Consider the following 144,179-nt stretch of genomic DNA (forward strand, 5'->3'; position numbering starts at 1 on the left):
TTGTACATAAACCCAGGATGTTCTCAGGTTGGAAAACAAAACAAACAACCCACCAGACTGGAGGTACAAGCTCTCTTTTACCAACCAGGCATTGGGATTGGGTCTATCTGATCATTACTGGCAACACCTGTGGGCTCGTACCAAGCCTGCCATGAACGCCTCCTATATATATATATATACAGCTCTGGAAAAAATTAAGAGACCACTGCAAAATTATCAGTTTCTCTGGTTTTACTATTTGTAGGTGTGTGTTTGGGTAAAATGAACATTTTTGTTTTACTCTATAAACTACTGACAACATTTCTCCAAAATTCCAAATAAAAATGTTGTCATTTAGAGCATTTATTTGCAGAAAATGACAACTGGTCAAAATAACAAAAAAGATGCAGTGTTGTCAGACCTTGAATAATGCAAAGAAAATAAGTTCAGATTCATTTTTAAACAACACAATACTAATGTTTTAACTTAGGAAGAGTTCAGAAATCAATATTTGGTGGAATAACCCTGATTTTCAAGTACAGCTTTCATACGTCTTGGTGTGCTCTCCACCAGTCTTTCACATTGATGTTGGGTGACTTTATGCCACTCCTGGTGCAAAAATTCAAGCAGCTCGGCTTTGTTTGATGGCTTGGATGACCATCCATCTTCCTCTTGATCACATTCCAGAGGTTTTCAATGGGGTTCAGGTCTTGGCTTGATTCATGCCAAAGCTGTCCGATTCCAGCCTTGCTGAAGCACCCCCAGATGATCCCCGATCCTCCACCACATTTCACAGTGGGTGCGAGACACTGTGGCTTGTAGGCCTCTCCAGGTCTCCGTCTAACCATTAGACGACCAGGTGTTGGGCAAAGCTGAAAACTGGACTCATCTGGGGGTGCTTCAGCAAGGCTGGAATTGGGCAGATTTGTCTTTGTGAAGGGCGCATGAATCAAGCCAAGTACAAGGTTGTCCTGGAAGAAAACTTGCTTCCTTCTGTTCTGACAATGTTCCACAACTCTGAGGATTGGTTTTTCCAGCAGGACAATGCTCCATGCCACCAATCCTCAAGGTGTGGATGGAGGACCACCAGATCAAGACCCTGTCATGGCCAGCCCAATCTCCAGACCTGAACCCTGAGCAAGTCACTTAGCCTCCTTGTGCTCCGTCTTTCGGATGAGACATTGTTGTAAGTGACTCTGCAACTGATGCATAGTTCACACACCCTAGACTCATATCTTGTAAAGCGCTTTGTGATGGTGGTCCACTATGAAAGGTGCTATATAAAAATAAAGATTATTATTCAGTGATAAAGGGAGCAGTGAAAATGGCAGAGGTAAGAATATAAAAAATATCAAAGCAATCTCAATTATTTTGAAGAAGTCAATGCATACAACAACACAGAAACCTAGAGGAAGTACTGTGCCGTGTTTTAAACCCTGCAGCCTGGTTATTAGCACTTTAATTTGTTCTAATGCACAACTCATACTCATATAAAATACGTAAAACTCTGCCCCAAGGACAATAAATACAAATGTGTCATATCAGCAATGTTTTAAATTTTGTGTTATTCCCTAGATATTTTTACTTTAATAGCTTAAACATGAAAATAATTACAGAGTGGTACAAATACATAAACCAAAATGTGCATTATTTCAAAATGCTGTTATATTGTGTAGTCAATAAAATTCTAAACTCACAAACATGCAGAAATACAGCAAAATCAATTGATGGTTTTGTTACCTGTGTTTCATTTCCTCATTTAGACAGTACAATCTTAAAAAAATGATCCTCTGCTGCGGAACTTCATACATTATCATACAATATTAGTATTTTACACAGTCAGTTCAACAGATTTCAGTCCCTTACATTATCAGTGAGTATCCATTAGTGTCACTGTTAGCAACAAACCATTAGCTTTTATTCATTATTTTACTATTTTATATACTCCACTTATAATCTGTTACGTGAAATTTACTGTACAGTCATGTGCACACTAACGCTCTGAGACTAATGCTTAACAGGGTCCATTGGGTTTTGGAATCTTTATAATACAAATGTTCAAATTTTAGGGCTGTAGATTTGAATAAATTTGGCATGCCCAGATAATTTTTTTAAAACCTCATGTTAAATGTTAATTTAATTTTCATTTTCACTTCAGATTGCCAAAGGGCTTGATTCCTGTTAGAGAACTGTGTCTGTGATGAGACACATATTTATACGCCTTGCAGTTCTTAAGGTATGAGTAGCTGATGAAGATGGTTTTTAACTGATTGGTATAGATTATCTTAAACACATTTCATATTGCCTTTAAACCCAAGCTATTCATGCCTTAAATTCCATGTTGGGTGCTTTGACACATCTATCGCACCTCTATGATAGATAGAGAGAGAGAGAGAGAGAGAGAGAGAGAGAGAGAGAGAGAGAGAGAGAGAGAGAGAGAGAGGGAGGGAGAAGGAGAGCTATAAAGCCATGACAAAGAGACAGAAAGTTCTTTGTAGCTGATATATATAATCACACAAAGTAAGTTAACTGAGTTGGGTTTATTCATCAAGATGCAATGATTCACAGGTGTGGTATAGTACAAACTGTTACCCAACATTCCAGTTAGCAGAACGCTACCAGACAAACATGCCTTGGTATGTGTTTGTGCTGTTCCACAGAACAGCAATGGCTTGGAATCTAATTGCTGCAAACAGCTCACGTTCTCGGTTGAGAACTTTGATTTCATCATGGAAGCTCTGGTTCTATTGGAGTTGGATCACACCTATCAGTGCTATCAGTTGTTTTGTTTGTTGACTAAGCAGTGAATTACATACAGAAGTACAATCAAGTTACAGAAACAACTCTGAATTGCTTCACTAAACAGGCTTTCCTTTGGACTCATCAAGAGATCGTCCTAAGCCAGGAACTGTGAGTGAACATGGGGTTTCTACTAATTAGAGTTGTTGATGAACTGTGCTTGTTGGATGTTGGTAATAATAGTGTGGAGATATCAATTGAATTGGTGAATTATAGCAAGCTTTTCTTTACCATTACATAACATTTGTGTTATATGTAATGGACCGATGCCAAAATCGGGCAATGCTGGGGCAGTTCGCGAAGTGCCCAGCTGCGGTGGGCAGATGCCGATTTATCATCGAATTTTATGTCATTTCGGCATCTGCCCAGGCAGTTTGTCAACTACCCACTGCCACCCAGGCTGATGGCGAAGAAAGCTTTTTAACAGATACACTATACGACTAATGGAGTGAATTACCGGTGGCAAAAGCACACCGTTGAAATACTTTCTGACAAAGTGTTTAGAGCAACGGAACTCAACAAAATATCAATCCACAGGTTATATCAGGTTATATGGACCCCTAGAGGTCCATAAGCATTCTAAAGGGGGTCCACGATGTTAGAGATTGAGTTTCCATATTCTACCATCTTTACAATAAACTATACCTGACTAAATGAAAGTAATGTTTTATTTGAAACTTTCATCAGCTTACACACTTATTTATGTCTGTGCCGCTTTTATGCACTATAGGATCACATGTTAACTTGCTCCAACAGCAGTTGTGTCATTTGGATCTTAGAAAAGGGATTATTTCACTGTTTTTTTTTTCTATTACTTGATTGCAAGAAAAAGTAATTTTAATACTGTGGATGGTTTGTTATTAGACAGACCAACAGAAATAAGGAAAAACAAGCAGCAAGAAGAAAGGGTGGGATGACAGCTACCTTAAATATGGCGTTGAGTGTTTGTTTCGCTGGGGAATCTAGACCTCAGTGTGTAATTTGTGGAGAGGAGCTGTCAAATTAGGTGCTCACATCACCCAGAGAGCACTAACAAACCAGTCAAGTATTTTCAAAGGAATCGGGACTGTTTAGTAAAACAAAAGAATACTATTAACATTGGAACTGCCGAGATTTCAGACTACATACAACCGCCACACCTGCAAAATGTGCGGCTCCATTTTAAAACGGTTTTGATATGAAAAACAATTTTTATTTCAAAATAGTTATATCGGCTATGGCGGTGCTAGTGTTAAAACAGTGTTCACAATACACAGTCCCTGGCTAGCGGGTGTAGAGTGAGAAGAGGAGGGGTCCTAAGAAGTATCCTTGAGGCACACCTGTAGAGCGGGGCCGAGGAGAATTGAGGGAGCCACACCAGAAACCTGGAAGGAACGGTTAGAGAGACTTCATATGTAAATAAATGTCACTATTATATTGAAAACAAACAAAACACTATGTTTTTGAAAGAAAACTATTCTCTGGTTGTTACTTGAATAGATTTTTTTTTTTGTATTACTTGTGAAGGAAGGATCAGCACTTCTTGGCAGACTGGAAAAGGAACTAACGACTTTCCATTACATGTATTTGAAATAAGAACCTGCCACAAATATAATACTTTTACCAAATGCACAGCATTAAATATGGTATGTTACTGTTTTGTTATGGGATCTAACATAATTTTGTGCTGTCTTTGTAATTAAAATATATTTTTGGAAGATATCAATATGATCTCCTGACTCCATCTACTTGAGATGTATATTTATGGAACCAATTTACAAAACTACACTTGATTGTCTAGTTCTATTTTATAATGCTCTGCATTTTGGACATTACTGATTATTAAGTTGATGTGGTTTTCTTTCTGCTGACTGTACTTAGCCTTTATTTTTGCATAGTAAATGGTGAGTAAGATTAACAAAATACATAACATACAATAAAAAAGCTATAACATACTTCAAATCTGGCTTTGTGTTTATAAAACTAGAAAAAAATACAGGGGCCTTGTAAACTATTAGGTTCACGACATCTCATCCCACCTGCCTTGTGTTTTGCTTGAGGCTAACTTAATTCATAGTAATTCATCTATATAGAAAGATGAATACCACAATTAGTTTGTTTGTATATTGTTTTTATTTTTCATACAACAAACAATGTATAGTACATTGTGTTTTGCAAAAAACAAATCTAACAAAACCCCATAAATAAGTGGTTTGCAGTGCGCTGGTGCAGAAGAGATGCGGTGCTCAAGTAATGGCAAACAACAATGTACACGGTGCAATAACAATGTGTACTATACCACACCTGTGTATCATTGCATCCTGATGTAAATAACAATAACTGGCAATACACAGCTATGTGTACTGCTCAGTAAAACCCAAGGGGATCAGTCCCGAAATAATAATTACAGTAAATACACACACAGGCACGGTCAGAAGTCCAAAGTGAGTGCTTTTTCAGTGCCAGTGGTGAAATACATTTATTTGTGAACAGTAGTGTAGTGTTGTCCAGGTTGGTGCTGGCCTTTAGTGACAGCTCCTGGTACATGTTAGCAGTCTAACAAGAACAAACCTTTACAATTAGTACAACAAAACAAAGAAACACTAAACACTCAGGGTATATTACAGTCCTTCAGCGGTTCATCTGTAACCATAACAAAGAAGCAGTTCACTCGGCCACATCCCGTTTTGTACATTCAGCCACGCCCCCTTGGTTAGTGAGTGCAATTGGCTACAGTTATTGTACATTTATATTCAAGGGATTTCCCCATTGCACCATCGATCAGTGAGCTCCAGACCCATAAGAGAAGCCAACAGCAACCACAAAACAGATAATCTGTTAAGTGAAATCCTGGTTCTTTAGTCAATCCCTTTGTGTACCCCAGACTCTCTCAAAAAGTTCAGGCTTGTTTTTAATATTATAAGATATGATCAACTGGAATATAACTGTCCAGTTCTCTGATCCACTGAGTCACAGTTGGGGGTCAGCCTTTTTCCAGCGAAGTGCTATACATTTTTTAGCTGCAATCATGTCTAGGCCTATATATCTTTTTTGACAGGAGTTGTCTATGTTAAAATTTGATATGTTCCTGTGGCAAAGTGGCTAGTGGAGGGGAACAGGTGTAGCGGTGATGTGATGCAGGAGTGACAGGCAGACAACAGTTTCCAGTGAAAAGGTGCTTTTATTTATAATCCAGGTCTGGTGACCGTAAAATAATAAGTCCCCGGCGATACACAATAATGTGTAAAGTGCGGAGATAACAAAAACAGAGCACAGTCCAGAACAAAAATGAACCCATGGTCAGCAGTCCTGGGTGACATTCTGTATATTTACTTGAGCCTATAGCACACCGTCTATACAAGAACATTGCTCTTTTTGCGTGCCCCTATTTTTTCATTGCAAATATTAACATTTGCCTCAGCTAGAAGATCTTGAATCCTTGAATTGTCTCAGCAGCTGAAGGTTGTGGTTCTTCATTCTGCATGTTTATGTCTTCATCGTCCTTGTCATCTATATTCAGGTCCTTGTTTCCCCTAATAATTTATTTCATTCATTCATTCATTCATTGCTTCAATGACTAAAAACATGTCATCCACATGTAGCCATTGGTCTACACATGCTTACATTGCTGACATTTTCAAACAGATGAAGGGCAGACGGTCTATAAAAGATTATCTTCCTCTGCCCCTGACTGTGACACAGCCTGTACATCAGGATTCACCTTATACCCAGCCAGTCTGACACTGTATTGATCCAAACTTTAGCAATGCAGATCTGCTCCACATTGCCCCATACCTCTCCAGCTAGGTAAGTCATGTCCTTCAGAGTGAAGTTTTTAGGGAAGACAGGTAATCTATGTAACGGTCGATTACAATCTCCATGAGTTCGCTTCATTTGAACGTTGCAATGATGCCGCAATCTATGATATTGCATTTTTCCAACAGGAGATTTAATTTATTCAGTGTCTGGGTAAGCCGAATAAGCATGGAACACAAAGCAGTAACAGTGCTTTGTGTTCCATGCTGTGGTTCCATCATGCTACTGCAGACCCTACTGGCCGAGTGTTTGCTGACATATGCTCTCCAGTTCCTGGGTGTAAGAGGAAATAGGCTTGGTCATGGGATCACAGTAGTGAGTACAGTAGAGTACAGCCCACACAGTCCATTTGGTTTGAAGAAAGTAAACACAAATGTAAACAACCTTTTCTGAATGAGCATATAGAGTACCATCTAAATAAAACAATTAAAGGGCCATAGAGCAAGCCTCAAGCCTCTGTTGAAAAAGAACAATGTTAAAAACAATGCAACGTTTTGGCCAGAGGGCCTTCATCAGGAGGGAAGAATTGTTGTATTTTATTAATGAAATATGTATTGCAATGTTTAGAAACTGCTTAGTGGCGAAAAAGCTGGTGTTGTTTTTAAACATTGCATACAGTATTGTGGGCAGTTAAGATATTCATATATAGTTTTTCACTGCTGAGGGTGCCCTGGTGATTTAAAGCTGCTCCTGACCGTCCTCACATAGGCTATTGAGTTATATTTGTGAAATTAGGCATGAAATGTAAATACAAGTAAATAAAATGTTGTATTGACGTAAAATAAAAAAGCAAGCCAAAATAAAATACATGCTGCTAGACTATTGCATGTAGGCCTTGTTTAAGTCGTAAACTAAACCATGTTAGCAATTCACAGAGGCAAGACATTTGTAAACATCTGCAGGCCCACTTTCCTGTTATGTATTCATTAGATAAAGACAACGCTCTCTAACCTAAACATGAATACCAGCTAAACCCCGGGCCAAAGCAATATGTGATGTGACTTTACTTTCCCAACATAGTCTAACTTAGTGGCATGATAATGTAAACCCACTAATGGAGGGGACATGTTTAGTACTCTCAGTTCAGTCAAATTCTCAAAAGCTAATTTTCATTATGACTGTGGCATTTGCAAAATACTGCTGATCCTGTATGCCACCAAGAGACCAGGGTAATGTAGCACATGGAAAGCATAATGCATAAAAAGGAGCATACATCATAGATTAAACATATTCATAAAGTCCTTGTGCACGATGAGAAGATGTATATTTCAGCTGTGTCAGAATTAGGTTATTACTGAAAAAATGTTGTGAATATTTTGAGGGTCAAATCTTCATGTTTGAAGTTAGACTGAAATTACCTTACAAATGTTTTCATATACATACACCATACGTACATTTAGGAATAGCTGTCGTTGTTCAATGACAAACATATTAGTACAACGACAAATACCGTATTAATTCAATTTTGCACCGCAGCGTTTATTTAAGATTGATCAAAATGACTGCAGCGCTTAAAACCTTTATACGAGGGCGACCTTTATTAATAATACTACGATTTTCAAATGCTGCAATATTTTATTACATGATTTATGACATTTTAGAAGTATCGCGGTTGCTTATTTTCTGTAATATGGTAGCCTACCTGTATGTAGCAGCGCGTGTGGCTAACCTACTTTGACTACAGTACATTTATCGGTGACAGCAACCGAGAGTCTAATACGTGGGAGTTGGAAGGTCAGGGGAGTACTTTACCAGCGAATCAGGAGTGTGTATTGGTTGTTAATGGTAAGGACAATGCTGATGTGGCAGTTAAATCCAATTGTGTGATGTAGATGTTTTTCTGCACCTAAAATTATCTCAGAATATCAGTTTGATTTCTACAAAAACTACAATATACCCTACTCGTTTTTTGATTTTTTTCTCACTGTAACTTTCTTGTTTGTAATTTCTCTGCAAGAGAAACCGCAACTAAATCTTCTCATAGATAGTAAGCACATTGTTTTTATTTGTAAGGGATTGAGTACGGGAATTACAATTGAACTAAAAACAAAACAACACAACCACCTATAAGAACTTCAGAAGGATTGCAGTTCTGTACATAGTTTATATTGCATTTTATTTCAGAACTGTTCTACCATAAAATAAAATGTGTTTACTGTGTGTGTGTACATTAGTTTGTAATGTATGTGCTAGATTGAGTCTCCCGTCTCTTTGGGGGCGTTACATGTACATAGTCAGTGTTGCGCGTTTATTTGTTTACCCTGTGTGTTTTTTTTTTTTTTTTAGTAGGGGGAGAAAAAAAAATATCTTAATGTTTCTTTATTGATAGCAGCGTTTATTTGAGGATGGCCTCTATTATAAAGCTGATATGACTGCAGCATCAATAAGAGGAAGTCTTTAATTCGAGTAATACAGTATCTGTATTTATTATTATATATTATGCTGCTGAAGTTACCAATACTGTATACGTTATATTTGCCTATGCTACAAAGAGAGCACTAATGACATGTATGTACAGACTGCAGAGTTCGTATGGTCTCCTGCGCTGAAATTTATAAGGGAATGCAAAGCTTTTTTCCCCAGACTCCTCCATACAGAGAATAGGCTACTCAATTAACATACACACACGATAAAGTTCAGCAAATACAGATTAAATGTTCACTTAAATATTTGTATCCATTAAGATCATCAATTCTTTCACAGCCAGTGCATAAACTGGCAATGTCATGCCAGCCTATTAAAATGTTGCCTATTCCTATCTGTCCCTCCACCTGTCTCTGGCTGTTTGTCACAACATGGTGAACACGATAACTGGCTTGATTTTGCATCAATCTTCACCAAACTTGTATAATACACTCTTAACCTCATATAGACATTTCACATTGATTTGGCTGCAATCCGATGCATTTAAACAATGTTATTTTAACCTGAAAAGTCATTCTTTTATTTGCTTACCTTTCTGACTATGAGGAAAAGCACAGGTTACAATTAGCTTTATTGGCTGAAGGCAGCAGTTATGCTGCAATATTTGCACACTGAAGTGTAATGCTGGCTCCAGGGATCAGCCAATTTGCAGCCTCCTTGGCATATCAACACACTGTAGTGCACATTTATGAAGATATAATGTTTAACATTAATGGCCTAGGCCACATCCCCATTATATTGGTGATATACACGCATATTACTTAATATTAATCTAAGAGTCAATATGCTAATAGACAAACATAAAAAGTAAACATAAAAAGGGTCTTGATCTGGTGGTTATCCATCCACACCTTGATTGACCTGGCTGTGTGGCATGGAGCATTGTCCTGCTGGAAAAACCAATCCTCAGAGTTGTGGAACATTGTCAGAACAGAAGGAAGCAAGTTTTCTTCCAGGACAACCTTGTACTTGGCTTGATTCATGCGCCCTTCACAAAGACAAATCTGCCCAATTCCAGCCTTGCTGAAGCACCCCCAGATGAGTCCAGTTTTCAGCTTTGCCCAACACCTGGTCGTCTAATGATTAGACGGAGACCTGGAGAGGCCTACAAGCCACAGTGTCTCGCACCCACTGTGAAATGTGGTGGAGGATCGGCCTAGAACCTCCACGGACCCAAGAAGGTGTTCCGACAGTTAGCTGTCGAAACCGTACTTAGTTCCCAGACCTGAACCCCATTGAAAACCTCTGGAATGTGATCAAGGGGAAGATGGATGGTCACCAAAGCCATCAAACAAAGCTGAGCTGCTTGAATTTTTGCGCCAGGAGTGGCATAAAGTCACCCAACATCAATGTGAAAGACTGGTGGAGAGCATGCCAAGACGCATGAAAGCTGTGATTGAAAATCAGGGTTATTCCACCAAATATTGATTTCTGAACTCTTCCTAAGTTAAAACATTAGTATTGTGTTGTTTAAAAATGAATCTGAACTTATTTTCTTTGCATTATTCAAGGTCTGACAACACTGCATCTTTTTTGTTATTTTGACCAGTTGTCATTTTCTGCAAATAAATGCTCTAAATGACAACATTTTTATTTGGAATTTTGGAGAAATGTTGTCAGTAGTTTATAGAGTAAAACAAAAATGTTAATTTTACCCAAACACACACCTACAAATAGTAAAACCAGAGAAACTGATAATTTTGCAGTGGTCTCTTAATTTTTTTCAGAGCTGTATATATATATATATATATATATATATATATATATATATATATTATATATATATATATATATATATATTAGTTGATAACCTATTGGATAGCCATTTTCAAGGGTAATCTTTCAGTCCTTGACCATGCAAATACACTTTTTGTGTTTTTTTGGCATCTCTGTGTGACAATAGGCTCGTTTGACATGGTTCGCTGCAGAGTCATTAGTTGAAGGACTGGTTTTAATTTTGGGAAGTTCCTTCTTTTTGCTGAACATTTACATCTGGCTTGAGGAGTAGCTTAGAAGCAGTGACTTTTCCTTTTCTGAATTAGTAGGACAGAGTCACACCCTGTTAGGGCATGATGAGGTAAGATACCCTTGCATTTGTCCCCTAGTTTTTAAGAGCTTTCATTTATGTTTATGATACTTCCATCATGCTTCTTCATAGAAACCTGGGTGCCGATTTTGTGCTTCCAAATAAAGAAGACCAAAAGCACAAAGATGTCCGTATCATCAGCCACCACCTGAATGTGGCTGCTCAGCTCATGAAGCATAAGTAGGTAAATGATGATGTTCACATCTGCCTCCTCGTGGTTGAACACACATTGCTCCTCATCTATGAATGACCCATGTTCTGTGTTGCAGAGGACTTTGATCAGTTGGAGTTTGTTCTGGCTGCTTTGGTAGCTACATAGGCTAATGGTTCTATGCCCACCATGTATCAGCTTGAACTTCTGTTAGTTGCTAAATCTAAGACTGAGCATAATGTTATGATCTGAAAAGCCTTTGTAAAGGAGCCAGATTATTAAATGAGCAAAAGCATTTATGAAATGTGAATATCTCTTGTGTATTGGGTGAATTCCACAGCCATGCAATAAGTTTCTCTGTTACCATTGAGAGTGAACACCAGAAGGTCAAAGTTGTCAAACCATGCACTGATAAGACCTCCAGAATTTAACAGATCTCTGTAGATACCTCTGTCTTGAGCCGTAACTTTAGTAGCAGACTTTCTGAATCACAGAACTCCATTATATGAACTGATGTACCCGCTTCTCTGGAGAATGTCACTCAGCGCCCTTGATCCAAATTGATGCAGAAGCTCCACAGCAAGCCCAAGTGTTGTTTGATTGAAAGTTATAGTCATCATTTATGTTAAATATTTATTAATTTCTTGTCCTGGAAGGAGGAGAAAGCTACGTTAATAGCTATGCTAAGCAATTAACAAAGAGTTTCGCTTACCTCACTGCTATGCAGGATCAAATATGCACATATTTTATTTTGATCATACAAAAAAAATGCCAGCTGGGCACCCTTCAGAATCTTAAATGCGACATCTTGAAGTACTAATTTCAGCACAAAAAAAAACTTTTTTATGTTTAACCCTATTGTGGGGTCTGTCTACTGGACTATATGATTTAATGTTGCACTACAAGTACTGGTGCAGGTAAACACACAGACAACACTCCAGCTATGTGCCTGTAAAATAACTAATAACTCCACTTTTAATTTACATAGTACATACAAACTATTGTTTGTTTTACATTAGCCCTTAAAAAACGGAATTACTTTTCTATGGCAAATGTATGTTCCACGAGTTGTATGGGTGATTTGTTTTCCACGAGTTGTGTGTGTTGTTTAACAGGTGTTGTTTAACAGTACTATTTAATTGGAGAGACATCAAGGATCACTTTCCAAAGTTACTTCTTAGAGAGAAGCAGCCTAACAGATTCCAATGGAATATTGCTTTATGGGTATCAGATTGTGATTCCAGCCAAATGTGATAAGACATCTTGAAGGAAATACATGATGGTCACCAAGGCATCACCAAATGCATGTTACAAAAACTGATCATTAATTAGATAGGCAATCCACAGCTGATATAAAGGTTTCTGGTAGTCTACTCAGAAGCTTAGCTAGGCAGAAGTGTTAAAAGTAAGTAAGTAATTAACTCAAAGGAACTAGTGCTAAATGTGTACAGTATGTTGCATGGGGATACCAATTAATTGTGAAACCGATGCTCTGCCGAACATGTTTGCGTGTGCTTGATCTGGTTTACTGTTAAAAAGTACAGTTAAAATACATCCTGACTGATGGATTTTAACTTGATCGTGAGTACAAAATGAAACCATATACCTGATCTCAATTAAAATACCAAGAATCTCAATATTTATTGTGAGGCGAGAGTGTATTAAATGGAATGTCCAGACAGTAATTTATGTGTACAGAAATAAAATAATTTATTTTTATTTTCTATACACAACAAAAAGGATTAAATAACAAACGAAAAACAAAATGGTGTGAGGGAAGGAGTGCAGGGGTGAAATCCAAAACAAACTGATGACTCGTCTTTAATTTGTCTTCGTGGTGATCATAAACAAAAAAAAAGACAAAAGAAATGTTAGTATTTCAAAAAACCCGCTGCACAAAACCAGTATCTCCCTTCACCCGTGACTCCTCCTACTTTTACTTTCGGACCAACCCCGAACACAGTAGTACGTTCCCTTTAGTATGTAATGTCCCGCCTCTGTAGTCAGTGGAACACCAATCCCCAACCGACACGTGTCCTTCTCCTTCACTTGACTCCAGTGGCTGGAAGTTACATACTCGTACTTCCGTCCCTCACCAAGGTGCCGCCCCTCAAAAGATGACTTTTGCCATGGTCACGAGATCTTGGTAAGGGAAGTCCCGAGTTGGTTTGATGCCACCTACTGTCGGGAGGCTGAATCACAGACCGAAACCCCTTTGACTCATCACATTTATATATAGTGTTTACTTTCATTTTGATACTGTTTATTTTCAGTACTGCTTGTCTTTTAAATTGGTATAACTTGCTTGCTATTATTGCAAATGAAATACATCCGCAAATAAGATAGATTCAGACACTGGTATTTAAGAAGAGTTTGATGTATAATCCGAGGATTTTGAAAACAATAGCTTGCAATAACAATAAATTAGTAGCTATTTATTTGTTTGTCCTTTTCTAGACAAATGCAGATACATATTAATATTATAGCCCACACAGACCAAACTAAAAATATGTTTAGGTAATGTGTGTTTTTGAAAAAGTATATCTTTGGGAAATCCCTTTTTCAAAGGGGATGTATTTAGGAATTCACTACAGCAGCTCTGCTCTGTTTTTAGTCCCCCATGAAAAGCTCAACACATTTATAAAAATTCTGTGCCAGGGCATCAGAAATTCATGAATCCTGGGATTGCCCTTTAAAAGGCAAATACAGTTTATTTGTACAATTGTGTCTTTTGTAGGGCTGTTTTCAAAGATTATTACCGTACATGCACTATCATATTGAGACTGAAACACAATGATGAAGCATACAGCAGATTAAATAGACTAAACATTTATTAAAGCTTTAATTTTATGAATTCAAGAACAAATTTGTGAGGCCAATGCCAACAGTAAGATAAATAAGATTTTTTTAAAAAAAACAATCCTGGCCTTAATGCAGTTTGAATTGCAGGTGTTTAAACCCTTAATGCTGAAGAATAGAAACTCATCAAAAAGAATTTTCCCTCAAGTGTTCCAGAACCCCCTGCAGTATTTACAAGCAGCTCATTACTTTACCTTTCCTATATCCTGTGTTGTCCGTATTGAAGCATTTTGTTTTAACATATTTTAGATTGTTTTGATGTTTTTTATTCACACATCATAGATAAATTAACTTGGGGATTAATTGCTTCAACTTTTACTCTGGAACCTACAGCAGGTAAATTTAAACTTTTCTTTTAAACACTGCAGTGCATCCATTTCATGGTCCCTTCTGCAAGAATGCAAGATCTTTTTTTATCCTTGAGTGGATTGTTTGTGTACTGGCTTAGAGATTTTCACATACCCAGACACCCTTCAATCAAGAATAATCACATAGCCTCAGTTTATTTAACGAATCAGAGTATATACTCCTTCAGTTTTTTAACACTTAAAAGGATTGAGTCATCACAGATTTAAGTTGAATCCTAGCTTGTTGTCAATCCAGGCAGTCTAGTGCCTTTGCAAGCAACATTATTAATACTATGAAGCAATATGTTTACAATGCATACTTTTAATCAGTCTAAAAACACCCCAAACTATCATAAAGCATACAAAATAACATCCTCTCTAAGACTAAATATAATAATCATATCATTATAGCATTTTCCTTCAATATAGGTGAAAAAAAATCAAGATTATGCTTACCCTCTTTTTAGAGAACTATGTCTTGAAATATAAAACATAACAAAGAAAGGACAGTCTCAAACGCAAGGCTCTGAATACAACACCAGCAGTCAGCTTTGCAGGAAGATCTCCAGTAGGTGGACCAGCAGAGTCTGTGTTACTTGATTGATGAATAAACTGTAGTTTTACTCCAATATTTATAAGACTTTTTCTCTGCTTTGTGCATCAGAAGGCTTAAGTAAACCTAATATGTGAGGTCATCTCTAAAGCTAATAGTATATTTCTCTGGTACCATAGATTTCTATCAATTTGTTAAGATAAATATTATAAAGATGAGGTGCTCCAGATTTAAAGCACCTGTTCTGCAAGTGAATCCTGCCTCGGTTTAAAATATATTTCTCTGGTACAATGGAGCTCCATCACTCCTCTTAGATAAGAATAAACAGCCAACCTGTATTTAAGATAAAGCATCTGTGTTTGTCAGTAAATGTAACCTTTCTTGATGAAACATATCCTTCTGGTACAAAGAAAATATTGGTTAATTCTTTGATAAGAATTACAAGTGAAGGGTCCCAGGCTAGGTTAAGCTGTTTCTGCTGATAAGGGACTTTAGCTAAAAGCACATTCCAAGGGGCTCCATCAGGGTTATTGCATTAGGTCAGTCTTCTTGTTGAATCTTTTTGTTTAGGCTAACACAAATTTCTTCAATAGTGTTTCTGCTTGCTTTAACAATTTCTAAACCAGTACAAAGTTTTACATCATTATACTATTATTGCCTTAAACAGTTAGTTATAACAATGATCTTCTAATCAGAGTGTCCATTTTGCATCCATGATACCAGACTGCTCCTCGCAAGATTGAAAGTCTTTGTGCTCTCATTGGGTCTGTGAATCCCACCACAGGGTCTGGAATCCAGTGCTGAGCATCACAAGTGTGGGTGACAGGTTTAACCACTTCAGCTCCAGGACGTATCCATCTATCTGATTGTATACATGCCCTAAGGCAGTGTTTGTAATGTGTTATATGTTATGAAGTTGGGAAGGAGAGATCAAAATCTATCTATCTATCTATCTGTGAAGACATTGAGAAGAGTTGGAGATACAGCAGGAAACAATCAACTATCTAAAGTATATACATAGTATTTCATTTTATTTTGTATACCTTTTAAATATTGTTTGCATAATTTTGTACATGCTTCACATAAAAAATGAGTATGTATGTTATGTATATGAAATGTTTATTTTACAGTGTATACATTTTGCAGATATATATATATATATATATATATATATATATATATATATATATATATATATATAGATAGAGAGAGAGAGAGAGAGAGAGAGAGAGAGAGAGAGAGAGAGTTTGTTTTTGTTTACAAAAATAAAATGTAAAACATTTTTGTGTCTGTTTTGCTTTGTTGAATAGTCCACTAAAATGATTTCCATTACATGAGAGTAGATGTAAAAACTTCATGCTGATTTGAACTCGGCTCTTGTCAAGATTAGCACCAACTAAGATGTACTTTTACAGTAAACTAATGTGATCCATCTGCATCTCCATCCATTTGCATTTATTTCCGTCTGATGATACAGATATCCTTCTGCCTGGTGTTGATGGTTGAAGTGTAATGCTGACTCCAGGGATCAGCTTATTTTGCCTCCCCAGCGCATAAGCACTCACAAAGGCTGCAATGCTGGCTCCGGGGATCAACCACAGTGTGGTCTCCCCACACACACACATATATATATATATATATATATATATATATATATATATATATATATATATATATATATATATATATATATATAAAAATACAAAACTGAAAGATCATAATTGGATAAGTCTCCACCCCCCTGAGTTAATACTTGGTGGAAGCACCTTTGGCAGCAATTACAGCTGTGAATATGTTTGGATAGATCTCTACCAACTTTGCACACCTAGATTTGCCAATATTTCACCATTTATTTTTACAAAACTGTTCAAGCTCTGTCAAGTTCCTTGGGGAGCGTTGATGGACAGCAATCTTTTTTGCCACATGGCTACAGAATCTCCTGAGTTGTTTGTCCTTTGGTCTGTGATTTTGAAGGCAACTGGTTACACCTGAGCTAATTTAGGATTGCTATTACAAGGGGGGTGGACACTTATCCAACCAAGCTATTGCAGTTTTTATTTTTAATTAATTTTCTACAAATTTCTAGAATATTTTTTTCACTTGGAAGTTGTGGGGTAGGATGTGTAGATAAATGAAAAAAAAAAAAAAAAAAAAAAAAAAAAAAAAAAAATATATATATATATATATATATATATATATATATATATATATATATATATATATATATATATTAATGCATTTTAATTCCAGGCTATTAGGCAACAAAAGGTGAAAATATTGAAAGGGGGTGTAGACTTTCTATAGGTACTGTATTTATATTAAAACACACAAGACAGAATAAATATTCTAATATAATTATAAGTCCAATGCATCAGATTTACAGTGTCCCCTTTTCTTATTAGCTCTAAACAAGTCCTGTGGTGATTTCTTTCTGCTTTTGTCTCTGCCAGGCTGCTGCAAACTGTCTCCACCCTTTAGGCCAGGGGTTCCCAAAGTGCATTTGGATCGGCCCCCAAAAGCCCACCCTTAACACCCCTTCCTTCTGACCGTTTACTTTATTTTTACATTTTCTGAAAATTTTCGTAAAAAATTGTGCATTTAATTTGGGGGAAATTAATAATACACAGCAATCAAAGTTCATAAAAATTCCCTAACATACATTTTTTATATGTTTTGGATCAAATCTGGACCCTCTCAAGCCAATTTTATTAATTAAGTTATTACAGTCATTATATGTGCACTGTCCTTTAAAAAAAAATAATAATGTCACCTATAGTGCACAGTAGATTTGCGGTGTTGATGGAAAAATACATGGAACCTCCTACGAAAAGAAAAAGCGCTTATATTTTTCTTAAATTATTATTTTGCCATCTCCTGCTCGCTAGCTTCTGTAATGTTAACAGAGCGACTGCAAGAAACGGTACGGTTCAGGATACAGGCACTTTTTCTGTTGTAGATTTTATTTTATTATTTTAAGAGCAAAACTGTATTCAGCTTCAACTACATCAGGAAAATGTTCTTTGTACATATGACAAAGTGCCCGCCCCTGTGTATATTATCTGTTATGTATTGCGTGTGGTGTGTTAAATGTTGGTGTATAGTCATTGGTACACGGGATATAAACGGGTCTGTAACACGAGTGTTTAAAATGTATATGTGTATTTAGGCACGAGGATTGTACAGCACTTCACGTGCAAGTAAAAAAGTAATAATATGTGAGCACGGGGAATTGCACTTTATTAATTCACGTGCAGTTGTACCGAGCCTCCAATTGAATGATTGATTAGCAATTGAGTCTTGGTACAGCTGCATAAAAACAACATGTTTTCACCCACTCGCGGTTGGTGTTCGGTGAGTGGAGAACAGGATAGGAGACGGAGGAATACATTTCAAAGCTGCTGGTGTTGCAGTGGTAGTAATATACATTCCTAATTTAAATACAAAAATGTATAGGAAATAAAAGAGGCATGAGTTGGGACATATTTTGGTTTCATGAGTGGTACATTTTCTTGTGTGGCCCCCACTCCCATGAAATGCATCTGTCTGACTTTTCCATTTTTCAGAGAGACTCCCACATGGAGCAATTATTCTGGACTGATAACGATTATGTTCATGCATTTCTATTTGATCAGGGTTATTTTATTAGGTATTCCTTCCATTCAAAATATCTGAGTTGGACAGAATTCACTATTGTTCATATCAATGGCTTCCCAAGCCAATAAATTAGGCTGGTTCTATTGAAGGTCATATACATCTGCAGCACAAGCCTTCCACTCAAAAGAAGTTAGCACCTTGTACAAGAGAGAAGGGGTACTAGAGTGACAGAAAGAAGGTGGAAATGAAGTGTGCAAGTACTGTCGAGTTACTATACACATCGTGACAGAAAAAAATGAAAGTAACTGAAAACAGTAATTTCATACAGTATATAAAAAGTCAAAAGTGAAATAAAACAGAAACACGGAATCCCTAAATACAATCTAAAAATATATATGCTATCTTCCAGAGTTGATTATGACTGCTATGGTGGAAAGTAATCACCTGGGGGGACATAGTGTCCTCAAATTAGCTTAAATACCTAATTGAAAATTAATCTATACCTCTCCTAACTAGACATTTGTTGTGTATTATTCAGATTTAATGAGCTGTCCTTAAACTTAAATCCCTTCATATATCATGATTTTGTGGGAACTCATTTTATGCTTAAAAAAACAGACATTTTGCAGTTTTAACTGCCCACAACACCGTCAACATTTTCTTTCTTCAGAACCTTAAATAACTCTTAAACAGTCATTATTGAGAGCATCTCATTGTAGAAAAAAAAAACTCAGACCTTTTGTTGATTTTTTTTGTAATACCCCGTGGCCTAAAGCCATGTTACAGCTGAGACTACATGTTCTTGTCATAATGTATTTGTCCCTATGTCCACATGAGATACACAGGCCTGCAAGCAATGATTCTTTCACTTTTTTAAAGCTGAGGTTGAAATGTTTACCCTTACTGTCAGGAGCTCAGTAACTGTAGCAAAGGTAACGTGCAGAAACAATAAATAAAATGCCTATCTGGAACTCCGATGGTTGGCAGGACAGAATTGCTGTACCTTCAAAATAAAAATCAATTATTATGATTTAACATCAATATTGACTACAGAAGGCCATACGCATGGTCAGCCATTACAAATATCACTGCCAGTGTCTCACATATTTTATTCAATGAGTAGCAGGCTTATTATAAAGGGTCTCCTGAATGCAGCAGGTAGCACACCAGTTACACAATAATAGCACATGCAGTAGGGTTCATAAAAAATGTCCCCGATACCTCGGTAAACTCAATGTACCTCGAAGCAAGTCACAGTATATTGCAGTTAGCATGCAGTGCAGCTTGAAGTGTAAAACGAAGGTTTTAATAATAATAATTCAAAAATAATAGTGGCCAGATTGTAAGTCCTTAAACTGGAACAGTATGGCGATATTATGAATAACTTCCAACTTCCAAGCTATGGGGAAGCTCTAGGGTTTTTTATTTTCGCATTGACAATTTTTGATCAAATATAATATTGAAAGTGCATGCAGAGACTCATGGTGATATTCAAAGTGGGATCTTTTACTTTCAAAAACTATTTTTAATAAATAAATTATCTTATTGTCTTTGTAATTTCATTTCTTCATAACTGGTATATTTATTATATTACACAGTAGCCATTCCATACTATGAAATACAGCAATTCTACTTTATTGTTGATTACTGCTGCAAATCTAATCCCTTTTCTGCCTAAGAAACTGCGTTTTTTTCTCTTTAATTTTCACTTTCCATCTTGCTCTATCTCGATCTCTATGCTATCCTCCAGTGTCCAATCTGCAAACCAGGCCCTTCCTGTATGAAAATGTTACATATCTCAATATTTCTATTTATTAAATGGTTACGTCATAGAATCTATTTTTTTCAAAATATTGAATTTCTTTCCATTTAATATGAAATGGCATTGTTCTGTGTATTTTTTTTTTTTTTTTTTTATTGCTTGGATCATTAGTGTGCTGTGATTAATAAATACTAGGATTTATTTATTTATTTATTTTTAGCCACTTTCTACATTTAAACTATTACTACTGAAGGTGATGAAATGTGTTAAATATCCTATATTTTGACTTTTTGGAATAAATTAAGACCAGTAATCAGCTTTTCTGAGTTTTGTTTAGAAGCTGCCCTGATTGCAGAAACAGGATTTTACTTCTGAAGTGTGGGAAATAGTAAACCCTTTAAATATTTCTGAATAGTTGTATTTCCAAATTCCCACTTTAATATAAGCATTAGCCTATGAAAAATGCGCAGAGAAGTTTTCAGATTGTCAGGAGGCATGTTCTCATTATCAATGATTGGTACTGAAAAAAAGTATAGACAAGGCAGGTAATGTCATCACACAATTTTTAACAAGTTCCTTTCTGTTTTAAGTGATATGTGCGCTCAAAACATGTTAAAAAGAACATTTGGATATAAAACTATTTGGAGAAACTTAGAGATCCCCAATAATTCAAGCCCTGACATTTGCCTCTTGTTGTTCCCTTTCAATTCAAAGACTATGCGGCTATGCTTCCTCCCGGGTCGATCTTAAGCAGCCCCGCTGTTGAGTTGACCTCGTCGGCTGCCCAAGCCCAACCACCTTGGTGCTTCGGGTCTTTTTTTCTTGCACACCCCCTCTCTGTCACTGCATTACTGTTGCAGAAGCACTCTCACTCACCATGGCTTACGAGCCTGTGTGCCTCCTTGGTGTAGGCTGTGCACTGCCAAATGTTAGATCACAGATGGTCAGGGGTGCACCTGCCTGCTCACCCTCGGTACTTGAGGCCTCAACGGTTTGCCTGCCTGTGCACAGTCATTGCCTAGCTGTGTTTGATGCTTGGTGCTCCAGGTGTCCTCTGTGTTTAGGTACCTCGGTGCACATGGTGACCTTGGTGCACACGACACTCCCGTGCATGCACTCTGTGCAGTGCTTCAGAGCCTCAGTGCACGTGGTAATCAGTGCCAATTGTGTGCCCTCGGTGCTTCAGTACCTTGGTGCACTTGGTACCACAGTACACAAGACCTCCTGGTTCCCCCGGTGCTTAGGTACCTAGGTGTATGCAGTGATCCCCATGCACTTGGTGCTCAGCTACCCTGGTAGCATATAGTGCCCTATAGTTCTACAGCACCCTTATAACACCTGCACCTCCCCAGCTCAATTACTGCACGCAATGCCCTTGGTGCATCACCTTGGTGCTTGGCACAATGTCCTTTCATGCGTGCACATTCTGTGAGGTTAAATTGCCTCCAGAGGATGGTCACCAATGGCATGCAAGCTATTTGGGAGTGGAGCACGCCACTATGGCATTGGGGGACGAGGCCTTCTGTCAGGTCTGTGCAGCCTTTCAGTCTTGTACCCTGGGTAAGAGGCTTGAAAGAGCATCCAGGTTTCCCCACATTTAGGCCAGTAGATCCAGACCATCAGCTGCTCTGGGAGTTTTGGTATCCCCCTCCTCCAGCTGTCATAGAGCCCATCCATGCCCTGCGCTCAGCCACAGAGGCCACGCCAGCACAGCTGCTCTCCCTCTCCAGAGCAAGGCGTAAGATGAGGGACATCATGGACCTAAAGGCCCAGGTGGTCTGTCTTGGAACTTTTGGCCATCCAGCAGGCCCCTAACCCTTCTCCGGCTGTGGCGCCTGAGGCGGTGCCCGCACTAGACACAGCCCCTCCTCTCCCTATGAAGACGCAGGATGAGCAGGAACCAGTGCTGGAGATAGCCGAGGAAGACGAGGACGCTGTTTTATTGGTGCCCTTGTGGGATGGTGACTTCTTTACTATGCAGCTCTGAGATATCCTCAGATGCTGGCTTGCCCCAGCTCTCGAGTTCAATCTCTACGCTCGTAGAGAGAGCTTCAGCCTTCCTGCGCATTCCCTAGAAGGCAGCGGCTGAACCATTTCCCTGTGTTCTCCAACTTCCTTGAGGAGGTGCGCACATCCTGGGAACACCCAACCTCAGCGCCTAGTGTGCTGAAACTGGCTTCTCCGCTAGCCTCCTTTGAGAATGCAGAGAAGCCAGGCAGGATCAAGGAGGTCCACTTAAAGAGGGCTTATGCAGCAGGTGCACAAGCCATTGGCCTTGGCAATACAACGAGCCTGCTGACGGCATACCTGGTTGACATGATCCAGTTGTCGCCGCTCCCAGATCCACTAACGTCTGAGTTATGCTTAGTGACCAGCTCTCTGCTACAGGTCTCCTTTTTCCAAGGGCAAGCCCTGGGCCAGAACAAGGCCGGTCTCATGGTGGTTCGCATACATCTCTGGCTATCCCAGGCAAGGGACCCTGATGCTGATAAATCAGCACTCCTCGATGCGTGAATTTCACCAGGCCATACTTTTGGTCCGGCAGTGGAGGAGATACTCCAATGCTTCCACCGAGAACGTGAAGCATCAAGGCAGGTGGGTGCAATGCTCCCACCATGCACCCCGCGCGGGGTAGATTGAGCCTCTGGAAACCAGCTAGGACACAGCAGGTGACACGCACAGTCCCGATCCCCACAGCTCTGCAGTGGCAGCAGGCAACCAAGGCTTCCTGCAGGGATGTGGGAACGCAGGACATGGAACCCACCGTAGGCAACCACAGCAACGTGCCCCGCCTCAGCCTCAACAGCCCCAGCACTGAAGGTTTGAGGCCTCAGACCCCCGCTTCTCTCCACACCAGCAGTTTTGAAAGAGAGGAGATTCCAAATGCTGACTTACCGTCACATCCTCCAGTCGATCCGGGTGGGTGACTGGTTTACCACAGTGGACTTATGGGACGCGTATTTTCATGTTCCCATTTGTCCAGCACACATGAAATACCTCCTCTTTGCCAACCAGGGAAGGGTGCGCAAGTTTTCAGTGCTGCCATTCGACCTGTCCCTAGCCCCCCACTCTTTTTCAAAGTGTGTAGATGTCATCCTGGCCCCCTTGCGCCTGGAACTACCTAGACAACTGGTTTGATATGTTCCTGGGTCATGGGAGGGAGCAGTGGCCCATATGGAAATAGTGAAGGAGTATCTGGTGAGGCTGGGCCTCACCCTCAATGACACAACGAGCAAGCAAGTACCGGTGCAGTGCATGACATTCTTGGGACTCTGGTTGGACTTCCTTGTAATGCATGCTTACCTGTCAGAGGACAGAGTAGCAGTTATAAAGGATTGCCTCTTCCCTTGATGTGTTTCCAGAGACTACTGGGTCTGATGGCCGCAGCCACATCGGCCATGGAGCTTAGCCTACTTCATATGCGCCCTCTCCAAGCGTGGCTCAACACTTTCTTTAAAAAGTTGTCTGGACATATTGTAAGCCTAGTGTACGAACAATCCACTTACAGGAGTTTAAAACACCTGTGTCCTCCATAACCTTCAATCCCCTGAGTTTAAGAGTGTGCTCAGAGCAATAAAAGAATACGTGCATTTCTGGCAGTATTTACCAATGTAGCTCATGATATACTGAGATCTCTTGGCATAAAGCTGACCAAGGAATATTTTAACTGTTAGCATACATATGTCAATATATCTATCAATAAACATGTTGTATTATAACATTTTGTACATGTATTGTTTGTGTTTGTTTAGCACTTCCCTTTAAAAAGCTGCATGTTGGAATTATATGTACTGTACAGCATTGTGAAGATATGCCACTGGAACTGGTCCTGCCACGTGGTGCTACTTGTGTTTGTACTTAATAAATGCTCAGTTAGTAAATATTCTATATTTTATGATAAAAGCTGTCCAATTGTGTAGGTTTACTATTACAAAAACAGTAACTTTAAAAAGATTGAACAGTAAAAGGGGTTTACCAGAGCTTATTGCGATTGAAAATGTTGATATGAACTGAAATGTTGAGTTCTTCTTTACCTTTCCCACTATTAAACAAAGTTAGGCACCCTTGCATACAGATGAACCCTTTTTATATCACCTTGCTTAATATCATACCCCGTTTATTATCACTATTTTTCAAAAACCACTCACCAGGCACCATAGTTTCTTTGAGATATTATCTCTTTTAATATCTTATTGTCACGCTTTGTGCAACCTGTCAAATTCTGAGTGGCTTGATTTTACTAAGTAACCACAGGATAGAATTAATTTCCAGTGAAACTAACAACCAGTAATCATCTCGGCTGATACTGACATTTTGTGTGGCCTGTCAAATGCTGTCTTAATAGGATACAGTTCAGTTAAAAAGTACCAACTTCACCAAAATGTTCTTCATTAACATAGTCAGTCTTATGCAAATGCACATAACAAAAACACCAACGCCTAATTGATAGCTATCATCAGTTGTCAGTTCATGCCTTTTTTAAGATAATGACACAAACTGTTTAATTCCAGGTAATGATACAAAATGTATTTGACTAAATATACAGTATTAAAACACTACTCTTTAATTCACTGTTAGTTTTCTTTCTTTTTTCTTGCACTCATAATGTGCTGTCATAGCAAATGTGAAACCCGGTTTATATCATGACCCACTTCATATCACGAATTATTGCCTGCAGGGCAATAATGATATTAAGTGGGTTCATCTGTATTTAAATTTGTGTTTAAATGTGCCCATTTCAGTTACATTGTTTCCTGTAAAATGTGTCCTGCTGTTACAAGTTTGTAATAAGCTTTTTATTATTATTTACCTTTTGGGAAATGCACTTTTATAATGTTAGCGATTCAATTAAACTGTATTTTTTTTTAAATTTAGATTGCAGGGTTGTGAAATTGTTAACAGTAATCTTCATGTTATTGTTGTGCAGTTCAAGGAAAAATGATCTCAGATCAGACCTCAGGTGAACAATTAATCTGAAGCATACTCTCTGTAAAATATGTGCGCTCTGGTGCTTAGGAAAGGAAGGAATGTAAGTCATATCATGTGGTTAATTGGGTTTGATTAAATATAAAACTGTGCTTGGAAAACTGTGCTTAATTCAAAAACAGATGGGTACATGGTCCCTGTTGAATATGGATCGCTTAATGTTTAAATGTAGTTCATAAAACAATAAAACAATGCTTAGAGCAAAGCAAAAACTTTACCATTATTTTTTTATTTAATAAAAATCTAATGCATTTAAATATGTGTTGTCTGAAATTAGATTCATCCCATTTACTCTCCACTAAAGAATTCTGCAATTTCAGCTATTCTAATTTCCCACTTTATTGTTTGCTACTACATTAGGGTGAAGATGGGCATATGCTTGTAATATACTTCTGTGTTAGCTGTACAATGGAGACTTGTTTTACACTGTTCCCAAGCTGAATGCCTTTGGCTGTCATGCTCTGCAAAATCTAAAATGAAAGTGTGTTTTTTTACAACAACAAAAAAGCAACACAAACAAAATAACTTGCTTTAGGATATGAAGAAAATAACATTGTTGGGGAAAAAAAATTGTAACTATTTCAATGCATGCAGAATGTATTCTTCTTTTAGACCCAGACCTAAATGCTGTTACAAGCATAATTCAGATGGGCTGTCTCAGACAAACAGCCATTACAATATTTCTTATCAGCTTCTGAGATTGAACGATATCTATGGAATTAAACATTTACACTTGTTATACAATAATACAGTATATACCTGTAGTCACCCTGTACATTCTTTAAGTTCTCTGATGGGTTCTTTTTGGATCAAACTGTTCTGTATATATTGACATGGTTCAGTTTTGAATGTGAGTAATGATTGTTTAGCAGTTTAATATGCTCACATAACCTTCCCTTTTTATAAACCTAGCTTCCACATGCTTGACCGTAGACATGTGAACAGAAAATGTTATATAAATCACTTTAGTTAAGCAGACACAATGGCTTCGATTTAATAATAAAATGTAAAACATGTGTGAGAAAACTTGCTTGTAGAAAACTTGTAATCGGGATCAATAAGTGCATTGGAATAAGAATTAGACTCTACACTGGGGCTGAATGATCAATTAACCAGTTTGTTATAGAGTATGCAGGGCTTGTAATTCATTGTGTTAAATCTCAAAATCAATGGTCAATGAGTTACTTGAAAGGAGATCAAGTTTAAAGCAGGTTGAGGATTACTGTGGGAGATTATCAAACAGCAAACGAATACCACTGAACATTAAGAAGCATTTTTTTATTGAAATACTATTTCCCAATTAGTTTCCATTCGGAATGTAGCATTTTAACTACACTATTAAACATTGTATTCTGAAGACTCTTGGTTATGTCCTGATGATGTTCTAGGTGGCACTGTGGCATGGTGGTTAGCGCTAGTGCCTCACAGCTCCAGGGTCCTGAGTTTGATTCCAGCCTCAGGGATCTGTCAGTGTGAAGTTTGCATGTTCTCCCCCTGTTCATGTGGGTTTTTTTCGGGTCCAAAGACATGCTGGCTAGGTGGATTGACCTCTCTAAATTGCCCCTTAGCTGCCCTGCGATGGACTGGCGTCCCATCCAGGGTGTAGTCCCGCCTTGCACCCTGTGTCTGCTGGGTTAGGCTCTTGCTAGACGCAACCCTCTATAGGAAAAGTGGTTACAGATAATGGATGGATGGATGGATGTTTGAGTTCTTAACGCACATTACAAGGGTTTATCTGTTAATTTGGTCTATATAAATTACTGATCATCTCATCATCAATCATCTTTTTTGTAATTATCCAATTACCCTGTAAATACTTGACAGAAACTGGGGTGTTGTAAATTCAGAACCAGAAAAGTGTTTAGTTTTTACATTAGTATTCTGTGTATATTGCAAGGCAGCCTTCTTGCCAGAATAATTGAAGAGGGGCAGCTGCAATTTTTATTTAATGTTTTGGGAAAGTCATGAGTAAGAAAGCACACATAAATAGTTAGGAATGGAGTTTGTGGGCCCAAGAGAACAGCCACCTGTACCATATAACATATAATGAAGTGTAGGACCTGTAAACTTAGTGAAGAAAACACTAAACACAAACAACAATTTGACTACCAAGCAAATGAGGCAGCATTCGACACTGGCATGGTTGGGTTAACTATGGATATACAGTATAATGATAGACGGCTAGCAGAATTAGAAAAAATAAATAAATGAATGATAAGGATGACCTGTAAGTAAAACCATTCATGTTTATACAGTATAATGCAGATACATAAATTGTAAATTAGTTAACTGTGATTGAAATTAACAAAGCAGCAACAGCAGCATAGGGTGTTGATGGAAGATAGCATCTCATTGTAATTGACATCAGTCATAATGTCAGGTTTTGTATTTTTTGATTTGCAGTGTTGCTATATTGCTTTCTAAAAGCTTTGTATAAACTGAACATGGAAACAACATAACCATTCAAGATGAATTAGGTGTCATCAAGCAGGGTTTCTTCCTTCACAATTATACATAAAATGTACCCCCCACCTCTCCATCTGAAATGCATAAGATTAAGCCCATACCTAAGGCCAAAATGCATACCACCTAGAACCTGTGTAACCACTCATATGGCACAGTAGGACGGTCTCACAGATTTCATGCCTGTGCAGGTATTTACAATAAAAACATACTGGCACAAAAGGGCTTAATGCTGCAAAAATAAAATAAAACACTATGAAGTCCAGGGCTGGAAACCTGTCTATTTCTGTACAAGAAATATACATCTACCATTCATTACTACAATGAAATGTTAATGGTAAAAATAAAATTGGCTTATTTCAGTGCACATTACATCTAGTCAACATTCTAAGCATATGTTAATCTTTTAACCAAGTTACATATGAAATTAAGCAGTTTTAATAACTGTATACACTTGTTAAGCGGGATTGAGGCTGAAGCTTCCATACCTGCAGTACGACACCATGAATTTTTTATTTTTAATTTTTTTAAAATTTAGAGTGACCTTTTATTATTTTTTATTTATTTTCCCGCAGTGAGTCCCCAAACAGGACAGATTTTCTGAGGACGTATGAGCATCCTCTGATATCACAAGCCTAAAGCCAGAATAGCTTTTATGCTGAGCAATCCAGAGCAGAAGTGGGTAGGCAACCAATCCTGAAGATAGAGATCAGATTTTATATGTTCAGTCTACAGTACTTTCGCAACCCATTACGCCTGCACTTACCGGTTGTCAATACCAGAATTCAGTTTATTTATTCAGGGTTTCAACTAGGCCTCTGCCGAGCTACCAGTACAAACATGTATTTGTAACGAGTATGGCAACAGCCACACGTATTTTTCATTTTCCACAAGCCTGTTACACAATGAATATACTGTTTTACAATGCATTTTGTTAAAAAGCAAAGCAATAGTATATCATTCGTCCTGTACAAGGATTGTTTTAGGGTTAGGTGTGGATGACACCAAATTCCATAGAAACATGAAATCAACTCCAAATTCCATTGACGATTCAAATTTCTTATCTTGAATGGTCACGGTAGTAAAACAGAATCTCCAATTCCATTGAAATTCCAGGCAAACAGGGGTTAGGGACAAATTTGGGGCATCCAGAAGCCCAAATTCTAACTTAAGCAAAGATGAAAGAGTGTGATGAGATTTGCCACTGGGGACATTTTCACAGCTCTGGGAGCCCTAAAAAGGCTAGGCTAGGGTTAAAAAATTCATATAACCCTGAATTCCAAGTCCAGTCCATGAGACATTTCATGGGAAAGGGCCACTTTCCGTCCACAAACATAATTTACACAAACACAAAATTACCTTGTTTGCTATGGTAAACTTTGCAGCCTACCCAAAACAAAGATATTTCTACAATAGCCCCAAGGTCCCAGAGAGTTTTTGGTCATGGAGGGTCTCATTTGATGCCCAGGTGTTTTAGTTAAAGATTGAGACCATCCTTGAGTGTGTCCCTAGAGCAGATGATTAATCAATCAATAGACATGTCAAAGTTAAAACCTCTATTTTAAATGAAATAAGTGTGTTTGTTAAATTACTACAAATTGTGTACTTTGCTTTTTGTTTTATTAAAAAGTGGGTAAAGGTTACTAAATGCTTGTCCTTAATCTCTTACCTTGAATTATGGTATAATACGTATAGGGTGTCAATACGTTTATCTGCGACTGTATATATATTTGATACATTAACTTGTATTGTCTTCCAACCTATCCTGTCCACTAAGTTTTTGTAATCTGGGAATTTGAGGTGATGTGGTTGGCTACTTATTGCTTAAGAAGGGTTGTGATTGAATAAAAGAGAAACATTTCAAATATCGACGGTCCCTGTCCACACTATGCCTTTAAACCATAATAGTTGGCTTAAAAGTGCTAAATACACTGGCCACAGTGTCTTCACTACACAACGCATCAAGAGTCTTGTTCTAAATTAGATTGCATCAGAAATGTGGACACTGTAATATCAAACTTATTTTTTGTGTGTCCTCCAATATCTGGGTAAAAATAAAATACAGTACATGGTATGATAATGCCATATTAAGTCCTACAGTCCATTGTGCTGCTAGGAACTGTAACCAATCTATTTTAATAGTGTGTGTACGCATTAAGCCCGACTAAACATGAAACGGTACTTTATTGTGGATGCTCTGAGCTGGATTAATAAAATATTTTTCAGTACAGGACCGTAGCTAGGAATCAGTTTTTACAAATTTTTGTCAAAAAAACTGCATATCCTGTTTATGTTATGTAGGTGATAGTTATCATCTTATAAAGCCCATATTTTTTTAAACAAATTTTCTCCCAGTAAAAACACACCAACCTAAAATTATCCTGTTCACATTGTCATAAATATGTGATATTACAAGAAAATTGTAACTTATAAATATTAATATGTAGATGGGTTTATACCTTTATTGAGAGACATGCATTTGGTTCACTGCTACTGAAGTTAATGCTGAGAGAGGTGACAATGATGCTACAGCTACGACTTGTAAGACTAGTGCTGCCACTGATGGACTGGTAAGACTGGTGCTGCTACTGCTGGGACTGATAAGACTGATGCTGACACTGCTGGGATTGGTAAGATTGCTGATACTAGTTCTAAGACTGATCGGATTGCTGAAACTGTATTATGCCATGATTAAAAACACAGATTCAGAAGGCTTTACTTAAAACATAGACTTTGCCAATCCTCCTATGACCTGATCTATTGAAACACTATAACACTTCCTCCCGGGCACCTCCTTGTCTCTGTGGATATTGCAGGGCAAGTCAATTCAATCTATTTTCACCAATACTGCTGCAAGACCAATCAAACACATCGAAAGGATACACTCAGTTAAACTCTTTCTACATCATGAACAGGGATCGTAGGAATTCGTTTGCTGCAGAATAATGCAGATTTTCAGTGCTGTTCGAGAATATTTTGTTTTACACTTGGGGTGGGGAAAAAAGGCAAGGCTTTTTTTGTTTGTTTGGTAATCAAATCAATACACTTATCATCAACACAGCTAAACATCACATTGCACAGGACTGTCAGGAGAAAAACTACAGTACCGAACCACCCACTAAATAATATACAGGACTACTCGCTGCTTCAGGGGCTGGTTGTACTGACAAGAACAAAAAATGGGATCAGATCGAAATTCACTGGAGTCGGATTATAAAAAGATGTTGTACTAAGTGGATTTGGACCAAATTCTGGAGCTACCACGGCATAACTAGACCAATGAGAAGCGAACATGTCTGTGTGCGGCGTGAAGTTTCAACACCCCAACTGAAAGATTTCTATATAGTCTGAGATCACAATAATGTTACGAAGAAATGGCAAATACTACTACTACTACTACTACTAATAATAATAATAATAATAATATGAAAACATGTCGATTATGCAACTCTTAAAAATTCAATGTACTGTACACAAGCACTCCCCCATCACAATAATTCTAAGAAAACATAATTAACTATCATAATAAACACATAATTAACTATATCATTATAAACACATACATTTCACAGACTTGCAATATGCTCTAAGTGGTCACTGTGTGCATTAATCATTATCGCCATCACAAACATCCCATATAGTTTGGTAATAAAGAATAATAAACAATTACAATGAGGTACTCAAATTAAATTAGGTACTCAAACGACACAAAATATTACACTGAAGGTCCCTGAGAGGCTCACCTGGTAGAAGCACAGCTGCGTGGTGCCCAGGATGAGTCATACAGCGCATGATCGAGTCCTGGCTGTTCAAAATAGGCAGGTCTTCACTGGACACTCCGAAGGGAGCATGGCATTGGCTCAGACGCTTTCGTGGGTTTGCAAGGCAGGGAATGTTTCTCCTCATCACTCTACAGCAAACCTTGCTGGTAAGACACCCAGTGAGCTTGAAACAGACATCTGCAGGGCTGGCCTTTGTCCTCCAGGGGTCAGTAGCTCGCTGACACCCACTCTCAAGTTTCTAGGTGAAAAGGAAGCTGGCTTGGTCTTGAGGTCGCAGGATGCCCCTATGAAACTTCGGGTCAACTAAGCCAGGAGAAAAGCAATTGGACATTTGGACAAAATGGGGGTTAAAAATTATATTTGGACACACTACATTTAAAAAAAAATAAAAAAAAAAAAAAAAAATAGACATTGAAGTATTGCATAGTAAGAAATCCATAAATGGATTTCCAGGGTACATCTGGTGATAAACACTTTTCTAACTGTACAATATCTAGGCTGCCGCTTGCCTTTTGTTTATTTATTTGTGGATAAGAGGACACTCTTAATGGAGATATACTGTAAAAACCTTTGAATAAGTCTACTTTCTAGATATTTTTAGGGTGTCCTAAATAGGGGGGAGCGACTTACACACTGGTGTGACCTATAGGCTTTTCCTGAAATTGTTGTCTGAAAAAAGGGGGGAGGGAACGAGGAAAGACTTTTACACTGGTGCGACTTATACACTAGTTTTTACTGTAAGTAAAGTTGCTAATGATAGGATCCAACTGGGACATTGCTTTTAATATCTAAAAACGTTTTCCAGACATGAATCATTCTAAAATTTGCAACATATTTTTCTCCTTTGCATCTGCCCCACTTGCAGATCAATGTTACTTTTCAGGTTTTTATTTATTTATTTATTTCAAATTGGAAGTCTGATCTTCACTGATCTACATTAAACTTATCATGTTTTATGGAATCTCATTTTCTTTTGGCAGCATAGAATTCAATGACTCCACAGACACAGCAGTAAAATTCATGTGCCAGGTCAAATGTGATGTGAATAAAGGGTTGGTTTTGTGCTTCAGAAAACTCTGTATTTAAAAGGTGTTGCATATTACAAAAATCAGTTTTTTGACCAAGACCTGGATTTCCATCTGCCAGGCAAGCCATATTGTAGGAAATTAAAGATATAATTAGTATCTTAGATGTCTACCTTTGGGATTTTTACACGATGGCATGGAATTGTGTTATACAGTTTGTCATCCTTGTTGTTAATACATCCGTGGTGTGACTAGGACTGAAAACATTAAAAAATAATTACTTATTTGAAATGTGGTTAAAAACTTTGGAAAAGCAGGTCCCAAGCAGCTGAGCAATGTTGTCTCCTGGGTTCAAAAGTAGTCCTAAAAATGCTGTGAGCTTGTGAGAGAGGGAAAACGTTGCCTTTTAACTTTGCCATTTAACTTCAGTTAATGAATTACTGCCCATGTATATTACTGCTATCATTTATTTTCTGCTGCATCTCATTGTACCTATGTTTGTCTCATGTATAATACCATCTAGATCAGAAATGTTCCTAGAGAGTTCCTGTGGCTGCTGGTTTTCATTTCAACCAATCTCTGTTACTTAATTGAACCAATTAATTAGTCAAGATTAACAGGTGTTCCAGATCTTTAGCCACTAATGATGTAAAACACCTATAAAACTAGCTGGATAGGGGCTCTCCAGGACCAGGGTTAGAGGGCCTTGATCTAGATATTGTAGTCATTTGCTTTGTGGGTATCCTGCTTCTTGTCTGCTTTTCTGAATTAAACAACCTTTATATTTAGATATGTATTAAATTCATTCTCTTGGGAGAATTTCCCAGTGCCAAAGCCTGTTGCAAATACAGTCTGTGAAATACAATATCCTCTTTTGAACAAAAATAAAATGTGCTTCTCTGTTTTTAATGGATCTGTGCAATATGGCATCCTCGTACTAAGCAGCATATTGTTTGGTAAGGCATGGTAAACCATCTCAAACATTCAGTGAAATAGGTGGCATTACCATGCTTTGCAATTGATGCTATGAGGGAAAGGCCTAATTAAGTACCTAATCTGCAGCAAATTAGTTTGGAAACAGAAATATTTTTATTTGTATTTATTTGCTTCACAATTATGTTCAAGACATGAAGATTTTGCATAGACTAGTGAGATAAATCAATAGCACATACCCTTGTCCATTATTATCCATTGTTTGGTGTCATATTCCAGTTTAGAGGAGCAGGGAAACAATGTGAGAAGCTTATATTTAGATCCTGAAAGTTGAACTGTTGATAATTTAAAAAAATACCACATGTAGAGAGGAAGTAAGCCCAGAAAGTATCCTGCAAATGTGCTTTGATGTAAAGGTATACTTAACCCTGCCCTCTCTCTCTGATTCTGTGAGCCCATTAACTGTTTGACTAGTGTGAGAATACTGGTATTTACAGTTTTCCACTGTCAGTAAAATACATTACAAAAACTAAAACAAGACAAATCATTCAAACCTCTCTCTGTCTCAGCAGTGCCAAAAAAAAAAGAACCAAGGTTGTCCTATAAACACTCAACCTCTACACAGTGTCATGTTTAATTAAATTACAGCTAAGTCATTACACAATACCTAAGTGATGTTTAAAAGCACTTGAAGTGTTTAGAAACATGTACACTAACTCAGGTAGCACAGGTAAATCAGTTACATTATAATAATATATTTGCTATTGTTTGCCCCTCATTTTTTCTCATAAGAAATCCAAAAGAATCGAGCGGGTGTACAAAAGCAAAAGGTAGGTTCATTGTAAAGACTTTTTCCCTGTCAGATTGTAAAATACTAAAGCCGTTATTGGAGCATAAACAGCAAATATAGCATTTGTTTACAATGGATTTAAATAAAGTGCTTTTTGTACACCTGTGTTTGTGAAGATCTGTGTTAATAATACATACAATGAAGTAAACAGTGTTTCATATCCTGTCGTTGGATTTAAAAAAAAAAAAAAAAAAAAAAAAAGTGGGATGAATTAAGCTGTTTGTCATTGCCTTAGGGTATTTGGATGTACAGTCTTAAACAAACATAACCCCTAAAATACATTGTCACTGAGGGATGTGCACTGTGAGCTGTCTGATAGTGAAAAGTGCACTAATGAAATACAGATACCAAAATAAAATGTTGACTTTAGGTAATAAATGAGTAGAGGAGCAGCACCATGCCACAAAAACAAAACCACTGTTAATAAGAACTTCAGTGATGATGGAATAAAAGTATATTGATTTAAATGTGAGTTAACCTTTACTGTGTGTTCTATCTATCTATCTATCTAGCTATCTAGCTATATATATATATATATATATATAACAACAGTCACAGTCTTAATTTAATTCTAAAAATAACCTTCTTTGCATTTAAAAGAAAGTTTGAGTAAACTATTAATATATTTTGTTTTTATTTGCCTAAGTTGAAATATTACCATTTCACATTGCCAATCTGAGACTAATCATCATTATTTGCAGTCATATCCTGACCCTCGTCTGTTCTTTCTCGGATTGAAATGGTTTTCAAAGGGAGATCAGCACCCAGATGATTACTTGTATTCCAAAAGAACAATAAACTGTGGATCTATGAAACTGGATTTATACCCACAGACCAGTTGATGCCTATTCCAGAAACAATTTCATTTAACTAAGAAATCAAATCAAATAAATAAATACATAAAACAGGCCATACATAGCTGATTGTCATAAGAATTGTGGTCTAATTTAGGCTATGGAAACAGATACTGGTCTCCTCAGCATCAGAGAGGGAGGGCGGGATTCAGATATACCTTTACACTGAAGCTCCTTTGTGGGACAGACCTTCAAGAAGTACATTATGGGCTCACTTCCTCTCTGCAGCTGGGAATGTTTTTAGCTTTTTCAAGTTCAAAATGGCACTTTCAGAATCTCAATATAAGCTTCTCTTATTGTTTCCTTGTTCTTATAATCCGGAATATGACACCTAACAATTGTTAACACTAATGAATACATGGTATATTTTATGGATTTATTTTATTAGAGTTAATGTCTTTAAGACTGTCAAACAGTAAAAAGGGATGAAAATCTATTATTGTGTGCCCCCCATTTTGTAAAGTAATTGACCCTAAGTAGTTATTAAAAGACAACTATCTACTCTTAAACAATTTGTATTCTGCATACAGTGACATATTTGTTGGGTGGATGTAGATTATTATTATTATTATATGTGTTGTGTTCTTTGTGTATAATAGATGCCATCTCATGTAGTTTGGGTGAAAGAACAGCAAAATGGAATATTTTTAGGTGCTCATACTACAAAATTACATATCTTTATAATTGGACACCATGCAGTCCTTACACTTTGTCACTCAATATAATTGAGTTCCTTCTTAGAGTATACTGTTGGCAACAAAAATGAATCAACAGCCATTTGAATATTTGGTTTCACATAGAAAAGTAAGAAAGCCTATGAAGAAAAAAGAAGAAAAATGATCATAAAACCACTCACAGTATTTTATGTGAGATTGGGACTGGCCACTTTATAATTTAAATGTGTCTTTTTTACATAGAAAAACAGTGAACTGATTGTATTTACAATGGCGCATATCATTTATTTGAAGATATGTATGCTGGATAGTGTCACTGAGATGTACATGATAACTGAAGACTGGATAAAATCCTACTTTTCTTTGAAAGACTGCACTTGAGACTCGAAAGAGAAAAGAGGACATGTTTAAGGTCTCATCTAGTGTAACTACAGCCTGTTTTACTCCATTATTACTGAATTTGTCACAGTTTTCTCCATTTTTTGGTTTTGTATTACATGCTGTTAAGACAAATGTTTGTTTTCAAGACGTCAAAATAAATCCTGTATTTATTTATTACTGAAATAAAACCAATTCATGAAATCACAAATAAAAGAGAAAATTTTATACGAATATGAAGTATATATATATAGATATATATATATATATATATATATATATATTATATATATATATATATATAATACACACATTATATGGGAGCTATGGACTTTATTCAGCAATAAAAAATATACACCAGGGAAAATAATTTACTTTTTTTTTTTTTTTTTTTTGTATTTTCAAAATCAGGTTTCTTTTCTTCCACTTGTAGAACCCAAGTTCAAAAAATGAAAAGGGCACTTGTTTCTACAGTAAAAGTGAACAACTTCTGAAGCTTTTTTTTCTTTTATTTAACTCAAGGTTTTGCTTTACAGTAACACAAGCTAAGTGGTTTGTTGTGACTCTTCTCCAAAGAGTTCTGCCAGTTTTAGAAATTCTGGTCCCCAGTCACAAAGGTAATTATAATCCTGCTCAAATTGTGTGGCTGCTGAATCCAGAGAACTGATTGACCCAGGAGGTGATCCACAACCCTCGTATGCATACGTCTGAAGAGAATCGTAAGGAGGAACACTGTTGTCAAGGTCAGCTTCTATCTGTCTTTGCTTAATAAACTCATGTACATCCACCGCCTCAAGGACCAATGGTGGGCTGTGCCTCCGAACCCTCTGTATGTCTGGCATCACATCTCTTCGGAACTTCAGTTCTTCTGCTGCTGCTGGGTTTCTTAATGTTATGATGTCAAAGGCTTCTGTATCCTCCTCCCCCCCTCCTTCATCATCATAAGTAACTACATTTTCTCTGACATCTTCCTCAGAAATAATCAGTGGCTCCTTCTTGCTTCGTCTCAGTGTAACGAATAGTACAACAATGGCTACAAAATAAAAAAAAAGGAGGGGAAAGTAATTACTTTACAGGGGTTATGGGTGTTGAGTTCCAAATTAAACAGAACGAAATAACAGCTAACAGGTATTTTTATGATGCAATCAACAGTTTCACGATCTATTTGAACTCTGTTTGGCATGATCTGAAAGGTCAAATTCCTGGTAGAAAACCTTGTTAATTAAAGTATAAATCAGGTTTTATTGTGGGCAGTTATTCTGCATCCCATAATATATCTGTCAATTTATTACAGTTTTTATGGCATTGACTTACAGATCGAGGTTGTGAATACAGAAATGCAATAATAACATAAAAATGTAAGTAAAATTATAAGATTTACAATGCCATTGTTACAATAGTTTATACTCCATAATTATAATATATTATGAGCTGCAGTACTTTTTTGTATGTTTTGAGTGATGGCAATTATTTTTAAATTGTAAGTGTTTCTGACAGTATTTGCTTCATAAAAGGAACCTTGCCATTTTATGGGAAGTACAAGACAATATTGCGTTTATTATATATAATATGTATCAGTACTGTACAATAACTGAGATCAGAAGATTTACGTCCATTTAAATGGCATTTTAAAGGAATTCAACAACTATGCATCACTGTTGTCATAATCTATTGGCAATGGAATATCAGACTTGAATGTTTAGTAAACATAAAATAAAACAGATATGAGGAAAGATCATTATAATGACGCTACATTGTGAGAGTCATGGGCATGTTACTGAAAAAAGGTAATGTATTACTTGTTACTAGTTTCTTCAGAAATAAATAATGCCCTTACTTATTACTTAATAAAAATGTAGCACAATATATTACTTGTTACATATTTCTTGTTACATTTATTTCTGTTGTCTTGTCTTGTGAAACAGTGTTGCGGCTATTGTTTACTTTTTAACTAAAAATGTTGTACAATAAATGCATATCACTTTTTGGCATATAAACATAATATACTATATATTTCCTAACTTTCAATTATTTTTCAGTATGAGGAGCAAATCATATTTACTTACATTAGAATTCAATATGATCACAAATAGAAAATCAACAATCTATAAAAACTATAAACTATATGATGATAAAGCAGTACACTTAATTAATTTCCACAGCTTTGTGATGTAAGCATTTTCCTGCAATTCTTGAATTTCACAGACGTGGGAATATACGCAAGATATTTGCAATGCAAGCAAAGTTGTATAAAAACTGCATAAATGATTAGTCATTGCAGCAGCGACCGCAGATTTGAAACTTCCCCTTACTGCAGTGTTTAAATATTACATTTCAATTGGTGTGCCAGATGATAGGAAGAAAAAAGTGTACAACACAATGATTTTACTCTAACACTTTAGCTGTTTTCTGGGTGAGGAACACACTGTAGAGCCGATTGGGCTATAATGTTTTATATAATTAAATTACAATCTGTATTACTTTTAGTTAAAAATGGTTAACCAGATTACTTGACAAATTATATTTTAATCCAAATAATATGCAATTTGAATAATACCAATATTAATAGCAGATGCGTGTAAGATGTGTGTTGATGTTAATTTATCAACAGTAGCAGTTATTAAAAGAAGCACATTATAAACACGTGTAAACCATGTTTATTTATATTACCCTGTAACAAGGAACGCTACAAATCTCAACTTTGTTGTCACCATGTGGTCTTATACACAACAGAATCTTAACTATTATGGACCATAACTATAAAAGTAACCTCATGGCTAAAAATGTAGCATCAATTTATTTATAAAAAGCAACTTTTTAAATTGTAAGCTAGAAGAGAAACTGTGAGACTCAACAAGGAATTTCAACAGAACTCATAAAACCTCAAGTAGTTCTTGAATAACTTAATGCAGTAAAGCACATAGAAGTGAACAAATAATCAGTCTGCTACATGCTGAGGACTGCAAGAATTCTCAGCACTTGGCAATCGGATTCCCACAGAGCTAACACAAAGATTTTTATGAGTCACCTCCTGTGTGATCTGTAGGATTATTATTAAATTTGTATGTTGTTCTGATAATTTCAAAGAAATTTACCTCAAGAAATGAATATATCAATCACAAGCTGCCACCTTTGTTAGAGGCAACTGGGAAAGTGAAAAGAAAATCAGATCAATTCATTGAAATCCCGTTACCCGAGTGGCTAACCATGGAGCTATCAACAGCAATGTTTGCAATGAAGAAAAAAACAAAAACTGGTATGCTGTTATCATATCTACAGTATTTATTATGATAAACTATTCAATTTAGCTGCTTTTTTTGGAGAGTTTAGGCGTTGAGGTAGGCGTGACTGTATTTTATTTGAATGTGCTGTAGCCTGTATACAGTGCATACGATTGAACTAAGACTTTTTTTATTGCTTTTAAAATGTTTTTTTTTTCCCTTCTGTAAAGCTGCGATGTTGGTAAAGTGATAATGTATTGCTTCTTTGTATAGCCCCACAATGCATTACTTAAATCCTGGTTCACGTATTATTATTATTACAGTCAGTTCTCGGATATCCATTACCCAGGTACACGACAGTCGCATTTTACCGCCCTTGTATTAAGACTAAAATCAGTCCCCATATATATATATATATATATATATATATATATATATATATATATATATATATATATATATATATATATATATAAAACAAATTAATGTTGTTACCCGTCACATGGGATTCCCAACTCTGTGACCAGTTTTCTGATACAAAATCCATCTCTTCAATGTTACAATGTACTTGCTTATCTGTCACAGCCAGCGCTTTTAGCTTTTTTTTCGTATTCCTAATCAGTCGGTTTTTAATGTGCAGTTAAACAGCACTTCCTCCAATTTCACATGATAAAAATGCAGCAAAAACAAAACAAACGAGACCAGCTACAGTAATGGAAAAGTTAATCATTAAACACTTTTAGATACTGTGATGCTTTTTTTTTTTTTTTTTTTAAATCTGTGATCTTTAATTGTTTTTGTGCATTTTAATTTGCAAGTGAACTGTGACATTAGGGCCTTATCGAGCACTATATTCGACAATTTTGAATACTGACTTTGGATACTGTTTTAATTCTGGAAACTGGTGTTGTTTTTTAATCTTTTGATAAATTGCATTTCCTTGGACATTTTTACGCAGCTCTGTGCATGGGTAACATTTTTATTTAATTTTGTTGCTGGGTCGTTAATGGAGAATTTTACATACTGCGATACTACATAGTGGATTTAAAAGTATGTATTGCATTACAGTCTACGTGTCCACAGTCGTCTCTTCTGGCAAGTGATATTTTCAGTGTGTGCTGTATGTATTTGTTTTATATACAGAACATGTAATTTTAATACAGGAAATATAATATAATTATATTTTAAGTTTCATTCACTAAGTATTATATCTTAGTGAGTGATTGTGGCAAAGCGTGGGTCCTGCACATGGGGAAATATTTAGTTTATTGTATATTTTTGTGTTAATTGTTAACATAATTGATTTGATTCATTGTTTAGCTGCTGTGGCGCTCCACCAGGGACGATTACCTGTCTGCATGGAGCAGCAGCTGAAAGCAATCAGCTGTTCCAGCAGGCAGGTGGGCGTGTCTCAGTGGAGTGTCAGTATAAAACCATGGCGATCTCTGTGATCGGGGCTGCTGCAAGGCCTGCCATTTTCACGGCACCTTTTGATTTATAATTTGTTGTACTGTGTTTTATTTTGTACAGCTTGATGCACTAGTCCTCTGTGCGTTACCATCGCTGGTAACGTCACACGACCACCTTTATTTTACTCTCATTTGTTATTTGTTTGTGAATAAAACCTGCGCACCTGTGCCGGCGTTTTCAACATCAACACCTCGTCTGTCTCTCTGTGTACTTGAACAGCGGCTACCCACACGCATGACACGAAGAAGACCCTGTCACAGTGATCTACAAACATGTCACACTCAACATTCATTGTGTTAGGTCAGCTACTGTATAGAGTAGCTGATTCAGAAGCTTTAAGCATCATGTACTTTCTTTAGTATAGTATATGTGAATTAACTTAATAAATGTACACAGCATGATCCTTCAAAGCTTACCAAGTAGAATGATGATACAAAGTAGAATGGCAATAAGGGCTCCTGTGCTTAATCCAGCAGAGGACAGGAATGGTTCTGCATGGCAAGTTCTCACTTTCCCATCTCTCCCACAGGCACACACTCTGAGTGTAAGGGTACTAGTACTGCTATGGGAGGGGCTGCCTCCATCAGAGATCACAATTGGTAGGTAATACACTTCCTGGGTTACCCGACTGAATCTTCGTCTTCTTGCCAAAATACTGGCTGTGTTATCTAAAGAGAGAGAGAGAGAGAGAGAGAGAGAGAGAGAGAGAGAGAGAGAGAGAGAGAGAGAATGTTCAGCTTTAAGGCAAATTAATTGCTTAATATTGTTATCCAAATGCTTTTACATAATTTAAACTCTTTTTGTCGGCAGGTATTGAATGAAACCAAACCAATCTATTAACTAATGTGCTAATTTCAGAATCTGAAAAACTGCATTTTTCCTGTTTTCAATGGAGTACTAATCAATGGCAATTAAATTCTGCATTGAGCAATTTAAAAGCTGTTTTATTGCCGTTCTGTTGTATCGATGTCATAAAGTGACAATGTATCTCACAAAACTAGCAAATGTAATCATCATGTACGTGATCTTTCCTCAAATCTAACTTAGAGCTACCACTGGGCAACTGGGAAATGTATTTATTTTTCAAGTTTAATCACATTACATCTTGTCCAAGACTAAAATCTCACAATACACTACAGAGATGACCCATTGGTAGGGAAACAAGCAATATGGAATCAAAATGATTTTATATCAAAAGGATAAAACAAAGGTAAAACAAATAATCATATATAAAATAAGTGATTTTAATTAGTTTGATCATGACAGGTTAAACTTCTTCGAGGGTCATTACTTGTAAATTACACCTCTAATTGACATAGCCTTAATATAAGGCTCATATAAGCCTATAATTTCACTGCATGTATACATCCAGAGCTGTACTATAAGCTTTATTAACCTACAGTCACTCAACATACAATCCTATTGCCTCCTTTCATTGAATAGGAATCTAAACTGATTTACGGTTTTTAGTTGAGCTACTCATTTGTATGCAGCATCACTACTTCGTTCAGAAACGGAATCACACTTGCCTTTAAGAACAGAACTATTCTAAAAGTACTTTGCTGTGGGTATTTTTCATTGTTTCTATAGGTCAGAGGTAACTATTTGGTATATTAAATATGCAAATTAAAGTTCAGAGTTATGCATTAAGGAAAAATATTCATTCATTTCAGACACACATTACTATCCTAAGCTTTGACCACCAATCTGAGATTGAAAATGATTGCAGCCACAGGGGCGAAGCTAATGTAAATAAAATTATTCTAAGATGTTTGAATGTCCTTATCCAACTGGTAAAAATATTTGAGGGGCAATTTAAGCTGACAGGCAGTACATCCTGAGATGATTTACTGTATAAATGTAGCGTGTCACTTCCTTTTGCCTCTGTGTACTTAGGTGGTATCAAAGATATTAATAGGCAGATATTCAAAATGTTGCAAGTTAAGTATTATGTCTGCATGGCATTTTATGAAGTACCAGCCTTTATTATATAATAGAAATAACTTATAGGCCATAATGTAGTGTAGAAGCAGAAGTTGCCAGTGCTCGATACCTGAAGATTAAACATGTTTTTGCGTACTGTAGATTTTCTTAGTGCATAGCTGAATTTGAATTGATCCTAATTGTGAAGACTACGAAGTAGAACCATATTTATCAATAAAAAAGTTACAATACTAATAGATAATAATAGTGTGATGGGTAAATTCCAGGGTAAATTGAGAAATGGAAAAGAGTCTGGTGTTTCCCCTATGTATAGATGCTACAAGTAATATATTCTGGAACTATGCCTACATGTAGATTTAAATGTGTACACAATCTAACAGACTTCAATAAAGCAATACAGTGCACTATGTTTATAAGAATTGCTGATTTAAGAATCAACTGCATATAGTGATCAAAATCACTGGGACAAAATCAATCCTATACTAACCAATATAAAAGAATCTGCTTGTAGAATCAAGCAATCCGCTTATAAGAATCATTTTGGGGCAAACTGACTAAATGTAATATGGTACTTGATCAAGTGCAATGATGTGTATAGCCAATAAAGCTGTTTTTGAATTTTAATTTGATCACATGTTGCGTGATTAGGCACTTACACAGCATATATCTGTGTGAGTTGACATGGCAGGAAAAAGAAAGACGCTTTCTGCGGGTGAAAAATGGCATCTGCCATTTCTGAGTAGATCGAAAATGAGACGTGACTTTGCTGAAGAAGACATTTGGAATGCAGATAAAAGTGGAATTTACTTTTGAGCCCTGCCCGATGGCACTCTCACCTTTAAATCTGAAAATAAAAAAGGAGGAAAGAAGTCAAAAGAAAGAATCACCGCTCTATTCATCTGCTCCAGGACTGGTAATAAAAAGGACTGAAGGACTGAGATCAAAAGCTGGGTCTGGAAAGGAGAACAATTTTGCTTCTTGTGGACTACTGCACAGCCCACATAACAAAAGACATGGAATTGAGGAACCTCCCATTTGAATTCTTCCCAAAGAACACAACTTCATTCCTTCAACCATGTGATCAGGGAATTATCAGGGAACTGCCAAGGCATACTTTCGCAAACAAATGGCTTGCATGGTGTTACACCAATTGGCGATGAGAACACCACAGCTACTGTTGTGGAAATTGCCAGAAAGATAAGTCTTTTAGATGCCATCTAATGCTCACAAATGCCTGATCTGACATCAGTGGTTCAACAATCTGGAATTGCTGGAAAAAAAGAGGTCTGGTCATAGCACCCATGAAGGAAACAATTGTTATTATGCCACCAAGAGAACTTGTTGCCCACGAATTTGAAGACTGGATAGACATGGATGACAATGCTTTTGTGATGCATCCCATCTCTGATGAAAACATTGTGACTGAGATCAGGGATCAATTTGAAGTGAACCCCAAAAACGGTGCAGAGGTGGACTCTGGTGATGACGAGGCAATTATCCCGTCCTTGACCCAAATGAAGGATGCAATGAAAACATTGAGGAATGGCCTACTGTACAGGGGCTTCAATGATTTTAACCTAGAAAAGGAGGTTAACAGAGTTGTGGATCATGCAATAATCCAGGGAACACTGGACAAGTTTGTCATTAAACAATGACTGTGCCACTGCATTGTGCAGGTTTTTTTTTTTTTTTTTTTGTTCTCCATTTGTGAATTTTTTTTTTTAATAAAGTGAATACACAGTCTTTGAATACATACCAAGTACATCAGTGTTATTGTGTGATATGCATGTAGAGGGAGGGGGATTGCGTAGCGGCGCGGTGAGGGGGGGGGGGGATTGCAGAGCTTTGCATCTCCTCTTAGTGAAAAACTGTGAGACTTGCATCATAACTGAAAAAAAGCAAGCCACAGATGCTTAAATGCAGCTGTAGTCTTGACAAAAAAAATACTGTACCGTAATGTCATTTTAATTCTATGGCCATTACACTTAACACTGCATGGCAGTTAACTAGGCACCCTCATGAGACGATCACTTCTCCAGTATACTGTAGTAAAATAGGATTCTGCAGCCCTGGATAAACATAATTGTGACGATGTAACAAGTTTATTACCCATGAGGACTTGTTTTCATGTATTGTCCTCAGTGATTCAGCACCATAGACATTTGTATACGTTATTTAAACTGCTGAGCGTGGAGGTGCTTTTTCTAATTGTAATGTGATGTGGTTGAGGTCAGTGTAAATGATCAGACTGCAGTCTTGATTTACATATACTGTGACTACTTTACTTATTTGGACTGTACATTACTGTAACAAACAGATATCTTACTCGCTTTCTTTCTTTCTTTCTTTCTTTCTTTCTTTCTTTCTTTCTTTCTTTCTTTCTTTCACTTCAGTTTCTGCTTCCACTTACTCCTCTATTACTCCATCACAAAGTTATCGTAGACCTTTTTATAAAGGTGCCATTAATTTTAACAAGCAGTTAACCAATTGACCAATTATTACAGTTTAAAGGGAGGATATAAACAACGCTTCGATTTTCATATTGACAAATAAATAAACACGCAAATAAATACAGGAAAAATAAAATTACTATCTTTGGCTAATGCGTCAGAACAAAGACTGAGAAATGTGCTTTTGGTTTACAAAAACAATAGCAAACAGCTGTCATCCATATGTGCCAATCTGCAAGATTACAGTTCTATTACCATAATTTTCACCTATACCATACACTGTTATTCAGAACAAAAGCATTAGATTTTTTTCAGTCACAGTCCCCTGGCATTTATAAAAAGTTCCCAAGATATAGCCTTCACTCAGTAAGAAAGTCACTCACAGAATTGCATTATATATACTCCTTGTTACAAATGTGAATGCAAAGTCTCTTAAATTGAGTTCCATGATATAGTTTTCATTTGCTTAGCATACATTGTTTACTGCAGGAAGTAGGTCAAAGGGAATCCTCGACTAAGGGAACCAAATAACCATTTATTGTGTGTTCCAGTTTTGATGCCCGTTACACATTTTGTTTCTACTGTTATTAATATGCAAATTAATGTTGCTGACTCCAAAACCATGCTTGTATAACTTATTTTTCTCTGTCAAAACTTGGCTGTAGCTGAGTTATTAAAAACTTGGTAAAAGCCCCTCAATACTTCTTGAATCCTAAGTGGTAAAGTGGTAAACATGTGCAGGTGTCAATGCATTACAACATTAAATGGGATCAGTGTACACCTCTGCTAATCTGTTTAATAGTTTTACTTGCTACCATACAAACTTCAACTTCACCCTCCACATATTAAAAGACTAAAATATTTAAAATTATTCTTATTGTGTTTGAATACTCTGGGGAGAACTGTTTATAGTTACTATGACACTCACATTCTGGATAAGAGACAATAAACATGTCCTGCAGTATGAGAAATACATGCTATAGTTCTTTAATTAAAAATTAAGCATAAATAAAATTAATCAAAATCCACACAGGATCAAATCATGACAGAAACATAATCTGAATCAAGCATTTGGAACTACTGACTTTATTTGGCAAGCTTCTGTAAATAAAGTGTTTTTACTTGTCAGCTGGATGTTTTTAGGCAGACCTGTTGAATGTTTAAGGAATGGGCATTTTTAAAATAAGCCAAAACTTCAGTTTTTTGGGAACTGACTGTGTAAAATAAACTAAACAATTTGTTCAACAATGTCACTTTTTTGGCTCACTGCATGCCATAGTGAAAAGAAGTTCAATGAGGAAAGTGAACAGCCAACAATGTAGATCACAGAACAAACTATGGAAGAATGCTGTAAACTGACACTATAAGAGCTTGTGGCAGAGTGGTTGCAATGCGCATGTGTGGTGACATCACGGGCCAGGAAGCAATACGGACACAAAGGCAAATGCGGGCTTAAATTGCCGTAGCAGTGTATTTATTAACCCTTAGTGGTCCATTTATTCAGCTCTTGTCAGACACATCAGGTCCAATTAGTTTTCACACACGTTGTTTATTTTACATGCACTGTTTAATATATATATATATATATATATATATATATATATATATATATATATATATATATATATTTTTTTTTTTTTTTTTTTATTTTTTTTTTTTTTCAGAGTAAAACAGGTTTAAAAGGCATTGAATCACAAAAGGACACTCAGTACTGTATCTACAGCCAAGCCCCACCCCTTGTTTCCTGTATTTTTCACATATTTCTGATAAATCTGATAAATCCTCTCCTGATCTCGTTTTATCACCAAACTCCTCAATAATGCGATCCAAGTCATTATTTTATTACTATAACCGCTCAAAAAATCTCTGCAAATGTCTGATATTCTTTGAGTGCTGGATGCAGAAGCAGCTATCTCCTTTGTTTATGTTTGTGTTATCTCTATGGTGCATTGGGCTATCAGATACGCCCTTTTTCGGCTTCATTCCGTTCCTATCGGTTTCATTTGGCCATTGAAAGGTGTGCTCAGCTTTTTCAGGAGCAAACCCTTCGTTACAAGGGTCAAGGTGCTTGTGGACAACTGTTTTTCATCACTACTTTCTGATCTGAAGAAGGCGATTTCATGTCACTTGCAACTGATGAATCCTGTGACAAAACCGACGTTGCCCAGCTTTCTGTTTTTATGCACGTTTTTGTTAGCAAATTTTTTCGAGAGGAGCTGTTATGTTTGATTCCTTTGCATGGGCACACTACTGGTGAAGTAGTTTTTGAAGAACTAACCATTTTTTTTTTAAAAGAATAATTTGGATCTTCACAAAATTAACTTGGTGATCATGTCCGTCCATTGTATAATTCACCAGTCTGTGCTCTGTGCAAAACTTTGTGGAGCACTGCAGGAAACCATGAATACAGTTATGCGACTCTTTAATTTCATTCGGGAGAACTGTAGTCTTCAGCATCGACTCTTCTGGACCCTTCTGGAGGATATCTCAACGACACACAAGACCTGCTACTGCACAATGATGTACTTTGGATTACTAAGGGTAAAGTACTGTAAAGAGTGCGTGCACTGCAGGATGAGATCTGTATCTTTTTAGGTACCTAAAAAAGCCAAAAGACGAGTGCCTCTTTTGAATTTGTAAATGGCAGCTTGGTGATGTGACATCACTTCCCATCTAAACCAGCAAGGCTGAAACCACACTTTTGCTGAACTTAGCAAACTGACTATTTTTGAAACAGACTTGAGTGGAAGGATGCTCCATTTCCCTTATCTTTGTCAGTACTGTGAGAAGAGTAATTCAACCATTCTTGCGGACCTCTGTGCATTCATGACATGGTTGATAGAAAACTTTTAATTCTCCAGCAAGCTCCTTTTATTTCTCCACCAACCAAGTTCTGTATCTGCAAACAGACAATGAACTGCTGAAGCAAAGACGCTGCTTCCTTCATTGGACGAGGGATCTCTCCCACTTGAGGTGGTGGAAATTTTGTAAATTCTAGTCTGGCCCGCTACTTCATGTCATTCTTTAGAACCGGCCCACGGTGAAAAATTAACTGAGGCCCCCTGGTCTAAAACCTTAGTCTACAATTGTCTTGATTTGGCATATAGTGATACTTGTAAAACTGCAGAACAGTCGACAGTGATGCCTATTGTTTAATGACTAATTGTTGGACCTTAGTTTGAAAAATTACATTCTTAACAAATTAACTGAGAAAAGCTTTTAGGAGGGCAAGCATGGAAAACAAGTCATTTAGTGTTCAAAAAGTTACCAGGGTGGGTAAATTTGGGTTAATGTTGCAGACAAAAGTTATCACAATCGGAGTCGGTAAAATTGCAAGAGCAAGTCAAAATATAGAAACAATCAAACAAAAAAGAAACAAGCTAATTTCTTTAACTAATTAAAAAATACATACTGCTTATTTTAGTAATACATCAACTCCATGGACCATGGACAGTGAGCAGCTACAGCATAGGAATAAAGTATAATAGAAAGCTCAGCAGTACCATGAGAGCAAGTGCATTAAATGAATAATTAAAATGACTGGGTTTATATCATATTACAACATGTGCAGGCATAGTTTATTAACTGAAAGGTCTCTCTTTGTATTAGTGCAACACTATTGAGACATACCTGTGCTGGCCCTGTGACCACAGAGTGAATAAACTAAACCAAACTGAACTGAACTAAACAAAACATTTATATATAGTTTAGCCATGAAGATATCATTTATTAACGACACTCTTTTTTGTTGTTATCTTTTATTTTCTGTATCTTTAAACTGTTTAAAAGGTACACATACATATACATAAAAGCAATACACATTTAAAAACAATTGCCTAATTATTAAAGTACATCATAGAGGGTAAAAGGTATGGGAATGTAATGCTTTAATCATGTACAGCAGAAATGTTTTAATTTTACTTAACTGGATCTACTTGTCTCCGAGGATGGTTCAGTATAATTATTTGTTTCTGGTATTACTAATGGCTCTGAAGTTTATTTTGTGACAAATGTACTGTCAACTTGTGTTTCCTGAAGTGATCTTTCGTTAGCAATGTGATCGTTAGTATCGATAGCTTTACTGTAATATAAATAGACCAGCAGGATACAATACTATGATTTTAATGAGCAAAGGTTTAACTGAGTAATACCACTTTCACATACAAATGCCCAGATTAAGCCTTCACAGAGACTTAAAAAAAACATCTTTAAAATACTCATTCACACAGCACAAAATAATGCAAGCTATGCCAGTATAATACCATCATAACCCTTTCAAGCAGCCAAAGGAATCCTGTGAGTACAACTTCCAAACCTGTCAATCAACAGATCTTTTATTCATGGGAACGGAAACAAAACAAATAATAATAAGCAGGAATATATATATATATATATATATATATATATATATATATATATATATATATATATATATATATATCTTATAATTTAATCAATGTTAATCTTTTAATGATTGGCACATCAGTAGACATGTAATGACTGTAAACTTCCCTGAACGCTGCATTGCCTCTCTGTTAATAATATATATATGTATGTATATGTGGAAAATTTAAATAAAAAAATTTAAGTGGGGGCGCATTATTAATATTATTTTCATTCAGCCATCTGATGCCAATTGCATATATAAACAGCCTGTTGTATCTGTTGCTTCCTTTGAGTTTCCGCTACATTCTTGAGAAGTCCCCAGATCACATTAATTGGATTTGAGCAGGGTCTGTGCCCCCAAACTCCCATATCTTCTTCCAGTTTCCAATTACTATCTCGTTCTTGATCAGCCATTGTATTTGAAAAAAATACCCAGCACATCCGATATGCAGTCATAGCATTTCACACAGGATTTGAGACGTTCAGTGCCATCTCTGAACCACTTCGCGAGGTGGTTCAAAACGGCGTAAAATATGACAGCTCTGCGATGGTATAACAATTCACAGAGACCAAAATGCAGCAACAGTGCCGGTTCTGAGCCGTCATAACTCTTCTGTATGAAATGAGTATAAGCTACACTGAGAGTTGTCTTGGTGCTGACAATTCAGACTTGCAGTCTGGTTACAGGAGATAAGGAAGTGGACTTTTGTCACCGTAAGATGCTGATTATTCAATTTGGTCTACCCCCCTCCAGGCATTCCACACTTGGATGCACATTTCCAAAATCTACAAAGTTACAGTACGATGAAGGTTTGATAATGTTTCTTTTTAACCCTTTGAGAAGTATGAAGGTACCGCTACATTCGCTGCTCTCTGGTCCTCAGGAAGTATGAACGAGTTGATTGTGCGAGTGCAGTAATGCAAAATTAGTCAACAGTAAGGCGGGGCAACAGTTTGATTAAAGGGAAAGTTCACTCCATGGCTTTTTATTTTTATCTGACCGTTTTATTTGCAAGACTGTATGTTGGTCTGTGTTCGTGCCGTTGTCTTTTCATATGAACTTTAAAATATGTGATTGATGACTCTTTATATGGTAAATTGTTTTAAACCCCTGTCTTTTTAAGGAATTTCAGATTTCACTTTCATATTCCGATTTAAATTAAAATACATGCAAGTACCGTATTCCTTCAAATTTAAGACGCCCTTGAATTTAAAATGCAGCCCAGATATCCCACCCTCAATTTAAGGAAAAAATAAAACATAAAATAAATATGCATTTACAAAAATACAGCCTCAATTCTGCTCATGGAGGCAATTTGCAGTCGTCTGCTTCACACAGAGCATTACAATTATGTGCTGCTTCTCATTTCCAGTTGTGATTACTCACACGTTTTTCTACCAATTTGTGAACTGTGGTATTGCATAGCATGTAAAAAAATATGGGGGTCTAATTAGCATTTCCAGTCTGTCCAAGCTGGTATGCTTTGTTAGAAACGCGGAAATTGTAAAAGCTTCTCTTGGAATTCCTCAGGAAGCTAATGACGCTTCTTTGAAAATGGCTGCCTGTATGTCATGGATGATTTGAGATCGGGCAGTAACGTTTTGATTTGTCTTTTCTCGGCAGTCAGTCATTTTGCTGCTTGAGTATTCAGTCAGTGACATCTCTGTTTGTCTTTTTCTTGGCAGTCAGTCGTGTTCTGCTTGTCTACTCGGGTAGTCACGTCTTTTATTGATGATTTTAATACATGCATACATTTAAGACGCAAGTTATTTTTGAGAAGCAAAAAACGGTTCAAAAAGTGTGTCTGAAATTTGAAGGATTACTGTATATAGTTCATCTCATCTGTAAAACACATATTCTGCGATTAGATAAATGTGTTATTAATAATCACTTAGAATAATCATATTATATACTATTGTTAATATGGCTGTTTTTTTAAACAGTGTCTGATTTTTAAAGTGACAGCAGGTTTCAAGAAGGATAGAATCATGTGTGTCTGCAGTTAAAACTGCAAACAGGAAATCTAAGAAGGGCATGGAATTAAACAAAGCAGACCTAACATTCCATTTAGAGATTGTCCCCCCCAAAAAAAACATATGTTCTGCATTGGGGGTCTTTGTCTGTAATTATCATAACATTTAAAGTGAAAATACTGTAAACAGTCATCGCACCTTTTTAACCCTTTGAGTAGTGTGAATGTACCGGTACGTTCGTTGCTCTCTGGTCCCCAGTGAGTACAAACGTACCGGTACGTTCTGTAACTATAAACTTGAATTACTGAGCCTACAAAACCCCTGATCACATAATACTGTAACACTAGGTTTCTGTGACACCTTTTATTGGTCTCTTGCACTCTGCCAGATATTGACTGAATTACATGTAATAAACCCAGTCACAAAAAAGTCAACAGTGTCGACGAAGATCGCTCAGTGAGAAGAAAGTTTTATTTATTTATGGTCAAAATGATTTGTCTGTATGCCGTCAGTATTCATTACATACATACAAACATATAGCTTTCAGCTTGTTTGTACGCTGTACTCGTGACAATCAAGCACATGCAGAAGACAGAAAAAAAACACCTCACTCCTGTTGGACAGGCAGTGCATTTTAGAACTACTCAAAGGGTTAATTCCTTTGTTATATGTGTTGCTATATCCGGTTATCATAACTAGTTATTGGACAATATTGCTTATACCATCTTTGATACATTTATAGATGTATTATTGGTCATTCTAAAAATGACAGTGGAACAATTGCAAGGGACAAAGTTCTGATGTAACACAGTATATAATTTGTTTTTTGGGTTATTTAATGATATTGGCGAAAAGTCATCTAAGTCTCACCTTCATTATCCTGCAGTGTAAAGTTAGGGTTATTGGGAAGTTCATCAGTAAGAGAAAAGAAGAATCTTGGTCCATTTGCAAAGTCATCTTTGTCGACTGCACTTATTGTTTGAATTACCTGTGGAAAAAAAAGAGCAAGATGATTCAGATATATAAAAAGCATGGCAGCAAGAATGCAGTCAAGGTTCCAATGGGTGGCTTGCATTTTCATAACTGTTTTCATACATTAGTAACACGTTTTGTTTTTGTTCTATTTTGAAAAGTAATTACACCAAACCACTAGGTGTAATTATTCTATCTTGCATGGCTTATCATAAAACATGCTTTGCAAATAGGGGATGAAAATGAAATCTACTGGATAGCATTATTATACCCACTGGTTTATCTGCTTTAGAGCAAGGTGATTATTCTGTATAATCTTCACCAGAGGGCATAATTTAAGACCCTCATTGTATAGCTCTGCCAGTTTTAAGCGTGAGACACACCTGACCCTAGTTAGACATCATGCATTTTGTACAGGCAATTTACAATTAAGTCTCACAAATTAACCTGGCTTACAAAGTAACTTGTAATGGTTCACAAATTAACCTGTTTTTGAAGTAATCACTGCAAGCAATGGCATTTCATCTCAAGGTAATATTGTCAGTAAGTGGCTTAAAAGGAAGACATGGAACTGAAGTTTAGCATGTCAAAGAATCAGCCCCCTTAGGAAAGTATGTACGGTATACCTCGTGGCAGGGTCTGTTCCCTCCATTTCATCTTTGTTTTTTAAGTTCAACTTTTTAAAAAAAATTGAATAGACTGTACATATATTCTGGTAATAAAAATCACATTCCTTTTACTTTATCCACACACAGTGACAGAAATCTGAGAATCCAGGTTTGTAGATATTTGTTTATTAAGAAGAATACATATATTATTATAGTATAAAAAAAGCTTCTACTTTTAATACATGAAATGTTGTATTACAGGAAATAAAGCTATGCTTCTTCTTGTCATACACTGAAGGGAATGACTGATATGGGACAGCTTACCTGACCAGGTCTGGAATTTTCACAAACAACTACATCGTCATCGCTGGCAAGCTTAGGTGGGTTGTCATTGACATCCAAAACCTGAATGGAAACTGGAACGTGACTAAGGAGACTGGGGTTGTCTGTTAAAAAAAGAAGAAAATGTGCAAGCATAACCTTGTGTTCCATATTTAATCAAGAATGTTAATTTTAAAACTCAGCCAATCAGGTTCTGAGTAGAGTGGTTGTTAACCCACGATACAAGCTTAAAAGGTTGGAACTGTTCCTTCAATTTTTAAAAACCACACGCTACATACTGTAGTCATTGACAAAGCTACATTAATTAATTAATTAATTAGTTAATAAAAAAGGAGGCTCCCGAGTGGCACCTCCAGGAAAGGCACTCCAGGATGCATCCTATAGCCTGGAGATCACGCGTTCAAATCCAGGCTATGTCACTGCCGACTGTGACCGGGGGTAGGGAGGGCCTAGGTCGGTCGGGGAATCCATGGTTCACCATGCACCAGTGACCCCTATGGCCTGCGGTTATGCAGTAGATCCATCAGATCTGTGTTGTCCTCCAGTACTATAGGTCTGGTGGCCTCGCTGTGGATCCACAGTGTAGAAAAATGATGGATTGGCAGGAGCACGTTTCAGAGGACACGTGTTCCAGCCTCCATTTTCCAAGTCGCCAGAGAGTTGCAGCGGTTAACCGGGATACAAATAACAATTGAGCATTCCATATTGGGGAGAAAACAGGGGTAAAAAAACACTGGCAACGACTAAATTAAAAAATAAATACATAAAAACGACAACTGCTGATTTTAATGCAACAGACAAAGCAACCTTTGATCAGAACCAATTCACTTGAAAACCACATGAAACTGAAAACTAAAACCCATATGTAAAATGTTAACTTCACTGCAGCTTTTTTTTTTTTTTTGACAGCAGTGAAAAATTTGAAGAGACAAAAGATAAAAACAAAAAAAGCATTAGTGAAAACGAATTTAAGAAACTAAAAACATCAAGAGTGTTCAAGACACTGCATCGTATATGGCTAATGCAGGTGCACAAAACATACTGTAAAGGGGTAGAGTGGTCAGATGTTTTTCAAGTCACAGGATCTACATCAAACCTTATTGTTTGTTATACAGTCAGTCTCCATAACAGACTAAAAGACAGGAGAAGCTAGTAAGTTGGTTTTTGGCTGTTGTTTCAAAATGTAAAGCCATATCTGAGATACTGTTGTCTATGTTAACTTCTTGTTCTTAATAATACTCAGAAAGCAGCAAAGTTGAAAAAACACCATTAACTATTGTTATGATCATATGTTAGACAATGCAAAATGTTATCACAGTAAAAGTACAATATTATATATATATATATATATATATATATATATATATATATATATATATATATATACCTATAATACATATGCTGGAGGCTCTGTAATGGGAATAACGAGAATTACCCAGACTGGGAATAAGTTCTGGTCCCTTGGTCTATTATAATTATACCCTATGGGGGGACCTGTTACAGACCCTGGAACCCAGGTTTATGTAAAGCTTGGTGAATAGTCTCTGTTGTGATGTAATATTAATATATAGGACAGTTAATTATACAGTGTATATTTTAAATAGCTGACAACATAAATTTAACCAAAAATGACACATGTTTATGTCAGCAGCTTTCCCATGAAAATGGGACATCCTGAATTTTGAGTGGGGGCATAAAAGGCCTGGAAAAGTTATGGGGGTCACAGTAATTGCGCCTAAGGTCTGAAGAGCTGTCACTCTTTTTACTGCTGGATAGACAATTGATCATTCTGAAGCAGGCAGAAAGCAAACTGGTGGAAGTTTAAATAATCTACCACTTTGATATTTGGAAAATAGACACAGATTCTTAGATCATTATATATTCCACCAAAAGGAAAGCGTCCAAGAACCAAACTAGTGGATAGATTTCCAACTTTATTTCTGTAGCTTTAGAAAATACTAAATTGTTGAGAAAAACAGAGCTGCAGAAAAGCAGTTGAAATAAAGATGTATATTCAAGCCAGCAGTCTATATAAGAGAGGAGAATTGTATGATGTACTACTCAATTGTTTTTCAGGTGGTATATATTAAACTAGAAGGGACATACAAAAAAGAAACAGCAGACCATCATTGTGTATAAAACAGCATTTGATGTTGTGAGAAAGTATTTGAGGTGAGGGTTAATTATTCCAGAAATGTCAATGTCAAAAAAAGTGACAAGACATTAATAACAGATATGTGGTACAAGCATTAGCATTTTAATATGTACAATATAAATTTCAGAATTTACAAATTTAACCTTAATTTTGTAAAAGACACCATGAAACGATGATCAGCCCTACAGTATATAAATTCAACAAATAACATCTAAACAGTGGAACACAGAAAAACAAGTGTGCCTTTCTTTAATATACTTTTCCAATATGTCAAGTTGTATATTTAATCTATAGAATAATCAATCTTTTATCAATATAGAGCTAAAAATTTATATACTAATAAACATAACCTTTACAACTGGACACAAGCGTTATTGTGTACAATCCAATTCAGGATTACTGTTATTTTCTTCCATCTGCTCTGTAAATGGCTTATGCGTTCATCATTCACTAAACCCAACCTGCTCAGCGTGTCCTTTATTCCCTGTTGCCCTGGCTTTAATCTGTAAATAAGACACTGACTAAGCTCTTGTTGCTGTCCCTGCAAAATGCATTTTACATCAGCAGTCTTAAATGATTTCCAATGGGTTTTTTTAAACCGTTGCTGCATAGTTTCTCAAAATTGAAACACACAATCTATTGTACCTCATTTTCATTTTTCAAAAGATGGATGTTAACTGCCACTTTGAAATGTTAGTGCACCCCTGTGGCAATCAATTGGTATGATTTGTTGCCATGGAAACATCTTTGCACATCTTGGTTTCCTGCAGCATACCTGAAGACATCTATATGCCATCTATTCAAGAGTAGTATATGTTTTTCAATAATCTGCACCAAAAAATAAATAAATCAGTGTTTTAGATGGGAATGAGTGTGATATATATCTAGAACAATATAGCAGCCTGAAAAAGTATTTTTTTTCACAATGAGGTTGTTTCTAAATACCAGTTTTAAGTGCTATACGGTACAGATTTCAAATTTTCACTAATACAAGAGGTTCAGTTCATTTAACCCCCATATAAATTTCTCCTCAAAATTTCCTTTGACACTATAAAATCGGGACTGCCACTTTTCATCCACCTGATGCCAAGAGGGCTTGAAACAGAATCTAACTGGTTTGGTTTGTCGAATCATTTTTGACCAGCCCTGGGAGATTCTGCTGTGCATGGATCTCCTCAGTCAGGCGAGGGGCACCCTCTGGCACTCAGAACTGGGCAGACGCCAATTGTGGGTTTGGCCCCTGAACGGGATCATCTGTTCACTTTAGGGCTCTCAGACGCAGTCGTCAGTACATTACAAAATGCTAGGGCCTCTTCCACAAGGGCACTGTATGCCTACAAGTGGATGTAGTTTTTAAAGTGGTGTATGACCAGAGGTCATGATCCCATCTATTGCCCTATAGCAACTATTTTACAGTTTCTGCAAGATATGCTGGAGGAGGGCAGATCCCCTTCTACCTGAAAGTGTACCCAGCAGCTGTATCTGCATGCCATGTCCCCATTGACTCAGTTTTCCTGGGCGCTCATATTCTGGCGATCCGTTTTCTAAAGGGTGCTCAGTGGCTACTTCCTCCTTGAAAGGATGCCCTCCCCAAGTGGAGTTTGGAAGTGGTATTGGAGGCTTTCACTAAGGCCCTGCTTGAGCCGATACATTCCATAGAATTGAAATATGTCTCTATGAAGACAGACTTTTTGTTAGCCATCACCTCCGCGGGTTAGTGAGCTACAGGCTCTGTCAGTGTATAGTGCCTGTATGCGTATTTGGGATTCTGGAAACAGGGTATCGTTACGCATGAACCCTGCTTTCCTCCCTAAGGTGATCAGGGCTTTTCACTTAAATCAGTCAGTGGAACTAGAGGCTTTCCATCCCCTTCCTTTGTCTTCGGAGGAGGATCAGAGATTAAATTCCCTCTGCCCAGTTTTGGCATTAACAGGTTATGTGGATAGGACAAGAGCACTGCATCAGTCTGACCAGTTCTTCATCTGTCATAGTGAAAGGACTCTGGGTCAAGCCCTCTCGAAGCATCGACTGTCCCACTGGACTGTGGACAGTTTTGACTGCGTACACTAATGCTGGCTTACCCTAATAGAGGACTGAGGACATCACTCCCAGGATGGGCCTATCGGCAGCTCTTACATAAAATGCTTAGTAAACACCTGACCTGTGGCAGTCATATCCCAAAAGTATTGGTTGGTGGTCATCTTTTTTCTCTTTCAGGGAACCAGTGTTACATCCGTAACCTAACGTCTTCCTTTAATTTTATGAAAATAGTATTTTGTATGTTTTTACATTTTTCAGCCGGTGATGTAGGACACACACTGGCAATTAAGGGTAAGTCCTTGGGAGTGGTACAGTCATAGGTTATATATATCAACCATTGTAATTGAACTATTTCAAAATAAATGTTTTATTTTATCCATAAGTCTGTTCCACTAATCTTTCACCAGGAGGGTGTGTTGTGAGACTGAAGATTTGCATATAAAGCTCCTCTGAGGCATTTATTTAAATTCCATGTAGGGGTATGTCTAATTAAAACCATTGCAGCCATTATGAAAAAAACAGACTGCTTACCCAAACTAGTGAAAGCATATTTGTCTTCAGGAGAGATTCCACATTTAACGTGTTTTCTTTAATGAAAAGGCTATTATTTATGGTATAAACATATATGCAGTATGAACAGAAAAATTAAGTCTGACAAATAGACAGATGGAGTCTTAATAAACCCGCAGATGCCGATCAACTCAATTACTTCAAAAATATGTCCAGATCAAATGTCATCATAACTGAATTTGTGAAAATAATGTCCTTAGAAGTTTCACCAGAATGTGACATGGTTACTTTAAATAAAAACGGTCTGTCTAACAGAAAGACAACCTCCGTACAGCACCAGATTATGAAATACACAACATTTTGAGCCACAAGTTTTATCACAATTGGACAAGAGGTTCTTTAGAAATATGTAAATAATTAAACATGAAATATAGACAGTCAGATGGAAGGACAGACAGCCTCTATCTACATCCAAATTATGACTATGTTTCATACAGATAGTCAGACAGACAGAAATGATATTCAACAAGTTATATCACATATTGGACAAATGCTTCTCTGCATAAATGCAAAACTGTAAAGTTAAACATATGTATGCCCACCTCAACTATAGGGGATAATCCTCAGGAGGTAATCCTTGAATTTTGTGACATCATCCAAAACATTAAACTAGTAGTGATTACTCCACTTTTCAAGAATTCATCTCTTTACCCAGTTTTCCATTAATCTTTCCATTAAGATTCTTGAAAGGGCTTTGTTCTGGTTGAGATATTTATTTACAAATGATCACTTATCAATTTTCACTCTTCTCAGTTCAGCACCAATCAATAGAATCGATCACTGAATCCTGAAGACCTTCCTGTTTAGAATATACAATATGTTCCACCCTGGTTGGTCTCTTTTGATCCATCAAGTCAGGCAGTAAAAGCAATAAAGAAAATCACAGAAAAAAAACAATATGCCACGTCTGTCAAGAGAGCAGCGTCTTCATGCAATCGACATGTTGGAGGCTGGACTAGGGCAGCATACTGTGACTCCCCATCTTGGGTGTTCACAGCCAGCAATATCAAACCTGGCTAGACGGTATAACCAGACACACTCTGTCAAGGACAGGCCATGAACTGGGAAACCAAGAGTCTCAACACCTGCACAAGAACGACAGATCATTTTGCAGGATCTTTGTGATGTCAATTGTTAATCAGTACAATAAAAAGTCACTGCACCTGCTCTAAAAGAGAGTTTGTCATTTTTCGATCACATCTAGTGAATTTTATCCAAATATAAATTATATGTTTCTTTTGATGCTCAAATATAAGTGATACGTTCTGCTATTATTATCAACTATTATAGTGTTAAATTTCACCTCAACACTGACAACACCCTAATGTATCTTTTAGAACAGTAGCCCCTACTGGCAACATCAATTAATTTGTACTGGTTCCAATTACAAGATTACAGCATTTTTAATTCCATGGTTGCTACTGCATAATATGCTTAAAAATACCTGTAATGATTTATGAAGGCTGTACGAATATTGTAAGTTTACACAACTTTCAATATTATTAATCAGCACAGCATACTGAACAACATCAGTATTCAGGCCCTTCTGGTGTCTTCTTATTTTTGTTCTCTAATACAACACCTAATACATTAGGTTCATACATCATTACATTTCCCTTTTCCCCTTTAGTTCCTTTTATCACACACACACACACACACACACACACACACACACACACACACACACACATATATATCAACTCAAAATTAGCACTTACCTCACTAATGCTTACTACTACAAACCATAAACTGTTGTTTTCCAAATGAACAGGTTTTTTATTTTTATTTTTTTCAAATATTAGTTCTTTAAGAACACATTAGTTCTGAATTTATTAAATCAAATTGTTAAATCTTAAAGTCCACATAAGCTTATTGGCTTCCTTTTCACTCTTCCAGAAGTGGTGGTGATAACAGCTGGACAGTCCTGTGCAGAATTGTCTACCTCTACCCTCTGTGGATCATTTGGAAACTTTAAAGGAGGTGGCATGGCACCCTTCTGTGGCTATTTGCTGTGTAGACATAGGAGTAGCGGAAAGTGTTAAAGGGACCTCTTGGCGACATCACTAGTTGTATCTCTTGTATAGACCTTAAATGTCTTCTCTTCCTCCTGAAAACTTCTGCATCACATTTCCACAATATGCATTATATCTTGGTACTGTGAGCTTTTGAACCACAGCTGCAGGTTTCCACTCCCCTTGTATGAGTGCTGGTAGGATTTTTGCATGTCGGTCATAACATTTCTGTTTAGCTTGCCTGTTTTGGAATCTATTCTGGAATTCTTTTCTCAGTCTTTTTGGAACCACTAGCCTTTCTCCTTTAAATACCTGTCCAACATGAACACTTAGTTAGTCTAAAAGTCCTGTCCTGTTACTGCTGAGAGGCCCAATACAGCTTATGTGTTCAGTTCCAGTAACCAGTTTTATGATTTGGACTTGCACTTAGGCTACCAGATAATCTTGCAGGTAATACTTTGCTTGTGTGTCAATCTTGAATTTGAGTGTGGCTGTCATTTATCTGCAAATTTAGAAACCATTCTTCATTTTTAGAGTCACTGTTTTTAAATCAATGTAATGTTATTTTCAATTAGCCAGTCACATAAAACTTTCATAGCCAATTTTGTCTGGCACTTGGTGTTTTCCTGAGTTGTATTCATTTCTAGGTTGTCTAAATCTGCTTCATTTACCTCAGTATGGCGAGATGTTGACACACTTTTCTTTTTCAAGGTTTTTAGCTGTAGAACGTTTGTAGTTAACCTCAGGGACTGCTGTCATACTGACTCGAGTGGTTTGGTTTACTCAGGCATACAGTTACAGTTGGTGAATTGATTTTGTTTCATGTCAAGAGGTGCTTCAGAGAAAGAAGTTCTGCTCTGTTGTGTTAACACCATATATGTAATGGCTAGGGAGAATGTCTCAGCCAATCTGAATTTAATATGTTCGCCAATTGTTTCTACCCATTTAATAATTGTATTTAAAAGCATAGCCATGCAATATACAAGTATCCTAGTTTGACACATTTGAGGCTACCCCAAGAATAAATCAAACTCAGATCGGTAATTCAGAGTAGTCTCACTTTGACATGAATGAATGTATTTATTTATGTACTAATGTTGTATGAAACTGAAGATGATCCTGTATAAATAAGCTAACTTACTTTATGAAAGGGACATACTGTGTTGTAAAAGAAAACATTTTGCACTGTCTAAATACCTTCCTGCTAAATTACAGGCAGGTGATACTAAACTAAAAAACAAATTAACAGGTAGTCAATTCAATTAAATAAACTAATTACATCTGTCGCTGCGCAAACACTGTCACACACACACACACACACACACACATTTATATGACAGGGTGTCACAGGAATGGTTGAGTGGTGACGATAGGCCAGATGCAGGAACACACACAGGAGCAAGTGCTGCAGGGCAAAAGGCTCTGCGGCGCCATTTATTTTCAAAACAATAAAATAAAAGGTTTGAACAAAAAACAAACACACAGAGTAAAAACAAATAGTTAAACAAAACAAAATCACAAACACTAAGCAAACTAAGTCAGGCTAAGTAGTAGCCTTCGCTGATCCTTGATTTCTTACTTTCTTCTGTTTTCAGGATGCCTTCTCTCGCTCTCCATCTCTCCACTACTCTCCACCCACAGAGCATAAAACTGCAGGCTTTTTATATGGGTGACCATCTCACCATTAGCAACAATTAATCAATGAATTAACTCGAGAGATGGTCACTTTCTGCACGAGGTTTTTATGAATGGGCATTTTTATCCCACCCATGCTGCCAAACAATAAATTATAATACAATAAATAATAACAGCACACATATAAACAACCCTATCCCTGCCAACTACCAAGACAGTTTCGTCAGGCAGGGATTTGCCCTGCCATGCTATGTATAACTATATGCACTTATGTACAGTCCAGTATAATGGTAAACTACAAACTAAGCTTAACCCTTTTGTTCTGCACTGTACTTACCAACCTCAGAAGCAATCACTGTGATGTTATGCCATGGCATTTCTTCTCGGTCAAGGGTTTTTGTAGTCTTAATCGCTCCACTGTTGGCATCTATGTTGAAATACCTATCTCCATGTAAACTGCGGTCAATGAAATATCTATTTTTAGAAGAGAAAAACAATTAAAATTGCATGACCACAGTCTCTGCAGCACACAAGCAAATCATTTGAAAATGCTTTAGCAACAAAATTATTTTTTTCAAAGAAACTTGATACAGGAATCCTCATTAGATATTTTTTATATAAAATAAAAACTTGAAAAATGCTGTATTCCGAAAAATAGACTTTATTTGAAAGGCTTGGATTCTGATCTTATAAACCACACTCAACACATTCTTGCATTTCATTCTAAATAATTAAATACAGAGGCCCATTTGTTACTTAGATTTCAATGTTTCATCAGCCACAGTCTGGAGGTATGTATATCAATGTGTGTGTGTGTGTGTGTGTGTGTGTGTGTGTGTGTGTGTGTGTGTATATATATATATATATATATATATATATATATATATATATATATATATATATATATATATAGTATGAATAGATTAACTTATTCTGAGAGAAATTCAGATAAATATTTTGTGGAATCACTAATTATTGACAATCATGAGGAAGCAATGATGTGCCCTTTAGCAAGTTGGCTTTTTTGTATGCAGTGCCTATAGTAAGTATTCACCCCCCTTGGATGTTTTCAGTTTGTTGTGTTACAACTTGAAATCTTGATACATTTCAATGGGATTTTTTTTTGATTTACACAACCTACTCAACACTTTGAGGGAGCAAAACACATTTTATTGTGAAACAATAGTTAAATAAAACATTTTTAAAAAAGGCCTTTTGCAGACTTAAGCAGGTTTTCCTCAAGGATTTGCCTGTATTTAGCTCCACCCATTTTGCCTTCTACCCTGACAAGCTTCCCAGTCCCTGCCGATGTAAAGCATGCCCATAGCTTGATGCTGCCACCACCATGCTTCACAGTAAGGATGGTGTTACCTGGGTAATGTGCTGTGTTGGGTTTACGACAGACATAGTGCTTTGCACTTAGGCCAAATAGTTCAATGTTTGCTTCATCGGACCACAGAATCTTTTGCCACATCTTTTCAGAGTCTCCCACATGCTTTTTTGCAAATTCCAAGCAAGATTTTACATGGGCTTTTTTCAGAAATTGCTTCCTTCTTGCCACTCTTCCAAAAAGGCCAGATTTGTGGAGTGCCTCAGCTATTGTTGACACATGAACAGTTTCTCCCATCTCAGCCATGGAACACTGTAGGTCTTTCAGAGTTGTCATTGGCCTCTCGGTGGCTTCTCTGACCAATGCCCTTCTTACCCGGCTGCTCAGTTTGGGAGGACATTCTGCTCTAAGCAGATTCTGGGTGGTGCTGTATACCTTCCATTTCTTAGTGATCAACTTGACTGTACTCCAAGGAACAGTCAATGTCTTTGAAATCTTTTTATACCCCTCCCCTGATGTGTTCCTTTCCACAACTTCATCCCAGAGTTGTTTTGAAAGCTCCTTGGTCTTCATGGTAGTATCTTTGCTTTGAATTCCCAAACTAACTGTGGGACCTTACAAAGAGAGGTGTCTGAAATCTGAAATCATGTGAACCACTTTTATTGCACACAGATAGACTCCATTTAACTTATTGTGTGAATTCTTAAGGTAATTGGTTGCATCTGAGCTTATTTAGAAGTGTCATAGCAAAGGGGGTAAATACTTATCTAATGAAGACTTTTCAGGTTTTTATTTTTAATTGATTTGTTTCCCCCAAAGAAAAAAAAAATCAAAGAAAAAAAAAATCCAATTTAAATGAACAAACTGAAAACGTCTAAGGGGGTGAATACTTCCTATAGGCACTGTACATTAGCTCTTGTGTTATTTGTTCTGAAGTTGTATGATAAGCATTTCTTAACATGAGATTTACAACAGGATTACAGGAGATAAGGAATTTCTCATTAAGATGATGATTCTTCAATTGGTACCTTGAATATGATGCATTTTGACCCATGGAATAATGTTAGTCATACCAAATTGGCACTGGCCTACCTTGACAGCTCTCAGTCTATATTTTTGATGCAAGATTAAATTAAGATGGTAGCCAGCATGTTTACAGAAAGTATAATAAAAGTAATGTTGACACCAGTGATAAGTCTTTTTTTATATCAAATATTAATGTTTTTTCAAAGATTATTGTGACAAACAAAGCAAGCTGCCAAACAACACAAATCATATTTTAAACAATTTGCATCTCATTGCTTCTTATTCTTTGTCAAGGAAATGCATGGTTAAAATCATTTTAATATAAACATTTCCCAGATATTTAATTCAGATTGTTGTCTGTGTGACATGATGTGGTGATTTGGTTGTTAACACCAATTCCAGAACATTCTTAACCACATCTACTTCAAATCTTGTTGATTAGACCAAGATACAGGCCAAACGTAGTGTTAACTCTTTGAAGTTCACCTTCCAAAATGCTATCTGATTGAATGGCCTCCTAAGGTGTCATAAAACTTACAAAGCCAAGCTATAGTGACTATTCAGTTATACCATTACTGTGTTAAAAGTTAATTAAAATGCTTTAAGAATCATTTTTAGTCACATAACTTGTAGACACTAGTTTATAGTTATTGTAAGTATGTTTCCCAATAAACCTGAAGGGTTTATTATGTTTTAAATGAATATTATAAACTAATAACTATTTTTGAATATTATGATGTGTTTTATATGCTTGTAATTGTAATTTTGTATAGAGAATGAAACTGAAATGTATATGCTTCTCTAATGAATGTAGCTAAAGTGATATTGAATAGGAGGTTTAAATGATAAATGTAAAATCCTTTGATAATGAAATAGGTGCATACATTCCATTCTAACACACCCTTTTAGTTGACATGCCTATCTATTTAGTTGAACTGTCTATCAAATATTATGAACCAATGGATGGCCGACATAGAATTATCATGTTATTTAAACTCAAAACAAACATTTGGGGTCTCTGGATTCGCTCACTAGATTCGCTCCTTCTTCAAAACATCTCATCACTCTCAACTCATAAAACTCTGAAGTTCTTCAACGAAGAAGCAGTGATCAAATCTTCAAAGCTGTCCCGGAGAAGATGGACTACCTCCTGAACAATGAAAACTTTTGCCTACAGACTTCACAGAAATACTGCACTGCGCTGCTGCACAACTAACTTCTACAGAGGACGACCATTTTAAGAAGACTTTGTTTTAAACATTGCACCAATAGAATAAGTATCAAACATATATTATGTGTTTACAAGTAACTGAACTGAAGCCATGTTATTGATATCATCACAATACGTAATGTGTGTCTATACAACTAGATGCTGGAACATTGTACATGTGTACTTAGCCACTTGGAAGCTAGCGCATATACCTAATGCGTGACTGAACCGAACAATGTGTGATGAACTTTTAAGACTGCTTCACTAATGCAGAACTCTATGACCAGAGAGCACATCAAGGATTTATTATGAACATTTAACAGTGCATTACTTTTCCATGAATGTTTTATTTTGTTTCTTCTTTATACATACATTTTTAACTATGAAGCCTAACCTTTATTCTTCTTATTTTGAGAATATGAATAAATGTAATAATAATTTGGATTGGAAGGTTTATTTTTGTCTTTAAACAAGGCAGTCCTCCCAGCGACAGCGAGTGGAAGCGACAGCGAGTGGGAGAAGTACAGGCGTGGAAAAGTACAGAGCAGTTTAGAAGCAGTAAGGAGAAATTGCATCTTGAATTGCTTTAATCAGAAAACACAGGACATTGGGGAAACACAGCAGCAGCTCAAAGTCAAACAGCCGCGTGTGTTTTTCTGATAAAAAACAAGCTGAAACTCTGAGCAGCTGATTCAAATTCAACGCCGTTCTGAGACACGGGCGAGGGGAGGAGCCAACAGTACAGCAGAACAATGCAGTTAAATGAGGCAGTCCTCCCAGCGACAGTGTGTGGGAGAAGTACAGGCGTGGAAAAGTACAGAGAAGTTTAGAAGCAGTTTGAAAGCAGGCTGACAGCTGCAGAAGAAACTAAACTTCAAAAAAATAAAACCCTCAACATGGTCTTCAAGCCACTAATCTATGACACCTGTTTGATGTGGGAAATCCGAGAAAACCCAGCGGAGCTAAACCAAGTGTGCGTAAAGTGCCGCGCGATCCAGGATTTGCATAAACTAGTAAGTATGCTAGAAAGGGAGCTGGAAGAAGTGAGACAGCAACAGGATCTTGAGGAACTGGCACACCCACAATTCATGGAAGTCTGCATCACCCCTAACAGACTGAAAGCCACCAGGGAGATAGAAGGTCAGAACAGCTGGGTTCAGGTAGGCAGAAGCAAGGAGAAAAAGAAACTTCGTCAAACACAACCACCAGAAATCAAAACAACCAACAGATTTGAGTCACTTCAGAATTTTGATGAGCAGAACCAACAACAAGAGAATGAAAGGAACAACATCCAGGACCCTATTGACAGTGGTGACCAGACAGCCAAAAGAATGGAGGTCATGATTGTTGGGGACTCCATATTGAGAAACACAGCAAGTTCAATTCGCAGTTTGGACCCCCTTACTACAACAGTGTGCTGCCTTCCGGGAGCCTCGGTCAAGCACATCACTGAGAATGTAAACAGGCTCCTAGAACGAACAGGAGACGACCCGGTAGTAGTCGTCCACATCGGTACAAACAACATTGGAAGAGACAGACCAAAATCCCTGCAAAACAAATTCAGAGAGCTAGGAAGGAAATTAAAAGAGCAAACCAAAACTGTGGTATTTTCTGGCATACTACCGGCACCTTGCAAAGGACCATATGGACAGCTGGAAATAATTAATCAAAACGCATGGCTGAAGACGTGATGCACACGAGAAGGCTTCACCTATCTTGATCATTGGACCACATTCTACAACAAGGACTATCTGTATAGACGGGACTGACTGCACTTAAATAACAAGGGAACCAGTCTACTTGGAGAAAAGATCCTCGAGCAGGTTCGGAAGCATTTAAACTAGAAAGGAAGGGGGGAGAAATCAACAAAAAAACAGAAGGGAGACCGCATCAAAACAAGGACAACAACTCAGGTAAGACAACCATTAAATGTATTTATCTAAATGCTAGAAGTATCAGAAACAAAATTCTAGAACTTGAAGCTACTGCACTAACAAGTAACTATGATGTGATAGGTGTTACTGAAACTTGGTTGTCTGAGAGTGATGGGGAGGAATATAATATTTGTGGGTATACACTGTATAGGAAAGACAGGCAGGACAGAAGAGGAGGAGGGGTAGCGCTATACATAAGAAACAGTTTTGAAGCCCAGGTGTTAAACCTGGACAAAGAAAATAAAGCCGAATCAATATGGGTCAGAATAACGGACAAAAATTAAAAGGGCATAATAATAGGAGCATGCTATAGACCGCCAGATTCAGACAGTGAGCAAAATAATCTGTTATACAATGACATTAGAAATGCGTGTAGCAAAGGAGAAGCCATACTAATGGGGGATTTCAACTTCCCCCATATAAAATGGGAAAACCCGATGGGTAGCATGAAGGATGAAATAGAAATGGTGGAAATGACAAATGACTGCTTCCTAACACAATTTGTCAAGGCACCGACTAGAGGGGAGGCATGCCTTGATTTAGTCTTTTCAAATAACGAAGACAGAATAACTAAAACAGAGGTCAGAGAACCACTGGCAAACTCAGACCACAACATGGTCTCATTTGAAGTGTTTTTTAAAACCCCAAAAGTAATGACTAAAGCTAAGGTTTACAATTTTAGAAAAGCAAACTATGAAGGTATGAAACAGAGACTAACAGAAGTAGATTGGAGTAAAATAGAGAAAACACCCACAGAAGAAGGATGGTTGTTCTTCAAAAATGTAGTACTAGAGGCGCAAAACAATTACATCCCTAAAGTAGACAAATCTAAATGTAAAACTAAATTGCCAAAATGGTTTAATAGATCAATTAAAAAAAATATTCAGCGAAAAAAGGCACTTTATAGAGCATTAAAAAAGGACCAAAAAGAAAGTACGCAGAAAGAGTACACGGAACTGCAAACGCAAGTCAAAAAGGAAGTTAGAAAGGCCAAGAGAGAAATAGAAATGAACATTGCTAAGGGAGCTAAAACCAATTCCAAAATGTTTTTCCAATATTACAACAGCAAGAGAACATTCAAAGAGGAGATTAAATGTTTAAGAGATACAAATGGCAAAATCGTAGAGGAAGAAAAAAAAATAGCAAATATATTAAATGATTACTTTTCACAAGTTTTTACAAAGGAAGATACTGACAACATGCCCCACATGTCATCCAGTTCCTATCCAGTTTTAAATAACTTTAGCATAACTGAGGCAGAAGTGTTAAAGGGACTAGGAGCTCTTAAAATAAACAAATCCCCTGGGCCGGATGAGATCCTCCCAGTAGTACTCAAAGAAATGAAAGAAGTAATTTACAAACCGCTAACCAAGATCATGCAGCAGTCTCTTGACACAGGGGTGGTACCGACAGACTGGAAAATTGCAAACGTAATAGCGATCCACAAAAAGGGAAACAAAACTGAACCAGGTAACTACAGACCAGTAAGCCTGACTTCTATTATATGCAAACTTATGGAAACTATAATAAGATCCAAAATGGAAAATTACCTATATGGTAACAGGGTCCTGGGAGACAGTCAACATGGTTTTAGGAAAGGGAGATCGTGTCTAACTAACTTGCTTGATTTTTTTGAGGATGCAACATCGATAATGGATAATTGCAAAGCATATGACATGGTTTATTTAGATTTCCAGAAAGCTTTTGACAAAGTCCCGCACAAAAGATTAATTCTCAAACTGAACGCAGTTGGGATTCAAGGAAACACATGTACATGGATTAGGGAGTGGTTAACATGTATAAAACAGAAAGTACTTATTAGAGGAAAAACCTCAGAATGGAGTGTGGTAACCAGTGGTGTACCACAGGGATCAGTATTAGGTCCTCTGCTATTCCTAATCTATATTAATGATTTAGATTCTGGTATAATAAGCAAACTTGTTAAATTTGCAGACAACACAAAAGTAGGAGGAGTGGCAAACACTGTTGCAGCAGCAAAGGTCATTCAAAATGATCTAGACAAGATTCAGAACTGGGCAGACATATGGCAAATGACATTTAATAGAGAAAGGTGTAAGGTACTGCACACAGGAAATAAAAATGTACATTATTAATATCATATGGGAGATACTGAAATTGGAGAAGGAATCTATGAAAAAGTCCTAGGAGATTTTGTTGACTCAGAAATGTCTTCATCTAGACAATGTGGGGAAGTTATAAAAAAGGCTAACAAGATGCTCGGATACATTGTGAAAAGTGTTGAATTTAAATCAAGGGAAGTAATGTTAAAACTGTACAATGCACTAGTAAGACCTCATCTTGAATATTGTGTGCAGTTCTGGTCACCTCGCTATAAAAAAGATATTGCTGCTCTAGAAAGAGTGCAAAGAAGAGCGACCAGAATTATTCCGGGCTTAAAAGGCATGTCATATGCAGACAGGCTAAAAGAATTGAATCTGTTCAGTCTAAAAGGTATTGACAGTGTCGACCCAAGGGACTTTTTCAGCCTGAAAAAAGAAACAAGGACCAGCGGTCACAAATGGAGATTAGACGAAGGGGCATTCAGAACAGAAAAAAGGAGGCACTTTTTTACACAGAGAATTGTGAGGGTCTGGAATCAACTCCCCAGTAATGTTGTTGAAGCTGACACCCTGGGATCCTTCAATAAGCTGTTTGATGAGATTTTGGGATCAATAAGCTACTAACAACCAAACAAGCAAGATGGGCCGAATGGCCTCCTCTCGTTTGTAAACTTTCTTATGTTCTTATGTTCTTGTAACAAATATACATTTATGATTGATTAGAAATACTCAAACATACATAATATGAATTTTTAATCTCTTTGCATCATGGTTCTCAGGGATAAATATGCCAGAATCACTAGTCTTATTGAGATATTGTGTTTATTAACTACATTAATAACTAGGTTAGGTTAATAACTACATTATGAGCTACAATGGTATTTTCTTTAATGGTAATTGGCGAGGACACAGTTGTGACATAAATCCTAGATATACAAAGTAAATATGCATGACATCTTTTAAACAGAAAGTGGATTATGTATGCAATGTATGAATCTTAATTGAGCCAAGTCCTAACCTTTTAAAGGGATTGTAGCTAACAAAATAGTTTAATACATGTTCTGCACAATGCACATCTATTGTTTGTATAAGGTTCCAATGTTCTGTTTTGAAAGAACCACTTTTTTCTTTTTTAGGAAACATGTACAGTATTTTCATTTTAAAACATGGTATCTCAAAGAAATCTATTTGCAAGACATGCTTTTAGACTGTCTTGCCCTTCCTAGAGTGCAAAACCTTGGTATGGAAGTGTCCCTACCCCTTTACTGGCTTCTTTCCTGTCAATAACCAATCATCTCCTTCCCTCATTGAATGGCATGCTTTCAGCCAGTAACATCCTTTGACCCAGAAGAGCTGCCTTCAACCTAAAGTTGTACCAGTTTATGTTTTAAAATGAAAATGTGTGTTATAACTTGTTTGTTTCCAAAACTGCACATCTGACACCTACAGTATTTATCTCATTTATTCAATTATTTTGCTAATTCCTTGTTTTTCTAAAAGTAGAACATATATCAAGTATGGTTTACCAATTGGGAGGGCTGCTATTGAATTGCAAATAATGGAAAGACAACATGTACTGTTTTTTTTTTCTTTTTTAAAGAAGCTGATTTGTGCATGCATTGATAATAACATGCTAAATGAGCAACAGAATGAAAGAAACTCCATGGACAACTGACATGTATCCTTGTACACTGGCAAATTGTAACAAAATACAAACTGACCCCATTGTTACGATACACACTAGTATATGTGAGTGTGTTACAGTGAATGGAGTTGGACGGCAGCACAGTTAGTTAAGTGTTGCAATTGTTATATTAAATATACAATCTGGATGTTGAATCTAATCAATGTAAACTAACTGTGCTCTACAGTGGGATGCTATATTTAGCTGTACTATATGTGACATGCACAACTGAATGTAAGTAGAAGGTAATGTAATTTGTGATGTGAATAAAGGCTTCTTCTGAAAATAATGTGGTTATTCAACAAATACATTTCCACAATACTATATACAGTATTATCAAAAACACAAATTTTCCACGGCTCTGTCTTGCATCGATTTTACCCAGTTTCTAGCTATCCATCTACTATAATTTCTGCATATATCTTATGTGTTGCTGAACATAGTCAATATGCATGCCAATATTTATTTTTCGTCGGAAACAAACAGCTTTTCTTGATACACTCAATGTTTGGGAGGGATTAAATATTAATTTAAACTCAATCTTCAAAAGATGCAGATATTCAGGATTTAAAAAAAAAAAAAAAGAAAAACATTAAATCACCATAATTACCTGATCGGACTGTTGGAACGGTCAGGGTCCTGTGCTGTGACTGCTCCTACCAGAGTCCCCATCTCTGCATTTTCATACACGTCCATCACATAAGAAGTCATTGAAAACAAAGGCGGCTCATCAACATCTCCAATTATGATCTTCAGAGTAGTTGTGTCTTTAAATGGTCCAAGGTGTGAGAACCGAGGATCTGTGTGTGGATTTGCACCTGCTATGTGGATAATATAGCTTCTCTTTTTCTCATAGTTCAATGGCTGCAAAGTAAACAATAAACAAAATGATAATATCACAAGTTTAAACTTTGATTGATAATGCTAAGGTGGTAAGTATACTGTAGACCATTGGTTCTTAAAGTGGCGGTCACAGAAAGGTTTTAGAAGAATTGCAGGATGACTACATCACAATCAGGCCACTCAGCCCATTTTTTACATACTCAAAAACACAAGAATGTCTCATCAGGTCCCCAGACAAGAAGGAAACCCAACTTCCCTGTCTGTATGACCTGCCATGAGTGCCATGTGGGCCACTCAGAGACACACCTCATCAAATTTCAATGATGTGGGTTGATAATATTGCATTTCTCTTGCAATAAACATTTTTTCATAACATAAAAAATACGGTGTGGCATGTATGTGGGTATGGGGAGCAGTCAATGACAGCTCTTGTCAGTTCTGCTAAAAACTCAACCTGCTGTAGAAAATTAAAAAAATATTATCTAGGTGGCTCCCGAGTGGCGCATTCAGTAAAGGCACTCTGCGTGAGTGTAGGATGCGCCCTATAGCCTGGACGTCGCCGGTTCGAGTTTGCGCTATTCCACAGCCAACCATGAATGGGAGTTCCCAGGAGGCAGCGCTCAATTGGCTGAGCATCATTGGGTGGGGGTGGGGGGGGCTGCGTTGTTCTCCAAGGCTGTAGCTCCTGGGTGGCTGCATGGTGAATCCACAGCGTGCAAAAAAGCAGTCGGCTGACGGCACATGCTTCGGAGAACAGCATGTGTTCATCTTCGCCGCTCCCGAGCCAGTGCTGGGGTGGTAGCAGTGAGCTGAGCCTAAATAATAATTGGGCATTTCAAATTGGGAGAAAATAACAAAAATAATTGGCGACTAAATAAAAAAAATATATATATATAAATAATATATATATATATATATATATATATATATATATATATATATATATATATATATATATATATATATATATAGATAGATAGATACAGCTCTGAAAAAAATTGAGACCACTGCAAAATTATCAGTTTCTCTGGTTTTACTATTTATAGGTATGTGTTTGGGTAAAATGAACATTTTTGTTTTATTCTATAAACTACTGACAACATTTTTCCCAAATTCCAAATAAAAATATTGTCATTTAGAGCATTTATTTGCAGAAAATGACAACTGGTCAAAATAACAAAAAAGATGCGGTGTTGCCAGACCTCAAATAATGCAAAGAAAATAAGTTCAGATTCATTTTTAAACAACACAATACTAATGTTTTAACTTAGGAAGAGTTCAGAAATCAATATTTGGTGGAATAACCCTGATTTTCAAGCACAGCTTTCATGCGTCTTGGCATGCTCTCCACCAGTCTTTCACATTGATGTTGGGTGACTTTATGCCACTCCTGGCGCAAAAATTCAAGCAGCTCAGCTTTGTTTGATGGCTTGTGACCATCCATCTTCCTCTTGATCACATTCCAGAGGTATTCAATGGGGTTCAGGTCTGGAGATTGGGCTGGCCATGACAGGGTCTTGATCTGGTAGTCCTCTATCCATTTTGCAGTGGTCTCTTAATTTTTTCCAGAGCTGTGTGCATATATATATATATATATATATATATATATATATATATATATATATATATATATATATATATATATATATATAATATAGCATTAGCATTAGCAAATCCAAAATGTACATTGAGACTTTTGACCTTATTCAGAAAACACCTGTTTTTTCCCCCTAAAAAACAAACAAACAAAAACGCAATACTAATGTTACAAACCTTAAAATAAATAACACAGGATATTATTTTTTAGAGCTTCTGTTTTTGTTAGCTAGCTCTGTAATGTTAGAAGTTAGATTTTTCCAAAAGATGTAAACTTACACAGTGGTGTGGTAAATATTTTGATTTTAGGCTCTGAGTAAGCAAGATTTTTTCCTCTGAGGGCCTTGTTTATGTAAATAATGTGAGACTTTGATTAATTCTCTAGTTGGCAACATTGACATGACTTGTTCAAGGTAATAATATTAAATATGTAGAATGAAGAGGTAATTGCATTTCAGAGGGTAATTTTTACATAAAAATTCAAAAGATGTAATTGAAGCTTCTAGGAAATGAAGGTAGCATTGAATCCCACATTGTGCCTACTGATCATCTCTGACTGGTTGTCACCAAATCTTATACATTGACAGTTCGGAATTTTCTCTTGCTGTCTCTACTTTATGTCATTATATCAGGTTGCTGCTTGTAATTGGATATATCTAGTAAAATCTAAGAAACTAAGGGGTAGATAAACATACCACAGTTTGCATTTCTGTTGCCACAATTTGCAAAGTATACATTTTATCATATGTACTAAAAGAAAATATGTTAATGAAAAGAGCCGGAGTATACTACTTTAAATATTTGTTGCATCATCTAAGCGAGCATTGCAAGACTCGTGCGACATTGTTTTGAATAAATAGCAGGAGTTGAGATGAGGTTTGCTGCAGCAGATGGTACCCAAAGGATCCATACACTGAGGGAATTCCTGTGCAACTGAGAGCCAGACATTTTCTTCAGTCTGTTGTTGCATGTCAGCTCAATAAACTGTTCTTCCATCTCCCCGGAAAGATTGGTTGAACCAACTGAAGTGACGAACGGATCCTGAACCCAGACAACTGATCTGCTATCTTCCTGGAAGTAACTGCTGAACTGTTGTTTCAGTCCAGTGATATGTTCAACAATGAGGGCTTTAAGATCATTGTGATTCAAACTTCCACCACAATCCGTGACTCTTCATGTACAAATCTGACGTAAATGAGCAGTTGTGCAGCCCTAGCAATATCCGTTGTCTCATCAAGTTGTATGGCATAAAATGTATCCATCTTGATGAAGTTAATCTATTAATTTTTCACATCACTTGCAAGTTCTGAAATTTGGTGATTCACTGTATCATTTGACAACCTGCATTGCAAAGCTTTCCCCAAACATAATGAAACAAATGTCCTTTGCAGCTGGCAAAAACCAGTGTCTCAGCTATGGTGTGTGGCTTGCAAAGTTTAGCAATGCGGTATGACACGGCATAAGAAGCTTTGAGACACTTGGCAGACCCTGTGGAATGCTTGCTTATCCTTTTGCTGATTTAATGCATCGAGTTTTCTTCTGAAAAAGTCGAGTGGCTTATCCTTCAGTCCATGATGTCGAGCCTCCAAATGTCGTCTTAGTTTGTAAGGCTTCAAGCTGTCATTAGCTAGTACTTCACCACAGATGACCCACAAAGAATGTGGTTCTCCTGCAATTCCAGCAAGGGTAAATTCAAATTCCAACTCTAACTTTCTTTATATTTTTCAAACTTTTAGTTTTTTGGATGATGAGGATGAAGCTACACAATCGCTCTGCCTTTTTTCACGGACCACAAAATGTACCATTTTGTGTACTGAATACAGTGCAAAGTGGCGGGTAACTAATGCTTCAATGTAAACTCGCCCAATCTTTGCTTTAAGCACGGTTAATAAATAAATAAATAAATAAATAGTAATAATGAGTGGGAATTTGTAAGAATCAATTTATAGTTTTCAAAATTATTATTTTTGTAATTTATTATTATTGTATTGCTATAGTTACATTATTATTCAGATGTTCACTGCACCCCCCCCTGGAATGTTTGATGTGTCTCCTGGTTGACAAGCTCTGGGCTGCACATTACATTATGTAAAAATATTAATCTGTACAGTAGGCCTATACAGTATACAGTACAGTAGTAAAATTAAATGCATACCTAGCACACATTATTTTTACTTTAGCCTGTAGGCTACCAGTAACACAAAATAAAGCATGCTGCTGCATTGTACACATTGGTGAACAATGCCAATGAAAGATTATTTTAAACTGAAAGTGAATGATTTTAACTTTTTTTTTTTTTTTTTAAATATATTATTTTTAACTTGGCTTACTTAGTAACCTAAACAATTAACACAAAATGGATCATGATCCTATTCAGATGCTCAGAATGAGCTGGAGGGGTTAGTGGCACATCTGTGCAGTCTATTACTCATGTTGGGGAAACCAGAAATGTCATAGAAATGTGTTTTGAAGGCTTGTAAGTACGCCCTGCTTTTAGGGCAAAATAGGGTGTTGGCCTCAAAAATGCACAGAACACAACTGGCAATGCACGAGAAAAAACAAACTTGCCATCAGCTTTAATACATCTCATTATAGTATTTGAGAACCCTGATTTGCACAATCTCCAACCCATTTTTGCAATTTATGCAGGAACGCTCATAATTACATATTCATCTCAGGCTGAACTGCAAAGAAAAACTGCTGCCGCAAAGCAAATTACCCAAAAAGTCACTAATAGGTTTGCACTTGTTTAGTGCATTTCACACTGGACTTTTGACTCATTTGCAACTGATTTGTGACTATTGCGATGGTCGCAACACTTTAATACATCTATTTTCCAAGTTTAAGTTTAGAGACTGTAAATATCCTATAAACTTTTAATTCTATCTATTTATGTCTAAATGTGCACATGTTTTGCATTGATTATAAAAGTTGTAGTGCCTAATCATAAATGCCCTGTTAAATCATTTCAATGTATCCAGACTTTTTTTTTTTTTTTTTAAGAGAATTAGGGTCATTTTCTTAGTAATTACTGTACTAGATATGCAGCGAAAGAATACAGTAAAACCCCAAATTTTCCTCAGATCATTTAAATCAACTTGTTGCAAGAACTTTGTTAACCAACTAAACAATGTAACTACATATGTAACCACAATAAAAAAAAATAAAATAACACAAAGCAGTATTTTTTTCAGGGATAGTACTGTAATAGGGTCTGGTTTCAATCCAACGTCCCCCATTCAGAATGGCTATTTGCTGTGTAGACTTTCAGGAAATGGATCAGACACAGACTCCTTTAAAGTGAGATTGTCTGTTTCAACCAGTAGACCTGTAATATTACCTTTAATATCGCAAACAGCCTTTAACCAATGTTGCCTCAATCAGAAATGCGTCCTCACAATTTCGCAACAAAAGAAGTATATCAGTAACATACATTCCCTGCCACCACTGTAATTTCAAAATTAGAGCCATCAGTATGAGGAAAATGTTGATGACCTTGAGATATATCAACAGTATGTGCAGCATAGTATAGCAGAATTAGCAACTATATATTTAACCACAATTTGGTAAGTGATTTTCAAGGATGGATGAACAGACAACCCCCCCCCCCCCCCCCATCCCCATAATCTGATATTTTCAATAACTTCATAATAATGCAAATGATAATACAAACTTTCATGAAGATTGGATAATGGTTCTGCAGATATATGCAAAAATGTAAGTGTGACGTATAGATGGACACAAAAACAGACGTTCCCCTGTATGCCCAGAATCTCATATTCTTAATACATTTTGCTAAATAAAGTTAATACCAAGTTCAATCACAACTGGATAAGCGGTTATCCTACAGTATATGCAAAACTGTAGAGTGGATGGACCTCTGTACAGAGAAGTAGTCTCAATAACTTATTTTAAATAATGTTAATACAATGTTTAATGACTGGGCATTTAATAAAGTTTTTAAAGGTTTAATTTGGTATATTAAATTAAGTTTCATATTGATTACTATTGTTGCATTATTATTTAAAGAAGAGCCCAAAAGTATGTAATACAGCATTTGTTATAATATAAAAGCCATCTAAAATTGAGTTCCTACCTTTTTCAGTGAAATGATGCCTTCCCTAGTCTCCTTGTCAGTGGAGATGGTGAAAACCGAAGCCCCATCTCCATTTGTGATGATGTACTTTATCTCTGCATTAATTCCAGTATCATCATCATTTGCCTTAATTTTGCCAACAGCTTTGCCAACTTGAGCAGATTCTGGTACATACAGCTCATAATTTTCTGTAGAGATAGAATCATATTCAATACATGATTATTATATAAATAATAATAATAATAATAATAATAATAATAATAATAATAATAATAAAGTGAAAAGTAACAAAGTCATGTGAATCTATAACATTCAGACTATGTTGTACTGGAGTAGAATTTGTGTTGATGTTATGTAAAGAAATGAAACAAGGCAGCCTTTTGTTGTAAAAGTAAAGATTATGCATCAGTTTAATGTAAACATGTGACAGCAATGCTTGGTCAAGCAATGCTCTTAAAGATGTGTACAGACAGTGATGCCTATAGTATCATTTTCTGTTAGAGCCCAGGGAAAATATTACTATTGACGTGATAATGCAGCTCCAATTTTATGGTCATAGAAGTAGTCAAGGTCAGAAAAAATGACACAGAATAGTGTTTTACTGTGGAAGCGGCCTGGGGGTTCATGACACAAACACTTCAGCTTGCAAACGGAGAGCGGCATTTCATTAAATATGGCAGTCGTTCTTTATCCTGTTCATACCGTCACTTTTCACCTTACTTGCATTGAAAGCAATGTCCGTCAGTAGCTGTCTCTGCATATTAAAAATGTATAGTGATTTTTTATGGTTAAATGAAAGGGATCCACTGTCATTAAACAAAATATCTCTACACAGCAATTCACGTTTTTCTTTAAAAATGCGAAATTTCATCTTAAGTTGATCTTCAAACATGTCAGAGCCAGTGCAATTACTGAACTCTCATTTTAAGGAGGAAACAGGAGGACATCTTGTACAGATTTTCTTTTGAGTACCCTGTATTGTACACTGTAGTGATGAAACACCCTTTGTATATAAAATACGAGTTAAAAACTATAATTAAACAACTCATACATTTTACGCAAGAGCTTTTAAATGTCCTTAAGTAGCAACGTTTCCAACTGATTTCTCCCATAAGAGAAAATTATGAAAATTACATGTCAGAGAAAAGACCTTTGAGAATCTTTTCAGTGGAAGGTAATTTCATAAAGGACTACTGTGACTCTCGGCACATCTCTGACTACCTAATGCCTTGAAGTCTAAAATAGAAGGATATGTCTACATTTTTGTATATATTTTATATGCTTAAAATAACAGCTTAATGTTTGATAATGATAGTTGAGTATATTTGATGAACGACTTTGGTTCAGGACCAGCAGGGAACAATGCAATTTAATTTATGCTTAGTAATATTGAATAAATGATTCCTAGATGATTTACAGTAGATTTGTAATTTCAATAGATCTTAGGATGAAAGTTACTGTCTCTATATACAATTGTTTTAGTGGATTAATCTATTTTAACATATGGATGTATAAACTGCCATTTTATTAAACATCAGTATTTTTTATTGTTAACCAAGACATCTGATTTGCTATTACCATTTGTCACAGTGATGCGTATTTAACAGCTTACAAATCAAAAGAAAATAAAGTTCTTGATTTTCTCTGTGTTACACTTACACAGAAAATATAATGTTCTATGGGCAGCATAGAACAAAAGTGTATGAACATTTTTTTTAAAGTCTTAGCTGGGGTCCCATTACCTTTTACACAAGGAGAGAAATTCTGAAGTGAAAATAAGGTCTCAACTACAAAAAAAAAGTTCTTACTTGGTACAGTGCCATTTTAAAATGTACAGTGCCATTGTGTCTTCCTGACTAAGCATTCACTAATTCCTAGTTTACTCTTGTTGGTACATACTTTGGGGGAATTTGGGTGGATTGTCATTGACATCAGTTAGAGTAATATTTATTGTAGTGGACCCCGACAGTCCTCCAATCTGTCCGGCCATATCTTTGGCTTGAATGACAACAAAATACTGTTCTCTGGCTTCCCGGTCCATGTTGGCTAAAGCAGTCCTGATAACACCTGTCCGATAGAAAGAGAGAGATCAATAGTACTGGACTGAACTACAATGTAACATTTAGTTTTATATGGAAAATCATATCGATCACATTCCGAAATGGGATTTTTCATTTATTTCTACACCAATATACCACATCTCTTGAGTCTGATATTTGACCTGTATAGTGAGGCCAATTTCCCTGGAATAAAGAAAAATCAAGTGCTTTCTTTGCACCACAGATATATTGATAATGTTGGAAATTTAATTACTGTACCTTTAATAATGTAAAGAATAACAGTAACATACACAAGTACTTACTGTATGATATATAACTAGTAACCTATTCTATCACAGTAAGCATACAAAATTACAAAGCTTTACAAATCATTAGATTCATGCAATTCAGTAAAATTTTAACACCTACAGTTATGGTAATGAAATACTGTAATTAAACGTACCATATATTAAACTTTGAAAATCAAAGAATACAATTCAGTAAAACTTTGACACATTACAGAACTTTAGGCATCAGTAAACTTCAAAAAATCAGTAAAATGTTTTTATACTTAGATACTTGCTGTTAAGACATTGTAATAACATGCCATTCAAATAAAAGTTCTTAGCAGCTCAATAACATAGACATGATCTCCAGCCCTTACTGACGAAATAGAAGAAAAATCAAGAAGGAGGCGGCTGGTTTAATTTGCTTAACTGCAACAATTTAAAGCCCTGGATACTGACATGTCTATGAAAAAATAAAATAAAAATGAGGTCACAGACAGATGAGAACTGTTCACTTACCTTATTAACACCCAAATTTAAGTACAGTCAAACCCATTAACAACATACCTGGGATATAACGTACACACTGATATAAAGAACCAGTGTCATGGAACTGAATAAAATCATATTAAATCCTGTTTAAATTCTCCTTTTAGTACGTACTCTGATAGTGCATACTTCCTGTTATTAGCATGCACCGCGATGGCACACAGTGGTCTGTGCTGCACATATTATGTACTCGTTGGCCTACTTCTTGCTATTTGAACTTGACCTTGCTCTTGATTACTATAATTTATGCTTGGCCAGTGTTAAACGATCGGCAATTTTACTTAAGGACAAACTTTAAAATCTTTTAAAAGCAGCAGTCGCTGAGTCAGTCGTCTACACCTTGTCCACATTTGAGTAAAAAAATTGTCAGCCTAGTTCAAAACTAATTTACCTGAACCTTAACCCAATAATGTTACAGCGTCCAGATTGCCATAATGAAACAGAGTTAGTTAACCCAGCTGTTGTTGAAAAAACACTTCGCTAGATGACTACCCCAGAAACCACTGCAATGTATATACGTTCTTCTTTCTTTTTTCCCCCTTGTAAATGTTGTTGTTTATTTTCATTGATACTGGTGCAGAACAGAGGAGGTATGAGAAAGTGCCTAAGTAATCAAAAGGGGGGAAAAATGCCCATGTCATAGTAAATAAACGAGATGGGCATTTGCACAAAGGGAAAATCTGGGGCAGATAAGAGGTTCTGTAATTTAATTAAAAGTCAAAATAAAGACATTTAACTTGCTAATACAGCATGTAATATGATCTGAGATAATTTACAAAGTGTTTTGGACACATTTTAAGTTTTGTGTTCTACAGTATATTGGCATATCTGACTACCAATGGAATATGACAAGAAGAAATTCTCCTGTATTTTAATTGGGGCTTGTCTTTTCTTTATTCTTGTCTCCTGTGACCAGGGGGATTATGGCAACGTACTACCGCAAAGCACTAGGGGATATCGGAGGATACTGTGTAACCAGACTCAAACATGGTAAACGTGCATATTACAGTTAAACCAGTTTATCTAACCCAGTTATGCCGACAAACGAGTTTGAGTCGCTTTCAAACTCGGTTGTTGAACTCGGTTATAAATCGTGTTTAGTGTGGATGCAAATCGATTTAAGCACTGTTTAACAGGTTTTGAACCCTTAACTCTGTTCTAAAACGTTAATGTGGCCAGGGCCTAAAATACTTCTTAAAATAGCGTACAGGCAATGACTACTGTACTGTACATGAACTTACAGTTTGTATGGTAATGTTTATTGACTTATATATTATTATTATTATTATTATTATTATTATTATTATTATTAGTAGTAGTAGTAGTAGTAGTAGTAGTAGTAGTAGTTTTACTATTTCTATCATTTATTATTACTGTACTGTATTTTTTATTAATTTGTTTATTTTACTAATTATAATACAGTAGTATTCAGTACATTAATTATATTTTTTTTGTTATTTTTTATAATTCATTTAGATGACCCTCTTTATCCAAGGCAACATAGAATTACTGTATTAAATAATTAAAATACAGAATCTTACATACTGTATAGTAATGTACAGTACTAGTTACATTGTTTTATATGGTTTCTTCTGTAGTAAACCTTTATACTACATACATTGTATATGTACACTAATCAATTAGAACTATACTAGGTTTTGATTTTTGTGCTGATTTGGCAGGTATGTGCATGTGTCTGGTTATCACATACCTTGGTTATAACATACTGTTTTTATGGTCGCAAGGTAGTACGTTGTATCAGAGTTTCACTGTATTTTTTTTTTTTGTTAGTCACCATCACACAGCAAGAGGATTGTTAAGTAGATGGAGTGAAAACAGATAAACTGGAATATTCTGTTTTATGACATTTAATCAAGAAACCTCATCTGTTCAAATACAGGCAAATTAACAAAAAACAACAACTGTAAACATTGCTTCCTTCTATGCAGTTTTCATAAAACAAATAACAAACACATTCCATTTAATTGTAGAACTGAAGGTATAAACTGAATGACTCCCTTTCCACAGTTAATAAAAGTCATATTTTTCATTTCTCTCTGCCATATTGAGCTGAGTAGCTGCAGACAGTGGTTGTTATCATTAAAGCAAATTTCAAATCTCGTGGTTGTAATTTCAGCAGCAGGTTGCCTAGTTACGAACTGCAGCAGAGCAGCACACATAACAAAACAAGAAAAAAATCATGAGTAAAAACAGAATCTTAATACAATACAAGTTTCCTTAATACAATCCTCAATCAGGATTCAGGAGCTGAATTTACCAAAGGGATTCCCAGGATTGGAACCACTAAATGCATCACATGTAATTCATCACGTGACAACAGGTGCGTTTGGTTGATTAGACAGTATGGTTGATCAAAGATTGAATAATTGACTCTCTACTGGAGTTCCCTTTTAGCCGAGCAGTAATCCAGGTCCCCGGGATTAAATAAAGAAAACCATCTGAAGTCAATCTTTTTTTGAATAACAAGAGTTCATTTTATTTATAAAAGGAAACAAGGTCCATGTTCCAATGCAGCAAACCACTTTGCAAATATATTTAAAAGTGAAAAAATAAATAAAAGTAAAAAACACTATAAATCAAGAGATAAACAAAAATAACTTATTTTCAAAATAAAATAAATGTGTAAGATAGCCCTATCTTTAGCTTTTAACAATTAAGAAACTAATTCAGTTAACTGAATATAAAAACAACTATGAAATAGTTACTGACTTAAACTATACACAAGACCGACGGCCGTACAGTGCGGTGGGTGGGTTTTCATGATGCAGCATAAACAGACATACAATGACCAACAACACAGAATGAGCAAGAAGAAGAACAAGCGCTTGGAAAAGTTTTACAAAAACAAATGTCTTTTATTTATTTGTCTTCCAGGGAAGACAACAGCTAGTGACAATAACGACGGTGATAGATTTGTTACTGGAATACAGATCGTCAGTTTCAACAAAAGAAAAGTTATAGGCCTGTGGCAAGCCGGGTCCCCATCACACACACACACACATATATATATATATATATATATATATATATATATATATATATATATATATATATATATATATATAGAGAGAGAGAGAGAGAGAGAGAGAGAGAGAGAGAGAGAGAGAGAGAAAGAATAACAGATGGGCATTGAGAGTTACAAGACAATAATTCCATATAGGGATTCTGTGATGTTATCATTTACGAAACCAAAGGTCAAGTAATTTATAAACTGTCACAGAACCGCAAGATGGAATTGTTTCCCTGTAACTCACTGAAAAGGCCCATCTATTATTTTTTTTTTTATAATATATGGATACCCTTCCGATGCTAATATTAAAGAAGATGAGGTTCAGCAGCACAGTTATGAAATTATTTTTATTTCTTAAGAATATTGTAAAACTCATGGTATTGGGCTAGTTTCACAATTTCTGCGCAACCCGTGAAATTGTGATTTTCACAGGACCCTCAATATGAGCGTTACAACCAATGAGTGTTATAAATGAGTGAGAGAGTGGGGAGCGCCATGGGACACATAACAACACCTAACTAAAATACAAAATAAAACAACTCCCTCTATAGTGCACATATAGTGAAGCAAAAATTTAACTTTCCATGAATTAACCATAATGCATAAAGCACCATGCATTTGCACTCTTGACTCATTTTCATTAGCAATTGCTTGCCTCAGAAAGGCAGTGTGTCATATTGTTGTTTTGACAGCCTTAACAGACTGAGTGCGGTTCTCACACAGACACTGGCTATCTGATTTGCTATGAGGCGTGTAGCGTAACTGATATGCTGGAAATCCCCTGTCGGAGGGATCAATCCTGGAACTCATTTCAAGGCTGTGTTGTGAACTTCCATCCCCATTTTAAGACCAGTTTTTGTGCAGAAATTTGTGCTGAGTTATTCCAAGGCCAGCTCTTAGCAGGCAGTATTCTCACACAGTGCCTTGTGTTATGTGTGCGTGTCTTTATGAGTGGACCTGATGGATACACTCGAATGTACCCGACACAAAACCAAACATTAAAATCAAAATAACTTTAAAACTACAAATCCAATAACATTTTTACCACAGTAGGAAATTAAGTAGCAGTCTGCTGTCTCCATGCTACGCACTATAGGTAGGGCTGGAACCGTTTTTTATCCATGTCTGCTGAAAAATTCATAAGAATTTGCATTGTACACAGGGGACAGTTTTACTTTTTGACCCCCCTTTTATCTTTTAATATACCAATCCTATTGAAAGACCCTTTGAAGACAATGTCACAAAATATTCCAAAAGAAGTAATTCTCCTCCCTACCATTATCAAGATATTGGTTGAAAATCAGTATTTAACACAGAAATGAAGTTGAATTACCACTATAATACAGGGAACATTGCTCTTATATTCTGTGTGCACAAGGTTTTTCTAGGATGAAACTGAGGTGTTGCAGAACAAGTAGCAACCTGCTGAGCAAGTGGTTTTTAAAGTAGTTTTAAAGAGTTCCCAACACTATATAACATTAACTATGCATATTTATTCCTTTAGAGATTAACCACTGCCCACTTTTTCTTGAGATGCGTGCAGCAAGTGCCATACCAGGATCACAGCACACCTGTGAAAAAATTATACAATTATATCTGGGACATAGCATACTAAATACCAGTATTAAGTATATACATGTATTTTTTTTCTTAGTGAGAACACCAGTCTCTTCAAGAAAACAAAAACATATAACATGCTGCTGTAATTTGCCAACTAGACTTTCATCATTGCATGTGTGTGTAAATTCAATGAAAAATTCATAATAGTCCCTTTCAATGACAAAATATCTCTGGTATTGCAAACAGTAGAATATTATTATCCATTTAAAAGTACTGCTTGTGTCATATTTACCAAATTGTATGTGCAGTATTTACTATTACCTGAAAAATGTTACTTTTTAAAAGCCTTTCCCAAGCTGCCTCTACTTAATTTGTCACTTAATCTCTTCATGAATATTCCAATATCTGCTGAAACGCTTTGTAAATTATTATTTGCTGCTTCCACCAGTATGGCGTGGGATTTACTAATGAAAACCCCTATGGTAAAACAGATCACAATCTTTATTTAATGTATACTGTATATTGACAGCCAGCAAATATGAGTTAGATAAAACTGAATGAGCATGTAGGAAGGGGATGAATCATTTTGGTCACTGTGACCGATAGTGTGGTTAATTTATTAGTTTTTTACACATTAATCCAGAAAAGATAGCAGTGCGCCAATGTCCAAACAAATTCAGAACCAGCAAGCATGTTACATGTTAGCTAGAGGTCTCTGGTACAAATGTAACAATCATCACAAAATCATTTTATAATTTAATTAAAAATATCTTTGATAACTGCCACAGTAGAATCTTAAAATTCACTTAAAATGATGACCAAGAACAGCTAATGATCACGTTGTGATGGACAGTAATGCTTAAATGCTGCCCCTTGGGAAAAATATGGTACCAAATCCCTTCACAGGGCAAATTCTGATTGCATCCACCTACTGTAGCATCCATAATCAGGTGCTTTGTCCTGTGATACAAACTGGGATCTACGACTATGGCATGTATATCTATGTAAGTAAAATTCTGAATGTAGAACAGATCGATCAAAGGTATTCTAAACCACTACAGTACAATCATACAATTATTTTAACTTTCAGTTTGACAATTTTAGGGTGCAGTAGCTATTTAAGCAATATTTTTAATGCACTGAAGACGATATTTCAGCGAAGCTCTTACCTATCCGGGCGCATGCAGTCTGTTTTTTATGCTGGACTGTGAACAGGATGGCTTTGTAGGGGTGACGTCAGACCAGAAATGCAGACTCCAAACAATTAGGAATGGCGGTGAATCTGTGACTCTACGGCGTCCAGAGTTTTATTGTAAATAATAATAATAAACAAAAGATTTGGAAACAAAACACACAAAACAAAGGGTGCATTGGCCAAACAAACAGACAAACAAAACGGATTAACACTACACGAAACAGACACTAACAAACAGCGGACGAACAGACAAACACGGTGAGTTTAAACCAATTATTTACTTATTTACTTTCTCCTCTCCACACCCGTTCTCCACTCACCGAACACACAACCCTGAGTGAGTGAAAACATGCAGCTTTTATGCAGCTGTACTGAGACTTGATTGCTAATCAATCATTCAATTGGAGTCTCGGTACAACTGCACTTGAATTAATAAAGTGCAATTCCCCGTGCTCACATATTATTACTTTTTACTTTTTACGTGAAATGCTGTGCAATCCTCGTGCCTAAATACAAATATACATTTTTAACACTTGTGCTCGTAACCCATATTTATATCCCATGTATTTTATAGATAAAAACACCAACCTTAAACACACTACATACAACATAAAACACTTGAACATAAAGGGGCGGGACACTCCGCCACATGGACGCAGGGTGTTGCAAACCCAGTCACTTGTGGTGTCCCCGAAGGATCTGCTCTTGGGCCCCTTCTCTTCAATATCTACATGTTTTTCTTGGGTCACCTCATCCGCCAACACAACCTCATGTTTTACTCCTATGCTGACGACAACCAGCTCTATATAAAACTGGACCCTGGAAGCCCCTCTGCCGTGGACTGGCTCTCTGCCTGAATTCAAGACATCGAGGCCTGGATGTCTGCCAATTCTCTTCAACTGAACAGTAACAAATCTGAACTCCTTCTAGTAGGATCTAAAACTCAACTTAAGAATCTCAATATAGCTAACCTGAACCTCGGAAACTGTCTGCTGCTGCCTTCCTCCACAGTACGAAGCCTTGGTGTACTTTTTTACAACAACCTCTCCTTTGATGCTGACATCTCCTCCGTGGTCAAATCTTCCTTCTACCATCTTGGAAACATCTCCAAAGTCCGTCCCTACCTTTCCCTCCTGGATGCGGAGACACTTTGTCATGCATTTGTCTCCCTTCGACTCAACTACTGCAACTCTCTATGTGGTGGTCTCCTGGCACGCATCATAAACTGACTGCAGCTAGTTCAGAATGGTGCTGCCAGGATCTTTACCAGATGTAAAAAACATCATTGCAAGACAACTCCCCCATCAGTCAGTGGCTACCTGTAAAGTTCAGGGTTATGTTCAAAACTCTCCTGCTCACCTACAATGCCCTTTATCACACAGATCCCACGCTCATTTAACTTCATGGCTCTGACTCTTTGGCACTCTCTCCCAACTTTGCTGCGTGATGCACCCACCATCGCTCGCTTTAAATAAACTCTCAAGACCAACCTGTTCTCTCTTGCTTTCCATGCTTCTTAAGCCTGATATCTGCTATTAGCTGCTGCTACTATTTCACGTATTATGTTACTATCAATGCACTTTCCACTGTATTTAATGTATTATGCACTTTCCACTTTATTTAATGTATTATGCTTTTATTTTTTATTTTTTATTTCTTTACTGTATCATGTAGTATGCATTTCTCTGTATTTGAAGAATTATGGACTTTCTTGTATTTATTGCATTTTGTAAAGCGCTTTGTGATGGTGTTCCACTATAAAAGATGCTATATAAAATAAAGATTGATTGAGATTGATACTTGGTCCCTACCACTACTATCTCATTTGATCTTGGTGAAAGCGGAGTCCAATATTTCCGTGACGTAAATAACAGCTTTTCTCATGTAATGAAAAATAAATAACATACTAAAATGGCTAAGTTTGTCCAGCAGTCATTTATCTAATACACAACTGGCAGATCTTGCATACTCACAAACAGAGAAAGACACATAGGCATTGATACTCACGAGATCTTAACTCTTACCACATTACCGAACCAGAGATAACAAGATTCATCTCTTGGAAGGTTACTTGCCCATGGCACAATTCTCCAGTCACAAAGAAGATTCAGGACACAACCTCCATACAGTCTTTTGCTATGGGACTTCATACAGCATATTGAGGTTTTCATTTTATAATTTACGTTAAGAATTTAGTTGCTATGAAAATGTAAAAAAAGGTTGTATCACAATGCATGACATTTCAAAACAGTGAGTATACTACTTCCTGTAAACAATGCTGCTCTGTTTTTGACATGCCAAATATTTTTTCATTATCTTAATATTGGATCACAATGCTCTTCTTAAGTTAGTAAGCCAAGCATTCCTCATTTTGAAAGATAGTTCTGAAACCCATAACGTGTACAATTTATAGTTCTAGCTATACTATCTATTTCTAAATCACCAGCCAAGTAAGTGATTTGGCCAAACATGTATGCATTTTATTAATACCTAGCTTGAAAGCATTTCTTTACATAAATTATGTCATTATTTGGGTAAACCATGAACCATATTAATGAGAGAGAACTTTCTATATTCCGTTTATATTGGGTATTGTCACTGTATTGGAAAGGTGGCTTTGTAAATAAAGTTACAGTAGCACAAGTGAAAACTCCTTACACTGTTCTGGTGGGTACAGCAAGCTTAACCAGCATCCAGTGTGTGGATTGTTGTGATGTTGATTGAGATGTCACAATTTGCAGTCACCAGCCATTTGCTAAGGGACAACTTGTTTTTTCTGGTTGAGACAGTTTTGGACAGATTCTCTGCCTCATCAGACATCATGCCTACATGATAATTCAGTACATCTTTTCATCCATGTTACTGCCACAAAAAAAAAAAAAAATTAACTAGGCTCTAAAAGGCATTTGTTTCAGTCATCAGTTTATCCTTTCTAACAATAGCAGTTAAGAGTTAGATTGGAGATTTATTAACACATTGTCCCTTTCATGTAGGCCCTTTCAAGTACTTTGTATAATATTTTCTCATGATCTGTCTACCTTGAATAGACATATTGATAGGCCACACCGAACCTACTTAATTTTATTTTTCGATGATTTTAAGTTTTCCAATAATTAGCTTAGGGAGCTGCAAGCAAATTTAAATTATCTCAAAGGGCCAAACTTTATTAAATTAAATTACAGACTTAGGTGTTCATTTACGAAAGGGCACTAAATGTAGCTGTAACGTGCACATTAAGCAGTGAGCCTAACGTTCACCATAAATCTAAATTTACTGCCCCAATTACTAACAGAGAATGCATTAATTTACATACCATACCATGCGCACTACATGTATTGTGAGCGATAATTTAATTTAATATGCATGATAATGTCCAAGACTAACCCATCACCAACATTATATAAAAAGCCACAGGAGTCCAGGTATATCTTTTAGTCAGTGGTTTATTGTGAAAGGTGGAGGTGGCTTACATTGACCTAAATGAGCGATTAACAGATGCAGCCCTCCATAGGGGACAGGCAGAGGCAAAGCAAACTAAAACTGCACACAGAGGAGTCAGAAAGTCTAGTGGAGGATGCTGTTTAAAATTATAATACCTTGTTTGGTCCAGTGTTTTATTTAACTACTTTTTATTTGTATAAATGTAATGAACTATAAAATAACATCTAAGAAATTATAACACTCATTCACGGTTATTCACACTTAATATAACCTGTTATTTACAGGTAACATTCACTATGAAAACCTCAATGCAAGTAATGCCTCCACGATTCCAGATACACCTCAGCCCAGAAAAATAGATTTAAATAGAGTGCCTGTCAGCGGTTAAAGCCTGGTTTCCAAACAAACTAATTGCAGCTCACTTTAAGGTGCACTATGATTACCGCGCTTTGGTAAATACGGTGTGAATAAAGCTCATCTCATTATTCAGAGTGGGGTGCCTCATTTAAAAACATTATCATGCATTACCATACAAATCACATATTCATTCTGATTAACATAGTGTGGCACAATAAAATCAGTGTGCGCCATAATATACCCACTATGTCGTGTGATAATGAATACAATTGCAGTAATAAATACGGAAATCATAAACGTGCACTCTAATTGCAATTATGGTGCACCATAATGTTTAGTGCCCTTCCTTAATCTACATATAGTTCACAGTATGTTTACCCAATTATAGACATCCTGAACTCAGGAGAGCAGGACTGCAGCAAACAGACATATATATATATATATATATATATATATATATATATATATATATATATATATAAAAAAGCTCACACATGTGTCCAGGGCCCCACACATGTAGAGAACACATTCTTTATTGAAGGTTACACATTGTAAACAACCTTTGGAAAACAAGATATCATTTATGGCAAGGCCTCTTGTCATTGGAACATTAGGAGGAGCACTGAATAATGACTTATTATTCTTATATATAATAATAATAATAATAATAATAATAATAATAATAATAATAATAATAATAATAATAATAATATAATCATCTTTATTTTTTATAGTGCCTAAATGCAAAGCGCTGTACAGTTCAGATTAATAACACTAAAAACAACGAAGTACAAACAACAAATACACAGCATATAGTTAAAAATAAAACAGATTATAAAATAAAACATTGCACAGTGACATAAGCCTAACCATGATGAAATATCTGTACATAGAAAAGGTTGAGATGTATATTTTGTATTATTTCAGTGACCACTATGGTCATTTGGGGTAAAATATACTATATATTGTATAAACTGTAGTTAAGTATTACACTTTCAATATTCACATATAATTGAATCCCTTCCAAGCATGTATGAACATTGTAGAATCGTAAAATGTTTGCAGATGCTTTAGTGAAATGGAAAGTGATTTCTATAAAACATTTTTATTTTGAATGTACAGATGCTGAGATTGCAGGGTAATCGATACTTACAAGTATCTTACTTCCAACTGCACCTGTAATTTAACATCCTGCTTTTTTCCACATGCTGTATTCACATCAGTACAACAAGAACACCAGTTAATTGTATGTATGAAACATTCTCATTCAAATTCAATATGTTCCACAGAGAATACACACAACTAAAAACACTTCAATTTAAGGTGTAAATCACTCGTAAGTGCTTTTCAATACAGATTAAACTTCATTGTGTGTTGTGTGTTTAACTTGTAGTCATTTTTCCTTATACACTATTATAGGGTATATATAATCCTCCGCCTTCATAACACTGATATCGAACCAATTTGTGGACAGTCTTATTAATAGAATAAGATTGCTAGTGCAGTAGGATTATGGGGCAAACAGGAGCCATGACTATACTGCCTTATAACCTGTTCCGTGGTTAAAAGTGCTGCCATACAGCACATAAAGTTGACTTTCTTGTCTTTATATGAATGCTTAATTTATAACCTGCTGCAAAATCAAACAAGGGCCAGTACAATGCAGCACAAGCCAGATGTTTATTGTGGAAGCAGTAAGATGTTATTTCAATTACCTGATGTGGAGGTTTACTGGTTGCCTGTTCACAGTCAAATTGACCATAAACTGGGTCAGCCTAAGCACTGCCAAGTGAAACTGAATGAACAGTTCTAGTATTTATAAAAATGCATATTGTGCATTGTTCAGAATCAATTTGAGGAGAAAACATACAACTTTGACAAATATGTTCATTCAGCTAACATGTTACTGGCATCAAGTCTATTATACTGTCTCCTAAACCCCATATGTTGTCTCAGGGATGGAAATAAAACTCCTGTTGCATAGCAGTTTGATCAATACTAGGTTTACCTACAAGCTTGATTAGCCGCAGTGCATAGGTAACAAGCTCAGTCGTGTCTTGATAAACTCATAGTAAAACCAGAAAGGGAAACTATGCAATGGACTCTTATTTCCATCGCTGTATCTATATTATATTTTACAATTTGAATAAATAACAAATATAATAAAAAATATATATGTAAAAGGGAAATGGCGAAAAAACCAAACAAACAAAAAAAACCCACTTAATTTATAAACTTGTGTGACAGAGTGATAAATCTCCCTCCCGACCTGTGAGGGCGCTGTGTAAAGGGAACAGTGCCCTGGACTGGATGGCCAAACAAATCCCAGGATTAGGTTGAAGTCGGCCACATAGAAAGGGGGTGGAACTATGTTACACCAAGTCATCGACTCGGAAGGGAAACAATGTGGTAGTATAGATTGGAGGAGCGGTTACAATCGTTAACCAAAGGGGTGTGATTGACAGTACTTTAGGGATGTTGTGAAGTGATCTGTTCCTTTGTATAGTTACCGCTTAACTGGAAGGAGAATTATATTGTTATAATGAGTGTTTTGTTTGTTTTCTCGTGTCTAAAATCTACTTGTTTGTTCTTAATAGATGGCTAACACGATCCGGAGTTATTGCTACAGGCCAGCACTAAACCCGGACAACAATGAACTTGTTCACGATTAATTGTATTTTCACCACGAGCACTACAGCACTCACTTTGGACTTGTGACTGAGTTTGTGCTCATACTGTGTATTTAAATACTGAGTTCATTATTCCGGGACTGAACCCATGAATTTAAAAGGAGTAATACACATTGTTGTGTATTGCCTGTTCTCTTTATTGTTTACTGTTGTCATCAGACTTTGGATTATAAAAAAAAAAGAACAAAAACAAAAAAAAAAAAACAGTACTTTGTTGTTTGTCCTTGTCGTGAGCACTGCATCACCCCTATACTGCGCATCGCAAACCACTTTGCCACACCTTGAAACATACCAGCAAATTAGTAATACTTGGACTTTTTAACCAATAGTCACCCATACTTAAACAAGCAAGAGAACCAGTGATTTATATGCAAAATGTAAAATCCCAAAATGCTGTTTTCAGAAATGACTTTATTTTTCCTTTGCTATGAAAACACCCCTTGTTTATACAATTAGATGGCATTCTACTGCAGTAAACTAACCACTAAACATTTTGAAAGAAGTATCTGTAACAGACCCCAGTGCATCAAATATTTAAAATAATTCAAACAAACATTAGTACAAAGAAAGACAATTTCAAATAGTTTTTTACTGCTTTAACTCAAGTGTAAGACTGGAGAAAGGCAACTGTAAGACACAAGTCAAGTGCTGAAGGATGACACATTTACAAAGAAAGGTTTGGCAGTCTAATGTTTTTTAATGAGATGGAAAAGGGAACCGCATTTGTGTCACCAAGGAGACAATGTAAAAGACACCTGCATGTAGTAATCAGCAGTGGTACAGAGTCTAGTGCTGACCTTTCTGCAAGTATAAGTAGAGTGTGCGGAATTCCCATAGGAGGTGTAGCAGATTACATTTGAAGCAGTTTTGCTGGAACAAATTTCACTAGCCCAACTGCTGATAATGCATTAATATGCCAGTGGCATTGCTTACCAGAAGCAGCAACAGCTGGTACTGCAGTCGTTCAGAACACAACTATTCCTAACTGAATCACAATTTACTGAAGAAGCAAGTGCTGCATAAAATAAACTTTTGATGTTCATAAACAACAGCTTCAATCACCCAAGTGCTAAAATGTATTTAATGTTTTTTATTTTTTTTTAATCAGCTTTAAAATTTAGATACTGAATGGTAGATAAAAGGTAGAGCATAAGGTTATTTGATCATTTTCAACATTTTGCTTTAAGGGTACATCATACTCTTTTGATTATAATTTCTAATATATTAAATTGCATTTAATAATAAAAGGTGTGAACAATTGAAGCAATGCAGAGACAATACAATGTATACTGTGGTAAAGTGGTTAACAGTGTGCAGGCACAGGTGTGCAGCAGTGATCAATAAACAGACAGACAGCGATAATCCAGGTGCAACAGTGTTTTATTTTTACAATCCAGTCTGATGATAAAACCAGAAAACAACACTGATAACAGGCAATACAGTACTGTGTATTACTCCATTTAATCCCGAAGTAATAGTCCTGATATTTAAACACCCGCACATAACACACATACAATCACAAGTCCACAGTGAGTGCTATAGTGCTCATGGTGCAAATATACTTAATCCTGAACAATGGTGCGGTGTTGTCAGGGTAAGTGCTGGCCTTTGGCGACAGCTCCAGATCGTGTTAGCTGTCTAATAATGACAAATAAATAATTCTTTAGACACGACAAAAACAAACGAAATGCTCACAACCACAATAAGGGTTTCCCTTCCGGTTCAGCATTTAACCAATCAAAGGAACAGATCACTTCGATGTGTCCCTTTTTATACCGTCAATCAAGACCCCTTGGTTAACGAGTGCAAACACTCCTCCAATCCGTGGCTGCCACATCGTTTCCCTTCCGGGTTGATGATTTAGTGTACCGTAGCCCCGCCCCCTTTCTATGTAAGCACAATTACAATCAATAATCTATCATTTCTAGACTTTAATCACGCCAACACATTTTCATAACCAAGTAATTCCGCAATATTTAGGCCTATTTATTTTGTGTTAGTGACTCAGTGGATCAAACAAACAAATATATAGAATTGATTCACTAAACTGAATGAATCAAGTCAGTAAAATGAATCGAACTGTACATCACCAGTTTTCAGCCCAGAAAAAGAGGTTTAAATAGTGCGCCTATCAGTGGTTGAAGCCTGGTTTCCAAACACACTAATAAATGATCACTTTTATGCACACACTAAAATTAACGTCCTTTAGTAAATACCATGTGTATACAGTAATCTCATTATTCTGAGCTGGATGATCATTTAGATACATCAGCGTTACCATAAAAATGCATGTTCATTCTGATTACCATAGTGTGATGCACTAAATTTAGTGTGCACCATAATATGCCAAGTATCACACACGATAATGAATAAAATTGCAGTATTCAATACGAAAATTATTAACGGGCCCTTTTTGCCCTGCCACAGCGCACCATAAAGCGTAGCGCCTGTTTGTAAATTGGGTACTAAGTGTCTTTAACAAAACAAAACAAAATAAATAAATAAATAAATAAATAAATAACAGTAGGTTAATTTGATTTATTGAGTAGGTGGAGGTTTGATTAGTAAACTAAAGCTGAGATTTACTGTGAAAAAGAAATGACTTGATAAACTGCATTTTTTACTAAAAACAACTTCTAGGGAAATACATTATTGTCAAAGAAAAAGGAAGAAAATGTGGCATTTTTATGGCATTTTAAACACCCATGTCTTCCTTCTGGTTGTCTAACACTGAATATTTGTAGATTACCTGCAAAAGTCACTCAACTCAATCCATTTAGAATGATGCCTGCACAATTACTACCTTGCTGTAATGTGTTTATTGCAAGTGTTCTTTCACAGGATAATTTTCTGGCAAGGATTTAGAGAGAATTAATGACTTATGCCATTTCGACTAGAGGGCTGTGTACGTGCCGTGTGAAGCACAAATCTTGCATACATTTTCCTTGACCTTCTGCATCACTGGTATCCCCTCTGACTGTCCTTTTTTTTTTTTACTGGCACTAAAATAGTGAATCAATTAAGCAATCTACAGCTACACTTCAAAATAGAGTTGAAAGGCAATATAATTAATAATTTCATTGACAAAAGGCCTCATTTAAATTAAGTAAGACCTGTGCCGATAAGCAGCATTAATGTGAATACTGACAGTCTGGCGGTACTGAGTGACCACAAAAAAAGTGACCAATTTATACAGAAAATAATATATAATTCCCTTCCATTATCGCAGTTAAATTATTGTAATAAAAAATAGGATGCAAGGATGATTAAAGGGATTAATGGTGATAAATATTCCTTGGCCAACATTAACCACAACTATAATTGTATTAGACTGCTGACAGCAGTAAAGACATACTGTAATACAATCAGTTTTCAAAAGGAATACAAATGTGTAAAATATAAAACAAATATCCTAACGTACTATGATAAAGAGGAGCGACATTTGGCTTGTAATCAGTTGGCAGGACCACACAAATGTAAAAGGACAGTGGGAAACTGCATGAACAATCACCCAGCTTCATTGTTTGCTTAATGGATTTTCTACCATAAAAGTATATTCTGGGCAAAATTGTTTAGTCGTTTCTATTATGTCTATTTAAACCAAAGCCAGGTTAATATTTTCCAATACTTGCAGAAGCATCAAGTGCTGTATAACCTGGACAGGTTATTTAGAAACCTGCAACTAACTAGTGAAGTTCCTTTCACAGAAGTTTACTTTCACTGGCAGTTACAATTCTTTTTATCTTCATTTCCCTTCCCTATTTTCTGAAACATTTTGAAACATCCTTTTTTTTTTTTTTTTTTTTTTAGCATTTACATTAAAAGGTTATATGGAGACAAAAGCATACAATCTCACACTGTGTCACCTGCTTGCATAGCATGTTTAGTACTCTTGAAGGAAATGAACAGCAATCTTATAGCTGAGTCACATTGTGTCCTTTTGTTCTCTTTCAAGTGAGGGTACAAATTATAGTTCACAGTACTGTTCCTATCATGCTGAAAGACTTTTTAAGAAGCAGAATACCATGCTCAAAGAAATATATTCTGACCAAACTACATTTCCTCCACAATCATTCACAAAGGCTCAAAATGGCAACCAACAGTAAAAAAAAAAAAAAAAAAAAAAAACCACACACACACACACACACACACACACACACACACACACAAAAACACAATTCCAGGAATTTGACTTGCCAATATCAACACCCCCAAAATCTCTTACAAGTTTAAAACCTATTTTGAAACACCCCCAAAATCTCCCACAAGTTTAAAACCTATTTTGAGGCAAACAGAAAAAATGTAGGCTACTAACCAGTTTTGGGATCAACAGAAAAGTAGGGCTGTCCCTGTAGAATACTGTACACAACCCTGGCACTGTTTCCATAAGTCGGGTCATCTGCATCTGTAGCTGTCACCTGAAGAACAGAGGTACCTGCATAGTAAAAACATACAAGGTATGTAAGTAACGCTTCTACCCCCTGCCAATGATAGATACAATATCAGTGTCATGAAAATAGTTTAATGAAAATATGATATGTGCACAATATGATATGTTGTGAAGACCTTTCAAACTTGTCAGAATCATGTAGCTTTTAATCAGGCTTTCACGTAAAGTTAATGAAAAACAGAACTTTTAAATATACAGTATACACTACAGTGATCTCCAGAGCATTAATACCCTCTTTTACAATGAAAAATGCTAAAAATCACCTTGATATTATTACCAAATGTGGATGTAATTGTACAATGTATGAAAATTCTTCAACACAAGTAGTTTACAATTATGCTAACTGTTGTGTAAATAATCTGAGCTTTAAATTACTAAGCACATATTATTTGAAAAAATAAAAATGAATACTAACTAATTTCAGTTTGTATTGTTATGCTTTTTTTTAAAAGTACGGTTTATTTATTTAAAAAGAAATAGCAAGACATGATAGGAAACACTTCATACCAGTTTGTTTTTTAAAATGTATAATTATTCCTTTTACAATGAAATGGTGTCCATACTTGTGGTAAATCAACATAGGGGATAAACACACAGATAAACAAACTGCTACTACAGTATAAGACTTGTAAGAAGTATCACAGGTTTTGTATTTAGGCCTAATAATGCCTCTGGGTACATTGCTAGATAAAATGTAAATTGCCCCCTCTTTTTTTTATTAAAAGCCAAAATCTGTTTATTTTAGTGTACACATTGATCAGACTGCAGCTAAAAAATTATACGCCGGATAATAAAAGGCATACATTTTGAGGAAGGAGGACATAAGGGGGATTTGGGAATTTATTTACCATATTGGTAAATACAAGTGAAATGCCTCAGGGCAAGTTGGCAGTATCTAGGATTTAATTTAACAGTCAAGACTTACAGCTGGGTGGGAGAAATTTAAATGATAAGGCAACTCATTGACTCATACAATTCCCAAACCAATTTACCAAAATTTACCACTTATATGATGTGTCATAGTATGGAAAGTTACACAATGATTGCCTAAATACATGCTGTTAATCCAGATAGCTAACCTGCGTGAAAACACTTCATAAGAAACTTGAAATATAGTCCCAGTGCACCACTATTAGAAAAAAGCTAAACGAATGAATACCCCAGTATATTTACCACATTTACAATGTCAAATTATATTCCCTCACAGCAGCTGTTTCCAACAACAACTCAGTCCTCTGATCCCATGACTAAGCCAATAGCTTGTCAGCGAACTACTTTGAGCTCGCCATGACAAGCCTCTTTATACAGTGTGGTGAGGAGAAACAATCCTGGAAATTTTGCCCAGGGGAGTGTGCAGTGGAATTCCCAGGATGACCGTGCACATCACATACTAACTTCACCTAATAATAAAAATTGAAGTGGTGAATTAATAAAAAAAAAATGTTTAACTCTTTTTCAATATCCAATAAACATACAATTACTCCAAGGGATGCTTTTTTTTTGCCTTGTTTTATTTTTGCTTTGCTGATTTGACTTCAGCTAAATAAAAACTAAATACTCTCTAGCCAATTTATGTATTTTTTTATTCTGTAGGGCAGAGGTTGTTTACTCTTCTGTTCTTAACATATTTTTCTTTTCTATTTCCATGAAACAGAAAACAAATAATTTGACTAGAATATAGCAACTTTTTGTTTGTTGTGCATTGTGCAAAACAAATTAACTTACAATCCATCAAATATAATTTGGTGCAATGTTGTGAGGCTTCTGAACTTCTAGTTGGTTTGATATGAAAATGTGTTGACAGCATCTTAATAGTGAAGCTGTAGAACAACGTACACCGTTGAAAATTGTAATAACATGTTTCTGCCGAAATCAGTAATAGATCTATTGATATTATAAAGCAAAAACATCCTTCTTGTTTTCACACAGTTACTACACTTTTACCTGTAAGACTATTCACAAAGCTTTGACTCCAGAAACAAATACATAAAGCCTGTTATAAACACAATAGTGTGAATATTTATGGAGTGCTGTGCTGATTTTACTTATGAGGATATCTCAGCCATAATTGGTTAAATAGTTGAATGGCCAGGACAATAAACAAAAGTGGACATCCTTATACAACTTGAAGGAGGACAAAACAATTCAAATCCCAGATCTAAATGGTCTAGAGATATTAGAGCTGCCTGGGCCTCATGTAGTGCATTCATCTGCAACAGAAGTATAACCAACCCTTACTGTCATATTCACTTGGCTACAGCTTTCTTTGTGAAGAGCTATTATTTGAGTTCTTATTTCACTGGTCAATTCATAGTTATTTTGTTTTAGTGGTTTCTTCTGTTCAGTGATCAATTATAATCAGCATGCTAGTGGTTGTAATTCTACTTTCTACAAGATTTTCAACAAACACCTAATCCAAAGGGAAAACAATAATCCATTAGAGGTGTGCAAACTTGAGTTATGAATGATACAAATGCAAAAATCAAGATTGCTACATATGTATGGAAAGTTTTTAGAGTTTTACAAGCAGAAACGATCACCGGTATTGTATGTAGACCCCTCAAAAGAATGAACAAGGATAAGTATGTCAAGAGAGTAGTATTTACACAGTGAATTTAGCAGTTACATGTATTTTATTAGCTGTCAAGTGAAAGCATCGAAACATGACACCCATGGAAATCAAAATGGCTATAGGCTTGGTCCCTGGAGATTGTTTTTTTACACAGTTTGAAAATGGTCCATATGGATGTCAATGTGTCGAGTATGGGCTTCTCTGGCATGGATTCAATCTTTACATCAATGTGGGCATGCTGCTTTTAGTCAAGCGTCAGGCTTGGGGGATCCGGTCCATCTCTTCAGTCAGTGCAGTGTCAGGTTTTCTGATGGTTATAACATTGACAAAAACATCCTAGAAGGTTCCAAAGGTGTCTCCTGCTCAAGATAATCCATGACAATCCTAACAGTATGACCACTGGAATTATCTTGTACCAGAAAAAAAAAAAAAAAACCCACATGGCCAACTGTACCAGCAAATGGTCTTACTACAGAGTTCAAGACTGAGACTTGGTATCATAGAGCTGTAAATCCACCCTCATGTTTGAAGTGATGCATAATTGACAAATAGGGCATATTTAGAAGGTAGAGAGATTGCTTGTTCTAATGTTGTATTACATGTTGTGTATGGCAAGAGAGTAAAGATTTATGTATATGGGGCCACCAGAGACAGAGATTTACTCTGAGAGCACAGGTTGGGAATCGTTGAGTTAAGATAAAGCTGTGAAATGTGATTGTGTTATACTCTGATAATCAAAGGAATATTTGCAAGTTTAATACAGCATCAAAAATAAGTTTTGATTATTTAAACATGCATCAGTATTACTCTGACTATTTTCAACTAGTAAAATGACTACAGGTACTTTAAATACAGTCACATTTTCTGCTGCTAGGCTACTGAGGAAATCAACTATTAAAAAGGGAAAAAGACATAAATAGTTACTTTTGAGTGACTGTATATCAGTGACTATACTATATATATATCTATATATATTATATATATATATATATAATATATAAATACAGTCAAGTAAGGGAAATACAAACACATTGTAGGTGTCAGTACCATCATTATCTTTATGGTAACATAACATAAATAGCAAAACAAATGTAAATGTAATAATTTAAACTAAATAATAATAAAACAAAATAAACAAACAAAGGCATTCTACGGATGATCCATGACTTTGATAATACAACATCCAAGGAGTTTGTGTCCCTACAAAATAGCTATTCTTTACAAAGCCAAGACATTGAACAGATGATCCCTTAATCTTAAACACACACCTACATGAAAAAAAAAAAAGTTAATGCACCTTACCAACGTCAGACATTTCCGGTACAGTGGCAGCGAACGGTCCATCTGTGAATTTAGGCGCATTGTCATTGATGTCTTGCACTTTAATAATAAACTCTGATTCCGGTTCCAGAGGCTTGTTTGTCCAGCGATCAATGGCTTGTGCATGCAATACATAGTGTGCCTTCTTTTCACGATCCAGACTTTTGGTGGCATGGATGTCTCCTGTGGTCTCATCAATGAGAAATATAGTCCCAGCCCCTTCACCAGTAAGAATGTACCTGACTGATCCATCCCCTTTATCAGAATTTGAGTGAAGCTGCAAAGAATAAAATAAAATAAATTAGACAACATCCATAAAACCAAAAAAAAAAGATTCAAACAACATGTTACATTTAGTTTTATAATATTATGAAGATTTTTTTTTATTAGAAATCCCGTACTCTCTCTTTATGTCTTGACGTGCATTGTTTTGTATTCTACCTCACAAAACCTTTCCCATGTAAAAAAAAAAAAAAAAATCATTTTAACCGATAAAAAACGATGAAGCACCTTGATACAAAAATAATTAAATTGGTGTTTTTCCAATAAACACCAGAAAAAACATTAGAGATGGTTACTCAATTCACATTGACTTCACCCCTTTCCCAGTGATTATTTTTAATAAAATAACCTACATTGCAGCTGGACAATGTCCTTCTTGACTTGGGACTCGCTTTGATTCATTCTGAATACATTAAACACACCCCAGCTACTGAGTTGCTGCAAATCACTGCATTTCTATTGGAAGTGTATACACACTTGTGAGATTGTAAATGAGATTACAGTTTGAAACTGTGCATTGTTCTTGCCTGCGAGATTTAAAGCTATATTATAGTTCAATAGGGAAAATGTACACACTCGTGGAATGTAGATTGTGCCGAAATATCATGATGCAGATTTTTTATATATTTCTATTACATGAGAGTAGCTGTTATTTACTTAAAAAATGTATTTAATAGAACCTTGTATAACAAAGGAATAAGCTGTACCCTAAAAAACCTTAGTGAATCTACAGAGCTATTTATTATAAACTAAACTACAAAACAATTCATGAAAATTCTTCAGCACAATGATAAAGGGATTGTGATAATATTTCCAGTACTGTAAAAAAACAGATTTTAAAGATGTATGTATCACTCCTTTAAGCCCAAGAGTTCCCGAGCTCTGTGTCTCCAAAAGTGCAGGTGATTATATGGTGACACAGCTTTTGTGTCAACCGGTACAAGTGTTTGCATGATGACACAGCCTGTAGTGCTGAATGTCCTCAGAATAAAGATGTAAACAAGACCTCTTACCGGCATGCTTGTGTTACCTATCAGCATGACCTTAAGGTCGGTGGAAATGGAAAATGACTGCACAATTTTCAAAATCTTAATGGGTTCTAAATACAGCTGCAAGAAATTAAATAAGTCAGTAATTAGGTCTACAGGCTTGATAATGGCATATGAAATGATGCCTTCCATCTGGTTTAGGTGTAATATTATTTTCTATCACCATCTATTAAAAAATAATGTTACACTGCTTAAGTAAAAATAATCCGCACATAGATGCCATATTCTCTCTGCTCAACTATGTAAATGGGAAAAGGTGGCCATCACACTGTGGAACTAAACAACTGTATCTCAGCATTTTTCTTAAGGCTTGCAGTACTGATATGTATACAAATGGAGAAGTATTGCTAATGTTATCTTATTTCCTAGAAACACAATTTTGAATAGCTCGATGCACTCACAAATAGAGCTGCATTAACTAACATCGTTAGTAACTGTAGCTAACAAATTAGTTCAATACATTTTCTCCACCATGAATATCCATTCACTATATAGGCCTCTAATAGGTCAGAAGCGTTGTAGTGAATCCAAATCACTCTCCCTCCTGCAATAATGTTGCTTTTCTGTTTCCACAATACACTGCTCATTTCAACCAATGCACCAGCATTGTAGCACAGAGCATGAACAGGATAAAAGCAATGTTTATAAAAAATGTTCTTTCTCCAGATGAAAAGTTGAGATCTTGTAAACACTAAAGGGTTTCTGTACATTTGAATATTACATTATTAAAAGTCACATTGAAATATGTCCTTTTATGTTAGTGTTCACAGTTAATTCTCTCGTATTCACAGTGGTGACATGTACTTCAGGAGTCCCCCATACAGTATTTTGCAGACCAGACAATTTGCACTTCAGGTAAGGGACACAACTTTAACAATTTGACAAAAAGTAAACAAATAGCCTCATGACTTTGATTAAACTCTAGTTAGTCCTCAGTGGTTTGGTTTATGGAATGATGTAGCATGCACATACCACTCACAATCTCCACGCTATGGGAAATGGGCAGCCAGAACATGGTGTGGCTAAAAGGGGTGAGTAAATTGCCTATTAAAGATAAAAAGCCATCAAATTTACTATAAACTCAGGGCTTTTCTGTAACCCTAAATATGCCATTATGTTTTCCAGGTTATCATTATGTTCGGGAGGAGACTGGTTTCATGAACCCTTTGCAGTCCTATGTCAGACTAGGTCTGACATTACAATTTTCCCTTTCCAGTCCGACATCATTAAAAAGATTTCAAGCACAGGTATCTACCTTTCAATGGCCGAGTGAGACTGATAGGAGCTGAGAGAGAGAAGCCAAAAAAAAAAAGGGGGGGTGCAGATCTGAGCAATACACATAGTCCCTGCACCACAGATATAACACAGACATAAACAAGGAAGACATTTTCAGAGCTTTTTGAGATGTTACAGTAATAGTATAATGACTTGGATTGCATTATTGAGGAGTTTGGTGATAAAACGAGTGATCAGGAGATGATTTATTAGTATGCATGACTATGAAGAGGTATGTGACAAATACAGCGAACAAGGTGTGGGGCTTGGCTGGAGATGCAGTACTGAGTGTCCAGACGGTGGTTCAGTTGTCCTACCTTACAAAACAGTCTTGTTCAGATCAATGGAAAAATCATGAAGTGGCCGAGCAGACCCGAGCAGATGCAAGAGGTTGACTAAGCCAAGGCTGTGTACTTCAACAGCGATCTTTGTAGCCAAGCAAAATCTGCACTGCGATTCTTAGTAATAGTCCCATCACCCGATTCTTAGTAATAGTCCCATATTTAGTAAAATACATTCACGGGATAGGAGCAATGAGGAAACACCTCTGGGATTAGAACAGAAGGCAGGTGCCTTATTTTGTACTCTGATGGGGAATTAAAGACTAATCTCACACTCAGGGAGTGAGCTAGGCTAATGGTTTTCTCCTCGACTGCAAAGAAGAGTATCCGGAGCTGAGGAGAATGTTGAGGAGAAGCAGGAAGGAGACACAATGGTGGCTGAACAGGACACAGAAAAGTTAAAGAGAGCCAAACCCTTGGGTTGCTGTGATAGCCGAAAGCGAGCTGGGTACCGAAAAATAATTGACCCTGGGTGGCAAAGCAGGCTTTCCAACAACATTGCACACACATTTCTCCACATTTGGGGAACTGTAATAAATACAGTCAGTTTGCATAATTGGGATACTGATAATCAGGATTTTTGTTTAAATGGGATACAACTCTGGGAGATGGTTCTTCCCAATGCTATTTATGTCAGTTGATTGGGACTAAGGTCATCTCAAATACCTCTCGTTTACTTGGGACAGCCACTTATTCAAGTATTATTTGTGCTTTTCCCGAGGCATCCTGATAAAGTAGCGCTGACTGTACTTCACATTTATTTTGTTCTTTCTTAAATAGTGTATGTCTCTATTACAGATCATAAGCTTTGCACACGGGTGCATGTGTGTATGGAGGTGAAGGTTTGGTGGCTGGTGGCCATCTTGGTGAAGAAACAGCTTGCAGCCAAGATGGCCATCGTTTGCACAGCCACCTAGCTAATTGAAAGACTGTTTAACTCATTGTGTGATTGAGAGTGATTGGAAAAGTGTGAAAACAATCACCCCTGGCCACATGATATAAAACAAACAAATATGTGTTTGAGAGAGTGTGTAGGAGTAAGGAGTGCAGAGCATGAGAGAGGAAAGAGAGGGAAAACACTGGGATAGATGTAGCTTGGGTGTTTTGGGCTTTTGTTTATTTTGAATAGTTAGATTTTTGTGTTTATTTCTGAATTACTAAAAGTGCTTTAAACTGCAGTATCTGAGTCTGCGTTTGCTATTCCTGCCATTGACCAGCCTTGACTGCCCGCCGCTACACCACAGTGTCAAATTCAAACAAGCAAAACATATTCCACACTGACACTTATGGTACACTATAGTTTCTTTACATGCTAGGTATCCTGTAGGAACAAAAAACCTGCATTAGCGATGCAGGTTAGTAAGTGCATTTTATTTGGATAAAAATGTTGGAAGTTTTCATAGTGTGTTTTTGCCTTCTGCTGTTTCACATCGAAGATGTGATAAATAATTTATTCAGTTTGATTCTTCAGTAGATTTTATATATGAATACAAATAACAAAACAATTGTTATTCTTTTGAAAAAGATATTTCAGTAATACATATATAGCACAAGAGACAGCAATTGTAAGTTGTGTGTTTGTTGTACCATTTTAAACTCTAACAGAAGCATGATCACACTTTTGTTGCAAGAGGTACCTAATTTTTTTCAATTTTTTTTTTTATAAGTGATGACCATACAGTATTCATTTTGTGATGTGGAAGTGTATATTTAAAAGATGATATTAAAAATAAAAAGATATAATAAAAAATTTAAAAAAAAACATGATCTTGCCTAATAGCAAGATCATTGAAATCATTGGAATGATATTGAGATATCGAGTTGGATTAAAAATAAATCCCAACATTTCTTTTGAACAGAAAACAAGATGAGAGATTTAGAATATAGCATTCAGGCTTTTGAGGATAATTTGTAATTGCCTTGGTATCAAAACTGGAACAAAGCAGTGCAGTAAAGCAGAAACCTAGTCATTTAGCACTCGCGGGGAGGGTCACACATTAATGTAAACAGGATAATCCAACTAAATCCAGATTTGTTCTGCTACACTGGCCTGCATCATTGCAAGTTAAATTTGTTGTACGTGATTATAGCAAGAACTTACATCTGGATTCCAGTGGGCAATGTTAGCTACGGCAACAGTAAGAAAAAAACTTACCAAAATGTAAAAAGTCTGTGAAATGAACTAGAACAAATATTTATTGGCAGAAACAATCCCACAAGAAGAAAAGTTTATTTTATAGTCAGAATGTTGAATACATATTCCCCAAAAAGCATTTATTTGATTTTGTAATTTATCACATTCTACCAATTATGAGATTCCACATTAAAATGATCCACTTCAAGATAAAATTGTGCAAGCTCCTTGGGATGTTTTTAAAAGATCCAGGACATAGCAGCATGTGATGTGGCATTTTAACAGGTAAATCGTGTTAAAAAAGAGTAAACTAAGATTGTATTACACTATATGTGGGGATTAGTTATAGAATAAGATCATATTACATCATGTTATATTGTACACATGGTCAATATCTTCAAAAGTCCAAAGTCAAAGAGGTATCCACTGAGACATCTGTCAAACATTTTAAGCTTTCCATTGAGCACTTATCTATGTTATATTTTTCCTGAAAGAGATTCCAAAGTTATATAATGCTTTTACATTCCACCTTCACTTGAAAGGAGCTGTCATCAACCCCCATGTCAGTGTTACTATGTGTTAGTTATTTATCTGTGATATAAACACCTTATACTTACCTTATATGTATATTTCTAATATGGCTACTGGTATTTTTATGGCCTTGAATTTACATCAATGTATATGCATGGGGTACAAGTGGTTAAAATTAGTACAGTATTTTTTCCCCTCTTACAAATCTTTACCTCCATAAATCAATGACATTTCAAAAATATTAAGTAATTGCTGAATTTATTGGATGCCATTTAAAAACAGGCTTTTTATGGAGGATAAGGTTATGATAAAAGGGTACTCCGATTTAGATTAGAAGAGGAGGGGACTAATTAAACCTGCTGGATGATATAGAACTGTAATGTGAACATTAGTAAAGTACACTGCCTGAAAGTTTCTTCTTGGACTAACTAATTATGTAACTACATAAATAAGCAGGGGGAACTTTACTACATGGCTTTTTAACAAAAGCCTAGGAATGGCACTCATACAGAGTTAATCAGTTTTGCACTCCATAGATATGTATTGTATTTGTTCAGACAAGGTAGTGGTGTATAGCAGATTTTTATGTGTATGGAAATGGATAGATTGGGATTGAGATTTACTCAGGTACCACAGTTACAAACCTGTGTATACATGTAGCATGGGTATGTGACATCTAAAGGTTCCGTTATCACATTTCTGATGTGCACATGTTTTTAATTTATTAAGTTTTTATTATGGTGTGTTCTTATATACAGTCAAGACGACAACTCAATGGCTGCTTATTGCATCTCCAACCTTAAAAATGCACAATTACACATATTTTCCAAATACCAATTTTAGAAAGTGATACTTGGTGTATGTACGAGGAAAATATAGCCACTTGGCAAAATGCAATCTGTTGCCCTTAAACAGTGCACATAACTTGTGGAAAAGATATAGACACAGAAAATATCTTTCCCCAAAAAAAGCCACTGCTTGCAAAGCAAATTAAAGGATGATTATTAGTTCTTTTACAGGCATATAGATTAAATGTTGTCTGTGTTCTTTGTTAACTAAAGAAAACTTTTTCAACACCAAGAGTAGCTGTTGAAAAATATCTATATTTTGTTAAGATAAAAGCCTGGTCTTCTTACAGGACAAGATACTATTGCTTTTGTTTATAATAAAATGTACAATACAATAGTAACTTATATTTTAAGAATAACTATTTTATTATTATTATTATTATTATTATTATTATTATTATTGATACTGCCTTGTAGTATTGCACCATGACAGTAGGGAGGGAAGGGTCTAGTCGTCAGTACAGAAAAGCATGGGGCAATGTCTCTCTTACAACAGGATTCAGTAAATATACTGTGCCCAGCAGAGTAAAGCCGGGTCCACACCTGAGCAATCAGTTGCTCAACCCAATTGCAACCCAGCATAAGACTATATTAGTCACTTAAAAAGCAACAAGCCACAGCAGCCTCAGCTCTACAAATTGTTCGAAGAAATGTTCTTGCGTCTTTTAATTTGCTTTCCATAACATCAAACCAGACTATTCATATTAGGGCAGCTCTGTTATGATTTTATTAGGAGTTTCTGATGTCCTCTGAACAAATCCTAGAAATTTTTCAATGAAATATCTAGAATGTTCTATAGAAAAAAAAAAAAAAAAAAAAAAAAAACTGCAGTACAGACTTTTTGTTATTTTTAGAAATCTATAGAAGATAATAATTATAATACTAAAACAACCCAAACACACACTAAGCATTTGAACCAGATATGCGGACATATTTTGCCCTGTCACGTAATAGTGTGAGGGTAAATATTATTCAAAATGCCAGACACCTATGACTTTCAAGGGGTATTCAAAAAAATAAAAAGACAGAAACAAATCAATTGCCACCTCTTGAAAAGGAATTAAAACAAGGCATTATATGACAGGAACACAAAAACAGAGCACTGGTAATGTTACAAAATGAAAAAAAAAAACATGTAAAGGTTCATTAAGAAACTTGGTTTTATGTTCATATTGGTGCTTTTATTTATTCTATTTTTTTCTGAAGAATTAATTTAATTATGTACTAATGTATTCATTAGAGTTGAACTGCGTTTATAAAACTATATGTTGCATATACAGATTAAATCACTCTAAAAAGCACAGAAAGTACATGTTATATCGGATTATTTCCCCAGCTCACCCATTACTTTCTTTGCTCATTGTAGTTTATGTCAAATGATAATAATGGAATTATATGTAATTATATGTATGTTACTACTATCATTACACCTAATTATGCTTAGATAACTCACTGTAACACAATGCTACCCCTTTTAAAATTATACTGGAATTATATATTAAACTTTCTACTTCACAGCTCCCATTTTCTTATCATTAAGTGATACAGTACTTATCCACTGGAAGTAATTATTCAGTGAATGGACTTTATACAATTAGAAAAAGGGTCTTTACACAGGAAAGTAGTTTCATGTGTGTCTATAAGGCTAACGCTGCACTCTCTCTGGGCAGTCAAGAACAGTAACTTGGCACAAAAAGGGTTTAAACCACTTTTCCACTACAAAGGGTTGCTTCAGCAGAGGTTGTCCACTGGGAACTCTCTGTGCTGGGATTTGGATTTGACTAATTCTTGTCCAGAAAGATTAAAAATTAGGTAACACTATCTGGACCATGTACAAAAATACTGAATATTTCCAAAAAACATTTATAAAAAAACAAATAAAAACCTAGACAATGTATCACAAGTACATCTTTGTGGTTGCACATACCATAAAAAACATTTTCATATGTCAATTATTACTGTCTAACATGAACTAAGTAAACATGAAAGCATTACCTTTCCTACATACTGAGGCTCCGTTCCTATGTGCTCTTCTAAAACAAAGAACTGATTCCAGACCCATCCTCGCTTTGGCCGATGGTGCACCTCAGTCTCCCCTTCTATGTGCTTGGTTTGATTTTTAGTCACTTTCATTGAACTATGATGAGATGTCCCATAGCACCTCTGAACAAAGCAGAGGCAGACCAAGACAGGGCAAAGGCAGGATGTGGTCGTAATTCTCATGGTAGAAAACTTGCTTGAAAATGTCGCTCTACCTTTGTAACGATAATCCTTTCACAGCTCAGTGCCAGCAGTGCTAAATCCAAATTAGGAGGCCAGTCCAAAGAGTTCTTTTAAGGTCCATGGTTTAACTGCCCATTAGGGGAAATGTCAAGCTTCATTTACATCATGGAAAGACAGGAATAATCTTCAAGTGATTTTATTTCCGGAGAGCTTTACAGCAGATCAAGACAACTGACCATATTGTTTCTGTTGGAAAAGAAAGAGAAGAAAATTCCATCAGCTGAAAGAGTATGTATTAGGAATCTTTCACAGTATAATCCTGGACATTCATGAAGAAACAGGAGCGACAATGCTGGACTTGTTATGTGATATTGCATTCTGTCCTGTATAGAACTGAATATTAAAAAAATGAATTATATGTAAATCATATTTAAAGTTCATGTATGAGATTTAGTCTTGCTTCATTATACTGGATATTGTTTGGTTTATTATACATATATGTTGTGACAAACATGTTCTGCACAATAAATAAACCTAAAGGTTAATACTAATTATAATATATGTATGTATTTGTATATTGTGATCTTAGTTTCAGAATACTATACTTCATACAGCTGAGAACAATAGATCAGTAAACTTATTTAGGATTCTGTTCCCATTCTACTCTAAAATAGGAAACAACCATCCAGCAAACTGAGATTCTGGGATAATTGAAATAATTACATTTGGGAAGAGAAGATATTATGTTCACAAATATATGTATCCGTATTCAGAAAACTAAGTATCCATGAGGATACATTTACACAGTACCATATGTGTGGACTTGCAGCTACTGTTCATTGTTTGAAATTGGTATCTTCCCTCTTGCTATATATGTTAAATTACCTCATGTGAGGACCTGACATTTTGTATGACTCATTTATTTTGTCTAATAAAATATATCACAGATACAAATGTCAAGAAAGAACATTGTATGTTAGAACCTGATTTTTAAGCCACTTTCAGTCAAGTTAAAAGTAAAGTACAATCTGAAAAAGTGCTAACCAAGGTTTTTAAATTAATTGTCTTGCTTTCTGTTGGTCTTTTGGTTCTTTTCATGTATTGAAATAATGACATATTGTTTTTTTCTCAAAAGGTCTCTAGTCAAAAGGTTTGTCTGAAAATGTTCACAAGAATCAATCACGTGAAACGACTAGTCCACAATCCATTAATAGTTTTTATCCCTTCGTACTGGTAATAAATGTCAAGTTACAAGTAAAGCGTGGTGTCGAAATAAAAAAAAAAAATTTAGAGGCAGTATGCATCTATTTTATATAGAGAAAATCCAGAAGCAAGACTGTTTGTCGAATTCAGTGAAGATGTCAAGTTATCTACCAGTCGAGTTAACTGAGGTTGACGGTGTGTGTATATACACATACACACACATACACTGTTAACCATAGCAACGACAAAAAGGACAACATAGTCTGTTAAACAAAACATATGTAGCCTATTATTAAGTTAATTGGTATGATGTGTGTATGTACTGTGTATTATGTACATGTTTTGAAAATCAATTGCATCTCTGAGGTGTATCTCCCACTCACGACTGTTGTCTTCTTTGACATTTTTAGCTTTTAGCAGGTACCATTCTGCCCTTTCTGTAGAGCCGCGGTGATGGCACAATGGTAATGTAGCTACTTTGTAATGTATAGCCCACTCTATTGTGCTTGGTATGAATCCTGTCTCACTCTCTTTTTTATACATATCATTTTAGCACAGGCATACATCAAAAGAGAACAAATTTGCTTTTTCATAAATTAGGAAATGTAAGATTCAAGCGTGTATTGCCTATTTTAAAACTATATTTATTGAAAAAAATAGATATAGATATAGACAGAGAGATAATAATGTATGGGTCGGAATATATTGCCACACAATAATGTTTCTTGAGCTGGGTTTGAGCTGTAATGCACGAGTGGCGCAGCCAACATTATAGCACTACTAAAGGATATTGTTGGTTACATCTTGTTTTCATTTTAATGGCCCTATTGTGTGCATGAAACTATGCATGCATCCGTGAAATTAAAGGAAAAGCTAACTGATAAAGCCTTCTTAACTGGCTATTTTAAAAATGCTCACCACCCACTTCAAAGCTATAGTATAGCAGAACTATCACCACAACATTTTACAGTTAGAGGGGGATAGTTAAGTGAGGATTGAATACCTAACATAGTGCAAATGATTAAACAGTGCTGTCTGAAAAGGTAAAATCATGATGTAATATTCGGCGATAAAGCTATTGCTATGCCACAACATGCTATTGCCATCTTCTTAAAATAGGATTTGCTCACAACAGGAGCATACTATCCACAAAACACATAAACTAAGCACAAAACAGTTTATAGACATCCAGTATACTTCACTGCATTAACAATCAAGCTGATTACAAGTGAACAGTTTTCACAAATGCCTTTGGTCCTTGATTATGACTATTAAATTAAGAGGACCTCCTGGTTACAAGCCCCTTTCTGAAGCTACTATAAATAACAAAAAGCCCTTTGTAAAGCACATAAATATGTTTTTTCATCCTTTACACTTTTGATATCTTCATGTTTGGCAGTCAGATAGCCGATTGCTTTAAGCAGAGACTTTTCTGTCCTTTACCAAGAAGATGCAATTTAGTGTACACTAGCCTTAAGTAGCATCTATCATGGGTACCTACAAAAGAAAGAAAAAAAAAAAAGTCACGTTTGTATCACAAAATGTATAAAATTAGCATAGTTGTATTATTGCTGTGGGCTACCGACAGCACTGGGCTTGAGTGACCATCTATAGAGTTGAACTAACATCTCTTAAACCTAACTCATTGAGCAAGATTTATTTTAGAAGAATGAAAACATGAAAAAGAAAAAGAAAAAAGTTGTTGTCATGAATTTGTTCAGATTTGCTGAAAGGATCAGATGTGCTGAAGCTACGGTTCTGTAGGAAAACTTGGATATATGTTATATGTATGTGTATAATAGGTCTATAATAAATAAATAAATAATAAATAAATATATAAATATATATATATATATATATATATATATATATATATATATATATAGTATATATATATATATATATATATAAAACATGTTCAACAAATAATACAAGATGATTAAAAGATGAGAATTATTTTAATTTTTCCATGGTAACCTCGCCATAGTCTTGAATAGTGCTCCATAGTCACGTAGAAAAAGACTGCTGGGACTATATATGGAGCTACCAGTTTCAGACTCTCAAAATCATTGACACCCAATGGGAAAAAAGACATTTTCCCATTTCCCGAAACAGTTGATTGGACTGGTTAAGCTGGGTGTAGATTCTTAAAGGTATCAAACATCTGTAGACTCAAAACTCAAGTTTGAACAAAAATACTTTAAATGATGATTTGATTATGTACTACTGTATACACCTATAATTTTACTTTTATTAGGACTTGTACAGCAAGTCAGACTTTTTTCAATATCATTTTACAGATACACTCAAACAGTAATACCATTCATTTGTTAATGATCACTTGCCCACAAATCCAGCTTAATGTCAATAGAGTTTAAAAATGTGTGCATATGGTAATTTCTGAGTGGTGTAATTATCAGGCTTTATCCACTTAAAAATATAAAATGTACATATCTCTTTCAGCTTCATACCAGGGTTAATCACCTTGACATCAGTCAATAGATTATTGCTAACAATTAATCGCCCTCAGTCAAATATATTTTGCATATTAAAAGCAAACTTGTTGAAGAGGTTACCACATTACTATACAACACATATAAACTACATTTTGTAAATTAACATGTCTACATAATTTATTCAACCCCTTTAAACAGATACATTGCATTACATTGTAAAAATGAGTGAACGTGTTATAAATGGTAACATGTCTGTGCAAGTAATAGTCTCCTTTTACTCTTTACCCTAAAAAACCTTGTGAACTGATGCAATTGAATCAAATATTTACTGGTTTCATGTTGTATACTCAGCAGGTTCAATAAATAAGACAGCAACACAGGTTTACAACAATCTGGTTAATTTTCACTCCTTTTTGCACCGTAATGTAAGGTACAACTAGGTTTCCACGAGTGTTTGAGAGCTTACATAACTTATGTGCACATGCTAATTTTGAACCAGCATGACCATCTAAAAACTAATAAGTTACCATCTGACCAGGACATACCAGTGCTGGCCATTGCTGGAATTTACAACATGGCATTGATACTGTGTATGCAGTTCTAACCTTCACAATGGTTCAGTGACTCTTCTTCTCTACAATTACTATGTAGCAGCTTATACAGAGACGCTTTCTGTATGATAGTGTTATCAATAGAACTGTGCTTGAAATGCTTCTCTAAAATGCCTACCACTTCCATACTTCATTGATTGAGTTCAATAAAGCCTTTGTGTTTGTAAGCAACGACGCTCATACAGATAAATGAGCACAGCACCCATTCATTTGTTATGTTCTTGGTCCAAGGAATTGAATTTGTAGCAAGCTATTGAAAGTATGCTAGATTTTTTATTTTATATATCATCCAACCTACTGAAGTAGTGTTGTATATTGGATGTCTATAAGCCTTCATTTACCGTTTTAGGAAGAATAACATTTTGCAACAACCAGCCGACTAAATTACTATAATGTGTCAAAAATAATAATGCTGTCATTTTAATAAAAATAACTGATTAACAATGTCAATTTTATCTTTTATGAAAAATGTCATCCCTAGTACATACAAAAATACATTTCCCTGAAAATTATACTAATAAATAATGAAACGAAAATCTAACCTACTCAGCTATAGAATACATGTTCAAAGCAGGTACACAGAAACAATGACTTGTTCATTTTTACTTCAAATCAGTGATGTGCACTTTGGAAGTGTTGACTAATCACAATTATGTATATAATTGGATGAACTTGTAGTGATGGCTTTCTGCATGAAGTACTAATGATATTAATTGTAAGTTTTACATTGTGTATGTGTGTCTTTTATAGTTAAGTTCTTTTTAATCATTGTTTAAATTGTGTGTGAATGTGTTATTATAGTCATTTTAATGTGCTTACTAATTCAGTTGCTTTAATATGCTTTTATATTAAGGTTCTATACAGTATTGTGTAAGCTTTGAGTTCTTTCATTTCCCATTGGCAAAACCAGCTATGTTCAGTTTTGCATAGCCTAACACAACTAAAAGTCACAGGTGGGTGTCTGAGCTAATCGCCAAAAGGCAGGAGATTAGTAGAGATAGTGTGAGATGGGGGAGGGGAACTGAAAGACAAGGTGGATGCGCCCTGGTAGGTACAGTGTGGTATGCAGCCCCCCCCCCCAGAGGGAATGTGCAATGATAGAGTGGAAACCCCTATCATTGGACAGAAGTAAAACAAATGAGTGGAGTCAACAGTTGGTATAAATACCCAAAATGATAAAGTGTTGTCAGTCTTTTCATCTCTTTCGAATTGACTCCATGGATATCCGTGCTTTCTGATACAAACGTATGCACTGAGCTGTACTGAGGCCTTGTCCGAAGTCAGTTTAAATCTTGCGCTTATATGATTGTATTGGAGGTATACCTTTCTTGTATATAAAGTGTTTTTTGAATCAAAAACCATTTGTCAAATTAATTGTTTTCACTACAAACTATTTGGTATTCTTTCACTGTAAAGTGTGTGTTTTGAACAAAGTGGCAGATAGAGGTTTCAGCATATGAAAACTGCTTTGCATGCATACAGCAACCATTGAGATGTCTATTTACTCATACCAAGTCATTGTAAGCAGTCATAATGGCGTCAACCCTCAACAGCAAATAGCACACACTAAAGTAATTCAATTTGTTTTAGATCCTTTTGGGATCCTTATATGCTTCCAGTAAGCTATATGTAGAACATAATTTTCCATTGAAACGGATATTCATACATTAGTTCCAACTTATAAAACTGTATAGTGGTGAGTATTCATGGAAATACCCAATAAAATTACAATGTATTTTATATCTTGACAATCCATAACTTTTGAACCGTGTTTGAACTGCAGTATGTGTGAGTTGTTAGATATGTGGGAAAGAAACATCATGCACTGAACAAGCACATCATATTCTATAATTTCATTGAATGGGTGTAGCTCAACTTAATCAAAATCTTAATCGACCAGGCATCAGATTAAATCTAAATGTATAGATAATGTTGGATGAACGTACTAATAAAACAACAAAACCCAGCTTTTATTTGTCTGAATCATAGAAATTGTAACTTCAGCTACCTTCCTGCTTTATATCACCTCTCCTTGTTTTTCAGATCTGATGCTGCTTAGTATAAACTGCAAACTGGAATGGCACACAGCCTTTCATGTTTACAAAAATGCATATTTTGTTATATTTTTATAAATTGTTATATAATATAGAATTATTTTTTTCCACCATTTTCAATTGCAATCAATCTAACTTAATAAACTAATTACTAATTACTTAAAACTAATTACTCCTTTATGTCTGACCCAAGATATTGACTGAAGAGCTCAACTTTCAATGCTAATAATGGGGAAGCTGATCAATACAGAACTAAAAATGTGTGGGTAAATCACTCTTCTGCTGTATTTCAAGCAAACAATTTCACATTCGGTTAGGTTACATTAGGCCAGCAGCATCTGACCCAGTCTTACAATATGACAACATGTGGCCCTGTGTTATGTTTGCACTTTTAATTGATCTCATAAAATCCTTTCTGCAGGAATTGGGAATTCAGTAACACAGAACTATATCATATCTATTAAACCTCATTAAAAAAAAAAAAAAAAAAAAAAAAAAAAAAAAAAAAAAAACCTTTCCAAATTGGATGAGAATAGTCTATCAAATCACCTTTTTAATGGGTATGAAATGTTACAATTGCCTTTAAAAGGCTATTTCTATCATATTGTATAGTATATGTAGTATGGTTTGAAATGACTCTGGGTGTGCAAATGTAACATAGTTACTGGGAATAAAGCATGGAACCCTGAGCAAATTTCTTTAACACTAGAACCGCTGAGATTTCGGATTACATAAAACCGCCACGCTCGCAAAATGTGTGGTTCCATTATAAAACAACTTCAATATGAAAATGAAAAACAAACAATTGGATACAACTCAATATTTTTATTTTATGAACATCATACATAACATTTTCAGAGCAGAAATATCATATTTACATTGAAAATTAAACTTTTTTCTTATTTTTTTCAAAAAGAGCACATACACATAAATTTGAAATACTGCAATAAAATAGACCTTAAGCTATAAAAGTCTGTGTAAACAAGTGTATGCACATATGAAATTATAAAACATAAACAACTAGTTATAAAAATAGCATAAAACAAAAATATAACATAATTTATGCAATGTGAAAGCACTTTGAGTGAAACAGAGTTCAAAGGCTCTGACTGTCCGTTCAGAGTTCTATTACAGCTTTCTAAGTACAATCTACGCAGAAAACACGCTTTTGCCACACTGCCTTTTCACAACGGGCGCAGACGTCAAAAGTTCTCGTTTTATTGCATTTAGGAACCTGGCATTGGCTTTTATTCTGTGTGCCAGTGGGCACAGCACTGGTTGAAGGTTGGGGGACATTTCCAGCTGGCTTTCGTGTCTTTTATCAAAATGTTTCTGACGTAGCTCCAGGGCTAGCTGCAAAATGAAGTCCCTCAGGGAGATTGTGTTGCCGGTGCACTCCTTGTACAAAACCAAAGCATTAATGGCTGCCAGGTCCAAAACATTATAAAAAACAGCCACAGGCCACCTGCAAGTACCGCCTTTGACAGAATACAGCCGTGGCAGTTGATCCAATATATCCACACCGTACTTCGTTGCGTTGTTTAGCATCAGTCCCGATGGTCACTGATTTGTGCGGAGAGCTTAGAATAAGCAATATATTTTTATTTATGTATTTATTTTTATACTTGTACACACTCAGGGTGGCACAGTCGCTTGGCTTGAGCTGTTGGTGGTAACTCTATTCGGAGGACAGGCAGACAAGAAAAAAGTAGCGTAGATATATCACACTGTATTGTGATTGAATGTGTATATTTTGTGACAACTGCTAATAATAATAATAATAATAATAATAATAATAATAATAATAAGATGTGTAGAATGATTTTCATAAGTTTTTCAGCATTCGACAGGAGTATATAACACATTCATTCACAATGACGTTGATTTTATTACAAAGCCCAGATTAAATTGTTGGCTATATTGTGTTGAATTCAATATGCTGTATAAACTGCAGTTCTGGCGGTTGGAGACACTGTATGGGCATTTAATTCAAATATTTAGTAACACTTAAGAAAGGGCATGCATGAGATATTCATATATGCAGAGATATTTAAATTTGAATTGCAAAAGCAGTTCAAAAAGCATCTATGGCAGTGCTAGTGTTAACCTGAGGTCAAATTAAGTCTATAAACTAAGGTTCGGGAGGAAGGACTTCCTCCTACACAACTGCAGGGTTCTGGGTAAACATTAATTTTACATGGCCACATTGAAGTTTCAGCAATTTACAATGAGAATAACTTTCCCCTGATTATTTTTTTATTGAAAAATAACATTAAAATCAGAACCCACATGCCCAACCTTCAACATTGCATTACCCAATGTTTTGGTTTTTTGTTTTTTTTATACAGGAAATTAACCCACTGAGGCCAAGGCCTCATTTACAAGGGGGTCCTTCATACACAGACACAATCATACATAAAACAAATAATATTTGTGTGATCCAGCCTTAGACAATAACAACAAATAAACAAAGGAACAGTAATACAGCGGGGTTGTTTTTAGGATTTTTTTTAGGACTAAAAGAAAAGCAACGGCAATGATTTTAAGCCAATCCCTAATACTCTCTTTATAACCAAAAATGAGAGAATATCAAATTCCATTCTTAAACCATGTGAAAAAGCGTTCCAGGTTTGTGAGAGTCGATAAGAAAAAGCCAATTCTCCTATCGTGTCCCTATCCTTGGGACTACCAAACTACCAGACTCATGAGATCGCAAACTACAGCCAGGACTGACCTTTTTGATCAAAGTACTAAGATAATTGGGAACCAAAGCAATACCGCTGATAAAGCCTTTGATTTGTCAATGAGAACCATCCTAGTTTGTTATACATCTGGAAATGAAGTGTCAAAAAGGACACTCAAAAACAACATGAATTATATATTACATACAATTTTTGCAAACACTGCTTGGAAGCAAACTGATAGATAAAATCACCATAGTCCAAAACAGGCAGAATAGTAACAGTCACTAACTTTAATCTGCCAGCCTGAGGAAAAAAAAAACCTTATTTTTCCTAAAAAGGAAACCTAGTTTAGGTCCTAATTTTGAAAGCAGTTTATCAATGTGATATTTAAATGTAAGATGTTTATCTATCCATATACCTAAATATTTATAGAAGAAAACTTTCTTGAGTAGTAATAGCCAAGGTCTGATTACTGCTGATGGGGAGGAGACAACAGATCTTTAACACATGGTTAATTCCACCGCATGAGTGGGACGAACAATAACTCTTTGCTGTTATGCGAACAGCATGTTTGAATTAACTTTCACTTCTAAAAATATATATAAAAATATTCTCTAACCATACGTTATTGATTCAGAAGCTTATGCGGTATTTACACTAGTAAGCACTTTTTATAGAGCCTGCTATATTGATTTTAGATCAATAACTATAACTAGAACAATCAATTGTCATAAGAAGCAGAACTCCAGACCATGTGCAGTTTAGCAACGCTCTGACAAAATACATGATTGGCCTCAGCGCTTCCCGCTGTTTTCATTTTTTCATTTTCCGTTCCCTTGTTTCACCTGATGGCAGGACTGGTGTAGTCCAGCTGATTTAATTTAGTCAGAGAAAACAGGATTGCAAAGCTGTGACATTTTTGCATTGTCATGCTGCGACATTATCACAACATTTAAAGAGCTGGCTCTGGCTACCAAAGTACAAAAAATTGCTTTATCTAATTGTTAACATTTAGATAGCAGCAGAATTGTTAGTGTGTGTGAGTACAGCATTACACAATTTTTATTTTTAAACACAACAGGAAAAAAACATACTATGCTAAAATTGGTAAATGTACCACTTTACTGCAAGTAGGAGGAAGCTGGTAAAATAGACTAATTTAAATGTAAACTTGTGTGGCCTAGAAATAGGTATTTTCTTCCAAGAGAGAGCTGTGAAGATTGTCTTTGTTACTGGCTACACAGACCCTAAATCATGATTTTAAAAAACAAGAGTAAATGAAACATATAAAGACGTTTTTTTTTCATATATATGTTGTATAAAGATGTGAAATGCTGTCCTGTGTGAATAGCAACAGGCTGTTGAGTCAATACTCTAAGGATTCATGCTGCGCTGCTCACTGAAGCCCAAAGAGACTTCTCAGGAGCAGAAAAACAAACACTTCTCCAGCCTGATGAATACAAAAAACGTTATTGCTCAGCATGAGTTGCAGGAGCAAGAGAGATAATAAAGAGACAGTGTGTCAAATAAAAGTGGGGTACTTCCTCAGCCAAAGATGAATTGTATCTGGACATGACCTGGGGCCTTTTTCGTATCGTAAATCAAAACGAATGCTGTGTCAATTTTAACAAACAGTGTTAAATCTGCAGCAAATAAGCATTTTATCACCTCTTACAATATGCCATCATCTGTGAAAAGGCTATGAAGCATTTTGTCACAATATTTATAAAATACATTTTAAGGAGAACAAGGGAGATTATAGTTGTGCGTATTTTAAGCCATTAATGCTGTTTTCACACACAAATCACCAAAAGTTATAATTGTGAATTCAACTAACTAGATAATGCAAAATCACCACTCAATGTATTCTCAACAGGGAACCAGTCAGTAACTCACAGCATGGTAATAAATAACAGATTACAGTGCAATCGATTTGGTAATACCAGAAAAGTCTAATACCGGTACCACAAACCATGCATCATAGATGAGCTGTTAATACAGAAAGAAGTAAGGTGTCCCCTTATAATGAAGTGCTGTGAATTTGTGAATGTTCAAATCAAATCACTCTTAATAAATACACAAATTTGGCACAGCTTCCAAACATGGTTTAGTACACACTGGGAAAGCATTCAAAAACACAAACAAATAGCACAGAGCAGAAATTAATCAATTAAGTAAGGAACATTCCTGCCCAGTGCAGATATTAGTTCATAGTGGCTGTAATTCTTCTTCTTCTTCTTCTTCTTCTTCTTCTTCTTCTTCTTCTTCTTCTTATTTATTCATTTATTTATTTATCTATTTATTTATTTATATTTTTTTTGGCGGGTGGGGTTAGTTTGTCGGTCTTACACCCTTCAGCTAAAAGCGGTTAATTGTAAAGTGTGCTATCTTTGATCAACAGGGCCAGCGTTGGGTTAACTGAGCCCGGGGCAGATTTGAGGTGGCGCCCCCTCTGTTAAAACAAGAGAATAACTGTTGTGTATTGTGTGGTTAAAGTCCACTAGTTATTAGTAAATTTGTGTCAATAGCTTTAAACTGTAATAGTCTCAAAATAGTATTATTCATATTGATGTAGAATATTAAATTATGCTAATAATAATTCCACCATAGTTGTTGGGTTCTTAAAACGCTTTACTGGATAATTCAAGCAGATCTGTACACAGGCAAACAGCAGGTACAATCATCATCTTTGCTCTCACTCTCTTGCACTCTGTCTAGATAAGCTAATCAACCCCTGAGTCGATCACTGTGGCATGGCAAGTCAAATGCAACTGAAATTACATTGTACCAAGCTATACAAGTAGCTAACATTAGCAAGGACAGCAAAATATGATTGAACTAGGAGCACATTAATTAACATACTAAACATTTCCCATAATAATTCGTACAGTACATTTTTTCAAAGACCCATTTCTATCCCACCCCCCAGTTCTCATTTACCACAGTTAAAGAAAATATCCCATTTACACAATTGTCCAGCCAAGCACAATGGCAGAGAAACAGAATACATATTCTCATCAACAAGCAAAGTGTATTCTGTAAACTGATAGGTATATTGTGAATATTGATTCACTCTCCTTGTTTCAGCTTTTTATTTTTATTTTGAAGAATATCCCTGGGGGAGTACACTGTTACATCATAGTATAGTCACCTTGATTATATATTAATATAATTATATATTTTCAGATGTAATGTTACTGTACTGTATATTGCTACTGTACATTGCATTATTATTTTACTTATTATTACACAAGATCATGGTCAATTTGTACTTTTGTAATGGCTATGGCATCTAACATAGTTGTGCATATTTTTTTAATGAGCAATTTTATCACTTGACCTTGTTTTTACTCTCCTTCAGTGACGTAGTCGACCAAAATTTTGAGCTCAAAACCAAGACAGAGACTAGATATGTTGAGACCGAGATCTATGTAAACCACATAGATAGTAATATTCAATGGCTCATAGGCTTCAATAATTCTATTTTCATGTTTTCACATACACAAATAGGATTGTGCTTCAAAAATGACTTAATCTTTCACATCAGACTTTTAGAAATAATAAAGCAATCCAATGCATTAACTTTAAAAATTATTATTATTATATTATTATTATTATTATTATTATTATTAATAATAATAATAATAATAATAATAATAATAATAATAATAATAATAATATAAGGATGATATAACATTACACATAGGCTGAAGAATTGTGCTTACTTCTTGATACATTTTTCACAGTGGACTAACAGAAGATGCTGGTATAACCAGATTACAGTATTGTATACATTCTGCTTGAAATGAACTTCTACAGACATAGAAGCCATAGGAAAAGTATGGCTATGCTACAAACTATGTAGCAATAACGGAAACTGTCAACAGGGATACATTCCTCTACAGACCTGAAGAAGGAAGGCAAGGCTTTGCAAATGTACTGTATATGAATGAGCATGTCAGTGCAGAAAATAAACATGCAACAAAGACATGTTGTACAGTTACCAAAATTGGCAGAAAGGCATTCTCACCTTAAACAGATGATAAGCTACCAACTCAACTAATTACTGCATTTTTTAAGGAACAGCGATTCATCCCAACAAGATCTAATACAGTCCATGCCACACCTAGATGTTGTTCACCACTTGATTCTCAATCCTTAAACAAACTGACCCTTCTGCTTCAAGTATAATTAATTTCCTAACTCCCACCCCCTTCACGGATGAAGCAGGATGCTCAACCCACCCCATGTGTGCTCAGCTCGAGACTGACACCCAACAAAATGCAACAACAGACTGGGATTCAGTTTAGCAAGGTGTCCTCTCCAGAGTATTGATGCTTAGATTCATCTGTGAAAAACCAGAAACTAGTTCCCAAACTTCAGGGATCAGTGTGACCAATAAACCCTAAGAAAGTATAATCATATTATTCCCAAATGAACACTAGTAATGTTGTGTTTAATTTCTTTTGCCAATAAATCAATTTTCAACTTATGAAAGTATGTCCTCTTTTGCCCTGTGCATTGAAATACTGACTCACTATTACTGATGCAAAAAATAGCTATATTGTGTCAACTGTCTGCCCAATTAATGTCTATAATATCAATGAACAGTCAAAAAAGCCTATAAAAAGTCTCACAGCAAGTCTTGTAATCCATGTTGCTATTGTAGCACATATTTTTAACAGAATTTGAATTGTTTTCATTAGTATCATAACATTGTGAAATGTACAATTGTTTTTCTGAGCTTATACTATGCTTTTCACCCAGTATATTGGGTAAACATTTATAGAAAATAAATAAATAAATAAATACTTTCATTAATTTATTTTGATAATGTTGGCCATGCAAAATATGGTTTAATTTTCAATGCATTTCTAATATTCAAGTTCAGATGGACACAATTAGGCTTGAATGTTCGCATTCGTATACCTTGCCCTCTGGAAGTTGTGATTAAAACAGATGAATGGTGTTCTTACAACACATATAGTAAACTGCTTTTGAGTATACTCTTTAGGACACATTTTTGAAATTGGGTGAATAACTCCTGGAACATATTCCCAGACTACACAAGCAGAATCACAATATCTAACAACTTAGCAAAAGAAACACGATATCCAATTAACAATGAATCCCAGGCTCCTGATAATTTGATGCAATAAAAAACAACATGGTTTTGGGAGCTCCGTGATATTGTTTATCCTTTACTGATCTGACATTACAGCAGTTTTTTAGAGTGTCAGTGATTCAGAAAACTGGATCTTTTTTAATCAGATGGAGTTGTTTTAAAATACCAGTTTGTATAAAACAAGATACAAACAGCTCAATTCACGAACTGCTTTTGTTGGTGTTAGTGCCATTTCTGGATTAATAGCCATGCTAATATCCTTCTCCAGCAAGATCTAACCTATAAAGGGCAGGCTGTGTGCTTCAGTTAGTGCTATTAACACGTTTTCTTAACAGAGCTTTGTAAAAAATGTTGTGCATTCCTGTGTAAATGTTATAATCTGTGTAATCCACACAGGTGTAAAACACTTGTTAGCACCTTGTCAGTGGGGCGTTATTAAAACCAGGTGAGGTCAGCTCTTAAAAAATTAGATGCTAATGCCATTCTTATACATGGGAGTAGTAGGAAGTTGTCTCCCATTCCTTGGTTACATATAAGGTGCCCATGAGCAAGAATTAGGCAAGGGAAATCCTGCCCGCTCCATATCAGACCATAAATAGATGTAATAGAGAGTTTTCCAGGTGAAATGTTTGTTAAAAGGTTTTGCCTCACACAGCAGGCAATGCTAGAATTATGCAATGAGCTCAGACCCAAATTGGAATCTGCTGATCAGGTTGTCACATGCAATATCTGTGATTAAGGCTTAATCATCAAGTTTAAATAGTGGTTACAGTGCAGCATTGTTTGAAACAGGGCATGTTATTTCCTATTAAAATTATTATAATTATTAGAGTCATACACCAAAATACTACACATTCCTATGTAAGAATATCTTAGCAGGCAGTTTATAAGCCCCATGAACTGAACTGGTTTAACTGTCCGGGCTGGAGACCAGATCAGCCCGTCACACACATGTTTATGTTGCATTGAGAAGTTCATTTGGTAATTAAGGTTTGCATCAATAATGAAACAATGTAATTCATTGATTAGTCTGTTAAGTAGACTACATATGTACAACAATGCATATGATGAAATATAATAAGTTCCATTGAGTATATCATTTATTCATTTTTTTTTATTTCTTATACACTGGCTAGTGGGTAAGCCTGTAGGCACTAGAACCAAAATAGTTTAAACTTTTTATAATGGGAAGGGTTGCATGTAGTTTGACTCATGAAATGCAACAGAGGGTTACATATTATAATCCTATTACATCCTCATACTGCACCCACCCAATGTATGAATATGAATATAGGTTATACACACAAAAAAATTAAAACAGTACACCCTTTCTATAATGGCCTTCATTATAACGAACCTTCGGCTATAGCGAATTTGGCACTTGGACTCCAAATAATAATAAAACAAAAGATAATATAAACACACAGTTGACAACATCCTGTGTCTGTATGCACATGTTGCCACCTCTGAAGTGAAGTCAACCATATTGTCTTAATAAAAAGCATGCGCTTTGTAACTATGCCTTCGAAACGAAAATAATTTTTATGTTACAACAAAGCTGGAAACTATATTGATCATTTGAAAAAAATAGTAACACAGTCCTCTCTGTCGTGAATATGGGTTTTCAAAAAGCATTGCCTTGTCAAAAACCATGTGGTAAAGCAAAGCTGATTAAAGAAATAACAACAACTACAACAACAAAAAAATCTTGAGGATCTGATGAATGTTTCATGTCAAACTTTTCATGTCAGCCTGATTTGGACAGGGTTGGGGAAGCTACTTTAAAAAAGTAGCTAGCTAAAGCTAAAAGCTATTCTGACAAAAAAGTAGCTAGCTACACTTAAAGCTACTTGGAAAAAGCAGCTTGCTACTTTCAAAGCTACTTTCCCACCAGTTCATGGTTATCATTATGGCATTAACTTACAGGTTCACATGCTGCAATCCATTGAAGAACAGCTCTGTGTCCTTAACCCAGATCTGTTTATACACATAGCCAGTAAATAAAACAGTGATTATTATTACTAGAAAATAAAGATCGTCTCATGTAATCCTCAATTTCAAGTTTAACTCAATACTGTTCTCATTGCATTTGGCACATCATCAGATAAAGCAATAACAAAAATTGTACTCCAAGCCTTCTAGAAAATGTAAACTTTTTCACCAGGGGAGACAGCAGAGACACTGAGCAGTGTTATTAATCCGAATAAATAATTACATATTTAAACTATCTTCGTACTGTGATGTCCTGTTTTTTTTTTTTTTTTTTGTTTGTTTTTTTTTTTTTTTTTGGGGGGGGGGGGGGGGGTGGGGAGAAGAAAAAAAAAATCTGAGTCAAATTGAGCTGTTCGATTAAATACTTCTTGAAAGTTATGTTAACAGTTCACACATTCAGTGTGAGTGTGATACACTAACTGCCAGCATTCGCTGCGGACATACAATGAAGAGTTTTCCCTTTTTAACTGAAATGATTGTTCCATTTGTTGTTTAATTGTTGTACGGTTGCACTTAATTTAATGTGCATGTCTCTTGTCTGCCCCACATCCTTTGTGTGATTGATCCTCGTGTGTATTTCTTGCCCCCAGTGTGTTACGCTTGTCGTTTCTTACCCTTTCCCGGTTTGCGTCTTTATTCTCTGCTTAGTTCAGCGCTTATAAATGCTATTGTTAGATATTCACCGTTGCAGAGCAAATAAAAAAGCAACGCATTGAAATTTAATTTGCTTCTCACTTCCTTCTTTGCTAAACCTGTGCGCACCAACGCCGCAATATGCTTTTATTAAAGACAATTATTTTATATTTTATTTTATTTTTTATCCCCGTGACTTTATTCTCCCTCTGTCGTTTTCTCCGTAATTTTGAGCTCATTGACCGTGACTGCTCTGCAGTTTATGTCCAAATTTTCTGTGACAAACTCCTAGCCCTATTGATAGCCTAGCCTACCAAACTATACAGAGAACACACAAACAAGAAAGTGTTATAGTTGTCCACAGTGCTCAGTAATTAAGACATTCGGGGGCAACGGAGTTATAGAAACAGTTTATTTATGTTTCTGAGGAAAAGGGAAAAGAAAAAGTATAGCGGCTGAAGTAGCAGTAGCGGCAACTACATTTTGCAGGAAAAAAATAGCTAGCTACTGTAAAAGCTACTGTAAAATAAAGGTAACTCGCTACAGCGAAGCGACACAAAAAAGCACTGGATTTGGAATAAAAACTCAGTTTGGGATTCTTACATGATTAAGATTTGGTGCATTTTGAAACGATTCATGGCAGATTGATTTTGAGTAAAAGTTCAGCTTCAATTTGGGATTTTTGCTTTTTGTACTGATTTTAATTCTTTAACAAATGGGATTAAGCAAATACAGAATAGTGCATACATGAGACAAACAGGTACATGTAATTCTACTTTTGCTCACACGATCATGTCATTAACTTCAACATTTTGTCGTTCATTTTGATTGTCCTTTCGCTATAACAAACCCCTCGATATAACGAACAAAAGGCTCGGACCCCAACAGGTTCGAGGGTGTACTGTAAAAGCAAAAGTGTGCTTGTATTACATAGTTTATTAAAACAAATCTGGAGGTACAGTAAATTCCATTAGTGGGAAAATGCATATAATAATAGACATGGAGTAATTGCGTGATATAGTTTTCAATTCGTGCCCCGCCCATGTAGTTTTGTCTTGGTCTGACTTTCACCCACTCCCTGTTCTAATATATTGGTAGTACGACTAAACAAGTATTAATTGCACTGTGAAATCGTACTGTAATTACTTTAACTAAAGCAGGGACTGTTTGAATGCTGATATCTCAGACCTATATTTCCTATATGCCACTGCACTTTTTAATCTTACAAAATAATCAGTGTCAAAGAAAAGCATGCACAGAATCTGATAATACACTTTACATTACTGTTACTTGAAAGTAACAAATGCAACTCAAAAGAAAATAAGCTGTAAGTAACTCATATAACAAACTTGTTTAGACATTTTAGTTAGACATGTTATCTCGATGTGCCTACAGCCAGCTAAACTGGAGGTATTACTCATGTTAATTTATTTGAAGGAGATAGTAACTATAATGGCACAATGGATGGTAATAACGCAAATTAATTATTCACGAGAGCTGATCAGATGCTACGAAAAAAAAAAAAAAAAACGCCACTAGGACATTGCTGAATTACAGCGGAAGCAAGGCGTACAATTTAGAGAAGTTCTGAAAACACAGCTCGAGTCATAACTCCAGTTTTGTGCATTAGCAATGTTTCAACATTTGTATGCGGTCATCCACGAGCTACAGTTTAGAAGAACAACGCAGCTCCCGTGCAGCTAACAGGCAAGCCTGCAGGCGCCCGGCCAGACTACAGGTGTCGCTAGTGCGTGTTATTATAAATAATGTGCGTGTAATTATAAATAATAAAATGCATTATCACCTGACTTTTATACTTGGGTATGTTAGCTAAACAGGACAACATTTACCAAAGAGAACATATAAAGTACCTGTACTGGGTTTGTTGGTGTTTGTACGTATGGTATTGGCGACCATTGTTGCTTTTTCAATATAAAAAAGTTTGGTCTTTTTTACTAAATTTATGGCATTTAGGCTGGAAATATTTGCTGCTTAGTGGAGAAAGGAATCGAGGCATTAATATCCAAACTCTTGGAGAGACTAAACCTTTGCTGCTGTTTGGAATGCTCCTAACAAGTTAAATACTTTGGCTGCTAGGGTTGTTGCAGACAATTGAGCGACAGTAATTTTGGTAAATCCAGCCCAATATGTTTTGTAAAGATGTTAAACTGTGCAACATATCACATTGTTGTTGTTTAAAAAAAAAAAAAAAAAAAAAAGAGAAAAGAGAATGATAGTGGGTGCCATCTGTAAACTGCAATTGAAACTGTCAAATAGAGTATTATCTTAAATGGTTTCAAGATGGAGTTTTGTTAAGTGTTTGGTCATTTTGGAAACATTGCTTTCCTTTAGATAACCATACATAGCTAGTATTACAAAGCTTTATTGTACAGTGACTCTTTAAGGCATGTCTCATTATCTACCTTGGAGCACTGGGATGTATTATCTGCCTTCTGACAGCTAATCTGCCATTGAACCTAGAGTTAAAGGCTACCGATGTCTGTTAGACTTTGTAAGTGTCTCTTATTAGTGAATACATTCAACACCTGGAAAACTGAGCTATTTTTCTTTTTGTGGAATTATCTATAGCAGATTGTTACAACACCTGATATTGAAGTGATAGAGCACCAATCCATTTAGAAGATGTCAATGCATTTCTGTATTCTAATTTGACCTGTATATACTTACTTTAATCCAGACTAGATATGTGACATCTAATACAAATCTCATAAAGCCATGTACTCCACTGAGCATCATGCACAAGATGATGCTGCCTATTGGGCTTGGTGACTACATGCTACTATAATCTTTACTGATCTTGGAATACCCTTCCAAAGATAACATTAAGATGGAGGAACAAGAGGGATCTTTGTTTCTTTTGAAATATAATCCCAAGTGTTTAGATGTTTTCCACTGTGGGAATTCCTAAATAATAAAAGTCGTAAAAGCACAAAAACAAAAACTCAAAACCTCAACTGCAGTGCAACACTGTTCATTATCTTAGTGTTCAAGAGAATTTCAATCAGCCTGGCAGCCATTCTAAACACAGGCTGACCACGTGGTAGCAGTATATAAGTGTTGGCTTTCATGTACTTTTTAATATCTCTTCTCAAGTGCGAAGAGATTTACGATTATACTGTATTTACAGTATAATCGATTATACTGTATATACAGTATAATCGTAAATCTCGAAAAACTACTCACTTCTAAATCTTTTGTAGTCATTTTTGTATTACTTTAGTATTAATACATGTTAATTTGGATTCATTTGCTGCTTTTTTCTGACTTTATGTGAACAAAAAGAAGCACATTTGCCCATTTTCCCATTGGAAATAGTGATATTTTGAAATATCACTGTCCTGGTCACAAAAGCAAAGTTTGTGGGGAATAACAGCCATTTTCTATAGTTTTGAGGCATAAGCAATTAGGAAATAATACTTACTACCCAGGAACAAAAAAAAAAAAAAAAAAAAAAAAAAATGTTACACGGTGTAATCATACTTTGTAAATTCACATAACAGTAAAAAAGGAAACCAAGTCTTAATCAAAAAATCTGAATACATAAAACAATGAAGTAAGGCAATTCAGTATTACAGTAGCCAATGTGTTCAATTTTTTTTTAAGCTCCATCTTTTTCAGCAAGCTTAGTTTCCATGCCTTGTTTAGAAGCATGCATGAAGTGTTTTTTGTAACACAATTGCTATATGCTAAGAAAGGATTCACTTGGTATCAAGCTTCTAGTTTTTTCTTTTTCAACCCTGTCCCATTTTCATTATTCTTTGTAATGCTATACAAAAATATATAATTATGCTATACAATTAGGTCTTATAATACAATGGGACTTGATTAAATACACTCCCTTGTGAAAATTGATGGCTACATTCAATTAACAGATATGTGAGTTCAAGATTAGAAATTGATTTACTATTGATAGCAGTAGCAAGATATTGTACAGACTTTCACTTTAGCACAGAACACAGCACTGCCAAACAAACGTGAACCGTGTCAGTACTGTCATTACAACACGTTATTACTAAAAGATAACAAAGTGGCATTCAATCTAGCCTTACCTTGGCTGACTTGCCCTAACAGGTAACACGGCATTTAATTTGTAAGGAGTAATCAGGGTGTTCTCTCTGTCTCTCATTTTCCCCTCTCTCTGTATCTTGCAGAGCTAGCGGCACAGCTGCTCCCAATCCTTAGAGAACCACTCGACTGGAGGCTCTGAGTGCTTCAAGCCTTTCAGCTCTTACTGCTGTGCTCCTCTGATTGGCTGACACTTTGGCTGTGTGTAAGCTTAGCTTTGTCTTATATCCTCTTCTCTCAGGTACTTTAGGGCAAGAAATTCAAGCACTGGAAAGAGGCCGTAGTCCCTTTCAGGCAAAGTCACTCTGAAGGAAACTTAATTTATAAAAATGCTATGATGTGTAAGTGCAAGGCCTCTCTAGACAGGGACACCTTTGAGAGATGGAGAGGGCTTGACAAAGGCGTTAGTATATCAGTTAAGCATAAAAAGGGGCAAGAAATATGGGCTGATCTAATTTTAAGTAGGTGTACAGAGAAGACTGAAACAAGAAAATAAAAAATGTGTTTTCACATACTCAGTTCAAAGTCACCTAAACACCTAACTCCTGCCTCATTCATCATCAAACCCCTGCTTCTCTCTGGGAGATTTAGCTCATGAGATGTCCTTCTAAATCAAGGCCAGAAGATGTCATCTTTTGTTCTAAGATTGCAAGCAACCCCGCAGGTCAGCCAGAGTGTTGAAAATGCAAAACTAAACAGGGTCTGTGTCTGAACATTACCTATGGTATTATAAATTATAGTGCAGTATTTAATTTATATGGTGTCAGAGAGACCATAGTGCTGATTCATTTAAAATCCATGGTGAAATCTGCAGACCGTCTGCCTATTGTCTCCTACAGTTTTAACCAGCTATTAATAAAAGGAACAAAGCCTGTTTTTTAATTTTTTTTTACAACCATGGTTAGGACATAAAAATGCACTTGAGACAAATGTAAAGGTAAGATTTATTCAAATTATTGTGTTAGCTGCAATTATTTATGCATTGTTGACTACAACAGTAACAATAGAGTGCAGCTATCTGCAAATTGTATTACAAGGGTTTGCAACACCACTGCGCCCAGCATAGAAAACAGACTGCATGTGTCCGGATAGGTAAGAGGACATCCAGGAGAAACTGGTTGCAGAGATTCCAGCATACTTCTGAAGGCGGTCAAGAAGAACGCCATTATGCCGTGGTGTCAAAAGCAGCTGCTAGGTCAAGGAGGACAAGCACAGAGGGAGCACCAGCATCAGCATTGAGCAGGAGATCATTCACAATCTGGAGCAGAGTAGTATTAGACTGTAGAGATTCAAGCAGATTGTTGTCCATGAGATTCTTCATCATCTGATTGACTACAGCCCTTTTGAGAGTTTTTGAGAGAAAAGGGAGATTGGAGATGGCAAGCTTAAGGGCAGCAGGAACTGAGCCAGAGTCCAGGGTCAGGTTGAGAGTGTGCATAATGGAGAGAGCAAGATCAGAAGCACAGAGATGGACAAGGTTAGTCAGCTAGGGGTCCAGGGAGAATGTGGCAGTAGTTGATTTCAATAGTAAACCAGAGACATCAGCAATGGATAGGGGCAAGAAGGAGGAGAGGGCAGGAGGGGCATCCACAGGAGCGTTGAGGTGGTCAAGTAGTAAACTGAGTTTGTGGTGGGTGAGCGTAGAATAAATGTTGTCAATTTTGTTCCAAAAGAAAGCGGAGAAATCATGAAGGGTAAGAGAGGAGGACGGACCAGAGTTCGATCTGTCGGTGGCTGGATGCAGGATTTGGTCAGTGGTTTTAAAGAGAACATTGGGTTTACTGCATTATTTTCTCTTTTCATGTTCCAAATGTGGTACCTGAACTGTGGCAATCTGAGGTTCATTGGGAAAATAGAGTCCTGTATCTTCTCACTAGTATCAATGTACAGGAGATGGCTATATGTGTCTTCTCTCGAATGCCATTCTTTTCAGAGGGTCACATGTTATGTTTATTTGACTTTTAAATGACCTGGTTTGACAATTGTATAGGTGACGTGACCCATCTTCCGTAAAATATGGAAAGACCTTGTCAACAGTTTTACTTACTGATACTCATAGTAGTAATATGCCTTTAGGAAGTATTAAATAAATCCACTCATTAATGTATTGATTTTAAAACACGAAAATCTGTCCCCTCACCTCTACAACTGATAACCAATCAATCTTGATTACCTTCTGCATTGATTTTTTTAAAAGCCGACTGGAAGCGAATTTTCCTCTCATCCAGGGAGCTGACATGTTTTCTGCTGTACTGGTGTACCGAGGCCGTAAACTGACAATGATTTACAGCCTCATATGGCAGTAGAAATGTTACTATTTAAAACAATTTTCCAAAACAGCTGGAATTTCGTAAAGGGGCTCCCACTTCATGATTTATTATAGACACATGTCACCATTTAAAGTGGTTTCCTTTTTGCTAAGCATCCATACAGCCTGTGTCTCTTTTCAGGCAGTCAGACTACGTGACCTCTTTTCACTTATAATTCTGGCTTTTCCTTAGAGAATTGAACAGTCAGATGAGGTGATTTTCAGTCTGAATAAATCCAATCCATTCAAGATGTTCTGCACAGAGACCTACAACTCATTAATAAACTGTATTTATCAACATCCAGGTTGCACACAAGCTTTTCCTTTTAAGTACTTTATCATGTTGAAAACTAAACATTCCTTTACCAAGAAACAGTATGGTATTTAGTGACTCCTGTCAGCTATTAATACATGTATCTTTTACTTCAAGTACACACAAGGGTCAAGTAATGATGCTGTATATAGAAACAGCAACACCATCTCTCAAAGTATTTACAGTAAATGGTAATAATCTATAATAATAGTAATCCTTATATAGCACCTTTCATAGTGGAGCACCATTACAAGCTACAAGACTAGGGGGTGCGAACTATGAATCAGTTGCAAAGTCACTTACAACAACGTCTCACCAGAAAGACGGAGCACAAGGAGGTTAAGTGACTTGCTCAGGGTTACACAATGAATCAATGGCTGAGCTGGAATTTGAAGTGGGGACCTCCTGGTTACAAGGCCGTTTCTTTAACCACTGGACCACACAGACTCCTATGACAGCTTTCTTAACAAATTCAACAGAAAACTAAGGCGGGCGAAGTTAAAAAGAAACAAAGAAATAAACTGTACTGAAACAATTCTCAGATGCAATGCAAGGATAATTCCACTTCCTTCAAGATTCTTGCTCTTGGGTAAACTGTGACCCTCCCACGCATCTGGAGTTGTTGCATCACGTAGTCTTGGTTTGAAAAATGCCTTAAGGTAACCCAGCTTCTCTAGGATCTCAGTGTTGGCTTACCCAAATGAACTGAATAGAATGGCCTAAAGTGCAAATTCAGTGTCAAATTGGCTGAGCTAAAAATGTCAGTCTCCCTCATTATCTCAAACTGGTAGTACCTCCCAGGAATTTGTGTCAAAGGGGGGGTTTCTATGTGTGTTCTAATTTTACTTGAGACATTGTGTTCTAGCCAAATGAAAAATGGCCCTCTACATGTCGGGTTTCCATTGTCTCAGTTTACTCAAGAAGATCCTCTTTTCACCTGACGTCATGCAAACGAAGGGCAAAAGAGGAGATCGATATGCAAATTAGCCATGCTTCTCCTGCTGTTTTCGCAGATAGCTCTGGAAAATGTAGTTTCCATGCACAGAGAACCGACACATGAGAGAATCACATCTGGGAATCCACTGTCAGGTGACATCTGGATTGAGTGAAACACTTTAACACTAGAACCGCCGCAGATATACTCATACCTAAAACCGCCGAAGGCAGACATTTTGACGGTTACATTTTAACATAATATCAATATTAAAATGAGACAAACTATCGGCTACAACTCAAAGCTTTTATTCAGGCACATCATATCAAACATTTAAATGAACAATTAAACATAAAAGGGTTTATTTTCTAACTTCCCACATATAAAGCACTACTTCAAAAAATGAAAAAGTATAATAAAATAAAAAATTCTAAAGAAACTAGTGTGTAAACAGGTGTAAACAGGTATACGTACATATATAACTGTAAAAATGAAATTATTTTTTTAAATTTAAAACAAAAGTAACGTTTTCTTGTGCATGTGTCACCCTTTGCAGCAATGAATTCAGGTTGAGCTGCAGCAGCTTGCTTGCAGTTTTCAGATGGAATTGTTTCTGCCGAAGTGCTGTGGCTAGCTTCAAGATGAAATCTCGCCTACTGATATTTCCCCTGGTGCAGTCCTTGTACAAAACGAAGGAATTGATGGCTACCAGGTCCAGTAGAGATAACAACCGACTTGTGTGTGTGTGTGTGTGTGTGTGTGTGTATATATATATATATATATATATATATATATATATATATATATATATATATAGCAATAAAAAATAAAAAGGCAGACACAATGACTGGTGAGCAGGATTATAATGTCGTTATTTTCGAGATCCTCCCTTTCAAACGCTGTCAGTGTACTTAATATATGTATTTAGGAAAAGTCATATTCAGACACACAGAGTAATTTCAATTTGAAAACCATAAACCATCAAAATGACTAGCGTGGTGATTCTAGTGTTAAAGCACAGTGTTTTTTTTTTTTTTTTTTTTTTAATTGTTGAATGAATAAGCAGCCTCATATATGCTTAGGAAGTTATATTCCAATTAACAAAGTCATGTATATAACATGTAATATAACATGGAAAACTGAATACACATGCATAATAATAATAATAATAATAATAATAATAATAATAATAATAATAATAATAATTGCAAATGTAACAGAAATAGAAATACAAACTTCAATCTGTACTGTCTGTGTAAGGGATTGAATGGGTTGTCGACAAGGAGAGTTTTACAAAAGATCCGACAGGCTGTTCTAATTTTCCAGGTATTATATTATTAATTATTATTATTATTATTATTATTATTATTATTATTATTATGCTTTCAACCTATTTTCATTAATATTGCTGTTTGGCAGAGCAAAGTTAATTTAAAAGGGGAATGAAGAGTACATGAAAAGCTGATCTTGCAAAACTAGACAGGGATCAATTGAAAATAGCTCATTTTTGCATGAGAGTAAGGGAGCGTTATATTAGAGTACAAAAAATCTTTGAAAGTCGGACTGATAATGTTTCACTCTTCTCCAGATTATGCAACATGCTGGCCATCATACTTCAAAACAATAGTAAAAAAAAATAAAATATGGTAGAATAGCCTGTATTGATTCCTGGGTATCTGGCGGGTCTTTGCGACATATGCCACAGTCTTATTATTTAAATACAGCATGCAGCTCACCAGGATGCTTTTCATCAAAACTGAAACAGTAATGTATTTTACCTCACTACTGTTACTGCCTTCTGTTTTTAACTCAGTTTGCTTCCAGACATTCTTGTGAATTGTCTCCGGCTTCTGTCTTGTCTGGAGCTCCTGCTGGATATTCTACTGAGTAGACTCAAATTTCTGATTATAGTTTAAGAAAAAGCATTGATCTTTGCCGTCTGGGTTTGTGTGCACATGTTGTGTGCTGTGTATACAAATAAAGAGCTGTTCTACAAAATTCCACATTTAACATATTCATAGCTTGTTTATATAATAAACAAAGACATTCCCACATACCGTTTAAGGCATTTACTCATCTTCTATTAGTATTGTATGTGTTTACAAGTTATACCTGCTTCTGTCTGGTCCAACTATATAGTCACCGAAGCCTAATAGCAAACATCTACTTAATACAATGAACCGAGAAAAAAGCAAACACCTGCTAAATAAAATGAAGTATGAAATAAATAAAAAATAGGTGTGTCTACATGAGTACTGAATACAGACCAACAAATGTCAAAAACACAGACTTAATGTAGCTTATATTATTATCACTAAAACATTACAACCTACAGTAGGCCTAAAACATCAAATAAAGATTAATTTACAAAGATACAACCTCAATTATGCAAATAAAAAAAAAAAAAAAACTATGTATGGAGGCAGTTTGCAGCCATCTGCTATCACACAGAGCATTACAGTTATGTGCTGCTTCTCATTTCCACTCGTGATTACTCACACCTGTTTTTTTCCCCCCCTTTTTGTGAACTGTGGTATTGCTTGGCATGTTAAAAAATACAGAGTTCTGATCAGCATTTCCAATCTGTCCAAGCTGGTACTGTTTGTTAGATTGGAGTCTAATAAAGAAATGTTGAAATTGTAGAAGGTTCTCTTTGAATTCCTCAGGAAGTTAATATAAAACGCTATACCATGGGTTACTGGTCAGTTACTCTTTTATATTAAAACATGCATCAACTACATTTGAAGGACCTCATTTTGCTTTAGAAAACCAGATGGTTTAGTTTCAAATTATATAGCACTGTATCATGTTTTAAACAGTAAGTGAAGCTAACTGTTTGATACAAAAACAATTACTGATCGGTAAAAATAAATGGTGACGATTACATAGAACCAAAATGTAACATAAAAGCAAAGTAAGATTTCATCTTACATTGGCTTGAAAAGGGAATTAATATTTTCATGATCAAGATTTAGACTCATTATTTCCCTGCCAGGTTCTTATGTAAAAAAATCAATATTTTTTTTTTTTCCCTTGAGTCAGTAATAATGAATTATTAACCAATGATAACAACTAGAATGCTTGTTTTTTTTAATTTTATTTATTATATTAGTACTATACTGTACAGTATGTCATATTGCTATAGTGCCTATTTAAGGTCAGAATGCTATTGTAGCATATAACTAAATGTAAACCTATTACAGTAAATAAAATTGTTGTATAATTATTATAACTTAGGTTTGCCTAAATTAGCTAAGCTTTTTACTTTCAAATGCAATGTACGATAACCGCAGTATATCCTGACATGCCTGGAATTAGGGTGAGCTTACCTGTGATTTTTCCATGGAACCCACTGTTTATTTTACAAATGACATATAAATTCCACACAAAATATATACAAAAGTAAAAATGCAATCAATATATTGAATACACACATGCCAAAGTGTACCACACTCAATGTCATAGGTCTATAATTTTTTCTCCCTCAAATTATAGGTTGGAGATCCTATTGCTGGTTTTTGAGTGCATGTGTGTCTTTATAAAAGCATCTGGAATGTGCAACAGACGTGTTACTAAGGGACTAATTGAGCAGGTAGGCTCGCCCGGTGTTGGGTTGATCAGTCAGCCCAAAGCGACTGCACCACCATGCTACACAGAGGGGCGCTTTGTTGACATCAAGGAGGAGAGCATCCTCTCCATAGGATTATCTACACAAAATCCTTCCACTGAAAGATGATACTTGTGAAGGCATTGCCCAGACAGGAGTCACCATGTGAATACCGTGGTGCTGTGTTAATTTAGTTTGACAGGTAGTTTATTAACATTAGTTTGTCTGTTACTTTATTATTATAGTTTATTAACATACACTTGCCTATTGCTTTTCTTTTATTCTCTTAATTTCTTATGTTGATGCACATGAGTCATGACAAGTAATAAATATGTATTAATTTAGTGACTCATATTGTGCCTGGTGGTCAGCAGTATTATCAATGTTACATAACTGAAAGAAGCCAACCCTTTCCTTCCTAGTGAATTTAACTACATACACGACGGCTGCAGTAGTTAAAGTGGGGTGGTATACACCACTATGCATACCGGGAAGAAAAAACGGGGCAATATGACATACCGACAAAAAAAAAAAATCTAGGAGGAAGAAAATAACATAGTGTTGTACCTCTGCAAAACACTTTGGCTTACCTGCAACTTGCTATCTTTTGGCCTTATGATTAAAAAAAAAAAAAAAAAAACTGGATAGCGATGTATTTTGTTCTCATTGTAGCTCATACCTTTTGTGCAAATCTTCTGTGCAAAACTTTGCACTCAGCTTTCTGTTCATCCCCTGGCATCGACTTCACCTAGATGTATGTTGTCTCCCATTCTTTGTTCTAGCTGCAGAATCTTTTTTTTTTTTTTTTTTGCTTTTTGGTTCCTTTTTTCTGTCTATACTCATGCAAAATTTTCAAATACAGTATCTAGAGCCCCGGCGGAAGCAGACTGGCGTAACCATAGTAACAATCAGGTGGTCGTGACAAAAAAGAGCAATTCCTATCAATGGGCTTTAGCTGCAAACGCAGGCTACACTGTGGCACCTGCACTGTTATGCTGTTTCCCGCCCAGTGCAGCCTGCATCTTGTAATAGTTCCCTTCTCATTCCTGTAACAGCTTGAAATAATGTGTTGTTGAGTAGTCAGGTCCTTGTCACTTTTTAAAATCATTGGACACAGAGATTCAATTTCTAGTTTAAACTTACAATTTTTGAACATTTCTGTTTGAAATGCGGTATGTTATCTTATTACCTCGAGATGCGGGACAAAGCGTCCAATTTAGGTACTGTCCCGCACAATGCAGGAGGGTTGTTCGCCCTAGATCAACCCTGCCTTAAGAAAACAGCCGGAGACGACTGTAGTACAGTATTTCATGTTAGATTTCGAAATGTTATTTTTCAATTTGTCAGTTTTTGTCAGTATATGGAAAACTACAAAGCACTATGTAATTCAATGTGTTAGCGTAACATTATTCATTTGACTTGATAAAGCTTTGGCCATAGCTATATGTCTTTCCAAATTGTGTTTTTTGACTAGAGTTAATAGCATAAATAATTAATGTTTTTTTACACAAATTTGGAGGAAAACATGATATTTCCATGTGTTTCCATACTTAGGAAACAGTTGTGTACTCAAAGATGTTGTTTGGTAATGTAGGTTGGTCTTTAAAGCACAGTGAATGCAGTATGTTCAAAGTGAATTATTATTAATATGAAATTAAACAATTACATAATCTCTCCTCAGAAAAATGTAATGAATAGTTTATAACACATAATGAAATGCAATTCATTCACATCTTGTCAATATCTCAATGATGTTTCCAAGTTAACTATTTCAGTAATTACATTTCGTTAAATTAATTGATCATACAACTTGCATTGACTAAAGTTACAGATCTATTTTCAGTTTGTGAGCTAAAACTAAAAGATGTTTGTTTTTCTTTCCATTTGTTAGACAAGCAAAACACACAGCACTATATGCTTATTTTTTATATAGAACCTTTCATAGTGGACCACCATCACAAAGTGCTTTACAAGATATGAGACTAGTGTGTGTGTACTATGCATCAGTTGCAGAGTCACTTACAACAACATCTCACCTGAAAGATGGAGCACAAGGAGGTTAAGTGACTTGCTCAAGGTCACATAATCGGTCAGTGGCTCAGCTGGAATTTGAACTGGAGACCTCCTGGTTACAAGGCTGTTTCTTTAACCACTGGACCACACAGCCTCCTATATAAGTTTTATGTAAAACTGTTTTTCCTATAGAATTTTAGGAAAAATATTAATTATAATAACAAAAATAACCTTACATCTTACATTATTGCTTTTAGCTTGGGTCTCCTGAAATTGTGTCTTCTGAAATGAGAACAGCTTTCTGGTTTACTGGTTACACAGCTATCGTCTTGACAGGACACTTCAGACACTTCACTTCTTTCCTTCTTACAGATTTTTTTTTTTTTCTCTTTCATGAAATAAGCAATCTCATTCTCTTCCACCCAAAGCTAAGTACCCATGGGAGAAATATGCCTGTATTTAGTTTTGTAACACCATTAGTTTCTAGTTCCATTTTGAATTGGCTCATGGTCCTACTGGTTATGACATTGAACAATAAACCGTATCTGGCTCTATATAAATTACATTAACAACAACATTGTGAGGCAGGTTTTAACACTAATGTAACCATGCTCTAAACCAGCGGTCCTCAAAGTAATTTGGAAACGGGCATGCATTGATCTTACTTGGCTGTTTGCGGGCACAGTGACTATTGCATAGGTTCTTATCTTAAACACTGTCTTCCCACAACATATACTACATAGAATGAGTTTTAGTGGGAGTTATTCTTGGCTCACTCTGATAAGACCAAGTCTCAAGCAGTAATTGCTTCAAATTATTTAAATAATTTATATAAAATACGCAATACAAATATTTTTAAATAGCATGTTTACACAGATAACCATGAATAAAATAAAATAAAAGAGGATATATGGTGTCTTGCTTTGTTTCAATTTGGCAAATTTGTCAACACTACTCTGTTTAAAGATTGTCATCTCCAATACAATTATTAAGAGAAAGTGGATTCGTAACTAAATCTACTAGTGTTTCCCTTGTCTGGTGAAATTAAAAAAAATATATATAGGAGAGAAAACTAAATTCTAAATACTGAAATGTATTATTTTTCTCAATAACAGTCCATGAAATTCAGTGCTTACTCGGAATGTTAACACCTCGCCTTGGCTCCCATTGGCTACTCACTCGCCTTTATTTTTCATGCAGAATACCACGAACGGCCTCTGCTTGCTTATGCTTGGACAGCTGCGTAAAACCTGGCAGAATCTTCTATTGGTTACACTTACTGTCAGTACCTGCATCTGAACAGACACATTTTATGTCCCACCCAACTAATTTATGATTGGGCTACCATAGAGAAAATGCACATATTCAATTGGTTGATCGTATTGCTGACACCCTTCAGGAAAAAAAATAAATAAATGTTGCGTATGTACAAGCACAGCATAAGCGAGCTGCGCTGTCAACAGACCTCTGTAGCGCTTTTGTTGGAAAACGTGTTCAAAGCTTTTTATATTTTCCCACGCTACGACCTTTTACGAAAGCCTTTTACAGAGCCTGTTATCCCATACAGAGGTTAAAGCCAATATTTGATTGATAACATGCTAAAAATAACATTTGGTGGTTTGAGTCACAATATTGGCAGTTTTCTATAGATAAGATTATAATATATTCTAATATTATATATATAATATATATATATTTATATATATATATATAGTATATATAATTATATATATATATATAATATATATATTTTATTATTTACTTTTTATACTATTTAGGTGAATGCTACATAAGCAGGACCATTTACATTTATTGACCCTAAGTAATAAATTAAGCAGTAACAAACCTGGTATATATTTATGGTTACTTAGCACTTAACGAAAGTCAATTTCAAAATAACATTGTAAAAAATTACATTTTTTCTAATTTTACTAAACATACAAAGAGCATTGTTTACGTTAAACATTTCAAATGAAATAAAATGCAAATTTTATCCACTTCACAAAACCTTTAAACTAATTTTAAACTTTCCTTACAATTGCAGTGCAGCTGTTTTGTATAAATAGACTTCAGTTCAAAATTACTTTAAAAAAACTAATCAGAGAAATTAAACAATTCAATATTTCCATTATCATGATCACAGTAACATTGTAGCAATATAATGTAAATTCCCAACCACTTCAATAACCTTTACCAACTTTTAAAACATTATGTGATAGAGCCACACCTGAAGCAATTCAACAACCAGCAGTAATTGAATGAATTAACAAAATAGAGACCCCTGGTGTTTACAGGGTGAGGTCCTTGATCAGTGAAGAAAGCAAATGTCTGTTAAATATTGCACCTCACATTCCCTAGTACATCAAAGATTAAAGTATACCACTGATTTTCTTTTCAATCCGATACCAAGTAATACCAAGGCTAGCATCCCAATACCAATACCAATACCGATACTTTTACAAGTCTTGTTATGTACATAAAAAGGGGAAATCTTTATGATTTCTACAGTGAAAATTGGTAAATGCAAACATCAAAAATTGTATTTGAATGCCTTTGCATTAGTATTAAATAAACTACCAATGATCAGACTTCTCTTTGTTTTCTGTTTAATAACAGCAATTGTAAAACACATGTTTAATAACGTTCAACAAATGTTCAATTATATTATTACCCTTTTCGGGTGTTATTCTTCACATCACTTCAACTGAAAATTTGGGCTAACCAGATACCCTGAAGTGAAATCAACAACATAAAATAAAAATCTCTTAAGAAGAAAAGAAGAATAAATGCTGCTCTGATTTTTAGGAACACATAAATTTAGCTTTACCTTTTAATTTAGCTTATAATTTTTAACACATAAACTTCTTACAGCACCAGGCAGGATGCACTTGAGGTCAACACTTGAAATGTAGGCTACATAAAGTAATTGTCAACCTCTAACATTCTTTCCCCATTTATAGGTTTTTGTTTAGAAACAACAGTATGTTGACATTTCCTCGTTCAGTCTGTTTCTTCTTTGGCTCACTAACTCTCCTGCCTTTGAAAAAATTATTTCTGAGGGTACGGATGAAGCAATGAATCCCAGGTATTTTGCTGCAAGTCTGCTTAGGGATGGGAATGTTTGCTCATGCTCTTGCCACCAATGTAATGGGTCCTGGTCCCAGGGAATTAACTTTTCCTCTAAGTAACGGCGCATTTCAATGAGTGCATCAGTACCTGTTGAGCAGTGCTGTTGGGCAGACAGAACTTGAATGTCAAAATCCGCCCATATCCCTCCTTTTGCTGTAGCTGGGGCAGAGCTTGCGGTAGATGCAGGAGTCACTGGTGAGGCAGAGCTTGGCACAGGTGCAGAGGCAGAGCCTGGCGGTGGTGACTCTGAAGTGGGCTGATGGACCTGCATTTCATTGAGCATTCACTTTTTCATAGTTTCCACATTGTCTCTGTCACAAAATGCAAGGTTTTTAAACCTTTTGTCCAAGAACGTGCTGGCAGTGAGACTGTGAAAGGTTTCAATCCCACGGAATCTGCGTTGACATTGCAGTGCCAGTTCTGTGGCAAGGGAGCTACCTTGACGCTCAGTGGCTGCAGCTGCTCTGAGAAGTAGTGAATCACTTTTGAGACAGAAACATGTTTTTCGGCTGAAACTTCCCGCGTTCCTCTTCGAAGGGTCTCAGGGCCTCAATGGTAAGGTGGATCATGGATAACTCTTCATTGCTTAAACCTAGGGTGTTCTTTCCAAGTAGACAGAGGGCTGTGGTAACTGCTTCCCTCTGCTCATGGAGACTCTCCAACATGTAGAATACAGAATTCCACCTTGTTTCTACTGACTGAATCAGTTTATGTTCAGTTGCTTTTGTATTTGTTTGAGCTTCTCTGTGGCTTTCGTGCTGTGGTGGAAAAAAGATACAATGCTACTGCATTTTTCCAGGAGCTGAACAACTTCAGGAAGAGCTTTAATTCCATCTTTTACCACAATGTTTAAGGTGTGGGCGAAACAGGTGTAGTGCTTCTACCCAGCCTTGTGCACTGCAGAAACCATATTTGCACCATTGTCTGTAACAACTGCCAACACCTTCTGAGTTATGCCCCATTCATCTGTTATTCTTTTTAGCT

At 35.9% G+C, this 144,179-nt stretch overlaps 1 protein-coding gene across 1 annotated transcript; it reads right to left on the reverse strand.

Moving 5' to 3' along the window:
* Nucleotides 1-36,654: 36,654 nt before the first annotated feature.
* LOC121312741 (cadherin-18-like) lies at nucleotides 36,655-110,289 on the reverse strand. Its single transcript, XM_041244470.1, has 11 exons — nucleotides 109,820-110,289; nucleotides 101,347-101,641; nucleotides 97,338-97,457; nucleotides 79,773-79,940; nucleotides 77,874-78,061; nucleotides 71,949-72,202; nucleotides 62,411-62,547; nucleotides 53,644-53,765; nucleotides 52,610-52,727; nucleotides 41,402-41,653; nucleotides 36,655-37,327 (listed from the first exon to the last, which is right to left on the reverse strand). The coding sequence occupies exons 1-11, from the start codon at nucleotides 110,045-110,047 to the stop codon at nucleotides 36,840-36,842; spliced, it is 2,370 nt and encodes a 789-aa protein (XP_041100404.1). The 5' UTR covers nucleotides 110,048-110,289; the 3' UTR covers nucleotides 36,655-36,839.
* Nucleotides 110,290-144,179: the final 33,890 nt, after the last annotated feature.

Source organism: Polyodon spathula, chromosome 3 (genome assembly GCF_017654505.1).
Source record: "Polyodon spathula isolate WHYD16114869_AA chromosome 3, ASM1765450v1, whole genome shotgun sequence".
NCBI classification, from domain to species: Eukaryota; Metazoa; Chordata; class Actinopteri; order Acipenseriformes; family Polyodontidae; genus Polyodon; species Polyodon spathula.

Coding starts and splice junctions, on each gene's coding strand:
- LOC121312741 (XM_041244470.1), bottom strand. CDS start 110,047: ATGAGAATTACGACCACATCCTGCCTTTGCCCTGTCTTGGTCTGCCTC. Junction 72,203..77,873: donor GCATCATTTCACTGAAAAAG/GTAGGAACTCAA, acceptor TTTACTTTGCAG/CCATTGAACTATGAGAAAAA. Junction 52,728..53,643: donor AAAATTCCAGACCTGGTCAG/GTAAGCTGTCCC, acceptor TTTTTTCCACAG/GTAATTCAAACAATAAGTGC.